The sequence below is a fragment of the Loxodonta africana genome, chromosome 4 (genome assembly GCF_030014295.1).
Source record: "Loxodonta africana isolate mLoxAfr1 chromosome 4, mLoxAfr1.hap2, whole genome shotgun sequence".
NCBI classification, from domain to species: Eukaryota; Metazoa; Chordata; class Mammalia; order Proboscidea; family Elephantidae; genus Loxodonta; species Loxodonta africana.
The window spans coordinates 106,079,599-106,198,628 of record NC_087345.1 but is presented as its reverse complement, the minus strand read 5'-3'; the positions used below and the strand labels follow the sequence as shown (position 1 = coordinate 106,198,628).

At 38.1% G+C, this 119,030-nt stretch overlaps 2 protein-coding genes across 12 annotated transcripts; one reads left to right on the top strand and one right to left on the bottom strand.

The window, feature by feature from the left end:
* The first annotated feature begins 35,008 nt into the window (after positions 1 to 35,008).
* DNM1L (dynamin 1 like) lies at positions 35,009 to 106,569 on the top strand. 9 transcript variants are annotated; one of them, XM_064284396.1, is made up of 21 exons: positions 35,010 to 35,210; positions 61,514 to 61,661; positions 67,679 to 67,717; positions 69,166 to 69,212; positions 69,534 to 69,605; positions 72,637 to 72,723; positions 73,873 to 74,035; positions 77,023 to 77,143; positions 78,797 to 78,928; positions 79,873 to 80,079; positions 83,208 to 83,328; positions 83,730 to 83,885; positions 84,132 to 84,221; positions 85,790 to 85,882; positions 88,557 to 88,613; positions 89,347 to 89,424; positions 89,767 to 89,799; positions 91,359 to 91,535; positions 91,702 to 91,811; positions 93,448 to 93,607; positions 94,656 to 106,569. In XM_064284396.1, exons 1-21 carry the CDS (start codon positions 35,109 to 35,111, stop codon positions 94,710 to 94,712), a joined length of 2,250 nt encoding a protein of 749 aa, XP_064140466.1. In that variant the 5' UTR covers positions 35,010 to 35,108; the 3' UTR covers positions 94,713 to 106,569. The 9 variants fall into 9 exon arrangements, with proteins under 9 accessions (XP_064140468.1, XP_064140466.1, XP_003405760.1 ...); XM_064284398.1 differs by lacking the exon at positions 72,637 to 72,723 and having other exon boundaries at positions 35,009 to 35,210; XM_003405712.4 differs by lacking the exon at positions 67,679 to 67,717.
* Positions 61,867 to 108,506, bottom strand: YARS2 (tyrosyl-tRNA synthetase 2). 3 transcript variants are annotated; one of them, XM_064284402.1, is made up of 5 exons: positions 107,688 to 108,506; positions 106,643 to 106,810; positions 100,921 to 101,076; positions 100,436 to 100,606; positions 61,867 to 62,910 (listed from the first exon to the last, which is right to left on the bottom strand). In XM_064284402.1, exons 1-5 carry the CDS (start codon positions 108,467 to 108,469, stop codon positions 62,895 to 62,897), a joined length of 1,293 nt encoding a protein of 430 aa, XP_064140472.1. In that variant the 5' UTR covers positions 108,470 to 108,506; the 3' UTR covers positions 61,867 to 62,894. The 3 variants fall into 3 exon arrangements, with proteins under 3 accessions (XP_064140472.1, XP_064140471.1, XP_003405763.2); XM_064284401.1 differs by lacking the exon at positions 61,867 to 62,910 and adding an exon at positions 89,418 to 91,031; XM_003405715.4 differs by lacking the exon at positions 61,867 to 62,910 and adding an exon at positions 97,006 to 98,043 and having other exon boundaries at positions 107,688 to 108,505.
* Positions 108,507 to 119,030: the final 10,524 nt, after the last annotated feature.

Below are 119,030 nucleotides of genomic sequence, written 5' to 3'. Positions count from 1 at the left end.
CGAGTTCTTATAACGGTGGTCTCATACAACATTTGTCCTTTTGCAACTGACTAATTTCACTCAGCAAAATGCCTTCCAGATTACTCCATGTTATGAAATGTTTCACAGATTCATCATTGTTCTTTAATGAGGTGTAGTATTCCATTGTGTGAATATACCATAAGTTATTTATCCATTCATCCGTTGACGGGCACCTTGGTTGCTTCCATCTTTTTGCTATTGTAAACAGTGCTGCAATGAACAGGGGTGTGCATATATCTGTTCATGTAAAGGCTCTTATTTCTCTAGGATATATTCCAAGGAGTGGGACTGCTGGATCGTATGGCAGTTGTATTTCTAGCTTTTTAAGGAAGCGCCAAATCAATTTCCTAAGTGGTTGTACCACTTTACATTCCCACCAGCAGTGTATAAGTGTTCCGGTCTCTCCACAACCTCTCCAATATTTATTACATTGTGTTTTTTGGATTAATGCCAGCCTTATTGGAGTGAGATGGAATCTCATTATAGTTTTGATTTGCATTTCTCTAATGGCTAATGATCGTGAGCATTTGCTCATGTGTCTGTTAGCTACCTGAATGTCTTCTTTTGTGAAGTGCCTGATCATATCCTTTGCCCATTTTTTAATTGGGTTATTTGTTTTTTGTACTTGAGTTTTTACAGTATCGTGTAGATTTTAGAGATCAGGTGCTGATTGGAAATGTCATAGCTAAAATCTTTTTCCCAGTCTGTAGGTAATCTTTTTACTCTTTTGGTGAAGTATTTGGATGAGCATAGCTGTTTGATTTTTAGGAGCTCCCATTTATCTAGTTTCTTTTCTGCATTGTTAGTAATGTTTTATATACTGTTTATGTCATGTATTAGGGCTTCTAGAGTTGTTCCTATTTTTTCTTCCATGATCTTTATCATTTTAGATTTTATATTCAGGTCTTTGATCCATTTTGAGTACCTTTTTGTGCATGTTGTGAGGTATGGGTCTTGTTTCTTTCTTTTTTTTTTTTTTGCAGATGGATATCCAGTTATACAGGCACGATTTGTTAAACAGACTGTCCTTTCCCCATTTAACTGTTTTGGGGCCTTTGTCAAATATCAGCTGCTCATATGTGGATGGGTTTATGTCTGGATTCTCATTTCTGTTGCATTGGTCTATGTATCTGTTGTTATACCAGTACCAGGATATTTTGACTACTGTGGCAGTATAATAGGTTCTAAAATCAGGTAGAATGAGGCCTCTAACTTTGTTCTTCTGCTTTACTTATCTGGGGCCTTTTTCCCTTCCATATGAAGTTGGTGATTTGTTTCTCCATCTCATTAAAAAATGTCATTGGAACTACCCTGACAGGGAGCACAACAGAGAACCCCTGAGGGAGCAGGAGATCAGTGGGATGCAGACCCCAAATTCTCATAAAAAGACCATACTTAATGGTCTGACTGAGACTAGAGGAATCCCGGCGGTCATGGTCCCCAAACCTTCTGTTGGCCCAGGACAGGAACCATTCCCGAAGACAACTTATCAGACATGGAAGGGTCTGGACAGTGGGTGGGAGAGAGATGCTGATGAAGAGTGAGCTACTTGTATCAGGTGGACACTTGAGACTGTGTTGGCATCTCCTGTCTGGAGGGGGGATGGGAGGATAGAGAGAGTTGGAAGCTGGCAAAATTGTCATGAAGGAGAGACTGGAAGGGCTGACTCATTAGGGGGAGAGCAAGTGGGAGTACGGAGCAAGGTGTATATAAACTTATACGTGACAGTTTGACTTGATTCGTAAACATTCACTTGAAGCTCAATAAAAGTTAATTTAAAAAAAAAAGGAAAGGGAAGCTAGCAGAGACTTTGGGACCTCATATCACAAAGAAAGAAACAGTGAGAGCAGAGTGCGTCCTTTGGACCTGTGGTTCTTGCACTGAGATGTTCCCAGACCAGGGGAAGACGGATGTATCACAAGGACCTTCCTTCAGAGCCAACAGAGAGAGACAGATTTCCTCTGGAGCTGGTGCCCTGAATTCTAGCTTCTAGCCCACTGGACTGTGAGAAAATAAATTTCTCTTTGTTAAAGCCAAAAGAAAAAAAAAAAAAAAAAAACAGAAAGACCAGACTTGCTGGCTTGACAAAGACTGGAGAAACCCTGACACGCTTTTAGCTCAATAATGAAGCCACTCCTGAGGTTTACCCTTCAGCCAAAGGTTGGACAGGCCCATAAAACAAAACAAGACTAAAGGGGCACGCCAGCCCGGGGCAAGGACTAGAAGGCAGGAGGGAACAGGAAAGCTGGTAATAGGGAACCCAAAGTTGAGAAGGGAAAGTGTTGACATGTCATGGGGTTGTTAACCAATGTCATAAAACAGTATGTGTACTAACTGTTGAATGAGAAACTAGTTTGTTCTGTAAACCTTCATCTAAAAAAAAACTAAAAAAGAAAAAAAAATGTCATTGGAATTTGGATTGGAATTTCATTGTATCTATAGACGGCTTTTGGTAGAATAGATATTTTTACAATGTTAAGTCTTCCTATCCATGAGCAAGGTATGTTTTTCTACTTATGTAGGTCTCTTTTGGTTTCATGCAGTAGATTCTTGTAGTTTTCTTTGCATAGGTCTTTTACATCTCTGGTAAGACTTATTCCCAAGTTTTTTTAATCTTTTTTGGGGCTCACTGTAAATGGTATTGATTTGGTGATTTCCTCTTCGATGTTCTTTTTGTTGGTATAAAGGAACCCAATTGATTTTTGTATGTTTATCTTGTATCCTGATACTCTGCTGAACTTTTCTATTAGTTTCAGTAGTTGAGGATTCTTTAGGGTTATCTGTGTATAAGATCATATTCTCTGCAAATAGAGATACTTTTGCTTCTTGTAGGGAGTGTTTTGAAAACATACATACCTAACCCATGCCCTAGGAACTCTGGTAGTACAGCGGTCAAAGTGCTTGGCTGTGAACCAAAAGGCTGGTGGTTCGAACCCACAAGCTGCTCTGTGGGAGAAAAATGTAGCAATCTGCTTCCGTAAAGACTTCAGCCTTGGAAACCCTATGGGGCAGTTCTACTCTGTCCTATAGGGTCACTATGAGTAGGAATCCACTCGAAGGCAGTAGGATTGGGAGGAACCCATGCCTTGCTGTCGTTTTGATGCCGCTGAGGCTGTACGCTGGTAGGTGAACAGGAGTGAATATTTTTCCCCAAATGATTCTGATTCAACCCCTTCTTCTACCTGCTCATTCCCATTTCTATGGACCACTATGATAACCAAAATTGAAGGAAGAAAGCCATTCTCCAATGTTGCACTCAGGCCCAGTACCGCAATCCTATCCAGATGAGACTTCAAAACCCTGGCCTTTCCTGTAACCTCACCTTCTCCTGCTCCCCACTCAGCTGCCCAAGGGCTTTACTGGGGGTCTCTCTGATAAGTCTTAATGACTGATTGAAAAATGGAATAAAGTAGAAACATAGACAGCAATCTGGCTGAAAAAGAGAAAGGAATTAAACCGAAAAAAAAAAAAAAAACCCAGTGCCGTCGAGTCGATTCTGACTCATAGCGACCCTATAGGACAGAGTAGAACTGCCCAATAGAGTTTCCAAGGAGCACCTGGTGGATTAGAACTGCTGACCCTTTGGTTAGCAGTCATAGCACTTAACCACTACACCACCAGGGAATTAAGGGGTATATAGAAAGCCTTTCTATAAGAGGATAACTGAACAACATGAACATAAGTCACTGAACTTTACATATGATGAATGTTGAAATCGTAAATGTTTTGTTACAAATATACTTAACATAATTAAAAAAACAGATTTTATAAAACAGCAAAATATTTATAAAAGAGATTGGAAATTGAAGAACGGCCAAAGTATATTCCTATTCTTTCCCTCCTCACGCTCCAGAGCAGTGGTTCTCAACCTGGCTTCTCACCCTTCCACTCTGCCCCTCTACCCCCAACTTATGGCAATGTATGGATACAGTTTTGGCTGTCACAAGTGGAAGGCAGTAGTGATCCCACTGGCATCTAACTGGTAGGGACCAGGGATGCTGCTAAACATCCATTAAGCACAGGAACAGCCTTCACATCAAAGAATTATCCTGCCTGAAATGTCAATAGCTCCAAGGTTGAGAAGCCCTGCTTCATAACCTCTGTTCTTCCAGCTATTCATCTTTCTGTCCTCTCCCCAAGAGTGGATGAAACAGAGCCAAGGTTGTCAGCTATGATTTTATAGTCCTATCCTCCTTTCTCTGACCCCTGTCCAATGTTTTACTCCCCTCGGGTCCAAATGTACAGATGATGATATCTAACCAGGAAATTTTCTTTATGGGCTTAAAACGATTTCCTTAGAGTCTCAGCCTGTAATACGTGCATCTTCAGCACTAAGGTCCCTTGAGCAAAGTGACTCCTTATCTCATCTGTGAAATCTGGGAACTCATGGAGAGACAAGAATAGCCTAAATACCAGTGGGCTGGGAACATGATCTGTGACCTGCAGAGTTTTGAGGATCACTGTCCTTAAATGGTCTTGAACCATGATAGCTAAACTTTTCTCTATCAGAGCCATTTCTATTTTTCTCTCTTAATGTCTTCCTGGAAACCCTGGCGGCATAGTGGTTAAGTTCTATGGCTGCTAACCAAAGGATCAGCAGTTCAAATCTGCCAGGCGCTCCTTGGAAACTCTATGGGGCAGTTCTACTCTGTCCTATAGGGTCGCTATGAGTCGGAATTGACTCGATGGCACTGGGTTTAATGTCTTCTTAGGGTATTTCCTCAGCTGTGCCATTCATTTGTTTCTTGATTCAGAGTCTCCAATAACCACTCCCCATCCCCACAGCACGTCATTTTGATTAGTGTCCCTATTGAACTTGTCAGTATAACTGGGAAATAGAATTGGTGTTAGTTGTCATTTGATAACATAAGAAACTGTTTTGCTGAGCTATGCATGCCTTGAAGAAAGAAGCCCTCTGTGAGTTTTTTTTGTTTAAATGACTAAATGATTAAAATTCTGATCCAAAGGTGTTTCACTATATCACATTGTATTCCTTGTGAGCTGTTGGGTAAGACAGCCCATAGAAAGAAATTTAGAAGATTCAACAACAAAAGGCTACAGGGCTTCTGACTTTGAAACATATTCTCAATATGCTTACACAGGGTTACGATCAGTGGGAACCTCCTTGAGGGCAATGAGTTGTCTTTTTTTTTTTTTTTTTAATATGTACTAGAGCTTAATACACCTTGTCTACACAGTGAAGAGTTGGCAAGGAAAGGGGAAAAGTAGTTAATTTCTGTTCCTATTCAAAGATCAGATCATAGTGCTAAGTGATTTCTGATGATAAAAATAACTATCAATTCTTAAGTATTTACCAGATTTTAGGGACTATTCTAAGCATACATCTATTTCCTCCTCACAATCCTATAGAGTAGAAAGAGAAAGTAAAGGCTCAGAAACCGTGTGAACTCCTCAGGGACATATAACTAAACAGTGGCAAGAGGCAGACATTAAACTCAGATTTATCTAACTTCAATGTGCACCAAAAAAAGAAAACCGGTTTCAACTCATAGCAACCCTATAGGACAAAGTAGAATGGCCTCACAGGGTTTCCAAAGAGCAGCTGGTGTATTTGAAGTGTCCACTTTTTGGTTAGCAGTTGAGGTCTTAACCACTGTGCTACCAGGTCTCATGCATGATAGTTTAATAGATACTACTGTTGAGCACATTTTATGAAACAGACACTTTATTAAGCCCTTTCTATGCATTATTTTCTTTTAAATCTCAACCAGTCTTTCAGGTGAGAATTAGCACTTTCATAGATGAAGAAGCTGAGGCTCAGAGAACTTAAATCACTCGCCCCAGGTTAGAACTAGTAAATGACAGGATTGGGATTCAAACACAGTTCTACTTGCCTACAAAACCTGTGTATTTAAAGAATACACTTTACTGCTTCCCCCAAACACCATTTCTACCACACCAGGCTGCCCTACATGCTGTATCTCATCAAATTCTATTACCACCCTCTGAATCAGATAATTGGTCCCTTTTTGCAGGTGGAGAAAATGAAGCTCAGATTGTACAGGCAACCTAACCAAGGCCATATACACACCTTCGACCATACACAGATTACCTCTGGGAAGGAACATTTATTTGTACTCCTCCAACATTAATTTTCAAGCTCTGTCAGGGTGGGTGTATGTTTTAAATTAAGAATGCATACTTTTCAGGTACCAATGCAGTTTGAAAGACAAACCAAATCACAAATTATGTTCTACCCTTTACAGGCATCAAAAAGAACAAAGTGATGTTATGTACATTGATATGGAAAGACAGCTATAAGATTCTAAGTGCAGGAGGCGGAGCCAAGATGGCGGAATAGACAGAGGCTTCCAGTGAGCCCTCTTTACAACAAAGACTCAAAAAAACAAGTGAAACAAGTATATTTATGACAAGCTAGGAGCCCTGAGCATCAAAGGCAAGCTTAGAAAAAATGAACAGAGGGGCAGGGTGAGGAACAGACGGTGCAGAAGTGGAAAGGAGATACAGGACCTGAATTGCGGGGAGCCCTCAGGCACCATTCCCAGAGCTGCAGTGGTGGGCTGGTACTAGTGTTCAGCTGCAGTTTCCTCAGGGAGAAGCAGCCAGCCACACAGCCTACACACATCTCCAGAGCCAGAGAAGAATGGCGCTCTCGGCAAAAGCTAAGTACTTGTGTATATTTTATTGCACCCCCCTTACCCCCAAGCTGGCTTCAGTGGCTGAATTACCTGGGCCTGAGATAGGCATGGTTGAGCACCTACAACCATCCTCCCAGCCTTGTAGAAGGAAAAAATTTTCAATTGGGGAAAAGATAATTTGCTAACTCCACTAACCGGAGGAGCTCAAGACAGAAGCGCTCTGTCTAGAAATAAACGGTCCATGGACATTGAACACCTTTCCCCTCTGCATGGACCTGTGTGGGCCTATTTCAGGAGAATAGGCCCTCGTTGTCAGACTCCAAACATTTCTACTGTGCGGTGGAGAGGTGGGTATTTGATGTTTGACACTGCTTCGCCTATTAAACAGGGTCCTCACATCAGGGGCCTAAGGACTGGTAGCTCCATGCAGGTCACCCAGCCACCTGCCACAGGGGTCCAAGGATAACTGGTACCTCCCAGTCCTTACAACCAAAAACATCGGGTGCACATGGTCTGTCTGCAGAACCCACCCACTTGCACACTGTAGGGAACAGGGACATGCTTTCCTCAGAGGCACTCAGGGTTCAGTTTTCAGCCTTCTGCCTTGTTCAGAGAGTGACCCCCTGCTGCAATCACATACCGGTACATACACCAATCACACCTGAACCTCTACAACTGTAGGACAGAGCCTGTACCACACACCTGATGATCAGCTACCTGGAAGCCTGAGCTGAATTCATACAAGAAAAGTGAATGGACTCCTAGACTGATATACCTGATAACAGCTCTAACCAGCTGGGGACAAGACTCCAGAGTGCCAAAGGCAAAAATAATCAAGCTAGCTCACTCAAGCAACCCATCTGGGCATATCAAAACAAAACTAAGCAAGAAGCTACGACACAGTAAGCAAGCATGGACTAATACAATAACTTACAGATGGCTTGGAGACAACAGTCAATATCAAGTCACATGAAGAAACAGACCATGATCACCTCAACAAGCTCTCAAAACAAAGAATCCAGGGATATTCTAGATGAAAGTGCATTCCTGGAATTACCAGAGGCAGAATAAAAGAGATTAATATACAGAACCCTTCAAGACATCAGGAAGAAATGAGACAATATGCAGAACAAGCCAAGGAACACACAGATAAAGCAACTGAAGAAATTAGAAAGATTATTCAGGAACACAATGAAAAATTTAATAAGCCGGAAAAATCCATAGACAGAAAGCAATCAGAAATTCAGATTAACAATAAAATTTCAGAAGTAGACAACTCAATAGAAAGTCAGAGGAGCAGAATTGAGCAAGTAGAAGCCAGAATTTCTGAACTTGAAGATAAATCACTTGGAACTAATATATTTGAAGAAAAATCAGATAAAAGAATTAAAAAACATAAAGAAACCTTAAGAATCATGTGGGACTCTATCAAGGGAAATAACCTATGAGTGATTGGAGTACCAGAACAGGGAGGGATAACAGAAAATACAGACAGAATTGTTGAAGATTTGTTGGCAGAAAACTTCCCTGATAGCATGAAAGATGAGAAGATATCTATCCAAGATGCTCATCGAACTCCACATAAGGTAGATGTTAAAAGAAAGTCACCAAGACATATTATAATCAAACTTGCCAAAACCAAAGATGAAGAGAGAATTTTAAGAGCAGCTAGGGATAAACGAAAAGTCACCTACAAAGGAGAGCCAATAAGAATAAGCTTGGACTACTTGGCAGAAACCATGCAGGCAAGAAGGCAATGGGATGACATATTTTAAAAATTGAAGGAAAAAAATTGCCAGCCAAGAAACATATATCCAGCAAAACTGTCTCTTAAATATGAAGGTGAAATTAGGACATTTCCAGAAAAGCAGGAGTTTAGGGAATTCATAAAAACCAAACCAAAACTATAAGAAATACTAAAGGGAGTTCTTTGATTAGAAAATTAATAATATCAGTTCAACCCAAGACTAGAACACAGGGCAGAACAATCAAGGGTCAACCCAGATAGGGAAATCCAAAAAAACAAAGCAAGATTAAAAAAAAAAAAAAAGAAAGCTCAAAACAGGGAAAGAGCGATGTTATTACATAAAAAGAAGACAACATTAAAACAATAAAGAGAGGCTAAGAAATGTAATCATAGACCTTCCATATGGAGAGGAAGATACGGTGATACAAAGAAATAAAAGTTAGTTTTAAATTTAGAAAAATAGGGGTAAATAATAAGGTAACCACAAAGGAGACAAACTATCCTACTCATCAAAATAAAATACAAGAAAAAAATAGAGACTCAGCAGAAACAAAATCAACAACAAATATGAGGGAAGGACAATCTATAAAGAAAATCTACTCAGCACATAAAATTAAGTGGGAAAAAGAAACTGTCAACAACACACAAAAAAAGACATCAAAATGATAGCACTAAATTCATAAAAAAAAACCTATCCATAATTACCCTGAATGTAAATGGACTAAATGCACCAATAAAGAGACAGAGGGTGGCAGAATGGATTAAAAAACAAGATCCGTCTATATGCTGCCTACAAGAGACACACCTTAGACTTAGAGACACAAACAAACTAAAACTCAAAGGATGGAAAAAAATACATCAAGCAAACGTCAATCAAAAAAGAGCAGGAGTGGCAATATTAATTTCTGACAAAATAGGCTTTAAAGTTAAATCCATCAAAAAGGATAAGGAAGGACACTATATAGTGATTAAAGGGACAATACACTAAGAAGATATAAGCATACTAAATATTTATGTACCCAACGACAGGGCTGGAAGATACATAAAACAAACTCTATCAGCATTGAAAAGTGAGATAGACAGCTCCACAATAAAGTCTCCACAGTAGGAGACTTCAACACACCACTTTTGGTGAAGGACAGGACATCCAGAAAGAAGCTCAATAAAGACACAGAAGATCTAAATGCCACCATCAGCCAACTTGACCTCGTAGACATATACAGAACACTCCACCCAACAGCAACCAACTATACTTTCTCTTCTAGTGCACATGGAACATTCTCTAAAATAGACCACATATTAGGTCATAAAGCAAGCCTGAGCAGAATCCAAAACACTGAAATATTACAAAGCATTTTCTCTGACCCTAAGGCCATAAAAGTGGAAATCAATAACGGGAAAAGCAGGGAAAAGAAATCAAACACTTGGAAACTGAACAATTCCCTGCTCAAAAAAGACTGGATTATAGAAGACATTAAGGATGGAATAAAGAAATTCAGAGAATCCAAAGAGAATGAAAACACTTCCTATCAGAACCTCTGGGACACAGCGACAGCAGTGCTCAGAGGTCAAATTATATCAATAAATGCACACATCCAAAAAGAAGAAAGGGCCAAAATCAAAGAATTATCCCTACAACTTGAACAAATAGAGAGCAACAAAAGAAGCCCTCAGACACCAGAAGAAAAAAAATAATAAAAATTAGAGCAGAACTAAATGAAACAGAAAAACAATTGAAAGAATTAACAAAACCAAAAGCTGGTTTTTTGAAAAAGTCAACAAAATTGATAAACCATTGGCCAAGCTGACAAAAGAAAAACAGGATAGGAAGCAAATAACCCAAATAAGAAGGGTTACATTACAACAGCCCCAACCAATTACTATGAAAAATTGTACTCTAATAAATATGAAAACCTAGAAAAAATGGATAAATTCCTAGAAACACACTACCTACCTAAACTAACACAAACAGAGGTAGAACAACTAAATAGACCCATAACAAAAGAAGAGATTGAAAAGGTAAGCAAAAAACTTCCAACAACAACAAAAAAAAGCCCTGGTCTGGACGGCTTCACTCCAGAATTCTACCAAACTTTCAGAGAAGAGTTAACACCACTACTACTAAAGGTATTTAAGAGCACAGAAAAGGAGGGAATACTACCAAACTCATTCTATGAAGCCACTATATGCCTGATACCAAAACCAGGTAAAGACACCACAAAAATAGAAAATTATAGACCTATATCCCTCATGAACGTAGATGCAAAAATCCTCAACAAAATTCCAGTCAATAGAATTCAACAACATATCAAAAAAAAAAAAAATTCACCATGACCAAGTGGGATTCATACCACGTATGCAGGGATGGTTCAACATTAGAAAAACAATTAATGTAATCCATCACATAAATAAAACAAAAGACAAGAATCATATGATTTTATCAATTGATGCAGAAAGGCATTTGCAAAGTTCAATACCCATTCATGATAAAAACTCTCAGCAAAATAGGAATAGAAGGAAAAATCCTCAACATAATAAAGGGCATTTATACAAAGCCAACAGCCAACATCATCCTAAGGGGAGAGAGCCTGAAAGCATTCCCACCAAGATCAGGAACAAGACAAGAATGCCCTTTATCACCGCTCTTATTCAACATTGTGCTGGAGGTCCTAGCCAGAGGAATTAGGCTAGATAAAGATATAAAGGGCATCCAGAATGGCAAGGAAGAAGTAAAAGTATCTCTATTTGCAGGTGACATGATCTTAGATGCAGAAAACCCTAAGGAATCCTCCAGAAAACTACTGAAACTAATAGAAGAGTTCAGCAGAGTATCAGGATACAAGATAAACATACAAAAATCAGTTGGATTCCTCTACACCAATAAAAAGAACATCGAAGAGGAAATCACCAAATCAATACCATTTACAATAGCACCCAAGAAGAAAAAATACTTAGGAACAAATCTTACCAGAGATGTAAAACTCTTATACAAAGAAAACTACAAAACACTTCTGCAAGAAACCAAAAGAGACCTATGTAAGTGGAAAAACATACCTCGCTCATGGATAGGAAGACTTAACGTTATAAAAATGTCTATTCTACCAAAAACGATCTATACATTTAATGCAATTCCAATCCAAATTCCAACAACATTCTTTAATGAGATGGAGAAACAAATCACCAACTTCATATGGAAGGGAGAGAGGCCCCAAAGCACTACTGAAAAAGAAGAACGAAGTGGGAGGCCTTACTCTATCTGATTTTAGAACTTATCATAACGCCATAGTAGTCAGAACAGCCTGGAACTGGTACAACAATACATACATAGACCAATGGAAAAGAATTGAGAATCCAGACATAAATCCATCCACATATGAGCAGTTGATATTTGACAAAGGCAGCAAAACAGTTAAATGGGGAAAAGATAGTCTTTTTAACAAATGGTGCTGGCATAACTGGATATCCATCTGCAAAAAAATGAAACAAGACCCATGCCTTACTCCATGCACAAAAACGAGCTCAAAACAAATCAAAGACATAAATATAAAATCTAAAATGATAAAGATCTTGAAAAAAAATAGGGACAACATTAATAAAAAAAACACAACATTAGGAGCCCTAAAACATGGCATAAACAGTATACAAAACATTACTAACAATGCAGAAGAAAAACTAGATAACTGGGAGCTCCTAAAAATCAAACAGCTATGCTCATCCAAAGACTTCACCAAAAGAGTAAAACGATTACCTACAGACTGGGAAAAAGATTTTAGCTATGACATTTCCAATCAGCACCTGATCTCTAGAATCTACATGATGCTGCAAAAACTCAACTACAAAAAGACAAATAACCCAATTAAAAAATGGGCAAAAGATATGAATAGACACTTCACTAAAGAAGACATTCAGACAGCTAACAGATACATGCGAAATGTTCACGATCATTAGCCATTAGAGAAATGCAGATCAAAACTATAATAAGATTTAATCTCACTCCAAGAAGGCTGGCATTAATCCAAAAAACACAAAATAATAAATGTTGGAGAGGCTGTGGAGAGATTGGAACACTTATACACTGCTGGTGGGAATGTCAAATGGTACAACCAGTTTGGAAATTGATTTGGCACATCCTTAAAAAGCTAAAAATAGAACTACCATACCATCCAGCAGTCCCACTCCTTGGAATGTATCCTAGAGAAATAAGAGCCTTTACATGAACAGATACACGCACACCCAAGTTCATTGCAGCACTGTTTACAATAGCAAAAAGATGGAAGCAACCAAGGTGCCCATCAATGGATGAATGGATAAATAAATTATGGTATATTTACACAATGGAATACCACGCATCGATAAAGAACAGTGATGAATCTGTGAAATATTTCATAACATGGAGGAATCTGGAAGGCATTATGCTGAGTGAAATCAGTTAGTTGCAAAAGGATAAATATTGTATAAGACCACTCTTATAAGAACTCAAGAAATAGTTTAAACAGAGAAGAAAATATTCTTTGATGGTTACGTGAGGTGGGAGGGAGGGAGGGTGGGAGAGGGATATTCACTAATTACATAGTAGATAAAAACTACTTTAGGTGATGGGAAAGATAACACCCAATACAGGAGAGGTCAGCACAACTGGACTAAACCAAAAACAAAGAAGTTTTCTGAATAAACTGAATGCTTCGAAGGCCAGCATAGCAGGGGCAGGAGTTTGGGGACCATGGTTTCAGAGGACATCTAAGTCAATTGACATCATAAAATCTGTTTAGAAAACATTTGCATCCCACCTTGGAGAGTGGCATCTGGGGTCTTAAACTCTAGCAAGCGGCCATCTAAGGTGCTTCAATTGGTCTCAACCTGCCTGGATCCAAGGAGAATGAAGACCACCAAGGACACGAGGTAATTATGAGCCCAAGAGACAGAAAGGGCCACATAAACCAGTGACTACATCAGCCTGAGACCAGAAGAACTAGATGGTGCCTGGCTACAACCGATGACTGCCCTGACAGGGAACACAACAGAGAACCCCTGAGGGAGCAGGAGAGCAGTGGGAGGCAGACCCCAAATTCTCATAAAAAGACCAGACTTAATGATCTGACTGAGACTGGAAGGACCCCAGTGCGCATGGCCCTGAGACCTTCTGTTGGCCCAGGACAGGAACCATTCCCAAAGCCAACTCTTCAGACAGAGATTGGACTGGACAATGGGATGGAGAGGGATGCTAGTGAGGAGTGACCTTCTTGGAACAGGTGGACATGTGAGACTACGTTGGCATCTCCTCCCTGGAGGGGAGATGAGAGGGTAGAGTGTGTTAGAAGCTAGGAAAGGGACAGGAAAAGAGAGAGTGGAGGGAGGGAGCGGGCTGTCTCATTGGGGGGAGAGCAATTGGGAATATGTAGCAAGGTGTACATGGGTTTTTGTATGAGAGACTGACTTGATTTGTAAACTTTCACTTAAAGCACAATAAATTTTTTTTTAAAAAAACAACATTCATATTCAAAAATCTAAAAAAAAGGTTTTAAGTGCAAAATTTCAAAAATGATCTATGGAATCGTTGCTGTATATGACTTTATTCCCACTTATATCTGGGTGGAAATTTTCTGAAAGCACACAAAAAGAAACCCTACAAGTAGTTACCTTTAGTGTAAGGGATTTGATGTGGCTTCAACAAAGTTCAGGTAACTTTTACCTGTCGCTTTACACCTTTCATTAATATTTTATTTCCTCCCTTTTTTTGAGGTAGAAAAACAAAAACAGCCTTCTGAGAAGCTCCTAGCTCAAGGATACTGTAGCTTGGGTGTAATATAAAAATAATGATTGTCTTGGAAAGACAAAGAGTGGCGAAGTCAAAGTTGGTGGGCAGAAATCAAGGATGGTGCTTTTAGGGGCTTGGGGTTGGCTTCAGGGCTTGGGGTCAACTTCTTTTGCAGCTGAGTCTCAGACAGGGACATGTTAATCGTAAAAGTCTGATTATCCAATTTCAAAACTTCTGCTAAAATGTATTAATATTAAAATGTATAAGATTATTTTTTTAAATCCAGAGATGCAAGGGACCTCCTAAAATCAAGGAGGCTTTGTTAAATTGAGAGTCAAGAGACCTGAGTTCTAATCCTATCTCTGCTAGTAACTGACGCTGTGAAAATCATTAACCTCTCTGAGCCCTGGTTTTCTTATTTATTATTACTAAAGTTGGGCTAAAATTTAAAATGAAAATTATTGCTAATATTCCTTTATGCTCTAATATTTTAAGATTCTTATTGTTCATATTTTGTTGCTCATTTTTTCCCTGATTCTCCTTGTCTTTTTTAAAGCCTCTTATTTAGCATTATATGAAAGTATAATTTTATATGTAAATATGCATTGTGACTTATATTTTTCTAAATGTTTTTCAGGTGCTTCCTTAATGTGGTGCTGCAGAACAAGACTTCTATTCATTCCTATTTATCTAGAAGGTTCTGATCTCTCAGCCAAAGCCCATGGGCATTAGGAGATCCCACGGACACAAATAAGGTAGCTGGTGGGCTCAGCGTTAGTACTGATAAACATGTAAAAATCTCCCTTTCAAAACACTAATTTTTTTTCAGGCACATAGGCTAGGCTGATTGTCAGATAGACATTCTATGTGCTGCCCTTAAGCAGCAAAAAGGCACTTGTAGGGGCCAACTTTGCCTGAGCCCAGCTCTCATCCAGGAGTCCGATTCCTAACCCCCAACACACACACACCCTATATCACCTAACCAGTTAAAAGGCCAGATTTGGTCTTGTAAGTTTACTTCCATACAGGTAGGACTATCATTAATAAAATTAAAAGACAAAAGTCATGTTGAGAGAAAATATTTACAACACATTTAACAAAGCTTATTTGCCATAATAAATATAAAGAACTCCTACAAATGAATAATAAAAATGCAAGGCAATGGGGAAATGGACAAAGGATATGAGCAGGTAATATAAAGGAAATATAAGAGAAAAGGAAATATAAATGAGATATAAATATCATTACCTTTCTTAATTTATTAAATTAGCAAAGTTAAAAATATACATACTACCCTAGGGTGAGTGTGGGGAAATGAATACCTTCGTATACTATTAATAAAGGTATAAATTGGCACAACTTTTTTGGCACTATCTACTCAAATTTTAAAGATGCATACCTTTGACCCAGCGATTGCACTTCCGGGAAACTATCCTAAAGAAACACTTACACAAATACGAAAATATACATGTGCAAGGATATTTTCTGCAACATTCTCTATAATAAGAAATTCAAAGTGATCTATCGTCTAACAAGAGAAAATTTCTTAAATAATTATAACCCTTACAAAAGAATATTATGCAATTGTTAGAAAGAGTAATCTGAGATCTTATGCACTGAAGTGGAAGATACCTGTAATATAGTGATAAGTGGAAAAAAGAGAAGTACTATATGCATAGTATGACCTAATTTATATCATAAATTTGTGTAAGAACAGTGAAAGGTAGGAAGAAAACAAAGAAGCTCTTAAGAATGGTTGGTTTGGAGAGTATGATCAGAAGTGAGACTTTTGTATTTTACGTTACTCAATGACATGTAGAGGTTATTTTTCTCTTATCCTTGAATGTTCTTTGTTTGGAGAGGCACACATTTTTTAAAAAGATGCTTTAAAAAGTCAATTTCAGGTCACAAGCTGACCAACCAAGTCAGGAACTCTGTGTCCTTCAGGATTTGGTTGCAGATAACATAAACCATTGGGAGTAATGGAGCTAACTAACACCAACTGCTGCCAACAGACAACCCTCTAAATCTCACACCACAAAAAGATTTATTTCTTTACATCACAAAAAGATTTATTTCTTTCTCATGTTACATGTCCATTATGGGTTGGCAGGGGGCTCTATTCTACATAGACACTCAGCGATCCAGGTTGATGGAGGGTTGACCATCTTACTACGTCATCATCTCAACATGTGGCTTCAGGGTTTACCAAAGCAGAGGAAGAGAGCTGGAAGTTGAGCAAGGCTTATTGCTGCCTCAGCCCAGAAGAAACACATCACCTCTGCTCATAGTTTTTGCAGAACTAGCCATATGGCCCCAAACTAACTGCAAAGGTGTCTGTAAAATGTGGGGAACCATATGAATATTTGATGAATACTAAATATCTTTGCCATATCTCTATCAAGTTTATGCAGAAAGATACAAAATACGGGGAATTAGAGGCTCACAAATCTGTTAGAATGGTTGGAAGAACAGGCTCTGTGCTAGATATTCTGGAATTATTCCCAGAACAGCGCCACAAAACTGCCCCACCAGGGGTTACTGATACATTTCACACAATAGAGAATTTACTCCCAACTGCAAGCTTTCAGGGTTAATTTAACTGACTATCAGGAAGACATAATCAGAATCATAAACTCCAGAACCATGCCAGGCCTCCCATGACCTGCCCAGACAAAATGGATGCCTCATGTAGCTCCACCATCCTCCACATAATTTAGCTCAGAAATCAAGCCTTGAATGAACGCACCTGTTTGGCATAACCAACATTTTATCTAGAATACTAATTTCAAGGATATTAGGGAAATTGTAGTTGCTGGGAAATCAAATCAATTTCTACTTTTCTGAAACCAAGCATGTAGATCAAATCAATGTAATATATTTATTAATTTCACTTCTCATACCAACTGCATAATGCAGTACTTCTTTCTCTCCCCGGAACCATCAGGGCCTAGGTCAGAACTCACAAGTTAAAGGACACAGTCCTCCAGACCGCCAAGTTTGCCCAAAACTTTAGATGCCAGCCACAGGCTGAGTCCCCGTGACACCATCACTTATAACCAGCTGGCTACAAATTTGGAGGATCGCTCTACCCCCTTGGGATACCAACCATAAACTCAGCAGTCCCCAACCCCCCCACTTCTGAGGCTCTCACTACTCCCATTCAATAATTCAAGAGAACAACTCATAGAATTCAGAAAAGTGTTATACTTACTGTTACAGATACAGATAAAGCAGAAAGAACACAAACAAAAAGACGCATAGGGTGAGGTGTGGTGCTTCCAAGTTCCAGAAAACTTGGAACCTTCCAACGCACATCAACTTCTTTCAACGACCAGGCTGGCCAGCTTCCACCGAGGCACCTCACTAGCACAAATTCTCAGGTGTCGTCTGGAATCCTCATCAAACACACTTCAATCTCTGGGGAAATTCCAAGGTTTTAGAGGACATCTCTTAGGAACCGGAAACAAAGACCAAATACTTAGGGTAAAGTTAACCCCTCGGTAGCTTTTAGCTTTTGAAGAAAAAAAAAAAAAAGGAAAAAAGAAGGAAGTTGGTTACATTTTGAGCAAGCCATTCTTTTTTTTCTTTTATCTTTGTTGGTAATGATTTTTTGTTTCTTTAACGTCCTTCTTCTGTATTCTCTTAAATGGTCATATTACTCATTTTGCCCTTGACAATCCTTTCTTCTCCTTTACATTATTGAGGTATGTGCATATATTCTAAATTCATCCACTACTACCACACTCGTATACATTACCATCATCTCTGCAATACCTCCTATCTGGTTTCCCTGTCTCCCTTACCTCAACTCGATCCACTACAGCCATAGTGATTTTTGTAAAATTCATACCATTACGGGTCTCCTGGCTCACTTTTTTTTTTTTTTTACTGCGTTTTAAGTGAAAGTTTACAGGGCAAATTATGCATAAATTGTTTTGTGGCACTGGTTGCAGTCTGGATCATTCTTTTATTATCTTCAGGATACATCCCTAGCTCTTCAGCCTGGCATAAGAGTTTTTTTCTGAGTTGACCTCAGACTGACCAGCTATCCAGTCTTGCTGCTCACCATTCCCCCACAGACTCCCATGCCCTATACTTAGCCACACTATTGACAGCAACCGGAACGTATCGTATTCTTTTTTTTCTTCAAAAAAAAAAAAAAAAATTTTTTTTTTCTTTGCATAAGCTGCTCCCTCTGCTGGTTTGAATGTTTTTTTTCTCTTCCTCTCTGATTAACTCCTATTCGTCCTTCAAACCAGGAGACCTCGACTAGGTTCCTTTCCTGTGTGCAGACTTCTATTTCAGCACTAGTTACTTGCCCATTTTCTTCTTCAGAGGAGAGAATGAGAAAAACTGATTTGAGAAGTTTTGAGGACTGCCAATGAATGTGTTTTATTAACTTCGTATCCTTAGTACCTAATACAGTATTTGATATTTATTCTTATGTTTTCATTTTTATTTTGTTTGGTTTGTTTTTTGCTGCTAGTGTGAATAGTGGAACACATTTAAGGACTGCTGTCTGGATTTTGGGATGCATCATCTTCTAACTCTGCATTAACTTTCTAGTACTGGTAAATGCCATTTAAAAGCTTACTTTTGTTTTGGTAGTAGGTCATCATCCTTAATAATTATATCATTATTTCTATTTCATAGATCAGGTGGGGGTAAATCCATGGCCTCTTAAAGAAGGTAGTTAATTTAGAGCTTTTTCCATGCTGTAGAAGTCCTAAAATAACAACTTATTAGTCCCTGACCAACCCAGATAAATGTATTTAATATACAAATAATTTATTTAATCATTCATCCACCCATCTCTCCATTATACTTAAGTTATTATACTTATTCACTAATTGACTAGTTATGTAACTGATGTGTAAGTTTTATCCTATCAAGTTGATACAGCATTTCTAGAAAATTGGTTTTAAAATTCAAAATGACTGATGCTGCTCATTACTGGCTAGGTGGACTGGCTGGGGAGAAAGAAAAATTCTCCAAAGCCTCTCCCAGGCCTCCTGCTGGCTAAAGCAAGAGGTCCAGGGTAGGTAGTCTTTTTATTTATCACCATGTATTAATGAGCCTTTGGATATGCAAAGGTAGCTACTAGCTAACCAGGGGCTGGAGAGCTAAATTATCTCCACTGTAAAGTGTCAAGGAGGCATTGGTGGGTCAGTAGTAGAATTCTAGCCCATCCATGCAAGAGACCTGGGTTCAATTCCCAACCAATGCATCTCATGCAGAGACATCACCTGTTTGTCAGTGGAGGCTTGCATGTGGCTACAATGCTGACAAGGTTTCAGAGGGGCTTCTGAACTAAAACAGACTAGAAGAAAGGTCTGGTGATCTAGTTGCAAAAATCAGCCAGTAAAAACCTTAGGAATCACAACAGACCGGTCAGCAACCATTATCATGGAGATGGTGCAGGACAGGGCAGTGCTTTGTTCCATTGTGCACGGAGTCACCATGAGTCGGGGGCTGACACTATAGCAGCAACCAACAATAAACTGGGAGAATTCAGCTGGTGCAGGGGGGACAAAAAGGAAATCTGAAAAACAGAGGAGAAAGAAGATTTGAGGAGCTTCTACGACTCTCAAACAACATATTGGGGGCCTAGAGAGTAGCTGTAAAGAAAAGAGGCTAATGAGAAACTCCCAGAGACAAGGTCGGTGAAATAGTTTAAGAACAGAGATATCTAAGATGTCATTTTCAGTTGGTATTGCCGTGATATCAAAATCACTCAGTTAGTAAAAGATGTCAAAAAAGTTAAGTTCTACTGGTGTGTGGGTGTGGAACAAAGGAAAGAAACAGTCAAGAGAGATGAGACAAGGCTGGACTGTGCAAACGGTTCGCACTCTACTACTAAGCTAGAGGTTGGAGGTTCGAACCCATCCAGCAGCGCCTTGGAAGAAAGGCTGGCTATCTGCTTCCATAAAGATTATTGTTGTTACTGTTGGCTGCCCTCGAGTTGATTCTCATTCATAGCAGACCCACGTGTCAGACTAGAACTGCCTCATAGGGTTTTTTTGGCTGTAATCTTTACAGAAGCAAGCAGATCACCAGGTCTTTTTTCCACAGAGCCACTGGGTGGATTCAAACTGTCAACATTTCTGTTAGCAATCCAGCGCTTAACTGTGTTGTAGGGGAAAAAAATCTCCAAGTTTAGTAAAGCAAAAAGAAAGTTCTATTCAGCATGTATTCAAAAGGACAAAAGTTGAGAAGAGGACAAAGCATGTTGCCAGAGCTATGTCTGCCTAAGTCCAAGGAAATATTACAGAGTAAGCAAGAATGGGAAGACAAACGTGCTGCCACAGCCATGTCTGCCCGAGTCCAAGGAAGGTTACAGAGTCATCAGTATATATTACCATTACAAACGGGCAAAACCATAGAAAGCTTCACCTTTTCACAGATTGGCTTAGAAACTGTGATCTTACATTTTGAATCGTCTTTCTTAACAATCATTGGTATAGGTTTCAGTAACGACAGTCAGGAGGGTCTTCACTGGCCCAGCAAATTTTCTACTCACTAAGTGTTAACAGAAAAAGATAAGAGCAGAAAGTCTTTTGTGTTCTGGCTCATGTAAAACTTTCCTAAAAGATATTTTCCAAGATTATTCTATTGTCTTTATACCTCAGGGCCCAGTTGATGTGTCCTTGTGAGTGCTTGTGAGTCCAGCTCCAGCTGGGTCACATTCTCTATGCTCAAGGACGGGGAATAACGACTCCCAATATTATTTCCTAAATCAACTGTTGCACCACAAGGGCTCCTTTCTGTAAGGATTAAAAAAATATAAACCAAATCTGTTGCCGTTGAGCCAATTCCAACTCATAGCGACCCTATAGGGCAGAGTAGAACTACTCCACAGGGTTTCCAAGGAGCAGCTGGTAGATTTGAACTGCCGACCTTTTGGTTAGCAGCCTTAGCTCTTCATAGCTCTGAACCCCTGCACCATCAGGGCTCCTCTGGAAAGATTATAGCCAAGAAAATCCTACGAGCATTTCTACTCTGTAACACATAGGGTCGCTGTGAATCAGAGTCGACTTGCCGGGAATAAACGCGCTGCTCTTGAGTCCATTCCGACTCATAACGACCCTATAGGGCAGAGTAGAACTGCCCCATAGAGTTTCCAAGGAGCGCCTGACGGATTCCAACTGCTGACCTTTTGGTTAGCAGCCGTAACACGTAAGCACTACGCCACCAGGGTTTCTAAAACCAAACCTGTTGACATTGAGTCAATTCCGACTCATAGCGATCTTATAAGACAGAGCAGAACTGCCTCACAGGGTTTCCAAGAAAGCGCTGGCGGATTCGAACTGCCAACATTTTGGTTAGTAGCCTGAGCTCTTAACCCCTGCGCCAACAGGTCTCCTGCCAGAAATAGGTCTGGGTGTTTTTTTTTTTTTTTTTAACCGCTTTTAGTTGTGTTGCCACATTGCCCTCTAACGGACTGTTAGTATCTTACCATATTCAATTGCTGGCTTCTGAACCATCTAGCCGACCCCACCATCTGCAGACAATTTCCTGCACCTGCTGACAACGTGTGTGTTAAGCTTCAGGCCTAGGGAGTAGTGCAAATTGATTAAAGCTGTTTACTCTCTTGTCTTTGCAAAATAGTTTCCAAATCATGATAAAGAGGCCCCCCTATCAAAGCTGTATATTTTATATTAACATTTGATCTGCACGCATCATTATTATTTGGGGGCATGGCTAATGACGGCCTGGCCATGACTGATGATTAAAATGTTGGCATAAAATCGTATTGGACATTAATGCTCTAAAAATAGTCCGAATGGCCTTTTGCAAGAACTATTAAAATAATTTCATTATCAATTTAATTCAAAATAAATATCCTCTAATTAGGGGATTTAAAGCTAGAACAAAACCAGCCTAGCAAAGTAACTTGGCAGCTATGCTGACGAGGAAGTCTATGCCAAACCAGCCTAATGTGTTTTGGCTGGGTTTGGTAGTAAATCCTGGTTGCGATTGTACTAATTCATAGCTGCTGAAATTCTTGTTATTCCAGACTTTTCAAGTAAAAGAAAAGGAAACTCCAAGTCTACTAGACTGGTAACATGTAACAAGCACCATGCTAGGGATAACTAGCTAAATTAGAGACCACTTTTGCCCTTAGTGAGCTGTCCTCTAAGAGGTAAGAATATGTTAACGTCATGTCCACAGGCCCCGCCCCTTCACATTATAATACAGTGCCTTGCTAAGATGCATATGGCTGATGGGTGCTTAATAAATATGCGTTGAATAAATGAGGGAGTGAATGAAAAAATGAGGTAGTATGTGTAGAAGTTAAGAGTTTGCCAAACAACCTGTTTTAATCTTAGCTCTGCCACATACTAGCTATGTAAACTTACCCATTTTACTTAAACCCTGGAACCTCAGTTTCCACGTGTGGAAACCTACCCCACAAGCCTGTTGCCTATCACAGTACCTCACATACAGTAAGTACTCAATAAACAACAGTTTAATAATATACTGTGAAAGGGCAACAACAAAAAAAGGAAAGACGGGAGTGATCAACTATGGGGATTAGAATTCCTGCATTATGTACTATATATGCACATTTAGAAACATGAGATAATGATTGGATTTAGGGAAAAAAAATATTTAATTCTGCTTTAAGTGAAAGTTACAAATCAAGTCAGTCTCTCACACAAAAACCCATATACACCTTGCTACACACTCCCAATTACTCTCCGCCTAATGAGACAGCCCGCTCTCTCCCTCCACTCTCTTTTTTCATGTCTATTTCCCCACCTTCTAACCCCCTCTACCCTCTCATCTCCCCTCCAGGCAGGAGATGCCAACATAGTCTCAAGTGTCCACCTGATCCAAGAAGCTCACTCCTCACCAGCACCCCTCTCCAACCCATTGTCCAGTCCAATCCAGTCTGAAGAGTTGGCTTCGATAATGGTTCCTGTCCTTGGTCAACAGAAGGTCTGGGGGCCATGACCACCGGGATCCTCCTAGTCTCAGTCAGACCATTAAGTCTGGTCTTTTTATGAGAATTTGGTGTCTGCATCCCACTGCTCTCCTGCTCCCTCAGGGGTTCTCTGTTGTGTTCCCTGTCAGGGCAGACATCAGTTGTAGCCGGGCACCATGTAGTTCCTCTGGTCTCAGGATGATGTAGTCTCTGGTTCATGTGGCCCTTTCTGTCTCTTGGGCTCATAATCGCCTTGTGTCCTTGGTGTTCTTCATTTTCCTTTGATCCAGGTGGGTTGAGACCAATCGATGCATCTTAGATGGCTGCTTGTTAGCATTTAAGACCCCAGATGCCTCTCTTTAAAGTGGGATGCAGAATGTTTTCTTAATAAATTTTATTATGCCAATTGACTTAGATATCCCCTGACACCACGGTCCCCAGGCCCCTGCCCCTGCTATGCTGGACTTCAAAGCATTCAGTTTATTCAGGAAACTTCTTTGCTTTTGGTTTAGTCCAGTTGTGCTGACCTCCCCTGTATTGTGTGCTGACCTCCCCTGTATTGTGTGCTCTCTTTCCCTTCACCTAAAGTAGTTCTTATCTACTATCTAATTAGTGAATACCCCTCTCCGAACCTCCCTCCCTCCCGCCCGCCTCTCCTAACCACAAAAGAATGTTTTCTTCTTCGTTTAAACTATTTCTCAAGTTCTAATAATAGTGGTCTTATACAATATTTGTCCTTTTGCAACTGCCTAATTTCACTCAGCATAATGCCTTCCAGGTTCCTCCATGTTATGAAATGTTTCACAGATTCCTCACTGTTCTTTATCAATGTGTAGTATTCCATTGTGTGAATATACCATAATTTATTTATCCATTCTTCCATTGATGGGCACCTTGGTTGCTTCCATCTTTTTGCTATTGTAAACAGTGCTGCAATAAACATGGGTGTACATATATCTGTTCGTGCAAAGGCTCTTATTTCTCTAGGATATATTCCAAGGAGTGGGACTGCTGGATGGTATGGTAGTTCTATTTTTAGCTTTTTAAGGATGTGCCAAATCAATTTCCAAACTGGTTGTACCATTTGACATTCCCACCAGCAGTGTATAAGTGTTCCAATCTCTCCACAGCCTCTCCAACATTTATTATTTTGTGTTTTTTGGATTAATGCCAGCCTTCTTGGAGTGAGATTAAATCTTATTATAGTTTTGATCTGCATTTCTCTAATGGCTAATGATCGTGAACATTTCGCATGTATCTGTTAGCTATCTGAATGTCTTCTTTAGTGAGGTGTCTATTCATATCTTTTGCCCATTTTTTAATTGGGTTATTTGTCTTTTTGTAGTTGAGTTTTTGCAGCATCATGTAGATTCTAGAGATCAGGTGCTGATTGGAAATGTCATAGCTAAAATCTTTTTCCCAGTCTGTAGGTAATCGTTTTACTCTTTTGGTGAAGTCTTTGGATGAGCATAGCTGTTTGATTTTTAGGAGCTCCCAGTTACCTAGTTTTTCTTCTGCATTGTTAGTAATGTTTTGTGTACTATTTATGCCATGTATTAGGGCTCCTAACGTTGTCCCTATTTTTTTCTTCTGTGATCTTTATCATTTTAGATTTTATATTTAGGTTTTTGATTCGTTTTGAGCTTGTTTTTGTGCATGGAGTGAGGTATGGGTCTTGTTTCATTTTTTTGCAGATGGATATCCAGTTACGCCAGCACCACTTGTTAAAAAGACTATCTTTTCCCCATTTAACTGTTTTGCTGCCTTTGTCAAATATCAACTGCTCATATGTGGATGGATTTATGTGTAGATTCTTAATTCTGTTCCATTGGTCTATGTATCTGTTGTTGTACCAGTAGCAGGCTGTTTGGACTACTGTGGTGTTACAATAGGTTCTAAAATTAGATAGAGTAAGGCCTCTCACTTTGTTCTTCTTTTTCAGTAATGCTTTACTTCTCCGGGGCCTCTCTCCCTTCCATATGAAGTTGGTGATTTGTTTCTCCATCTCATTAAAGAATGTTGTTGGAATTTGGATTGGAATTGCATTAAATGTATAGATCGTTTTTTGGTAGAATAGACATTTTTATAACGTTAAGTCTTCCTATCCATGAGCGAGGTATGTTTTTCCACTTACATAGGTCTCTTTTGGTTTCTTGCAGAAGTGTTTTGTAGTTTTCTTTGTATAAGAGTTTTACATCTCTGGTAAGATTTATTCCTAAGTATTTTATCTTCTTGGGGGCTACTGTAAATTGTATTGATTTGGTGATTTCCTCTTCGATGTTCTTTTTGTTGGTGTAGAGGAATCCAACTGATTTTTGTATGTTTATCTTGTATCCTGATACTCTGCTGAACTCTTCTATTAGTTTCAGTAGTTTTCTGGAGGATTCCTTAGGGTTTTCTGTGTATAAGATCATGTCATCTGTAAACAGAGATACTTTTACTTCTTGCTTGCCATTCTGGATGCCCTTTATTTCTTTATCTAGCCTAATTCCTCTGGCTAGGACCTCCAGCACAATGTTGAATAAGAGTGGTAATAAAGGGCATCCTTGTCTTATTTCGGATCTCAATGGGAATGCTTTCAGGCTCTCCCCATTTAGGGTGATGTTGGCTGTTGGCTTTGTGTAAATGCCCTTTATTATGTTGAGGAATTTTCCTTCTATTCCTATTTTGATGAGAGTTTTTATCATGCATGAGTGTTGAACTTTGTCAAATGCCTTTTCTGCATCAATTGATAAAATCATGTGATACTTGTCTTTTGTTTTATTTATGTGATGGATTACATTAATTGTTTTTCTAATGTTGAACCATCCCTGCATACCTGGTATGAATCCCACTTGGTCATGGTGAATTATTTTTTTGATATGTTGTTGAATTCTATTGGCTAGAATTTTGTTGAGAATTTTTGCATGTACGTTCATGACTGATATAGGTCTATAATTTTCTTTTATTGTGGTGTCTTTACCTGGTTTTGGTATCAGGGATATGGTGGCTTCATAGAATGAGTTTGGTAGTATTCCATCCTTTTCTATGCTCTGAAATTCCTTTAGTAGTAGTGGTGCTAACTCTTCTCTGAATGTTTGGTAGAACTCTGGAGTGAAGCCGTCTGGACCAGGGCTTTTTTTTGTTGGGAGTTTTTTGATTACCTTTTCAATCTCTTCTTTTGTTATGGGTCTATTTAGTTGTTCTACCTCTGTTTGTGTTAGTTTAGGTAGGTAGTGTGTTTCTAGGAATTTATCCATTTCTTTTAGGTTTTCATATTTGTTAGAGTACAATTTTTCATAGTAATCAGTTGGGTCCATTATAATATCACCCATCTCATTTCTTATTCGGGTTATTTGCTTCCTCTCCTGTTTTTCTTTTGTCAGCTTGGCCAGTGGTTTATCAATTTTGTTGATTTTTTTCAAAAAACCAGCTTTTGGTTTTGTTAATTCTTTCAATTGTTTTTCTGTTTTCTATTTCATTTAATTCAGCTCTAATGTTTATTATTTGTTTTCCTCTGGTGTCTGAGGGCTTCTTTTGTTGCTCTGTATTTGTTCAAGTTGTAGGGATAATTCTTTGATTTTAGTCCTTTCTTATTTTTTGGTAGTGTGCATTTATTGATATAAATTGGCCTCTGAGCACTGCTTTTACTGTGTCCCAAAGGTTCTGATAGGAAGTGTTTTCATTCTCATTGGATTCTCTGAATATCTTTATTCCATCCTTAATATCTTCTATAATCCAGTCTTTTTTTGAGCAGGGTATTTTTCAGTTTCCAAGTGTTTGATTTCTTTTCCCGTTATTGATTTCCACTTTTATGGCCTTAGGGTCAGAGAAAATGCTTTGTAATATTTCAGTGTTTTGGATTCTGCTCAGGCTTGCTTTATGACCTAATATGTGGTCTATTTTAGAGAATGTTCCGTGTGCACTAGAAGAGAACGTATAGTTGGCTGCTGTTGGGTGGAGTGTTCTGTATATGTCTACGAGGTCAAGTTGGCTGATTGTGGCATTTAGATCTTCTGTGTCTTTATTGAGCTTCTTTCTGGATGTCCTGTCCCTCACCAAAAGTGGTGTGTTGAAGTCTCCTACTATTATTGTGGAGCTGTCTATCTCACTTTTCAATGCTGATAGAGTTTGTTTTATGTATCTTCCAGCCCTGTGATTGGGTGCATAAATATGTAATATGGTTATATCTTCTTGGTGTATTGTCCCTTTAATCATTATATAGTGTCCTTCCTTATCCTTTACAATGGATTTAACTTTAAAGTATATTTTGTCGGAAATTAATATTGCCACTCCTGGTCTGTTTTGATTGTTGTTTACTTGATATATTTTTTCCATCCTTTGAGTTTTAGTTTGTGTCTCTAAGTCTAAGGTGTGTCTTCTGTAGGCAGCATATAGACGGATCTTGTTTTTTAATGCATTTTGCCACTCTCTGTCTCTTTATTGGTGCATTTAGTCCATTTTACATTCAGCATAATTATGGATAGGTATGAATTTAGTGCTATCATTTTGATGTCTTTTTCTGTGTGTTGTTGACAGTTTCTTTTCCCCACTTAATTTTATGTGCTGAGTAGATTTTCTTTATAGATTGTCCTTTCCTCGTATTTGTTGTTGATTTTGTTTCTGTTGAGTCTCTATTTTTTTCTTGTATTTCATTTTGATGAGTAGGATAGTTTGTCTCCTTTTGGTTACCTTATTATTTACCCCTATTTTTCTAAATTTAAAACTAACTTTTATTTCTTTGTATCACCGTATCTTCCTCTCCATATGGAAGGTGTATGATTACATTTCTTAGTCCCTCTTTATTATTTTTATGTTGTTTTCTTTTGTATAATAACATTGCTCTTTCCCTGTTTTGAGCTTTCTTTTTTTTTTTTTTTAATCTTGCTTTGTGTTTTTGGATTTCCCTGTCTGGGTTGACTTCTGGTTGCTCTGCCCAGTGTTTTTGTCTTGGGTTGATAAAAAAAAAAATCTTTTTCACCTGATATTATTGATTTCCTAACCAAAGAACTTCTTTTAGTATTTCTTGTAGTTTTAGTGTGGTTTTTACAAATTCCCTCAACTAGTGTTTATCTCGAAATGTCTTAATTTCGCCTTCATATTTAAGAGACAGTTTTGCTGGATATATGATTCTTGGCAGGCAATTTTTTTCCTTCAATTTTTAAAATATGTCATCCCATTGCCTTCTTGCCTGCATGGTTTCTGCCAAGTAGTCCAAGCTTATTCTTATTGGCTCTCCTTTGTAGGTGACTTTTTGTTTATCCCTAGCTGCTCTTAAAATTCTCTCTTCATCTTTGGTTTTGGCAGGTTTGATTATAATATGTCTTGGTGACTTTCTGTTGACATCTACCTTATATGGAGTTCAATGAGTATCTTGGATAGATATCTTCTCATCTTTCATGCTATCAAGGAAGTTTTCTGCCAACAAATCTTCAACAATTCTGTCTGTATTTTCTGTTATCCCTCCCTGTTCTGGTACTCCAATCACTCGTAGGTTATTTCTCTTGATAGAGTCCCACATGATTCTTAAGGTTTCTTCATTTTTTAAAAATTCTTTTATCTGATTTTTCTTCAAACATATTAGTTCCAAGTGATTTATCTTCAAGTTCAGAAATTCTGGCTTCTACTTGCTCAATTCTGCTCCTCTGACTTTCTATTGAGTTGTCCACTTCTGAAATTTTATTGTTAATCTTCTGAATTTCTGATTGCTTTCTGTCTGTGGATTTTTCTGGCTTATTAAATTTTTCATTGTGTTCCTGAATAATCTTTCAATTTCTTCAATTGCTTTCTCTGTGTTTCTTGGCTTGTTCTGCGTATTGTCTCATTTCCTTCCTGAAGTCTTGAAGGTTTCTATATATTAATCTTTTTTATTCTGCCTCTGGTAATTCCAGCAATGCACTTTCATCTAGAATATCCCTGGATTCTTTGTTTTGAGAGCCTGTTGAGGGGATCATGGTCTGTTTCTTCATGTGACTTGATATTGACTGTTGTCTCTGAGACATCTATAAGTTATTGTATTAGTTTATGCTTGCTTACTGTGTTGTGGCTGCTTGATTTTTTTTTTTTTTTTTGGTATACCCCTACGGGTTGCTTGAATGAGCTAGCTTGATTACTTTCACCTTTGGAGCTCTGATGTCCTGTCCCCAGCTGGCTAGAGCTGTTTTCAGGAATATCAGTCTAGGAGTCCATTCAGTTTTCTTGTATGAATTCCGCTCAGTTTTCCAGGTAGCTGATCATCAAGTGTGTGGTACAGGCTCTGTCCTACAGTCTTAGAGGGGCAGGGGTGAATGGCATATATACCGGTATGTGATTGCAGCAGGGGGTCACTCCCTGAACAAGGCAGGGGGCTGAGATCCGACCCCCGAGTGTCTCTGAGGAAAACGTGTCCCTGTTCCCTAGAGCATGTAGGTGGGTAGGTTCTGCAGACGGACCATGGGCACCCAAAGTTTTTGGTGTAAGGACTAGGAGGTACCAGTTATCTTTGGGCCCCTGTCGTGGGTGGCTGGGTGACCTGAGTGGAGCTATGAGTCCTTACGTCCCTGATGCAGGTAGGTGAGGACCTTGTGTAATAGGCAAAGCAATGTCAAACATCAAACACCCACCTCTCCACTACACAGGTGAACTGGTTGGAGTTTGCCAGCAAGGGCCTATTCTCCCGAAATAGGCCTACACAGGTCCATGCGGAAGGAAAAGGTCCTCAAAGTCCATGGATGGTTTATGCCTGGACAGGAGCCACTTCTGTCTTGAGCTCCCCTGGTTAATGGAGCTAGCAAATTATCTTTTCCCCCTAGTTGCAAACTTTTTCCTTCCCCAAGGCTAGGAGGATGGCTCTACGTGCTCAACAGGGCCTATCTCTGGTCTAGAGATTCAGCCGCTGAAGCCAGCTTGGGGATGGTGGGACATGGTAAAATATAGGCAAGTACTTAGCTTTTGCCATGAGCGCAGTTCTCCTCAGATTCTGGAGGTGTGAGTGCGCTGTGTGGCTAGCTGCTTCTCCCTGAGGGAACTGTGGCCGAACGCTATTACCAGCCCACTGCCACCACTGCTGCTCCGTGAATGGTGCCTGCAGGTTCCTCGTGATTCGGGTCCAGTAACTCCTCTCTGCTTCTGAATGGTCTCTTCCTCCCTGTGCCCCTCAGTTCATTGTCTAAGCTTGCCTTCAATGCTCAGGGCTCCCAGCTTGTCACAAATATACTCGTTTCACTTGTTTTTTCAGGTCTTTGTTGTAAAGAGTGCTTGCCTGAAGCATCTGTCTATTCCGCCATCTTGGCTCCACCTCTCTGGATTTAGGAAAAATTTTAAAGGTGAATATTCTCTCAATTTATTCCATGTGGTAGGGAACATGATTTCTGGCTGCAGTGATTCACATCTTTATGGTTCCATAATCAGAGAAAGAAAATACTTCCATTTGAACTGAAGCTAAATTCTAAGGGAGGGACTCTAAATGCTCCAACTGAGTCAGGTCCACCTCTAGACCAATCACCTTAACAAGGCATGGTAGGCAGAACAATGGCCCCCAAAGATGTCCACATGCTAATCCCTGGGACCTGTGAATATCTTGGCCTTATATGGCAAAGTGGACTTGGTAGATGTGATTAAGAGTACAGACTTTGAGATGGGGAGATTACCCTGGATGACCCAAAAAGTAGAGAATTTTTTCTGGCTGTCAGCAGAGATGTCATGACAGAAGACTCAAAGAGATGCAGCATTGCTGGCTTTGAAGATGTTGGAAGGAGGCCATAAGCTGAGAAATTCAAGTGGCCTATACCAGTTGTCATCTAGTGATTCCAACTCATGGTGACTCCATGTGCATCAGAGTAGAAATGTGCTCTGCAGGGTTTTGATGGCTGATTGCTGATAGCCAGGCTTTTCTTCTGAGGTGTCTGTGGATGGACTCAAACCTCCAAACTTCCAGTTAGGAGCCGAGCATATTAACTGTACCACTCAGGGATTCTGCAAGCGGCCTCTAGAAGCTGACAAAAAACAAGGAAATGGACTCTGCTTTAGCTCCCAGGAAGGAAAGCAGATATTGATTTTAGCACAGTGAGACTCATTTTAGACTTCTGACCTGAAGAACTGTAAGATAATAAATGTGTGTTGTTTTAAGCCACTAAACTTGTGGTAATTTGTTAAGGAAGCAATAGAAAACCAATACACCAGAGAAATCCAGTGGAGATCTAGTTTCTGTTCCTCCTCAGAGTCAGTGAGTCCCATCTGCCCTGAGGCAGCTTGCTTAATGGAGATGTCCTACTACCTCTACTACTGCCCATTCCCCTCAACCTGCATGCATAAGCTGGTTTGAGAGAATGCAGATGACGTAAAGACAGAAGCAGAGACAAGAGGTGGAGAGAGTTCTGATGTTGCCTGAGGCCCTGGCTCTAGTTGTTTTTGAGGCCAAGGCCATGCTGTCCCTTTGGTTATAAAAATTAATTCATCTTTTTGCACCAGTTACCTCAATTTAAATTTCTGTCATCTGAAACCAAACTGTCCTGCCTAAATCATAAACCTATCGTGAGAGAGGAGCCCTGGTGGCACAGTGGTGAAGAGCTCGGCTGCTAATCAGAAGGTCGGCAGTTTGAATCCACCAGCTGCTCCTTGGAAATCTTATGTGGCAGTTCTACCCTGTTCTGTAGGGTTGCTGTGAGTTAGAATCGACTGATATAGTGAGGGAGGGATGGCTGAAGGACACGAGTTTTTTAAAAAGCTTTCAGAGACTGCACCTGATAATGGCTTAATTTGTTTTTATAACAACCCTATTTTAGATGAGGAAGAAATATTTTTGGCTAAACGGCTTTTCTACAAACAACTTTTCTGAACTTAAAATGTGGAAACTCAAATTGGTTTCTTTTGTTTGTTTCCCTCCAGTGAAACTCACAGTATCTTGCTTTAGGTTAAAAAAAAAAAAGGTATTAAATTAGAGCCACTCTTTTTTTTTAAGGCCTCATCATTTCCTATTTCTGCAGTATAAAACACTTTTCCCTCTGTGCCTCATTAATAAGTGCTCTAGAGAATAGACAACCATAACGATTTTGCTTAACCCTGATTGGCAGTGGTGGTAATAAGAAGAGTTTTGAGCCCTGGCCATGTGATCATTCTTCCTTCTCCTGGAAAAAGATGGAATAAAAAAGCTGTCACTATTGTTCCTGAAGCATGTTAATACAAGGCTCTGGATGTTCCACCCAAAAAGATAATTTATAATTTAAATGGAAAAAAATATATAATGTCCTACAATATTCAAGATATTTCTCTTTCTGGAACATACGTATGCTTGCTCGTTTAATTTTGCCACTAACAAATATGAAAAGACTCTGTCTACTGGTGCCTTGAAAACAGTTGTAGTTGATTTTTGCATTAGGGTAACTTTCCCCTTTAAAGCAGTTACCAAGTTATGCCCATGGAGTGTCACAATGAGCCTGCCCCCTTTCTCTGTGTGCCTTTTCTTCCTGGAGAGAGTTTGGACTACTGGGAGAAAAAACAAAGAAGATAAGTCCCATCAGCAGAGGGCTGAGAAGCAAAGTAGGTAATATCTGATTAGTATGTGGTGGGATTATTCAACAGGAAATAAAGGGACTTGGAATGAAACTCTTTTGTCTGCTATTGCACGGAATTTTGAAAATTTTCTCTCGCTATTTTAAAAAAGAATCAAAGAGATAAGGATGCTCTCTAAATGTGGCAAGATCCCAAAACGCCACTATTGGACCTTGAGGTCTCAGCTTAGATGGTATTTTGTCCATTTTTCCCAAAATATTTATTGAGCATCTGCCATGGGCCCTACTGAACAAATCAGGCATGTTCCCCAGAGTAACTGTGTATAGCTGTGCAGATGAATGGTGTCTTAGGCTTGGTTCTCTAGAGAAGCAAAACCAGTAAGGCATATAAATTTATATATAGAGAGATTTATATCAAGGAAATGGCTCACACAATCATAGAGGCTGAAAAGTCCCAAGTCTGTGGATAGAGGTTTCTATGGATCCATGTAGCCACGGGGGCTGGTGAAGCCAGGATGGGCAGGTTGGAGAGCAGGGCTCCTGCTCCCAGGCTGTGAAGATTGATGAATCCCAAGGTCTGCAGATAAGCTGATAGCTCAAGTCTCAAGAGCCAGAGGTCAGCTGAACAGGAGGCAGCCACAGGATCCAGAGAGAGCAAAAAAGCCAGAAGTCTGTTTATATTTGGATGCAGGCTACACCTCTAAGGAAAATTCCTTTCAACTGATTGGCTACTCACAGCAGATTCAATCATGGGAGTGATCACATATAAACACAGAATCATGGCTCAGCCAAGTTGACACACAACCATAACCATCACAAATGGCATCTGCTGGAATTGTGTAGCACACAATTTGCAATATTGTAGTGATGCCTTTATGGCTCCTGCCTTCATGGAGGTGAAATCTAGTGACTACTTCTAGGAAGTCTTGCTTGAACTTACACTCTTCCCCCTCCTCCTCCTCTCAGACTGGAAAAAGTGCTCCTATTATTTGCTCCATAATACATCTAGTCGTAACACTTTACAAATTTATCCATAGTGGTGTCATTGCCTGTCTCCTTTGTTAGACTGTAAACTCAGTGAGAACTGAGATTATGACTATCTTGTTCACCACTTAGGAGCTAGAGATACACTAGTGAATTCAACAGACCAAAATCCTTGCCCTGAAGAAGGTGATGAACTAACAGGAAAAGAGAGACAATAAACAACTTAAATACATAGTACGTCAGATGGCAATAAATGCTATGGAGAAAAATTTAAAAAAGGGGCTCTTCCCTCATCTGCTTTAGGACTTCGCTAAAGTGTCATCTTTTTTACTCTGAGTGAGATGGGAAACTTTCGGAGGTTTGGAGTAGAGATACCTTTTGTCTAAAAACATTTAGTATTAGAACAGTAGGCACTTTTAGGAAACCCTGCTGGCCTAGTGGTTAAGTGCTATGGCTGCTAACCAAAAGGTCAGCAGTTTGATCCGCCAGGCGCTCCTTGGAAACTCTATGGGGCAGTTCTACTCTGTCCTATAGGGTCACTGAGTCAGAAGGAATCCACTTGACGGCACTGGGTTTGGTTTAGGCACTTTTAGTAAAAAGCAAGTAAAGCAGTTAACAGATCTCCATTTTGTCAGTAACCAGGCCACAGCAAATGAAGATTTATACGGAATGTAGAGAACACCCCAATCCTTCCCCTCTAAAACTCTCATACTCTAAGATTCCTCCTGAAAATGTTTTAACAAAAACCTTGGAGAACCTGCCCCTTGTGACCTAAGCTGTTTTTGTGTTTTTGCACTTCAACCGTCTAGTATTAGCATACAGATTTCTTGCACTCCTTTGGGGTCTGTGGCTATGAGCCATTCTTCAAGCCTTTCTAAACTGCCCTTCTAAACAACTTTCATAAGGAAATGACATTTTGAATAATCAAGAGAGACCCCGCTCTATTTAACACAAATTCACATGTGACACTTCACACCCGTTACATGGGGTGGAAGGTGCCCTGGTAGCACAGCGCTTACGATTGGAACACATGGAGGGAGAAAAATGGGCAGTCGGCTTCGTAAAAGATTTACAGCCTCGGGAACTTTTTGGAGGCAGTTCTACTCTGTCCTACAAACTCGCCATAAATCGGATTGGGCTAAACCTCAAAGGGTTTGGCTTTTTTTTTTTTTTTGGCATGGGGTCGCTTTGAGTCGCAGCCTACTCCACGGTAGCTAACAACAACAACATGCCCCGGGATCAGACACAGCTTCACTTCTCAGCCTTTAGATATGAGACCATAGAACATCCTTGCCCCCGGAACCCTTTCCTCCCCGCAGGGTATCCGCCCGCTCCTTGCAGCCTCCTGGAAGAAGCAGGTATCGGAGTTCCTCTGCAAAGGACTACGACTCCCGGCAGGCTTTGTTTCTCTCCACCTCCCTCTTGGCGCATGGCCTGCCGGGAGGGGTAGCTGGCGGCCTGGTCCAATGGGTGCCGGCTCCAGAGAAGAGGGCGGAGGAGAGGAGAAAGGAGGCGGATTCTGGGCCCTGTCCCCATTCATTGCCGTGGTTGGCCGGGCTGGGGTCTCGTCTTTTTGGGAGTTATGGAGGCACTAATTCCTGTCATCAACAAGCTCCAGGACGTCTTCAACACGGTGGGCGCCGACATCATCCAGCTGCCTCAGATCGTTGTGGTGGGAACGCAGGTGAGCGACGAGGCCAGAGCCGGGGGAGCGGGTCTGGTCGGGGCTGCGGCAGCGTCCGTTCCCGGGCCAGCGTTTGCGGCCTTTGGGAGCATGGGGGCCCGGGACACTTCAGGCTCTGCTGCGCCTGCCAGCCTGAGGCTGAGAACCCGGGTCCCGGTCGGGAGACGAGAGGCGGAGTCGGCGTGGTGGGCCCGGCGGCCCTCGGGGGCGGAGTGAGGGAAGGACTGGTCGGCAGGCGGAACTGGAGCCCGTGGGGACCGGGCGCGGCTCTGTCCCGAGGGCCGCTGCTTCCAAGGGCACCTGGGGGACGCGGGGTGCACGCGGGGCCGCACTGGTCTCTCGGTGGGCTGGTTAGCCCCGTCTCGGTTGGTTTCGGGGCGGGGGAGGGGTATGTTTTTATTTCCAACCTTCCTTGCCGTGCTCAGGGGCTGCGCAATCAGTTTTGGAGCCACGCATTTGGAGCTGAGAGGCCGCCCTTGTGTAGCGAGCGCCTGAGTGGTTTCCTGCGGTGTAATCCCTATAGGTTTCAGGAACGCCGAACAAGTTAAAAAAAAAAAAAGCATATATTTGGAGTTATGTGGGTATTAGAAAGAAAGGAATATCCAGTTTTTCTGCGAAGGCTGTGGTTTTTATCTTCTACAGTTTTGTGATCGTGACCTAAATTGGGCATCAAGGCTCTGTGGCCTTTTCAAGTTGGGTCCCATAGATAAGCACTTAATTTTTTATATGCAGAAACGTTGAGGAAATAGGTTATTTTCAGAGTGACAAAGGAGACACTTAAGTTTCATATTCATTGCTTGATGCTTTTCTAGGTTGAACTGGAATCACAGAACTTTTATATTAGAGTTGAGAAAGGAATTTTTGAGAATACTTGGTATACCGATTTTAAGTGCTTTCATTTCTTAGTATGTTTTCTATTGAGAAGATGACGGTTTCCTCATTAGGTACATTGCTACATCTTGTTACAGAATTAAAGTGTAGAATATAAATATTATAAGAAGGAAATTATTATGCCTTCAAAATACTGTAGAGTGTATCCAAACACTGGAAACTTTGGGAACCACAGATATCTTGTACTTTTTAAAAATAGTTCAGGCAATAGAAATTCTTTCAGAAACACTTCGTTCATTTGCTTTAGGATTGGTATAGATTCTGCTCAATTCTATCTATATATCCTAGAGTAGTATTTGTAACACAATATTTCTAATGATGATTGGAGACTCTGAATCATCAGACCTAATAAATTATGAGTAGTATTTATATTAAGCATATTTTGTTCACTGCTTTGTTATTATCCCATGGAGTAGTCTGGAGCATGTAGTCCAAAAAAGCAAACGCACTGCCCTCGAGTCGATTCCAACTCACAGTGACCCTATAGGACAAAGTAGAACTGCCCTATAGGGTTTCCAAAGCTGTAAATTTTCATGGAAGCACATCTTTCTCCCTTCCCGCATCGGAGCTGGTGGGTTTGATCCGAAGAACAGTTTGAAGCCAAGGGCTTTAACCGCTGAGCCACCAGGGCTCCTTTTGGGGCATGTAGTAGGTGCTCCATAAATATTTTGAAGGAATTGATATTGCTCACTGTAACTAGGTAATATTTTAAAGACACTGGGACTTTCTTGGCACAGTGGTTAGGAGCTCAGTTGCTAACCAGAAGGAGGGTAGTTCGAATCTATCAGTCGCTCCTTGGAAACCCTATGGGGCAGTTCTCCTCTGCCCTGTAGGGTCACTATGAGTCAGAATGGACTCGATGGCAACGGGTTTGTTTGTTTTTTTTTTTTTTTTTTGTGGGGGGTGGACTTTCGTCATCAAAAGTGATCTGTTTTTGTAAATAGAATTATGAGATAATATAAATTAAATCTTCTTTAGTAGAAATGTGAAAATATTTCCTAGCTGCAGATGGCTCCTGCAGACCAGGAACTTTCCATATACTTTTAAGAACTACTCAGAGCTTTTTATCATGAAGCAGTAAAACAATAAGGGCTATAATGTGTCCACATAAATAGTTTAAAACAAGAAGGAATTTACTTACACAAAATAGAGTTTATTTCAGTAAGCCTGTTAGTTGACAACATTAGGAAGGGGCAGGGTAGAAAGTCCCTGAGTGGTGCAAATGGTGAAGCTGCAAAACCAAGGGTTGGAGGTTCAAGGCCACCCAGAGGCACCTGGGAAGAAAGGCTTGGTGATCTACTTCTGAAAAATCAGCCTTTAAAACTCTATGGAGCACAGTTCTACTCTCACACACATAGCACCACTATGAGTCGGAGTTGACTCGATAAAAAAATAAGTGGTTTTTAGGGTAGAAAAGTAAAAAGCCCCCATTCTGAAAGCTATTAACAGGCGCTAGCAAAAACCATACTTGTAGTGACAGTATATGCATGTTGATGTTTGAAATTACTTAGAAAGGATATGTTTTTAGACTTGATTTGATAAGGGTTAACTCCATCGAAGTACTTATTAGCTGAAATTCATTTCTTTATTTTTCAGGTACAGGAGAAATAAATAAGAATAGAAACAATGTTCTTTTTTGTTTGTTTTCATATTTTCTCAATGTGTTGAAAAAAATCTCATCTGCTTGCTTTGAATGCTAGCATACCACTACTTTGTCATCTATGCCATTTTTGGTCTTTAATGTGTAACATTCATATATACAAGACATGCCTCACATTCATATTTAATAGAATAGTGTACAGTGAGAGAGTTCTAGACGTAAGTGTTCTGTACTTAGTTCTAACTAGTAAACTTCTCATTGACAGGCATCATGTCTTTATACCACAGGTGTAGACCCTTTCTTAAACATTATCTACACCTTAAATGGCTGCAGGTCCCATCTTGTTGAACTTTTTTTTAGCACAGTAATTTTCAAATTTGACTGTGTATAACAATATCTTTGAAAATAAGTTTCTTAGACCTTCCATCCCAAGTGACCTAGGTTTTATAAATCTGGGGTGCACAAGGCACCACAGGAGACTCTGATGCAGGTGGATCACAGATCCTAATGTGAAAATGTAATAATGCATTTTTGAATTTTAAAAATCACCATATTGGGAAAAACAGGAATAATTTAGGGAAGTGAGTTCTAAGGGCTTACCACCATCCAGTACCATGTTGATTTTGGTGACATTCTTGTTCCTAAATATCAACTCTCAGGCAACCTTTGTTGTTGTTAGGTAACATCCAGTTGGTTCTGACTCATAGTGACCCTGTGTACAACAGAACAAAACACTGCCTGGTTCTGCACCATCCTAACAATCGTTGCTGTGTTTGAGCCCACTGTTGCAACCACTGTGTCCATCCATTTCACTGAGGGTCTTCCTCTTTTTCATTCACTCTATACCAAGCATGATGTCCTTCTGCAGGATCTAGTCTCTCCTGACAACACGTCCAAAGTATGTGAGATGAAGTCTCGCCATCCTTCTAAGGAGCATCCTGGCTGTACTTCTTCTCAGGCAGATTCGTTCGTTCTTCTGGCAGTCAATGGCATATTCAGTATTCTTTGCCAACACCTTAATTCAAATGCATCAATTCTTCTTCTCTCTTCCTTATTCATTGTTCAGCTTTCCCATGCATATGAGGCAATTGAAAATACCATGGAAGACGCACCTTAGTCTTCAAGGTGACATCTTTGCTTTTTAACACTGTGAAGAGGTCTTTTGCAGCAGAGTTGCCCAATGTAATACATTGTTTTATTTATTTATTTTTAATGTTGTTTTATGGCTTGGGTGAAAGTTTACAATGCATATTAGTTTCTCATTCAACAATTTGTACATTTTTCGCAGCATTAGTTGTAGTCCTCTAGATGTGCCAGCACTCTACTCGTGTCCTCCCTGAGTTTTCTATTTCCATTCACCCATCTTTTGTGCCCCTTCCTGCCTTCTGAATTTGGTGTTTGGAAAAATGTTGCCCTTTTGGTCTCATATGGTTGATTGTTCTGAGGAGCATGTTCCTCATGGGTATTGTTGTTCACTTTATAGGCCTGTCTATTATTTGGCTGAAAGGTGATCTCCGGGAGTGGGTTCAGTTCTAGGTTTGAAGGATATCTAAGGGCCATAGTCTCGGGGGTTCTCTATCAGAGCAGTAATTCTGGTCTTTTTTATAAATTTGAATTTTGTTCTTCATCTTTCTCCACTCTGTCCAGGACCTTCTACTGGGATCCCAATCAGAGCATTCTGTATTCGTAGCTGGGCACCATCTAGTTCTTCTGGTCTCAGGGTACTGGAGGCTGTAGTTTGTGTCATCCATTAGTCCTTTGGACTAATTATTTCCTTGAGACTTTGATTTCTTCACTTTTCTTTGCTCTGAATGGTAAGAGACCAGTAGTTGTGTCTTAGATGGCCACTTGTAAGCTTTTAAGACACCAGTCACTATTCACGAAAGTAGGATATAGAACATTGTTTTTATGGACTATGTTATGCTTACTGACCTAGATGTCTGCTAAAATTATGGTCCTAAGCCCTCAAGTGCATTGACTCAGTCCCTCGAGGTGTTTGGTTATGGCTAAAAAGTTTTCATAACTGGGCCCCTATGTGCTCTACTATAAACCAAATCAAACCCAAACTCGTTGCCATCGAGTTGCTTCCAGTTCATAGTGACACTATAGGACAGAGTAGAACTGCCCCATAGGGTTTCCAGGGAGCAGCTGGTGAATTTGAAGTGCTGGCCTTTTGCTTAGCAGTCAAACTTATAACCACTGAGCCATGAGGGATTTATTTTCTACTATAACATGGATGTATTTGTAGCACGTACAAATGTACTCTACCAAACCTGTATGTGCTTATAGGTGTGCTCCCATATGCTATCGCACACCTGTTCAGCTTACATATTTACTTGTGTATCTACTAATAAATTATTGTTTGTTATTACTGTTATTGCATGATTGTGTATGTAATAGTATTTACCACTGTTGCCTTGTACTCTTGTATACCTTTCAGAATCTTCCTTTGCCTTGTTCATGTTGTGCTGACTTCACCCGTATTGTGTATTGTCTTTCCCTTCGTCCAAGTTAATACGTATCTAGTAATTTCCCCTCTATCTAAGGCTGGGTTCTCAAGAGAAGCAAAACCAGTAAAGAGTATAAATATATATACAGAGAGATTTATATTAACGAAATGGCTCACGCAGTTGTAGAGCCTGAACATCCCAAGTTTGTGGATCAGAATAGAGGCTTCTCCTGATTCAAATAGCTGCAGGGGCTGACAAACCCAAGATTGGCAGGTTGCAGAGCAGGGCTCTTGCTCACAGGCTGTGAAGATCAACGAATCACAAGATTGGCAGGTAAGCTGCTAGCTCAAGTCCCAAGAACCGGAGGTCGGATGAACAGGAGGCAGCTGCAGGATTCAGAGCAGGTAGAAGTCAGAAGGTCCACTTATATTCAGATGCAGGCCACACGCCCAAGGAAACTCCCCTTCAACTGATTGCCTACTCATAGCAGATCCTGTCATGGGGGTGATCACATATAAACACTGAGAATCATGGCCCAGCCAAGTTGACACACAATCGTAACCATCACAGTCCACCCCTTGTCTACTTGGCACATGTACACATCCTCCCAAACCCTACATAATCTCTGAATAAAGACAATTACAAAGTCATACTTGCTTCTAACATGATACCACTAACATGCTTACAACTGAAAACACACTAGCTCCGTTTATGTCTTATAAGTGAAGAAAACAAAAATATTTTATGCATACACACAAAGCAGAAATACTCATAACAATTACAGTCTTCATTTCTGCAACTGGTCATGTGGACGTAACTGGTATTCAGAACCACCTTGTTCCAGCACCATTCCATAGTCCCTTTTCCTTCAGCAAGCACCCCAGCTGGTCGTGGTGGGGTGACCCAAGCCTTCATTCCTGAAGGGTCTGGGCCATTAGTATTCATGTCGGAATTGGGTTGCTGTGGTTTTCCACTGACTTTAATCACAGGGCATGGTAGTGTTAAGAGATACCCTAAGGAATCTCCTGTATTCCATACATACTCTTCTTTACCTCCATTATGTAATATTAATCCAATTTCCTCTTGGTAATCAGGATCAATCACACCAACCAGTATGATAACTCCCTTCTTTGCCTGTTGATCCAGAGGCATAAGGAGCCCAAAGTGGCCAGGTGGCATTCTTAGCTTCCAATTCAGTGGAGTCAGTGATGTGTCTCCAGCTGGGACATTCCTCCTTTTGGAACTAAGACCTCTAAACCTGCACAGCATAAGGTCATGGGGGACAGGAAACAAAAATCTTGTGAGTGGTTCACTAGGGATAATAGTGAATGGTGCCACTCTTATTTCCACCCTTTGATTGCTGGACCCATGAATCCTGGCTATGGGAGAAATAGCTCCATATATTGGACACTGGCTTAGAGGATATACAGCCTCCTGAAGGATACTTCCCCAGCCCTGCAAGGTATTGCCACCTAGCTGGCACTGTAATTGTGCCTTTAGGAGGCCATTCCATTGTTTTATCAAGCTAGCTGCTTCAGGTTGATGGGGAACATGACAAGACCAGTGAATTCCATGAGCATGGGCCCACTGTCACACTTCATTTGCTGTGAAGTGAGTCCCTTGATCTGAGGCAATGCTGTGTAGGATACCATGACGGTGGATAAGGCATTCTGTAAGACCATGGATGGTAGTTTTGGCAGAAGCATTGCATGCAGGGAAGGCTTATCCATATCCAGAGTAAGAGTCTATTCCAGTAAGGACAAAATGCTGTCCTTTCCATGATGGAAGTGGTCCAATGTAATCAACTTCCCAACAGGTTGCTGGGTGATCACCTCAAGGGATGGTGCCATATCGGGGACTCAGCATTGGTCTCTGCTGCTGGCAGATTGGGTACTCAGTAGTGGCTGTAGCCAAGTCAGCCTCGGTGAGTGGAAGTCCATGTTGCTGGGCCCATGCATAACCTCCATCCCTGCCACTTTGTTCATGAGCCCATTGAGCCATGATGGGAGTAGCTGGGGAAAGATGATGACTAGTTTCCACAGAAGGTGACATCGTATCCATTTGATTGTTAAAATCATCCTCTGTTGAGGTCACCCTTTGGTGAGCATTCATGTAAGACACAAATATCTTCACTTCCTTGGCCCTTCCAGAGAGGTCTTTGCACATACCTCTTCTGCATAAATCCCTGTCTCCAGTTTTTCAATCGTTTTCCTTCCACGTCCCTGACCATCCAGCCAAACCATTGGCCACAGCCCATGAATCATTGCACAGTCACATACCTGGCCATTTCTCCTTCCAAGCAAAGTGAAAAAACAGGTGCACTGCTCAAAGTTCTGCCCACTGGGAGGATTTCCCTTCACTGCTGTCCTTCAGGGAGGTCCCAGAAAGGGGCTGTAGTGCTGCTGCTGTCCACTTTTGAGTGGTGCCTGCATATTGTACAGAACCTTCTGTAAACCAGGCACAAGTTTTCTCTTCTTCAGTCAACTGATGATAAGGAGCTCCCCATGAAGCTATAGGTGCAGACTGGGAGGTGGAAGGTAATGTGACAGGAGTGGAGACCATGGGCATTTGAGCCCCTTCCTCATGCAACTTACTTGTGCCTTCAGGTCCTGCCCAGGCCTAATCTTGTATATACCACTTCCATTTAATGATAGACTGCTGCTGTGCACGTCCAACTTTATGACTCTCTGGGTCAGACAACACCCAGTTCATGATGGGTAGCTCAGGCTGCATGGTGACCTGGTGTCACATGGTTAAACATTCAGTCTCTACTAAGGCCCAGTAACAAGCCAAAAGCTGTTTCTCAAAAGGAGAGTAGTTATCTGCAGAGGATGGCAGGGCTTTGCTCTAAGATCCTAAGGGTCTGTGCTGTGATTTACCAATAAGAGCCTGCCAAAGGCCCCAACCAGCACTTCTATCTGCCACTGACACTTCAAGCACCATTGGATCAGCTGGGTCGTATCGCCCAAGTGGCAGAGTAGCTTACACAGCAGCCTGAACCTGTTACAGAGCCTTTTCTTGTTCTGGGCCCCACTCAAAACTAGCAGCTTTTTGAGTCACTTGATAAATAGGCTGGAGTAGCACACCCAAATGAGAAATATGTTGCCTCCCAAATCCAAAGAGGCCCACTAGATGCTGTGCCTCCTTTTTCGTTGTGGGAGCAGCCAGATGCAATAATTTATCCTTTACTTTAGAAGGAATATCTCGACGTGCCCCACACCACTAAAATTTCACTAAGGTGGAAGGTACCTGAATTTTTGTGGGATTAATTTCCCACCCTGTAGCACCCAGACCCTGTGCCGTCGAGTCAATTCCGACTCATAGCGACCCTATAGGACAGTAGAACTGCCCCATAGAGTTTCCAAGGAGCACCTGGTGGATTCGAACTGCCGACCCTTTGGTTAGCAGCCATAGCATTTAACCACTACGCCACCAGGGTTTCCCCCCAGCACGCAAATGTTTTACCAATAAGTACTGAGTCACCAATACTTCTTCCTTATTAGGTCCAGTCAACATAATGTCATCAATGCAATGGATCAGTGTGACGTCTTGTGGAAGGGAAAGGTGATAAAGGTGCCTTCTGACTAAATTATGACATAGGGCTGGAGAGTTCGTGTAGCCCTGAGGTAGGCAAGTGAAGGTGTATTGCTGGCCTTGCCAGCTGAAGGCAAACTGCTTGGGATGGTCCTTCGAAACAAGTATGGAGAAAAACGCATTAGCCAAATCAATAGCGGCATACCAGGTACCAGGAGATGTATGAATTTGCTCACATGATGAGACTGCATGTGCAATAGCAGCTGCAGTTGGAGTCACCACCTGGTTAAGTTTTCAATAATCTGCTGTCATTCTCCAAGATCCACCTGTTTTTTGCACAGGCCAGATAGGCGAGTTGAATGGAGATGTGGTGGAAATCACTACCCCTACATCCTTCAAATCCTTGATGGTGGCAGTAATCTCTACAATCCCTCCAGGAATGCGGTATTGCTTTTGGTCTAATATTTTCCTAAGTGGGGCAGTTCTAGTGGCTTCCATTGGCTTTCCCTAACATAATAGTCCTTACTCCATTTGTCAGGGATCCAATGTGGGGATTCTGCCAGTTGCTGAGTATATCTATTCCAATTATGCATTCTGGAACTGGGGAAATCACTACAGGATGAGTTCGGGGACCCACTGTGAGATGGACATGAGCCAAGACTCCATTAATAACCTGACCTCCGTATGCCCCCACTCTGACTGGTGGGCCACAGTAATGTTCTGGGTCTCCTGGAATTATTGTCAGTTCAGAGCTAGTATCCTGTAATCCCTTTGGGGAAGGCTGGGAGAGAGATTAACAGTATAAATTTTTGGCAGTGTACTGGAGTCCTTCCTCAAGGGGCCCTGGCCTCCCCTTCATTCAAGGGGCTGTGAGTCTTTAAACTCATTCAAGTCTGGGAATTGATTGAGGGACTGTGACTCTTTATTCTGGCGATTTGAGTTAAACTGCTGTTCACCTGACCTGGAATTCATCCGTTTGTACAGATCAAGTAAATATTTAGTAGTTTTCCTATTTGTTTCACTCCTAGGGACACTATGACTAAGTAGCCGATGCTGTAAGTCCATACGAGTCAGACTGTTCTGATTACTGCTTTGACCCTGCTGTCCATTACTGTAACCATGCCCATCTTGTCTTTGTGGATTGAGTACCACCTCTTGACCCTTACTCCCACAAGTTCAGTCAGCCCATTGTAGTTAGGTGTCTTAATTCAGTTAGGGCAGTTCTTACTGTCATCTGATTTACATATAATAACAATCACAACCAGTCTTCAAGGATGCTGAAACTCCCTTCACAAATTTGTTCCTCACACCTGTGGTAAAAGCTGTGTCCTCTGGGCATTCCATGTGTGGGTCTGTGGGTCAAACCTGCTAAATCCACTCTAGCATGCCAATTTCCCTAAGCCTTTGGATACCTTCTTCTACAGTATACAAAGAGAGGTCTGATACTTCAACTTGATTTAGTGTAGGCCACCACAAAATGCATGCTTCAGCAGCCCAACAAAATAAACTATTAGATCCTTTTCTAACTTCTCAAGCTGAAACACTGAATGAAGAATGTGTGCTTAGTGGACCCATATCAATAAACTTAGACTGATCCATCTTTATAATCCTTGCACCATTTTCCCACACCCTTAATAAACATTCCCACACATATTCCCCAGATTTCTGTTTGAAAATATTAGAAAAGTCAAGCAGTTCTTTTGGAGTGTAGTATACTTCCTCCCGGGTCACACTTTTGGGGCTCACTGGGGTTTAAGGAAACCCTGGTGGCATAGTGGTTAAGTGCTATGGCTGCTAACCAAAAGGTTAGCAGTTTGAATCCACCAGGCACTCCTTGGAAACTCTATGAGGCAGTTCTACCCTGTCCTATAGGGTCGCTATGAGTCGGAATCCACTCAAGGGCAGTGGGTTTGGTTTTTTGATTTTGGGGGTTTAAGTCTAGTTACAGGTCTAGAAACGAGAATCAGTAGTGTGGAATTGTTTTGAGAACATTCAGCATTGTCTTGTAAAGCACCTGTCTCAGGTGATGCCCCAGGCAATGACTGAAGCAAGGGATCTTTAGAGGCAGCTGGGCTAGGGCTAATCTCATTAGATGGGAGGGGAGGGGCTCATGGTTTTTCTGGGCAGAGTGGTGTAGCAAACAAACAGGAACTAATCTATTCAGATGGGAGTAGTTCCGCTGGCAGGAGTGATTTAACAGAATTTAGGGGCTCTCTGCCTCCAGCTTCTTGATTATCTGCCCATGTGTCCCCATCCCAAGTTTCAGGATCCCATTTCTTTCCAATCAGTGCCCTCACTTTAACTTCAGACACCTCTCAAGGTTGGTAGTGGAACTGGCACTATAATTCAGCCACTCTTACAGGTAAAACTCCTGGTTTGGTTTTTGGCAATATTAGCTCTGTTATTATGAGAAATAAGGCTTTCTTTCAAAGCACAAGTGGAAACTTTGAGGTTGTTTACGCGGTACTTGAGCTTTGACTCTGAAGCCCTGAGTGCATCTCTTTTTTTCACCAGTTGTCTAGCAAAAGTAGGACCAGCCAACCAGCTTCCTTATACTTCTTATTCTGACAAAACTGTAGAAAGATAACACGTGTGTGTTCACCCAGACCCTTGCCTTTCACCAATACCTGATATGTTGGTGGTGAAATTTTGCATATTTGTATCACCACCTCACACCGTGGATTAGCAGTGTCCTCTTTACTGCTGGGACCAGAGTCATCAACATCTTTAAGACTAACCAGACTTGAGAACCAATTTAGAAAACTCATGCTTACAATTTTGTTTCTATAGGACCACTGTCAGTACCAGATGTCTTAGGCTGGGTTCTCTAGAGAAGCAAAACCAGTAAAGCATATGAATGTATATATTTATATATATATATTTAGAGAGAGAGAGAGAGATCAAGGAAACGGTGCACATGATTGTAGAGGCTGGAACGTCCCAAGTCCATGGATCAAGATAGAGGCTTCTCCTGATTCACATAGCCACAGAGACTGGTGAACCCAGGATCAGCAGGTTGGAGAGTAGGGCTCTTACAGGCTGTGAAGATTGACTAATTCCAGGATCAGGAGGCAAGACCGCAAGGCTTCTCCTGATTCACATAGCTGTAGGACTAGTGAACCCAAGATCGGCAGGTTGGAGAGCATGGCTCTTGCTCACAGGCTGTGAAGATCAATAGATCCCACGATCAGCAGTTAAGCTGCTAGCTCAAGTCCTGAGAACTCAAGGTCAGACGAACAGCAGGTAGCTGCAGGATCCAGAGCAGGAAAAGCCAGAACGTCCACATATATTCGGATACAGGCCACACGCCCAAGGAAACTCCCTTTCAACTGACTGGCTACTCATAGCAGATCCCATCATGGGGATGATCACATATAAACACTGAGAATCATGGCCCAGCCTAGGTGACGTACAATCTTAAACATCACAGGGTGTGTCTACCCGATCTACTGCAAAGCTTCCTTTTTCCCTCCTTAATGTAATGAATACCCATATTGTGGGACTGTGTTTTGAGACTGTAAATGTGCTTTTACCCACTGGTTTTAGAATTCACTCATGTTTTTCTTGCTTGATTCAACTATTGCTGTTATGGTTGCCAACAGTGATTTTTTTAATTCCTTCACTCTTGTATATTTATTTTTTGGTTTTCTACTGTAAGGAAGAGCTTTCTCTTCACTCTCATCTATTTATTTGTAACAACATAGACTAATATTAAAATATGCTGTAATCCATATTTTAATTCAGATCATACCGCATAAACTCTCCAAATGTAGTCAAAATATATCTATTTGTTTCCTGTGATAACAGCAATAGGGCAAAACAAACAAAAAACTTCAATTTATATAGAGGTCAGACGTATGGAATCCTTGGATGGCGCAGACGTCATAGCTGGAAAGGATTTTGTGGGTGACAAAAAAGGAGGAATCAGAGGTGATTGTATGATTTTAGGTCTGATGTAATAGAGAACTTCCGAGAAGATTTTGAGAAGAAGGTGATGAGTTGAGGTCTAATCCAGGGAGAGGTAGTTAGTTTGATGTGTGAAACTAAAGCTCAGGGATGGTGTCTGAGCAGCAGATATGGGTTGGGGAGTAGCTGTGTGCTATCACCAAGGCCATACTTTCCAACTACTGATCCTTCTTTGCTTCCAACTTTCACATTCCAGTCACCAGTAATTATCAATACATCTCAAATGCATATTTGATCAATTTCAGACTGCAGAAGTTGTTCAAAATCCTCAATTTCTTCATCTTTGGCATTAGTGGTTTGGTGCCTAAATTTGAATAATATTTGTATTAAGAGATCTTTGTAGGCACATGAATACTATCCTATTATTGACAGTGTTATATTTCAGGATAGATTTTGAAATGTTCTTTTTGATGATGAACGTGACACCATTTCTCTTTGTCTTTCCCGGCAGCGTAGGCCATATGATTATCTGATTCAGAATGGCCAATACCAGTCCATTTCAGCTCAGCAATGCCTAGGATATCGATCTTTATACATTCTATTTCATTTTGACAGCTTCCAATTTTCCTTGATTTATACTTCATACATTCTACTTTCTGATTATTAATAGAGTTTGCAGCTGTTTCTTCTCATTTTGAGTTGTGCTGCATCATCAAATGAAGGTCTTGAAAATTTTACTCCATCCACGTCATTAAGGTCCCCTCTACTTTGAGGAGGCAGCTCTTCCCTAGTTGTATTTTGAGTGTCTTCCAACCTGAGGGGCTCAGCTTCTGTCACTGTATGAGACAACGTTCAGCTGTTACCCCTAAGTTTTCACTGGCCAGTTTTTTCAGGAGGAAATCGCCAAGTCCTTCTTCCCAGTCTAGTCTTAGTCTAGAAGCTCTACTGAAACCTATGCACCATGGGAAACCCTGATATTATTTGAAATACCAGTGGTATAGCTTCCAGTGTCACAACAACACACAAGCCAACACAGTATGACAAACTGACAGACAAGTGGGAGCAGGCAACCTTTGCTGACCCCTGAATGTTTTAGATTTTGATTTCTTAAATTTCCCAAATAATATTTATTTAGATGCTAGAGAGTTGGAGGACTTGAGGAGAGGGAATCATGTTTAAAGCTGTCAGTCATTCACAATTTTTATGATTTAGCTGAGTAAATTGCTTTCCTCTTTCTCTAGCCGAGATTGTTTGTGTGGAAAGAACAGAGAATGGAGAGAGAGAAGGTTGATACTTTTAGACCATGGTGTACTTTGCAGGTGGAGAAAGAGATAAGACTTAAATAACTTTTGTGACCCAACTTGGGACATTTAATCACAATTTTTTAAGTTGAGAAGTGGAAGGGGGAGCCCTTCAGGTATGTAATCCAAACCACTACCCAGTACTGGAATCCCGGTGCAGGTGACATTAACATTAGACTCTGGTTCAGTGTTGGTTGCAGGGTACTTTTCACTCAGCCTTTCATTTCAGTGATTTCGGCACTCCACAGATGAATATTTCAGACAAATATAAAAGGAAAAGGAATCGTGCGTTTTAAATTACCAATTTCCAAACCAATTTTTTAATAATTTTCGCATTTAAAAAATCGAGATATAATTCATATAACATTCAATTCACTGAAGTGTACAGTTCAGTGGCTTTTAATATACTCATAAGGTTGTACAACCTTCACCACTGTTTAATTCCAGAATACTTTAATTACCCTAAAAAGAAGCCCATACGCATTAGCAGTCACTTCCCATTTCCCCTTCTCTCTGGTCCCTGTCAGGCATCAATCGACTTTCTGTTTCCATGGATTTGCCTATTCTGGACATTTCATATAAATGGATTCGTACAATATATGATCATACAAAGTATGAATTATTTACTGTCTTTCTTCACTAACGTGTTCAAGGTTCATCCATGTTGTAGCATGTATCAGGATTTCATCCTTTTTTATGTCTGAATAATATTCTTTTACATGGATATAGTATGTTCTGTTCATCCTTTCAGCAGGTGATGAACATTTGAGTTGTTTCCATTTTTTTGGCTGTTAATGAGTAATGCTGCTATGAACAGTTGTTTACAAGTTTTTTTTTTTAATATTTTTACTGTGCTTTAGGTGAAAGTTTACAAATCAAGTCAGTCTGTCATACAAAACCTTATATACACCTTGCTGTATACTCCTAGTTGCTCTCCCCCTAATGAAACCGCACACTCCTTTCCACTCTGTGTTTCTGTGTCCATTCAGCCAGCTTTTGTCCCCCTCGGCCTTCACATCTCCCTTCCAGATAGGAGCTGCACACACAGTCTCATGTGTCTACTTGATCCATGAAGCCCACTCCTCACCAGTATCATTTTCTGTCTTATAGCCCAATCCAATCCCTGTCTGAAGAGTTGGCTTCGGAAATAGTTCCTATCTTGGGCTAACAGAAGGTCTGGGGACCATGACCTCCGAGGTCCCGCCAGTCTCAGTCAGACCATTAAGTCTGGTCTTTTTATGAGAATTTGAGGTCTGCGTCCCGCTACTCTCCTTTTCCTTCGGGGGTTCTCTGTTGTGTTCCCTGTCCTGGCAGTCATCGGTTGTAGCCAGGCACCATCTAGTTCTTCTGGTCTCAGGCTGATGTAGTCTGATTTATGTGGTCCATTCTGACTCTTGAGATCATACTTACCTTGTGTCTTTGGTGTTCTTCATTCTCCTTTGCTCCGTGTGGGTTGAGACCAATGGTTGCATCTTAGATGGCCGCTTGTTAGCGTTTAAGACCGCAGACACCACTCTCCAAAATGGGATGCAGAATGTTTTCGTAATAGATTTTATTATGCCAGTTGACTTAGATGTCATCTGAAACCATGGCCCCCAAAACCCCACCTCTAGTATGCTGGCCTTCGAAGTGTTCAGTTTATTAAGGAAACTTCTTTGCTTTTGGTTTAGTCCAGTTGTGCTGACCTCTTTTGTATTGTGTGTTGTCCTTCCCTTCACCTAAATTAGTTCTTGTCTACCATCTAATTAGTGAATTCCCCTCTCCCTCTCTCCCTCCTCTCATAACCATCAAAGAATATTTTCTTCTGTTTAACTTATTTCTTAAGTTCTTACAATAGTGGTCTAGTACAATATTTGTCCTTTTGTAACTAATTTCACTCAGCATAATGCCTTCCAGATTCCTCCATGTTATGAAATGTTTCACAGATTCATTGTTGTTCTTTATCGATACATAGTATTCCATTGTGTGAATATACCATTATTTATCCATTAGTCTGTTGATGGGCACCTTGGTTGTTTCCATCTTTTTGCTATTGTAAACGGTACTGCAGTGAACATGGGTGTGCATATATCTGTTGGTGTGAAGGCTCTTACTTCTCTAGGATACATTCTGTCTAAGGAGTGGGATTGCTGGATCGTATGGTATTTCTATATCTAGCTTTTTAAGGAAGCACCAAGTCGATTTCCAAAGTGGCTGTACCATTTTACATTCCTACAAGTAGTGTATAAGTGTTCCAGTCTCTCCACAACACCTCCAACATTTATTATTGTGTGTTTTTTGGATTAATGCTGGCCTTGTTGGAGTGAGATGGAATCTCATTATAGTTTTGATTTGCATATCTCTAATGGCTAATGATCGTGAGCATTTCCTCATTTATCTGTTAGCTACCTGAATGTCTTGTTAGTGAAGTGCCTGTTCATATCCTTTGCCCATTTTTTAATTGGGTTACTTTTCTTTATCTGTGGAGTTTTTACCAGGTTTTCGTATCAGGGTTATGCTGGCTTCATAGAATGAGTATGGTGGTATTCCATCCTTTTCTATGCTCTGAAATACCTTTAATAGTAGTGGTGTTAACTCTTCTCTGAAAGTTTGGTAGAACTCGGTAGTGGATCTGTCAGGGCCAGGGCTTTTCTTTGTTGGGAATTTTTTGATTACTTTTCAGTCTCTTGTTATAGGTTTATTTAGTTGTTCTACCTCTGGTTGTGTTAGTTTAGGTAGGCAGTGTGTTTCTAGAAATTTTGTCTATTTCCTCTAGGTTTTCAAATTTGTTAGAGTACGACTTTTCGTGGTACTCTGTTATGATCCTTTAATTTCAGTTGGGTCTCTTGTGATATCGCCCATCTCTTTTCTTATTTGGGTTTTCTTCCTCTCCTGTTTTTCTTTTGTCAGTCTGGCCAAGGGCTTATCGATTTTGTTAATCTTTTCAAAGAACCAGCCTTTGGTCTTGTTAACTCTTTCAATTGTTTTTCTGTTTTCTATTTAATTTTGCTCTAATTTTTATTATTTGTTTTCTTCTGGTGCCTGAAGGTTTCTTTTGTTGCTCTCTATTTGTTCAAGTTGTAGGGATAATTCTTTGATTTTGGCCCTTTCTTCTTTTTGGATGTGTGCATTTATTGATATAAATTGACCTCTGAGCACTGCTTTCACTGTGTCCCAAAGGTTCTGATAGGAAGTGTTTTCATTCTCATTGGATTCTATGAATTTCTTTATTCCATTCTTAGTTTGTTCTATAATCCAGTCGTTGTTGAGCAAAGTGATGTTCAGTTTCCATCTGTGTGATTTCTTTTTCCTAATTTTTCTGTTATTGACTTCTAGTTTTATGGTTTTATGGTCAGAGATGATGCTTTGTAATATTTCAATGTTCTGGATTCTGGTAAGGCTTGCTTTATGGCCTAATATGTGGTCTATTCTAGAGAATGTTCCATGTGCATTGGAAAATAAAGTCTACTTGGATGCTTTTGGGTGGAGTGTCCTGTATATATCTATGTGGTCAAGTTGGTTAATTGTGGCATTTAGCTCTTCCGTGTCTTTATTGAGCTTATTTTCTGGATGTTCTGTCCTTCACTGAAAGTGGTGTGTTGAAGTCTCCTACTGTTATTGTGGAGCTGTCTATCTCACTTTTCAGTGCTGACAGAGTTTATGTGTCTTGAAACCCTGTTGTTGGGTATATAAATATTTAATATGGCAATATCCTCTTGGTATATTGTCCCTTTAATCATTACATGGTATTGTTCGTTATCCTTTGTGTTATATTTAACTTTGAAGTCTGTTTTGTCAGAAATTAGTATAGCCACTCCGGCTCTTTTTTGATTGCTGTTTGCTTGATATATTTTTTTCCATCCTTTGAATTTTAGTTTGTTTGTGTCTTTAAGTCTAAGGTTTGTCTCTTGTAGGCAGCATATAGCTGCATCATGTTTTTTTAAAATCCATTCTGCAGCTCTCTATCTCTTTATTGGTGCATTTAGTCCATTTACATTCAGTGTGACTATAAATAGGAGTTTAGTGCTGTCATTTTGATGCCTTTTTTTGTGTGTTGTTGACAGTTTCATGTTTCCACTCATTTTTTTGTGCTGAGAAGTTTTTCTTTGTAAATTGTGTGTTCCTCTTTTTCATTATAGTTGAAAATGTTTTTGCTGAGTCTTTGTTTATCTTTTTTATTTTGAAGTGTAGGATTATTCGTCTTCTTTGTGGTAACCTTAATATTTACCCCTATTTTTCTAAGTTTAGACCTAACTTGTATCCCCTACATCGCCTTGATTTCCTCTCCATATGGAAGACGTATGCCTACTTTATTTAGTTCTTCTTTATTGATTTAATGTCATCTTTTACATAATGACATCACTGGTTCCCTGTTTTGAGCGTTTTTTTATCTTGATTTATTTTTGTGATTTCCATATCTGAGTTGATATGTGGTTGCTCTTTTCCGTGTTCTAATGTTGGGTTGATATTGGATATTATTTGATTTTCTAACCAGAGAATTCCCTTTAGTATTTCTTGTAGTATTGGTTTGGTTTTTGCAAATTCCCTAAACTTCTGTTTATCTGTAAATATCTTAATTTTGCCTTCAAATATTTGAGAGACAGTTTTGCTGGATATATGATTCTTGGTTGGCAATTTTTCTCCTTCAGTGCTTTATATATGTCATCCCATTGCCTTCTTGCCTGCATGGTTTCTACTGAGTAGTCCGAACTTTTATTGATTCACCTTTGTAGATGACTTTTCACTTATCTGTGGCCGCTCTTTAAAGTTTCTCTTTATCTTCGGTTTTGGCGAGTTTGATGATAATATGTCTTGGTAACTTTCTTTTGGGATCTCCCTTGTATGGGGTTCAATGACCATCTTGGATAGATATCCTTTCATCTTTCACGATGTCAAGGAAGTTTTCTGCCAACAAATCTTTAACAATTCTTTCTGTATTTTCTGTTATCCGTTCCTGTTCTGGTATTCCAATCACTCGCAAGTTCTTCTTGATAGAGTCCCACATGATTTTTCGGGTTTCTTCATTTTTCAAAATTCTTTTATCTGATTTTTTTTCAAATATATCGTTGCCAAGTGTTTTATCATCAGTCTCACTAATTCTCCATTCCACTTCCTCAATTCTGCTCCTCTGACTTTATATTGAGTTGTCTAATTGTGTAATTTTATTGTTAATCTTCTGAATTTCTGATTGCTGTCTCTCTATGGGTTCTTGCAGTTTATTAAATTTTTCATTATGTTGTTGAATAATCTTTTTAATTTCTTCAACTGCTTTATCTGTATGTTCGTTGCGTTTTTCTGTGTGTTGCCTGATCTTGTTCCTGATGTCTTGAAGAGTTCTGTATGTTAATCTTTTGTATTCTACATCTGGTAATTCCAGGAATACATTTTCATCCAGGAGAGTCCTCGATTCTTTGTTTTGGCAGTTTGTTGAAGCAATCATGGTCTGCTTCTTTACGTGATTTGATATTGACTGTTGTTTCCGAGCCATCTATATTGTATTAATTTGTTTTGTGTTTGCTCACTGTGTCCTAGTTTCTTGCTTTGTTTTGTTTTGATATACTCAAATAGCCTACTAGAGTGAGTTGACTTGATTATTGGAGCCTTTGAAGTGCTAATGTCCAGTACCAGATGGCTAGAGCTGTTACCAGGTATATGAGCCGAGGAGTCCATTCACTATTCTTGTATAGATTCAGCTCAGGTGTCCTAATAGTTGGTCACCTAGTGTATGGTGTAGGCTCTCACCTATTATCTTAGAGGAGCAGTGGTGATGGGTGTATGCACTGGTTTCTGGTAGCTGCAGGGGCTCACACTCTGAGGAAGGCAGGGGGCTGACAGCCTTCCCCCAAGTGTCAGTGAGGAAGGAGCTTCTCTGTTCTCTAGAGCGCTCTGGTGGATGGGCTGTGCAGCTGTACCTTAGGCACCCAATGCTTATACATGTAAGGACTGGTAGACACCACTATCCTTGGACTCCTTTTGTGGGTGGCTGGAGGGCATGGATGGAGCCTTCAGTCCTCAGGCCCCTGCTGTGGGTAGGTGAAGGCCCTGTTTAATAGGCAGAGTGGTATCAAACCTCCAAAACCTGCCTCTCCTTTGTACAGCTGAAACAGTTACAGTCAGACCTCAAACAGATTCGCCCTTGCAATATAATAGCCACCTGGATCCATGAATGGGTGAGAAACAAAGTCTGTGGATTGCTTGTGCCTGGGCTGGAGCTGCTTCTGCTCTGAGCTTCCAGATTAGGGGAGTTGGCAGAGTATTTTCCCCCCGTTTGTTAATTTGTTCCTTCTCCCAGGCCAGGAGAATGGCTCAGGGAGTGCAGCAGGCCCTATCTTGGGCCCAGGGAAATCCACTGTTAAAGAAGCCAGCTGGGGCAGAGGGAGGAGGAATCAAACAGGAGAGAGTTCTTTCAAAAGAAGGAGGTATTAGATCTGCACAAGGTAAATTAGACAAAATCACTTATCTTGTGCTGTTTTATCTCAGATTTCAGAGAAGTGTGTAGCCTGTGTGTACTGGCTGGGACTCTGCGGAGATTGTCCCCTTCTTTCACTGAAGCAGCTGCTTCCTAATCACCATGGCCAGCCCCGCTGTAGATATGCCACAGGGTCAGGGGTGTGACACTCTGCTTGCCTTCTTTTGCTGAAGCTGCTGTGTCCCAGGAAACTACCATCAACCCCGCTGCATTTGTGCAAAGGAATGTGCCAAGGAATTGGAGCTGAGGCACCACGCAGGCTCGGCAACTCGTTGCTGCTTCTGCACTATCTCCCCATCCCCCGTCACTCAGTCCGGTTCCTTAACTTTGCCTTTGATGATCAGGGTTCCTAGCTTGTCATATATATAATCTATTCACTTGTTTCTTCAGGTCTTTAAGAGGGATCAGCAGAAGCGTCTGACTACTTCGCCATCTTGGCTCTGCCTCTGTTTACAAGTTTTTGTATGAGCATTTTTTTTTTTTTTAAAGAAACCCGGGTGGCATAGTGGTTAAGAGCTACAGCTGCTCACCAAAATATCGGCAGTTCAGTTCCACCAGGCGCTCCTTGGAGACTCTATGGGACAGTTCTACTCTGTCCTATAGGGTTGCTATGAGTCACAATCAAGTTGACCGCAGTGGGCTTTTTTTGGGGGGGGTTATATGTTTTTAATTTTCTTAGGGAGGGGACTTGCCGGACTATATGGTAACTCTGTGTTTTAATGTTTTGAGGAACTGCCAAATTGTTTTCCAGAATGATGCTACTATTTTACATTTTCCCCAGCATGATGAGGGTTCCAATTTCTTCACACTTTGTCAACACTTGTTATTGTCTTTTTTTTAAGGTGCTAGATCATTCTAGAATTTTTAAAGAACATAGCACCTTGAACCCCTCATCCCATTTCTTTGTCATACCTTTTTCAGCTCGATGCCTCTTTTCCCCTCGCTTCTTGAGCACTGCTATCCACATTTCAGCTTCTTCTGTTTTCTTGCCTTTTCCAGCCTGATATAACATTTGGCTCATGTTTATAGAGGTCACGGCTTCATTAAGTTTAGTAATTTGGTGCCAAATATTGATCATAGTTTTCATTCCTTCTTATGTAGTATGTTCTCCTGGTTGTTTTCAGTTAAACTTGTTTTTTCCTTTCCTTTTTTATGTTGTTTCTTTGTATATATCATGTGCTCCTTTTATTTTTAATTTTTAAAAAATTGAGGTGAAATTTACTTAACATAAAATTAACCATTTTAACATGTACAATTTAGTGGCATTTAGTATGCTCACAGTGTTGTGCAGCTACCACATTTGTTTAGATCAAAAGCATTTTCATCACCACAGAAGAAAACTTTGTACCCATTAAGCAGCCGCTTCCTTTTATCCTTTTTCTCTGCCCCTGGCAACCATCCGTCTGCTTTCTGTCTCTACGTGTTTACATATTCTGGATATCTCATATAAAAGGAATCATACAAATATGTTACCTTTTGTTTCTGGTTTCTTTCATTTAGCATAATACGTTTCATCCATGTTGTACCATATATGAATACTTCATTCCCTTTTATGGCTGAATAATATTCCATTGTATGGGTATATATACTACCTTTTGTTTATCCATTCATCTGTTGATGGATATTTGGTTGTTTCTACATTTTGGCTATTGTGAATAGTGCTGTTATGAACATATATGTACAAGTATTTGATTACCTGCTTTAAGTTCTTTGGGGTATGTACCTATGATTAGAATTGCTGGATCATATGGTAATTCTGTGTTCAACTTTTCCACTAAACTATTTTCCACAGCATCTGCACCATTTTACATGTACACCAACAATGGACAAGTGTTCCAGTTTTTCCACATCCTCTCAACACTTGTTATGTCTGTCTTCTTGAATCATAGTGAGTGTGAACTGGTATCTTATTGTGGTGTTGCTTTGCATTTCTCTAATGACTGATGATGTTGGGCATCTTTTCATGTGCTTGTTGGGGTTATCTGTATTTTTATTGTTGAGGTATAAGAGTTCTTTATATATTCTGCATACTGGACTCTTATCAGATACGTGATTTGCAAGTATGTTCTCCCATTCTGTAGGTTGTCTTTTCACTTTCTTGATAGTGTCCTTTGGCGCACAAAGTTTTTAATTTTAAGGAAGTCTAATTTATCTGTTCTTATTCTTTTTTTTGTGTGCTTTCGGTGACATATCTAAGAATCCACCGCCAAATTGAAGGTCACAAAAACTTATCTCTATGTTTTCTTTTAAGAATTTTATACTTTTCGCTCTTACATTTAAGTCTCTGATCCATTTTGAGTAAATTTTTGTGCCTGTGGTGTGAGGTATGGGTTGAATTTCATTCTTTTGCATGTGGTTTTCCAGTTGTTTTAAACTGTTTATTGAAGAGACTGTTCTTTCCCCAATGAATGGTTTTGGCACACTTATTTAAAAAAAAAACAAAAAAGGCCATAGATGTATGGGTTTATTTCTGGACTCTTCAAAATTTATTCACTGTTCTATAGGTCTGTCCTTATGCCAGTAACACAGTTTCAAAGTATGTTTTGAAATTGGGAAGTTGGAGTTCTCCAATTTTGTTGTTTTTCAAGATTGTCTTGGGTCTCGGGAGTCCCTTGCAAATTCCATATGAATTCTATGATCAGCTTTTCCATTTCTGCAAAGAAGGCTGCTGGGAGTTTGATAGTGATTGCATTGAATCTGTAGGTCGTTTTGTGGAGTATTGTCATCTTAATATTAAGTCAGATTCAGACTCTTGGTTGACTTTTTTTTTTCTTTCAGCACTTCAAATATGTCACCATACTGCTTCTGGCCTCCATGGTTTCTGATGAGAAATCAGCTGTTAAAAAAAAAGTGACAAGTCACTTTTCTCTTGCTGCCTTCAGTATTCTCTTTCAACAGTTTGATTATAATGTATTTTAGTGTGGATCTCTTTGTGTTTATCATACTTAAAATTTGTTGAACTTCTTGAATGTGTAAGTTTATGCCATTTATCAAATCTAGGATATATTTCTTCAAATATTCTCTTTGCCCCTTTCTCTTTATCCTCTCCTTCTAGGACTCTTGATGGTACTCTTGGTGTGATGTCCACAGGTCTTTTTGGCTTTGTTCATTAATTTTTTTTTGGTAATTCTATTTTTCTTTCTGCTCCTCAGACTGGATACTTTAAATAGACCTATCTTCAAGTTCACTGATTCTTCTGCCTACTAAAATCTACTTTTGAAACCCTCTAGTGAATTTTTCATTTCAGTTATTCTACTTTTCAGCTCCAGAATTTCAATTTGGTTCCTTTTTGTAATTTTTGTTTCTTTATTTATAGTCTCTCTTTGTTGAGACATTGTTTTCATGGTTTCCTTTAGTTCTTTGTGAATGTTTTTCTTTAGCTCTTTGTACGCTCCCAAATTAGATGTTGTGTGCCGTTAAGTCAATTCTGACTCATAGCAATTCATATGACAGTAGAAAACTGCTCCATAGCAATTCATATGACAGTAGAAAACTGCCCCATAGGGTTTCCCATTGTACTCCCTTATATCCTTTTTATTTCTATAAAGTTGGTAGTAATGTTCCCTCTTTTATTCTTGATTTTAGTAATTTGAATCTTATCTGTTTTTCTTAGTTAGTCTAGCTAAAAGTTTGTCAATATTGTTGATCTTTGCAAACAACCATCTTTTGGTTTTGCTTTTTCTCTATTGTTTTTATAGTCTCTGTTTCATTTACTTCTCTTATTTTTATATTTCCTTCCTTCTGCCTGCTTTGCAGTTCCATTTACTCTTTTTTAGTTTCTTAAGGTACAATGTTAAGTTGTTGATCTGAGATCTCTTTTTTTTTAATGTAAGCATTTACAGCTATAAATTCTTCTCTAAGTACTGCTTTGGCTGTGCCTCATAAGTTTTGGTACCATGTTTCTTCTTGATGTATTATACCTTGGTGTCTTAGTCATCTAGTGCTGCTATAACAGAAATACCACAAGTGTATGGCTTTAACCAACGGGGAATTTATTTTCTCACAGTCTCGTAGGCTAGAAGTCCAAATTAAGGTTGTCAGCTCCAGGGGAAGGCTCTCTCTCTCTCTGTCGGCCTTCTCATCAATCTTCCCCTGGACTCAGAACTTCTTGGTGCAGAGACCCCAGGTCCAAAGGACGTGCTCTGCTCTCAGCACTGCTTTCTTCGTGGTATGAGGTCCCCCACACTCTGCTTGCTTCCCTTCTCTTTTATCTCTTTTAAGATAAAAGGTGGTACAGGCCACACCCCGGGGAAACTCCCTTTACATTGGATCAGGGAAGTAACCTTAGTAATGGTGTTACAATCCTACCTTAATCCTCTTTAACATAAACTTACAATCACAAAATGGAGGACAACCACACAATACTGTGAATGATGGCCCGGCCAAATGGATACACTGGCAGGGGGCGGTGGGGGGGAGACATAATTCAATCCATGACACTTGGTATTAGTTTTAGTGTTTTATACTATTCCTCCATTGTCTTCCCTTCCTTAATAGATTTTTTTTTTTCTTTAATCAAGTAAAGCTTTAAGTGCTTCCTCCTAGGAATAGATAATATTTACATACTATGTTTCAGGTACTATTTTTTTTTCAAATAGCCTTTATTTCTTAGAACAGCTTCCCCTATTATTAACGTCTTATATTAGTATGGTACATTTGTTACAATGAATTAACCAAGTATTGGTACATTGTTATTATTAATGAAAGTCTATACTTTATTTGAATTTACTTAATTTTTATTTGCTGCCCTATTTGTGTTCTAGGATCCCATCCAGAATACCACATTACATTTTGTTGTACATTTAGGCTTCTCTTGGCTGTGACAGTTTCTCAGATTTTTATTTTTTTATGACTTATTTTTGATGACATTGACAGTTTTGAGGAATACTCGTCAGATATCTTGTAGGCTGCATCTTTACTGGAATTTATGTGATGTTTTTCTCATGGGATTGTGGGATTTTGGGAGGAGGGCCACAGAGATAAAGTGCCATTTTTTTCACCCCACATCAAGGGTAGTACTATCCACATGACTTATCACTATTGAGTTTGACCTAGATCACCTGGGTAAGGTAGTGTTTGTTGTAATGTTACTCTTTTCCCCCTATTTCCATACTATGACCTTTGGAAGGAAGTCACTATCCACAGCACCTACTTAAGGAGGGGGGAGTTATGTTCCCACCTCCTCCTTGAGAGTGGGATATCTACATAAATTACTTGGAATTCTTCTGTATGGGAGATTTGTCTCTTCTCCTCATTTATTTAATCATTTATTTATATCAGTGTGAACTCATGTAATACTTATAAAGAGCTTTATAAACTAATAAACATATAAATCACCATCATTTGAACAAATCACTGAGGGAGAAATACAGAAAGTCCTTAAACAAAAGGATGCTTAACCTCAAAAAAAAAAAAAAAAGCAAATTTAAATGAGCTGTCAGTGTTCATCTATCTAAGGGGCAAAGATTCAGAGAGGTGATAATGCTTAGTGCTGACAGAGATGCAGCAAATTCAGTAAACTCATGTAACAAACTGGTGCCATTTTGTGGCATGCAGTTTTCAGTATCTATGAATGCTTAAAGTCTGTATGCTGTTTAATCACAGCAATTTCATTTGTATGCATTAAATCTAATGAGGTAATCAGATAAGTCAGTAAGATTATATGTAAAAGCATGTTCATTGTAGCATTGTTAATAATAGCAGAAACTGAAAACCATTTTAATATCTTCAACTGGGTACATTTACTATTTAACCATTAAATACATAAGTTAATATACTGATGTGGAAAGATATCCCTGATTGTTATGTTAAAAATAAAGGGAGGTTAGAAAAAAAATACACATAGTACTGCCTCATTTATAGTAAAATATCTACATGTTATAGGCATCATTTTATATATATACAAATATTGTATAGATTTTGAAAACTTGGTTGTGAGAGTATCATGAAAGGTAGGAAAATTATGGGGTTGGGGTGAGGCTATTATTTTCTCTGCTTTTGGATTTTTTTTTTTTAATAAAGGTCATGCAGTGGAAAACTCACATAAATTTTCATTTTAAAAGTCTGTACTAATTTTTTGTCAAATAATTTCTTTGCTGCTTTTTTAGCATAATCTTAGTGAGTTTCAAAAAACTCTGATACACTCATATTACTCTTGTATATTTTGTTTTCAGAGCAGTGGAAAGAGCTCGGTACTAGAAAGCCTAGTGGGGAGGGACCTGCTTCCCAGAGGTACTGGTATTGTCACTCGAAGACCTCTCATTCTGCAGCTGGTTCATGTTTCACCAGAAGATAAACGAAAAGCAACAGGAGAAGAAAATGGTAAATTTAGGAATTGGGATAAGATTTTAAAATTCATTTTTGGTCTGTTCTTAAAAAAGATATTCACTGATTTTGATAATTAGAAATTAGTGGCTGTATCAAAATCAGAAGTCCTGTGAAGAGAATTAGTATACATTTTCCTTATGTAAAAAAAAAAAAAAAAAAACAAGTAATTTTTGTCATTTTGAAGGGCCATGGGTAAACATATTGGGAATAGTCCCTTTTTGATAATTCAGCTCCTTAGTAAACTATTGTTAATGCTATTTATATGAATTTTAATGGAGGATTCAGTGAGACACTCAGTAAACAGGAGTCAGTTTTTGTGTCTGCATTTTAAAGTTTCTTTCCTAGTTTTTGAAACACAACTTTTTTTTTTTAATGTAGATTCAGAATTTAAATCATTTTGATTCTAGTTGAAAAGATTTTGTTTTAAGTAAAGTTAAATGACTTTGTTTTTCAGCTTAGCAATGTTGCCTCGCCATCTGTTTTCTGGTCTTACCATTTGTCTGCTGGGGAAAGCTAACTGATTTATTTTCCCCTTGTTTTAAAGTGAATATTATTTATATGAGAAGTTTTTGTTTTGTTTTTTAAACTATCCATCTCTTGCTGAGGCTTACCTATATAAAAACCAAACCTGTCCAACTGATTCCAACTCATGCCGATCCACTAGTTTTTAAGATTTCACATCCCCCACCCACCATGTTCAGGCTTAGTCTCCAGCTAAACTCTATTAGGATATCTCTTATTGAATTATATGATTCAGAAGAGGACATGGAACAAAGGATATCGCTGATGTCAGATGGATCTTGGCTGAAAGCAGAGGATAGCAGAAAGATGTTTATCTGTGTTTCGTTGACTATGTAAAGACATTTGACTGTGTGGATCATAACAAATTACGGATAACATTGCAAAGAACGGGTATTCCAGAACCCTTAATTGTTCTCACGCAGAACCTGCACATACACCAAGAGGCAGCCGTTCAAACAGAACAAGGGATATTGCATCATTTAAAATCAGTAGAGGTGTGTGACAGGGTTTTGTCCTTTTACCATACTTATTAAATCTGTATGATGAGTAAATAATTCAAGAAGCTGGACTGTATGAAGAAGAACAGGGCATCAGGATTGGGGGAAGACTCATTAATAACCTGCGATATGCAAATGACACAGCCTTGTTTGCTGAAAGTGAAGAGGGCTTGAAGCACTTACCGATGAAGATCAAAGACTGTAGCCTTCAGTATGGATTACACCTGAACATAAAGGAAACAAAAATCCTCACAACTGGACCAATAAGCAACATCATGATAAACTGAGAAAATATTAAAGTTGTCAAGGATCTCATTTTACTTGGCTCCACAATCAACGCCCATGGAACCAGCAGTCAAGAAATCAACCGATGTATTGCATTGGGCAAATCTGCTGCAAAAGACCTCTTTAACGTGTTAAAAAGCAAAGATGTCACTTTGAGAACTAAGGTGCACCTTACCCAAAAAAAAAAAAAAAGGTATTTTCACTCACCTTATATACATGTGAAAGCTGGACAATGAATAAGGAAGACCAAAGAAGAATTAATACATTTGAATTGTGGTGCTGGTGAAGAATATTGAATATACCATGGACTGCCAGAAAAATGAACAAATCTGCCTTAGAAGAAGTACAGCCAGAATGCTTTTTAGAAATGAGGATGACAAGACTTCACCTCATGTATTTTGGGCATGTTATAACGAGGGACCAGTCCCTGGAGAAGAACATCACGCTTGGTAAAGTAGAAGGTCAGGAAAAAAGAAGTCCCTCCATGAGATGGACTGACACAGTGGCTACAATAATGCGTTCAAACATAGCAGTGATTTTGAGGATGGCATGGGACCGGGCATGTTTCATTCTGTTGTTCATAGGGTCGGTATGAGTTGGAACTGACTCCATGGCACCTAACAACAATGAATAATAAATATGGAGTATTAAAATAAGGAAATATGCACTATCCTTTTTTATAGGCAGTTCTTTTTTTTGTTGTCGTTAAACCGAATATATATTTTTAAATGTGTATTCAGATTTTAAGTTGCTTATTAAATATGTATCCTATGTTACTCATACTTAAATGTATTAATGAGTTTTAAAATGTCTGATGAGAGTAATAGTATGTTTAATCTTCCTGTTTTTGTTCAGTGTTTAGCTCAGATTTTAAGTCTTATAAAATAGCTCTAATTATTAAATTACATTTGCAGCAGAGTATCATGTTTGTTTCTTAGCCACAAAGATCTACCTTTCAAAGAAGTTTCATTCTACTTCTTATATTCTGATCTAGGATAGGATGATAATATTCATGAAATTGAAGTTTCTTTAATTTCTGTATCTGACTTTTCCTTCATTTATTATAGGAATAATTGGTGATGACTTTTTTTTTTTTAATCACATTTGTGCTAAGCATCTACTATGATTCTAGGAAGTTAATTACGGAAGCAAGTTAATGAAGTTGTAGGTGTTGACAAACATTTCTGGATAGACTCCCAGAGGATATGTAGGAGCTTCAATTATATTAGGTAGCTTCTTGGCATATTATTCATCACTTTGCATTTCTGTAATATTTTTTCATTATTGAATTCTGAACCTTGAATTTAATCATTTTGGACTAGTCTATGTTCAGCTTCAAATATATATAGAATAATACATTTTACATTTCATTCCTATTAACTGATTTCATCAAATTTGCCAAGTAGCTTAAACTAAGACTTTAAAAACTATATGGCACTAGTTCTCCTCCTTTTCAGTTTTTTCAGTAACCTTGAAAAGGACAGATGATATCCTAACTTTCAAGAAAGCTATTTGCAAGTGTTGCTATTGTTTCCTTAGATAAAACTTGTTAGAGAAGGATGTACAGGCATACCTCATTTTATTGCACTTTGCAGGTATTGCGTGTTTTACAAATTGAAGGTTTGTGGCAACCCTGTGTCGAGCAAGTCAACTGGCACAATTTTTCCCAAAGCATGTGCTCTGCTCACTTCCTGTCTCTGTGTCACACTTTGGTAATTCTCGCAATATTTCAAACTTCTTCATTATTATATCTGTTATGGTGATCTGTGATCAGTGATCTTTGATGTTACTATTGTTACTGTTTTGGGGGCATCATGAACCTCACCCATATAAGATGGTGAACTTAATCGATAAATGTTGTGTATGTTCTGACTGCTCCATCAACCAGCCATTCCCCCATCTCTCTGCCTCGCCTCAGGCCTCCCTATTCTCTGAGACATGACAATTTTTAAATTAGGCCAGTTAATAACCTTACAATGGCCTCTAAGTGTTCAAGTGAAAGGAAGAATTGCATGTCTCTCATTTTAAATAAAAAGCTAGAAATGATTAAGCTTAGTGAGTAAGGCACGTCGAAAGCTGAGACAGGCTGAAAGCTAGGCCTCTTGCTCCAGTTAGCCAAGTTGTGAATGCAAAGGAAAAGTTCTTGAAGTAAATTAAAAGTGTTATTCCAGTGAACACACAAATGATAAGAAAGCTAAACAGCCTTATTGTTGATATGGAGAAAGTTTTAGTGGTCTGGTTAGAAGATCAAACCAGCCACAACACTCCCTTAAGCAAAACCTAATCCAGAGCAAGGCCCTAACTCCCTTTAATTCTTTGAAGGCTTAGAGAGGTGAGTTCTACTATGGGTAAAATGCTATCAAACAGCGTCACGTGCTTCAGAGAAATCTTTTATGAAAACAAAAGTCAATCGATGTGACAAACTTTATTGTTGTCTTATTTTAAAAAATTGCCACAGCCACCCCATCCTTCAGCAACCACCACCCTGATCAGTCAGCAGCCATCAACACTGAGGCAAGACAGTCCATCAGCAAAAAGATTACGACTTGCTGAAGGCTCAGATGATGGTTAGCATTTTTTAGCAATAAAGTATTCTTTAATTAAGGTGTGTACATTGTCTTTTTAGATATATTACTGTTGCATACTTCACAGACTATGGTATAGTGTACACATAATTTTTATGTGCACTGGGAAAGCAAAAAAGTTCCGTCTGCTCACTTTATTGCAATATTTCCTTTATTGTGGTGGTCTGGAATTGAACCAACAATATCTCTGAGGTATGCCTGTACATTACAGCTACAGAAGTGTGACCTCCTTTGTTCGTGTGTCCGCTATGTTTTGTTAACATCTCTTCTTGGTGGTTGGTCAGTAAGTCTCTTATCTTTACTTCTCTCTTATGTGTGCGTGTATGTATGCGTGTGTATGTATATATATATATACACACACATATATATACACATCTTCCCCCCCAAGCTTAGTGCTTATTTTTCATATTAAAAAAATAATAACAACAAAAAAAAAACCCCTCACTTATAATGACAACTCAGCTGGATTATCCAGAACACAAAAGAGTTAATGAATTTTGAGTACTAAATGTGTCTTATTCTAGGATAGTTCCTTAGTTTCTTACTAGAGCCTCTTTATCTGTGGAATAAATAATTCTAGCCTGCAATAAGTCATTCTTAACCAAGAGGAGATTCAGAAACAGTGAAGTAGCTAAACATATAGTTAATGAGTATTGAATATGTGACAAGAAAGCAGAAAGGGTACAATGGGAAATGAGAAAGGGGAAAAAAACATAAGCAGACCAAAGAACTTCAAAGTAAGGGAAAAAATCAGTCTCTAACCGTTTTGTATAGGTATTTATATTTCCTGAGGGGTTTATTATGTAAAAGACCTACATTATCACAAATAGGTTAATTTAAGAACAATGTATTCTAAAATGACATAGAGAAGTATAGTCCATTTTAGATACAGGTCCATCAAAACTGGCTGAAATAACTATTTCATTGTTTAAATATGTACAATTTAATTATCAGGAAAGTTTACTTAATGTGAGATTCTTTAGTCCCCTAACTATGTAGGATAATTGAGGTGTCAATATATAGATTTATGGGATTTTGTATAAAATTTTTCAACTTGACTTCCACTTCTGCCAATGTGAAAGAATTTTCTGTTAAATTCTTACTAAAAACAAAACAAAATCAAATCTTTTTAGAGTGGGGTGGTAGATTAGTCTGAACTTTTCACCCCATGACTATTTTCATATGTTTTTAAGAAATAAACTTTCCTCGGATTTCCCCCTTAGACAGAATCTACAAGCGGCATGCTGATTAAAGACCAAATTTTTTCTATATAGTCTACCTCTGAACAATGTCAATGGATATTTTGAAAATTATTAAGAATTTGTATTGGGGAAAGAAAAGTTATTGAACTTAAGCAAAATGGTTTTGTTTTTGTTTTATACAAATGTATATGCTTAATAGAATAATGCCTAAAAATATGAGTGTAATTTGAGTTATTAACTCCTATTTAGTTAAATTATCTGTTTATAAAAGTAATCGGTTGCCCCAAAAAGGAAGTAAAATTATAAATAAGAATTAAGGGGAAAGGTAGGATTAGTTTTTCTGCACAGGGGGTTGTGGTGCAAGCAGTAGTTACCCTTTGGATTGAATCCATGAAGGTGAAGAGTTACCTTCTGCGTTGTTCTGTTAAATTCAACATATATTTCAAAGAAAATAACCCTTTATAAAGCTTAGTCTTAGCTAATAGGGTAAGTACTTGGATACACTTATTGACTCTTAAGGCTGTAAAAGATGTGTTTAGTATATTTTGTAGATTCTTTTCAGACAGTTCATCTTTTCTGGTAGTAGGTTACCAATATCTAAAGGCAAATTTTTGAATAGTGGATTAATTTTAATCCATTTGTGTCAGAATTAGAAACCAACAATGACATAATTGTAATGGAAAGTTTGTTTTCTAAAAATGTTATAAGTAAAAATTATGGCACACAATATGCTTGGCTTATGTTCATTTTTTTTTTTAATTATACACATCTCTTTAATTCTAGATGTAAATTTTGAATAATTGAACGTTGTGTGCATTTGAAATGTGTTCAGGTTTCTGCACATTTGGTTTTTTTTTTAAGGTTTAAAATTTTAGTGATAAGCACTAAACTTATTCTGTGCTGTTTCTCTTTAACTACAGACCCTGCTACATGGAAAAACTCAAGACACCTTTATAAAGGTTTCCTTTATCCATTTGTTTTTGGCCCTTTTTCTATCATGCCTGCATGTGTGCTTTTGTACTCCTACAGGCTGTGTGCATTTTTTTTTTCTTCCATTTTTATTTGCCTATCCACATTGATTGCAGGTGTTAGTGGTTCTTATTATCTTTTTGGCATTGCATCAAAATGCAAGCTTTTTTGGTGGTGAATGTAATTTATTTTCTTTTTCTTTTTAAAAACATGCTTGTGAAGCCAGGCCTCTTTTATATGATATGGTAAATTAAACACACACCTTTGGTATATAGTACCCTGCCTCTGTGAGTTCTGTTCACCTAGATTACTCCAGTCCTCCTATGAGACTTCTTGGAAGAAGGTACTAAGCTTCAAGTAGGTGAGCATTTTACTTGCAAAAAGGATCCAGTTTTATTTACCTTTATTCCACCAAAGACTTGATCAACCTTTTTCTCAGTAAATATTTATCTGGATATCTATCTTAGGCATGTTTATGTTGACTTCAGGTGGTTGATAAGCATTATTCAATGAGCTTAATTGTTAGGAAATATAAAACTTCTCTGAATTTAGCAAAAGCAGAATCGCTGCGCTTGGGGGAGGCAAAGTTAGATTATCTTCCTATAATTAAACATTTCTAACTTCTCTGGGAAAAAGAGAACAAAACTTCCTCTCCATGTTTTAGACTACTTCACACAGTGCATACACTAAATATGTTTCCTTTTCTCTAGCAAGTACAGTAGTAACTGACCTAAGATTGGAAACGGGAAATTCCATACAGTGCATATACCAGGATGTTTTTGTTTGTTTTTCATCATTTCATTTCTCACCTTCAGTTCCAAGGGAAAACATAATCTTAGCCTTTGGGAAAAAATCACCTTGAAAGTACATATAAATTACAGAGCAGCTCCAGGTTACTAAAAGAGTTCTGTAAAGGAACAACAAATTGTGACTTTATAGGTAACAGGAAACAAAACAAAACAAAAATTTGTTTCATTGAAAAATCAGTAGTTTAATTCACATATCACAATTTTTTTATCTTGAGTTATATGTGTAAATCTATTATATATGCTTTTGTGTTACTTAGTAGGATTCTTTATTGAGTACTTTTATCGGATAATAATGCTTTTATGTGTAAGATGTTTAAAAAAAAGAATATGCTCTTTAATATTATATGATTACATACAAACTGAGAAGTGAACAATTTTATTCATGAAATCCAGATTTCAAATGACTGGAGGGCCTGTGAGCGCCTCTACCTGAAGTTAGTCATGTTTTTTAAATACATGATATAATTTTTAAAATGTGAAATGTTTAACTTAACAGGTCTTACAACACATAACTTAGAGTTAATGGCAAAATAGGAACAAATAACTTATTGTGTTGTCTTTTTGTATCCCTAACTAAAGGTAACAAGTAATTTCCATAGTTTCCAAGAAATTATTTTTTCTTTTTCCAGGGGTCGAAGCAGAAGAATGGGGTAAATTTCTTCACACCAAAAATAAGGTAATCACATAAGAATATATAATGAAGAAATAACATATTGAAAATAATTTTCAATATGTCGTGTGTGCAAGTAGTTCATAATTTAGTTTCTTAGCCTGATTCTCCAATTTAGACATGCTTAACTGTTGTGGGATCAGGCAGCTTTGAAAAGCTTAGAAAAATTATGAATCCTTGTCTCAAAAAAATATATGTATATATTAGATTTTGTTTACTAATTCTCTGAAGCAAATCTGTAGACATCCTTTAAGTTTATGGACCCCCCCACTTGAGAACTTTTTATTTCATTTTGAATATCATGTTCTTTTTTTCAATAATTTTTAGCTTTACACGGATTTTGATGAAATTCGACAAGAAATTGAAAATGAAACAGAAAGAATTTCAGGAAATAATAAGGTAGGCATCCTTTTAGAGCTGGAAACCATGATCATTAATAAATATATCGCTGAGGGTGTTATTTACATAATGTTGTGTGGCCAAAAACTCAAAAATAAACCTGTTGCCATTGAGTCAATTCCAACTTGTGGCAACTCCATATGTTAAAGGGTAGAACTGAGCTCCATAGGGTTTTCTTTGGCTGTAATCTTTATGGAAGCAGATCGCCTGTCCTCTCTGTCACTGGGTGGATTTGAACTGCCAACCTTCCAGTTGGTGGTTGAGAACAAATCTTTTTCATAATCTAGGTCTTTGAAAGGATCTGATTAGAAAAATGAAATATTTTCACAAGTATATAAAAGCTTTGCTTAAAATCCCTTTTATTTGTTGCACAGAACTTTCACATATTGTGAAATATTTCATTTAGATGTTTATTCTTAATCCTGTTATATACATGCTACTTTATTATATAATTATTTTTCTTAATACTGTTGGAATAAACTATCTTTTTTCTGATGGATTGATTGTCCTCTGAGTCAAGAATCATGTTATAATTTATGAGGTATATGTATTTTGAAGAGCTCTTTTTCTTACCTGAGTAAGGCTAGATTAACTTGTGAAAGCAAAGAGAAATTAGGTAAATTTTTTAGTGAAAAATGAAAAGTAATAAGTTAACAACTGAATTACTTTATTTTCTAAGATTGTTAGAATTTAAAATAAATTGGCTCTTTAATATACTATTTATCTTGACACCAGGTGCTATCCCTGCCTCCCCTAAATGCTTCCTTCTTTTTTCTCTCTTTTCTTTATTTCTATTACTTTTTTCTCTGTTCCCTTCTTTGTTTTTCCTGCCATTCTTGTATTTTCTCCAAAGGCATATGTGACAGACTTAATCCCACAAGTGGGCCCTAGCCTAATACTAACATTCAACAAATAGCTATTGAGCCCTTGTATGTGCTGGAAGGTTGTTTCCTGACCAAAAAAAAAAAAAAAAAGACATTTTTGAAGCCCTGTTAAGTCTTTATATCTAGCCAGGAAATTTGTTTCTCTTTTAGTGATTGACTAAGCTTTGTTTACTATTGAACTCTAGGCTGGTAAGCATTAAGTTATTGCCATTGCTGTCATCCTTTCCTGAATTTCTAATAACTGTGTTGTATAGAAGAGGAAGAAAAAGTGGCAGGTAATTAATTAGATTAGCTCATTCTCAGTCCTGTAATTATATCCGGGTTGATTTCTGCTTCCAGGATATTCTTAATCATACCACCAGTCTAGATTGTCTTTCCTGTGATCCCCTTGGATTTACTGAACTCAGGAATTGGTGGTAATTTTACACAGTACCAGAATTTAGAGTGGATGTGAGACTATTGATTAAGAAAGGAAAGTTTTTAGTTACACTAAACTAAATGTCACAAGAGAGTGAGTCTGTATACCTACCAAGTGTTCAGTTAATCCTAAGGATATAGTTTACCTATATAGCAGGTTTTGATCTACAGTGTTGTGTCTCAAAGACAAGGAGTCTTCCATCCTCAGATCTTTGAATATCTCTTCTTCTCTAAATCATGTGTGTAATGAAGTAAATCATACTCTAATCTTATGCAAGTAATTTTATTTACATGTGAATATGTAAATTATTTCATACGCCTAACATAAAGCTTTGAAGGACTTGAAATATCTATGAGATTGGAATTATAAAGACATTTGCCAGGAAGTCACAGGCTGCTGTGTGAGGAAAAAAAGAAAGCACAAAAAGTGTCTTGCCTTACGGGGCAAAGTACTACATCGGACATGGTAGGGAAATGACAGGGCAATAAAGATCCTAAGAAATAAACAACCTAGGTAGGGATGTAGAATATTAACATATCACTTTAGAACACAGGAGAATATAAAACAGAAAAGTAGTTCAGAGTGACATAATAAAAAAAAAAAAACCCATCGCTGTCAAGTCAATTCCAACTCATAGTGACTCTACAGGACAGAGTAGAACTGCCCCAGAGAGTTTCCAAGGAGTGCCTGGTGGATTTGAACTGCTGACCTTTTGCTTAGCAGCCATAGGTCTTAACCACTACACTATCAAGGTTTCCATAATACAGCAAATATAAGTGCATAGGGAACTCAGAGTAAAAGATCCTCTACAATAGCTTCCTGGGTAATCAGAATTTTCAGTGAGTTAATAAAGGAAGATATATAAGGCAGATACATAGATGGGAAGGCATTTTAAAGACAAGTTATCAATATCTTATAAGTGTCATTCTACATGCAATTTACCTAATCCTAAAACTTGTGGAAGGTTGATGGCAAAGGTAAGGGATACCTTCATCCCTAAGGGATGTCTTAGCCTAGTGGAGAGAAAATACAGATCTCTCACTATCTAAATTCTTATTGCTTGAATTTAGGAATCTACAGATTCTGATGAATCCTTTACTGTACATACTCTTGACACTTGATGTTCAAAGCTGGGAACCAAACAGATTTGGATTATTAGTTATCTGCCCCTCTCTCTTTGAACACAGGAACCTAATAAATTTGGATAGCGAGGGATATTTTAATCTTTTGTTTAGCCCTAAGTGTATTAAACATGTTTAAGAATTGGTATACGGTCGCTATGAGTCAGAATTGACTTGACGGCAATGGGTTTGGGTTTTTTTTTTTTTTTTTTTTTGGTGTTGGCTTAGAATTAAGAGAAAAGAATGAAATTTTACAGGAAAAATAGTTTATATTAGTGGTATACGGTTTGATAGGATTATAACCTGTTGTATGGCCAGGTGCCTTACTTCCTATGTGTTTCATCAGGCTTTAATTGTTGAAATGTTTTAGGGATCATGGCTTAATTCATATTTAAAAGCACCTAACCGTTGAACACCTTATGGAGCACAGTTCTACTCTGACACACGGGGGGTCACCACGAGTCAGAGTAAACTCGATGGCAACTGGTTTTTATGGGGGAGAGTGGGAAGGTAATATCTATCTACTTGAAATGAAGTTTACTTTAACATTTCATATTTCATTAAAATTTAATGTGATTTTAATAGAATATTTTAAAACTTATTTTTAGGGAGTAAGCCCTGAACCAATTCATCTTAAGATATTTTCACCCAACGTTGTTAATTTGACACTTGTGGATTTGCCAGGAATGACCAAGGTATAGTTGTTACTCATTGTGGATTTGGTAATGTTTGTTTTCAGCTGAACAAATGAAGTTTTTCCTTAATCTCATATGAGAATAATCAGCTTCATTTGTAGTCACACTTGATCTATTAGCAGCATTTGACATTGCCCAGCCCTCCCTTCTTGAAACACTTGCTTTACTTGGCTTCTAGGATATCACACCCCGCAGGTTTACCTCCAGTTTCCCTGACCATTTCTTCTCAGTCTTTTTTGCTGGTTTCTTCTTATCTCCCAATGTCTAAACAGTGGGTGCCCCAGAGCTCAGTTCTTAAATCTCTTATCTTTTCTAGATACCTTAACCCCTTGATTCCATCAAATCTTATGGCTTTAAATACATGCATGTCTGTATGCAGACAACACTCAGACTTGTATATCCAACTGCCTACTTGACATATACACTTAAATGGCTAATAGGCGATTCAAACCCATCAGCCACTACACAGGAGAAAGATGTGGCAAGCTTCTCCTTTAAAACAGAAACCCTATGAGGCAGTTCTGCTCTGTCATATAGGGTCACTATGAGTTGGAATCGAATGAATCTATGGCACAACAACAAATATACACACACACACACACATACACTTGGAAACCCTGGTGGTGTAGTGGTTAAGTGCTACAGCTGCTAACCAAAAGGTCAGCAGTTTGAATCCACCAGGAGCTCCTTGGAAACTCTGTGGGGCAGTTCTACTCTGTCCTATAGGGTCACTATGAGTCAGAATCGACTCAATGGCAACAGGTTTATACACACACACACACACACACACACACATATTTATTCTCTGCCTCTCATCACTAAAATATAAGCTCTGTGAGGGCAGGAATTTTGGTCTGTTTTTGATTGACTCTTGTGACAATCTGATATGTAGAATAGTGCCTGAAATACAGTAGGCTGCCAATGGGATTGTGTTATGTAAACTTCTGCACAAAGGTAAACTTTTGATATTTATAAGCATTATATTTAGAGACTTTCATACTTTGCAAAATTCATAAATACTACTGTAGTATATAATTTCTTTTTAACTGTCTATAAATGGAGTAATATCTATATTCTGTGGATTACATGGAAAACAAAAGCTCAGTTGATTTTGGTTATTAGTTCCTTGCTCATCTCTGTTTGGTTTAGGTGCCTGTAGGTGATCAGCCCAAGGATATTGAGCTTCAAATCAGAGAGCTCATTCTTCGGTTTATCAGTAATCCAAATTCCATCATCCTCGCTGTCACTGCTGCTAATACAGATATGGCAACATCAGAGGCTCTTAAAATTTCAAGAGAGGTGGATCCAGATGGTAAGAACAGATGTTAATATTTAATGAGATACTTGATTTACAAAGGTAACTCTATCCTCAATCAAGGAATTTTTTTTTTTTAAAAGAAGTGTCTCTAGTTGTTAATACAGAGTTAAAAAATAATGCTTTCCTATTTTGCTTATAATTTCAAATAGAAATTTTGATGGAAAATACAGAATGAATGAGTCTCTGTATAGGCCGGGCAAAAATACTGCACATAGTGTCCATATTTGTAATGGTTACCTAATGACTTTTAAATAACAAAATGCCTTTTCAAAAAGGTTTTCTTGTTTTATGTAAGTAAAAGTATTTAGGTTTTTGAATGACTGGCTTCTAAGAATGAATAACTCTCATAGTGGATAATCATGGTATAGTCATAGTATCTACATTCTGCAGAAGTAGAAAATGTTTAGACATGCCCAAGTCGGCGAGGATCCTTAGAAATAAAGGTAAAGCTCTTTTAAGAAGCATCTAAAGGATCGTTATGAGTCAGAATCGATTGGACGGCAATGGGTTTGGTTTTATTTTTTAAAATAACCCTGAGGGTTAGTTCTTACTGAGGGTGAGTGTATGATGCTTGACTAATAATGTCATGTATATCTCCTACTATATATAAAAAGTCAGTTTCTAAGACAGTACTTATTATTGCTGCTCATAAATGTATGTTTTGCCCCATAACAAAGCAAATTATTTTACTTGAATATTTGGAGGGTCTATGGGCTTTGTCATATTTCTCTTCTGCTTTTAAGAATTTTGCATAAAAATTTGATAGGAAATGTTAATGCTGAGATTGCTAAATAAAATTTTCATAAGCACAGTGGGAATTTTAAAATAATTTTTGTTTTTAATAAATATTTTTACTGCATGAGTAATTCATGTTCATTTCAGTTAGATTAAAAGATAAACTATCAAAGGATTTCTCATGTCTTGATTTAAAGTAAACTGTTAAGCATTTTATATGCATTAATTATATTTTAAGCCAACCCTTGAGCCATAAATATCATAGTTTTGATCTAGTGTATTTTAGGAAATATGAGGAAATAATCCAGTCCGGTATTATTTATAGTATCAAAAAATTACAATCAACCTAAAATGCTAACAGTAAGAATAATTAATCAAATTAAGATGTTTGCCAATATGAAATCATTAAGAAGGGTGATTTCTGTGGTTTGGGAGCAATCTAGAAGAATTCTTATAGTTGCAAAATATCCTAAGTAAAATTGTACGTATGTCATGCAGCTAGAACTCTCAAACGTTGCTGCTGGAAATGCAAACTGGTATAGTCAGTCACTTTGGAAAACAGTTTGGCAGTTTCTTAAATAGTTTAATCAGCAATCCCATTCCTAGATATTTACTGAAGTTAAATGAAAACATATGTTCATATAAAACCTGTATGCAAATATTTACAGCAGCTTTATTCATAATCTCCAAAAACTAGAAACAACTCAAATGGGAAATGAATAAATTGTAGTACATCCATACAATGGAGTAAACACTACTTAGCAATAAAAGGAGCTAACCACTTGTCAGGGATTGAACTGTGCCCTCCAAAAATATGTGTCAACTTGGTTAGGCCATGTGTGGTTGTCCTCCATTTTGTGATTTTCCTATCTATTATAAATCATAATTTCTACCTGTGGCTAAAGAGGGTTAGGGTGGGATATAACACCCTTGCTCAGGCCACATCCCTTATCCAATGTAAAGGGATTTTCCCTGGGGTGTGGTTTGCACCACCTTTTCTCTCTCAAGAGATGAAAGGGAAGCAAGCAGAGAGTTGGGGACCTCATACCATGAAGAAAACAGCACTGGGAGCAGAGCGTGTCCTTTGGACCTGGAGTCCCTGCATCTGAGAAGCTCCTTGACTAGGAGAAGTCTGAGGACAAGGAATCTTCCTCCAGAGCTGACAGAGAAAGCTGTCCCCTGGAGGTGACACCCTGAATTTGGACTTTTAACCTACTAGACTGTGAGAGAATAAATTTCTCTTTGTTAAAGCCATCCACTTGTATTTCTTTATAGCAGCACTAGATGACAAAGACACTACTGATAAATGCAATAACATGAAAGATTCTCAAACGCTTTATGCTAAGTAAAAGAAGCCAGACTCAAAAGGCTACATACTGTATGATTCCATTTATATAACATTTTGGAAAAGACAAAACTAGTGATAGAAAGGGGGTTTTATTGGATAGCACAAGAAAATTTGGGGGAGGGTAATGGAACTGTTCTGTGTCTTGAGGTGGTAGTAACAGAACTCTATGCATTTGTTAAAACTCATAGAACTGTGTACCAAAAAGAGAATATATATGTATATATATTTTTTAATAATTTTTATTGAGCTTTAAGTGAACGTTTACAAATCAAGTCAGTCTGTCATGTACAAGCTTATATACACCTTACTCCATACTCCCACTTACTCTCCCCCTAATGAGTCAGCCCTTCCGGTCTCTCCTTTCGTAACAACTTTGCCAGTTTCTAACCCTGTCTACCCTCCCATCTCCCCTCCAGACAGGAGATGCCAACACAGTCTCAAGTGTCCACCTGATACAAGTAGCTCACTCTTCATCAACATAAAAGAGAATATATTTTAATATAATTAAAAAAAAATTTAAACACGCTTATAAAAAAGTTGGAAACCCTGGTGGCGTAGTGGTTAAGTGCTATGGCTGCTCACCAAGATGTCGGCAGTTCGAATCCACCAGGTGCTCCTTGGAAACTCTATGGTGCAGTTCTACTCTGTCCTGTAGGGTCACTATGAGTCGGAATCGACTCGACAGTAGCAGGTTTTTTTTTTTTTTTGGTTTATAAACAAGTTTGTCCTGGGAGCTAATAAATTACATGTGAAAAATTTTTAAAGTATTTATAAACAAAGCATTACCAAAATTATGACAGAGGTAATGTTAGGTGGGATTATTGATAAGGATTTTCCTCTATTTAATATTTAATAGCTTTTCTTAATGGGTCATTCTCTTTTTTTTTGCATTTACCAGGACGTAGAACCTTAGCTGTAATCACTAAACTTGATCTCATGGATGCGGGTACTGATGCCATGGATGTATTGATGGGAAGGGTAATACCAGTCAAACTTGGAATAATTGGAATAGTTAACAGGTTAGCAATCAATAATGTGGTAAGAACTGCAACATTCTTATTTCTAAAATCAGTCACTGAAATGTGATAATGTCCTTCTGCTCCGTCTCCCCCCTCCCTCCATTTTAATATAGTCTTGGTATTGCTAAAGAATTTGTTGCTCTAGGGAGAAGAGAAAGAGCCCTGGTAGCCCAATAGTTAAGTGTTCGGCTACTAACTGAAAGGTTGATGGTTCAAAGCCACTGCAGGAGAAAGACCTGGCCATCTGCTCCTGTAAAGATTATAGCCTAGAAAATCCTACGGGGCAGTTCTATTCTGTCACATGGGGTTGCTATGAGTAGAAATTGACCCTACAGCGTTTAACAACAATACAAGGAGAAAAGAGATTCACTAAAGGCTCCTGCAAATATTTTTATTGGGGAATGTGTCTAAAGTAAGCAGTGCCACAAAGTGGAAGATAATTTAATAGTCTTTAAGAACTCTTATCTGTTATGTTAAGCCATGCCATGAGTAGAAGATTGGGTAAGAAACAAAAAAAAAAATTATTGTCAAATTTGCACCCAATCAAGAAAGAGTTTGTTAAGGTGGTAGGATTTTAATAGATTGGTTTTTTAACCCCTAGCATTAGTGATTCTATGTAATTACCAGGATGTGACCTGGAGAAGTTTTATTAAAGATATCCCAATTATAAATAGCTGGTATTAAAAGTTGTGGAAAGGGAATTATTACTGAGGGTATAATTATGTTTTAGACACTCTACAGAGTGTCAGCAATTTGCTAATGGTACCTCTTTGAACCCACACAACAACTCTGTGAGGTTAAGTGTTGATGTCTGTTTAATAATCAGAAAACTCAGGTTATACATTTACCAAAGTCACATGACTAGTAAAAGGCAGAGTCATATTCAAATGGACAGCTCTCTTAATCCAAAGTGTTTATAAAGTAGGAACCATTGAAATTGTCATAAGATCTGGGTTCTAGTTCCAGTTCTTCAACAAACTAGATACAGTGTGAGTTTAAAGGACACCTAATATCTTTGGGTTTCGGACATTTTAAAAATGAAAACGTTTTACCAAATAGTATCTTTAAGATCCATTCCAGTTGTCTGCTTTTATTAATATGTCATTCTACCCTAGGCCCACTTTCTTTTTTTTTTAATTCAGTATTTCCCTTTTTAGGTAAGCTGGTTATATAATTTGTTGTATTTTGTAGATGACTGCTCTTCAAGTTAACTTAGATACTTCTGGTAGAAATTAGTTGCCTGTCCATGGATAAAAGATACAGTTGATTAAAACACACATATTTATGTACCTGTCTATCCCTGTTACTTAAGAGTATTACATTTGACTATAGTTAATGGTACTAATGAGTCCAAACTCTTCAGGCATTAGTTGTTTGTAAGTCATATAGTTCAAATCTTGGCTGTGCTATTTAATATGCAACCTGCTAAATTAGTTGATCTTTGAGCTTCAGTTCCTTTGATAATACTTTTCACATACAACTATTATGAGAACTAAATAAAATAACCCACATCACGCATTAGGAACAATGCCTGGTACATGATACCAAAAAAGAAGAACTGAATAAATTTTAGGCTGTCATCATCACCATCAGCACTGTCATCATCTAAGGACTACAACTTACTTGAACAGTTTTGCTATTTTTCAACTTTAGGAGCCAGCTAGATATTAACAATAAAAAGAGTGTAACTGATTCAATACGTGATGAATATGCTTTTCTTCAAAAGAAATACCCGTCTCTGGCCAATAGAAATGGAACAAAGTATCTTGCTAGGACTCTAAACAGGTAACATTTTTTACCTTTGGAAAATGAGATGTTTTTGGTTTGCCAGTAGGTGTCTAGGACCTTTCTATTGTTACTTTCTAAAATTTTCATAATGTTCTCATGTGTACAAGTTCGCTTTTGGTTTCTTTTGTAGTTAGTTCTTATAAAGTGTGTGTCTCCATTTTTATTGGGGTGTTTGGCAATAAATCATATAGTTTAGAATGATTAAGTGAGTTTTAAAATTTTTTAGCTGAAATTTCTGACACTATTTTTAAGGATCGAAGTAGATAGCAGATGATTTTGTCTACTTTGGATTACAGGAGGTGAATGAAATTTCTGATTTTTACATAATCGATTTTTCATTTAGGATACCTTTATTTCTAGCCATAGTAGAATCAAATTGTATTCCTTGAATTCTGAATATCCACTGATATGGGGTAGTGACTGGAAGGCATTTCTAGATGATTTGTAAATGGCTATAGTGACAGCCGTTTTCTCTTATTTTTGTCTTATTCACAACCTCTAAATCAATTAATTTATTAAGATGAGCTTAGATTTTAATAAGATTAATTTTCACTATGGTGGGTACCCACTGTAAAAGATAAGTCAGCGAAACCAAAATATATAGGTAGAATTAAGATAAAAATTAGGCTTACTTTCTTTGATGACATTGCAATAATATGAAAGTAGTTATTTTTTTTTTCATTTATATTTGATTCCTTAGCATTTACTACAATCTGATAGGACTACGGCAAATTAAAAGAGCATTGACTGGGACAGTTTCTGTCTTAACATTTTTCAAACCAAGTGTTTACCTATATTCTAAGATTGCATTATTTATTTCCTGCCAAGAAAAATTATTTGATGGGTTTTCTCTTTTTATTTGTATTTTTAAAATTTGACCTGTTTGGGCCTTCAGGACATACAATTTTATTTTAAAATCCTTTGTTTCCAACCTTTGTTAGGTTACTGATGCATCACATCAGAGACTGCTTACCAGAGTTGAAAACAAGAATAAACGTTCTAGCTGCTCAGTATCAGTCTCTTCTGAATAGCTACGGTGAACCTGTGGATGATAAAAGTGCTACTTTACTGCAGCTCATTACCAAATTTGCCACAGAATATTGTAACACTATCGAAGGAACTGCAAAATATATTGAAACTTCAGAACTGTAAGTAATTTTTCTGTGGGTTTGGTTACCAGGATTGCTAAATCACTTAATCTTCTGTTAAAATGCCTGAGATTATCTGGTTGTGATTTATCATCTATAATACAGTTTTTTTTTTAATACAGAGATATAATTTTGTAGGATGATTTCTGTCTGATATGTATGTAAAAATGCTTTATAAACGAAAGCACAGTAAAAATTTCAGATATTTTTCAAACAAGATTTTAAATTTATAAGCACTTTTTATATTCCTTAATTTAACTTTTAAAATGTTTCTTGTTTCTTTAGTACATGAAGTATAATCGTTCATGAAAAAAATTAGAAAATGGTAATCAGTGAAAAACAGAATAAAAACAAAATTACTCTTAAACACACCATCAGAGACAATCTGTGCCAACAATTTGACATTGGCCTTCCAGACATTTTTCTATGCATCTATACAACCATATAAATGCTTGTATCATGTATCTTTAAAAATCAGATGCTATACATGCTATTTTGAAATCTCTTTAATCAACATGTTACAAATAACTTTCTAATATTAATTATACATCTGTATTATCATTCTTAAAATTTGTGTAGTATTTTACTTTCTAAAGAGGTTCCTGGGTGGTGCAAATGGTTTGCGCTTGACTACTAACATAAGGGTTGGCGGTCTGAACCCAGCCAGCAGCAATGCAGAAGCAAGACCGGCAATCTGCTTCTATAAAGATTACAGCCAAGAAAACCCTATGGGGCAGTTCTACTTTGTAACGCATGGGGTCGCCATGAGTCATAATTGATGTGGCATAAACAGCTTTTACTTTTTAGATATACCCACAGTTGTTTAACCAATCCCCTACTGTTGGATAGCTTATTTTCAATTATATACAAAGGTAAATGATGTTGTGATGGACTACCTTGCACCTGTCTTTGGGGATATGTATCCAAATTCCAGGAAGTGGAACTACTGGATTAAAGGGTAAAACATCCTCAAAGTCTTTTTATTACATATTGCCGTACTATTTTAGAATGTACTGTTTTACTACTAGCAATATATTAAGGAAGCTCACTTCTCTATACCCTCATTCTTTTTTTAAAACTTCTCATTTTGAAATCTAGATTCACAGGAAATTGCAGAGAAATGTACAGGGAGGTCCTATGCACTCTTCACTTCACCTCTCCCATTGTTGACATCTTGCATACCTATAGTACAGTAACAGAACTAGGATAACAGTAGGGTAACTAGGATACAATAACAAAACTGGGCAGAGATGGACATGGGTATAGTCCACATAGCTTATTCAGATTTCACCAGTCATACATACACTTATGTGCGTGCATTGTACATAGTTCTATGTATTTTTATGTGACCCAGCTGGTCTTTTGTATGAGTTAACTCTATAAAGAGATAGATTGTTTAACAGAATATTGAAGTTATTAAATATTTGGAATATTGAGGGAAGTAAAGATTACTGAGATGAATCTTCAAGGAGTTCATTGGGTAAGGTGGGTCAAGGCAACATGAGGCTTGATTAGATGGCAAAAGGAGTATAATCAAGTGACTTTATTTAAATGCTTCTTATTGTTCAAAATAATACATATCCAGAAAAGTGCATACAACATCTATCAAGCTTTATAAATAGTTAATAAAGCAAATGTATATATAATCACCTAATCCAGCTTTTAGAACAACGAAGAGAGTTGATTTAAATTTATTTCAGGGATTGGGAGAGCTCCACAGTTAAGAAGGTGTTAAGAAGGAGTTGGGCTTTGAATAGAATTTGGGAAGGCAATATGGAGAAACGGTTTTCAGGCTTGCTAACAGCTAAGAATCATGGAGGGTATATTTGGAGAATGGAATGTACAGTGATGGAACATAACAGGAGATAAGGCAGGAAAGGTGTCTAGGAACAAGATTGTGGAAGTCTTGAATATCTTGTTCCAGAATTGAGAGAGCTTCCTATTATAAAAAAAAAAAAACATTTTTGGTCAGAGAAGTAACTTGTTTCAGAAGGATAATTCTGGTCATTATAGAAAATTATTTAGAGAGGGAAAGGTGGGAGGCGGGGAGACCAATTTTACTGTAGTAGACTAGTACCTTTGTCTGGACTACTGTAAGAAAATACTGAATGGTGGTGGTGAAAATAGAGATAAAGAGATGATTTGGGGAGATATTATAACATTTGTAGAATTCAACTGGACTCGAGAAAAAAATAAAAAGTGAAACCAGGGCTTCTAGGCATTAAACAAGATAGGTAATGCAAAGTGCCCAGGACCTAGGCCCAGAGTTTCTGATTTTAATTGGTCCAGACCAGGAGTTAGCAAACTAGAGCCTGCCAGTTAAGAATGAGTTTTACATTTTTTAATGATTGAAAAAAAATCAAAAGAAGATGTGACATGAAAATTATATGCAATTCAAATTTCAGTGAATGTAAATTAAGCTCTCTTGGAACACAGACCAATATATAAGCATGTTCCTTTGTTTATACTTTGTCTATGGCTCCAACAGAGACCTTATGGTCTGAAAAGCCTGAAATATTTACTATCTAGCCCTTTACAGAAGAATTTTGCTGACCTCAGCTCTACATTACAAATAGAAATAAGACATTGTTTCCCGTCCTTAAGGAGCTTATAGTCTAGTTGAAGAAAACCAGAACACAGAGAAGTTATTTAGTTATTCTTAGTTAACTGATGTTTTCTGATGGCATAGTTAATGTATAAAAAAAAAAAAAGAAAAAAAAATGTATACATACAAGTATATACGTATACCTTTCACGGAATGACTCCTCATTTTAAAAAGTTTTTGAGAAACTGGCATAGTGGTTAAGAGCTCATCTGCTAACCAAAATGGCGGCAGTTTGAATCTACTAGCCACTCCTTGGAAACCCTAGTGGGCAGTTCTACTTGGTCCCATAGGGTTGCTATGAGTTGGAATTGACTTGACAGCAATGGGTTTGGCCTTTTTTTTTTTTTTTTTTGGTTCATAGCGGAGTTGAGAATACATGAAAATGGGAATGGTATAAATGTAATTGCTTATCTGATGCTTTCTCAAAAAGTGAGACAAGCTTAAAGCTTATACAAAGACTTCTCATTTGTAGCTTCGTTCTCTTTTAGTAATATCAGAAACTATATACTTCATTGCCTTTCAGATGTGGTGGTGCTAGAATATGTTATATTTTCCATGAAACTTTTGGGCGAACCTTAGAATCTGTTGACCCACTAGGTGGCCTTAATACTATTGACATTTTGACTGCCATTAGAAATGCTACTGTGAGTATGCTTTTAACTTTTAGAATATTTTCAAATGAGGTTAGCTTTATTCATTGTACATTCATTTTATTGTATCTTTTTAAAAATTCATTGTATAATTTATTTTGCTCTCATAGTTGGAAGTAAGAACCACTTTTCATGAAAAGGAAACCCTGGTGGCATAGTGGCTAAGACTATGGCTGCTAACCAAAAGGTCTGCAGTTCAAATCCACCAGGTGCTCCTTGGAAACTCTATGGGGCAGTTCTACTCTGTCCTATAGGGTCACTATGAGTCGGAATTGACTCGACGGCAACAGTTTGGTTTTTCTTGAAAAATACAAAAAAATGACTTATTTTTAATCTTTGGAAAAAACTAAAATAAAATGTAGCTATAGTAAGAGCCTTAATTTTAATTTTTTCAGGGCCCACGTCCTGCTTTGTTTGTACCTGAGGTTTCATTTGAATTACTGGTCAAGCGGCAGATCAAACGTCTGGAAGAGCCTAGCCTTCGTTGTGTGGAACTGGTTCATGAGGAGATGCAAAGGATCATTCAGCACTGTAGCAACTACAGTACACAGGTAATGAGAGAAATTTAACAGGTTTCAGATTAACTTGTAAAGGATATGAGGTGTCGGTTTCAGGGGTAGAAGGAAATGTATATAATGGGCCAAAAGTGAAATTCTGCAGTTCTGTTTCTAAAAGTGATTTGCGATAACAGCATTATTAAAAGTAATTTCCAAGTCTAATTCAGTGTTCCAGGGATTACTTATTTTTCCTTTAAATGAAATAAATTAACTGTCACATTTTTTCCCCATTATATGTAGGAATTGTTGCGGTTTCCTAAACTTCATGATGCCATAGTCGAAGTAGTGACTTGTCTTCTTCGTAAAAGGTTGCCTGTTACAAATGAAATGGTGAGCCATTATTTCACAAATCATCATTGTAATCACTATTAGGAAAAACCTGAAATTTAGTTTGGCTGCTTTCTGGCACAGCGTTATGACTGCAGAGTTTAGATATAATGTTTCCTAGTGTACTGGAAGGAAAAAAGTGAGTTTCAATCTTATTTGAAAGGAAACTTAAATATTTCTGGTATAAAGAGCATTTTTTCTTCATTTTATAATCATTCTTAGTTTGTAGCCACAGGTTTTCACGAGAGCTGAGTTATGGTTGAGGATTGTGAATAGCAACCCTATTATGTAATGCCAGTGATGTAATGGAAAATCAGCTCTGTTTTCAACCTCAGTAAATTCAGTTGTTATAGCAAGCTCCTTTTCTAACTATGAAGTGCATCAAGGTAATCTGGCCACTTCTACTGTTTGCTTGTTTGATGATCTAATACTATAACATCATGGTTATTTGCTACTATTCTGTGGGCTGCTGTTATCCTCATAAATAAAATGCTGAAATTAGCAGAAATAAAGAATAGGCATTTAAAATTGCCCTTATGCCTATACTTGTTTGTTGGTTTGTTTTTCCTCCCCTGGTTACTACAAGTGCATTTGGGTCCTTGGCTCGGGATAGTGAGCCCCAGTAGAGGTTTACTAAGGGTATAAAATCATCCTTGGAAGTACAGAATGTAAATGCCGCTGATTGGTTGTTTCCCCAACAAACATAACCCCCAAATTCAGATGGAACTTGATTTGAATAAATCTTTTTCAACTGGTTCTTGACCTTTTAGTGGTGTTATGATACCTGAGATTCGTCATGATTGTGCAAAGGACACAGTAGAGGAGTGAGTTTAACCTCTCTTACAAACCTTAGCAATTCTGTAGAGGGCTAAAACCAAAAAACCAAACCCAGTGCCGTCAAGTTGATTCCAACTCATAGCGACCCTATAGGACAGAGCAGAACTGTCCCATAGAGTTTCCAAGGAGGGCCTGGAGGATCTGAACTGCCGACCCTTTGGTTAGCAGCCGTAACACTTAACCACTACGCCACCAGCGTTTTCTGTAGAGGGCTGGAGAAGTTAATTTCAACTTTTCTTTTTGATTATAATTGTCCCATTAGGATTTTGAACCACATAATATTTAAACTATGTGCTTCATAATTAAAGCTAATTAATCACTATTTCAGGTCTATAAATGTGTTTTTTACCCACATAAAGTTAACATCTTTAACTTATATCTGATTATGAACAGTTTTCTTATTGTTGAAACTGAACTAAAACTTTGCATAAAGACTTGGAACTTGGATATACATTAGGTAGATAATTTTCTTCCTTTACAGTAAAATACTTCAAGCTACCTTAATGTCATTTTTTCCCCTTAGCAATGCAATCTTAGGAAATGAATTGTAAATAATTTAAGAGCTAGAGTATAAGGTTTGTCATTGGAGAACAATTATCGAGTATTTATTTAGTCATGAGTTTTCTGTATGGTCTTTTTTTTAGCATTATCTGTTTAACACATTCTAAATAATAAGTTTCTCAAATTTGATTGACGTATTTTTGTAAGTATAGCTTAATTTAATTTTTTTCTAGGTCCATAACTTAGTGGCAATTGAACTGGCTTATATCAACACAAAACATCCAGACTTTGCTGATGCTTGTGGGCTAATGAATAATAATATAGAGGTAAATACAATTGACGTTGTCTTTTTCAGAGGTAGAAAATCTGTTGTAATTCACTTGTATCAAACTTATTTATCATGGGATAAATGTAACTTTAAAACATCCATGCTTTGTATTAGTGCCTGTTATATGCCAGGAAGTATGCTGAGGGCTATTACATTGTTTTCCTAAATTTAATTCTCCAAACCATCTGGAGGCATTATTCTCATTTTCTGTTTATGAAACTGAGACTTATAGAGGATTTTGCAATTCACTGATTTAGTGTTGAAAGACTGCCTGACTCCCCTGCAGTAACTATTGTTACCGTTTACTCCGGTTTAAGTATGTAAAACACATTGAATGTTTAAAATTATTTTCATTTGGCTCTGAAAGCTGTGAAGGAAACATTCCAAGAATTACCGAACTTTTCATAAATTTGGAAAAGCAGAGTATATCCACTCCTCACTTATCAACATGATTAGGTTCCAAAGACCAGGTCATTATGTGAAAATCGGCATTATGCGAAAAAGAAGGATGACCATATCAGATCACAAAATGGACAGCGACTACGTCATTATATAACTTCCAAACCACTGAGAATCATGGCCCAGCTAAGTTGACACGTAACCTTAACCATCACAGCCAACGTTACTCTTGCCTTGCACCCTGGCGTTCGTTATTACCAGAGGTACATCGTTAATGTGCAAAATAGTTGGATAGATTATTTTACTGTTGTTGTAAATGTGAAATATCAGATAACAAGACAGTTGGTAAGTGAGGAGTAGGTGTTGTCTTTTTCATCACTGCTGGGATGGCTGTATTCTATGGATCTTTTCTTTCCATTTGATGTTAATATAACACGTTGCGTAAGATCTCATGTGGAGCCGAGGCTGGTGGATGGAGCAATTTATCCAGATGCTATTTTTTTCTCTGCCACTTTTATCCAAGAACAGTAAGTTTATCTGCTATTCCACAATCCAGTAAGACCTCAGAATGCCCTTCTATATCAAATTTCCTCTTCTGCATGTGGGTGGAGAGAAAATTGTAAACATGGAATTTGGGAACTGGAAGGGAGCCTGGGTTATCAACTTCAACCCTATGGTTATACAGGTGAGGAACCTGAGGCTCACAGATGATAATAGCTAGTACTTTAGTGCTTATTTTGCTGGGCACTGTTATGGGAAATATGTACCCTTCTCTTTAACAGGTACAGGGACTTAGGCTTATTTAGCTACATAGCTGATCTAACTCCTATTGTCAGAAAAAAATTCCAGAATGCACACATGAGTAAGGCATTTTAAAACACTCAGAAAGTAGACTAGATAAGTTATTTTTAAAAATTAGCATGTAGACACTTCCTTAGAATAAGGTCTCACTGAAACCAATCTCGTGGAAAACTTGTGCCGGGAACAGCTTTTGTTACACTGGCAAGGTCATATATGATAATAGTGTTTCGGATCACTGTTTTTCTACAACGAGTATGTCTCTGGTTTTAACAACACTGCGCCAAAGAGCTTTATGTGGATATTCTCATTTAATGTTTACCATGACCCTGTGAGGGTAGATATTGCTGTAAACAGATAAGGAAACTGAGGTTTAGAAGGAATTGGTAACCTGTCAGTTAACAAGGTCCGTTTGGCTCCAGGGCCAGCTAAAGCCACAAATGGTTGGTAGCAGAGTAGGGCAAGAATTCTCTGTCTCCAGATTCCCTGCCTTTTGCTTTGAATCTCTTCAAAATGTTAACGTTTTATTCTGAGGATTGTTAAAATCCATGTATTTTTATCACCTATATTTTTTTTATCACTGGATTATCTACCATGCAAAAACAGAAGTGTTAAATTTCTGCCAAAAAAAAAAAAATTCTTACACATAAAACATCATTGTGAATTTTTGTTACTTACACCTTTTTTGTAAGTTTGACAGTGTTCATGAAATGCTTTCTACTGAGGAACAATTCTGAATTTATTTAACCTCAGTGCGTTTCTACTATATTTGATGTGGCCTGTGAGAGATCCATTATTAACACCTATATCCCTCTATATCTTTATAATCTTGTACCTATCATGGTGCTTGGCATATATCAGGTACTCAGTACATATTGAATTTAACACAGTTTCTTTAGCTTTGTACCACATTTCTTTTGACAGTATTGGCAAATATGTGGGCAGTTGGTTGGTTTATTAAATTAGGTTACAGAAAGGACTGTAATTTTTCAACACTACTTTTATTTCCTGGAGATAGATACAGAAAACAGGTAACCTCATGGACATGCTAGAGTGACTTATTAAGGCTTTGCCTATTTTCTGTGATTTGTGCATTTCGAATTCTATATGGTATGCTGAAGGCTTATGTACCACATTATTTGGGGAGAGGTTTAAATCACTGTTTATTAGTGGGACACGGAGAGGAGATGTCAGTCCATTGCTCCTCATTTGAGAATCCCTTATAATAGGGAGCTACTGTTATTGACATTGTATTGTATCCCTCAGGTGTGCTGGGATAGAAAAAAGATTGAGAAGCATTAGGTTAAAGGACTGCTTTTTGTTTTAAAATGTAATAATTATGGCATGAGTCCCTGCAGTGAGACAATGTATCTGTAAACTATTCTGCACCTTTCAATTCATGTGAACATTTTCTCATAGCCTTGTATCTCAGTACTGTGATAACCATATTTGTTTTGCTTGGTTATGTTGTACAGGAACAAAGGAGAAACAGGCTAGCAAGAGAATTACCTTCAGCTGTATCACGAGACAAGGTAAACAATGCTTGTTAACCATATTCCAATACCCAGATAGACTGAACCTCGGAATATTACTTAGATCTAGGACTAATTCACTTTTTCTTCTCCCTTTAATACTCAACTGGAAGTATTTCATTGTTTGAGAAAAGGTATGCAAGTTTAAAATAAGCTTGGAGTAACTGAAAGATAATAGTATTTTTGACTACACTGGAATAAATGTTTAAAGATGGCTTTTAAGCTTCAAGGCTTTTTAAATTTACAGGTAGTGACTTCAGAAACTTTGTAAAGGAAATCTAGTTGACATTATTAACACCTATATCCTTCTGTATCTTTATAATAGGAGTTTTATGCTTTATAATAGGAGTTTTTGGAGAGGGAAGAAAACATACACATAGTAGAGGTTTTAGTTGCAGTTAATACCTATAATAGTTTTATATGTTAAAATGTTGTGTACAAAAATCTTTTACCTTGACATCTTTACCAGAAGAGATCTATGAAATTCTAAAAGTAAAAATGAAGTTTTTGGATTTGGATTTTTCTTAGGTATTTACCTGAAGAAAACCTCTGACAAAGGTGACAAAAGTGTAGGAAGTCAGGCACAATAATTAACTTTATCTCCCATGATTACTTTTGTTTTTCATGTTATTTTACTGTTTTGTTACAGAGGGGAAAAAATTCACATTTATAAAATGTATCTGAATGCATTTTTGGCATCCTTGATTTTTTTCCCTGCATTTTTTGCCTTTAGTCTTCTAAAGTTCCAAGTGCTTTGGCACCTGCCTCCCAGGAGCCCTCCCCTGCTGCTTCTGCTGAGGCTGATGGCAAGGTCTGTTCTGATTCTTCATCTAAGCCTGCATGACTAGCTGTTTGGTGCAACATAATTGTCTGGAAACAGTATATAGAATAGCAGGGTATTAATGTGTGATATTATGCTAAGGTCAGATACCTAATACACATTCTTAAAAACTTCAGCTTAATGGAAAATTTAAAATTATATAACAGTCATTTCATAAAATAAACTATTATTGACATGCTTTTGCTTGCAATATGGAAGATGCACACAGAAAAAGTTAATTTAAAGAGGAAATTATCCTACACCTTTTGAATCAAGGCAATAATATTTAAATTTTGCTTGTTAAATTGCATGTTTTAACGTATCTTTTAACAGTTAATTCAGGACAGCAGAAGAGAAACTAAAAATGTGAGTCTCTTTCTTCAGAGTGGAAATGTTGGTACCTCTGATTCTCACTGAAACACTGTCTTCAAAACCATTGAAGAACCTGTTTGTACAGTGGCATCTATATCTCGTCTGTCTTACATTCTTAATGTTCCTTTAGTCTAACTTCTCTAAGATGGCATTAACTCTAGTTTTAACATTGTTTATTAATAACAATAACAGGCTTTTCCACTGTTTTCTATCACCTCCCAGAATAGTCTTGAATTTAATATTTTGGTAGGTAATTAAGATTTCAGAGATGGAAACTGTACTTTTGGACTTTTCCTTTTCAAAGGTTCTGAGATCTGTCCAGTACTAACAGATAATCCTTTAATGCTTTTTTCTTAGGCTTCTATTTAGTTTGCACTTGTCACCCTAAATATATTGCTTAACATGTGCTTCAACAGCTTAAGCAAATTCAAAGCAAACGGGGATTGTGAGAGTTTGTGACTATCATTGTCAGTTCTTGATAACCTTTTTTAGAAGAGAATATTATGTAAAATATTCGGACCCATCATTATTTCTAGTTTTTCTACCATTTAGCTCTTTTATGTTTTGTCCAGATTTAAGGTACTGAACCTCAAATAAGCTTTATCTATGTCTTATCATCTCTCAGCCCACTGTCCTCAGAGCTTAAGGGGAGCATCTAAATGGTTGTAGAAGTTTTATTTCACTTATGACATCATACTGAATGTGTTCACTTTCCTTAAGATTTCATTTGTTATGTCATTCATGTATAGTTAACATGCACTTAAAATACTCATTTTTAAATCAATGTATGGTATTATACGTTATAATATTTATATTATATATTTAGATGTAGCTCACCTTAACTAACGTAGTAGACAAATTTTGTCCAGTGTTTCAATTCAGAATACTAAAAACTGACGTAATGAGGGAATTTGTTGTTTATGTCACAGTACACATTCTAGGCAGCTTAACTTGACAGCCTCAGAATAGTTGAGTGTAGTTTTTTTTTAATTAAAAACTTTCTTTTACCCTATGGTATTTTGGTTGACCGTTAGTAATATAAACCAACTTGAGAAATATATAAATTATGTTTGGAGACAGAGTTCATAAAAATTTTCAGAGCGATCACACATACCTCAACAGTATTTGAGATTATTTTGAAGAAATTCAGTTGAATGGCTGTTCTGTTTTCCTTGTGCTTTAATGAGTCATCCTGTTTTTATTGGCACTTAAAATTTCCGCACATTCTAGTGTTTGAGGAGTGGGAGAAGGTGAAAATTTTTGAAAAGTTACCAAATGACAATGAAGAAAGGAATTAAGTAAGACCTCATTGGCTGAAGCCTTGCAAACAATCTACAATAGAACCTCTTTATTTAGATAGCTCAGGGTTCCAGTTATATATTGCAGCCACCATGTCTTTTTGATTCCATTATCTATCTGAATAGATTAAACTCCAGATGGGTACTGGATACATGTTCTCCTTGACCACTGTCCAAGAAAATGATCTTTTGTTTAGCCTTAATGTCAGATATGATAATGGTTGGTATAGGTCTTGGTACATCTGCTATTTTCAGGTTGCATCTGGAAGTGGTGGGGTAGGAGATGCTGTTCAAGAACCAACAACAGGCAACTGGAGAGGAATGTTGAAAACTTCAAAAGCTGAAGAATTATTAGCTGAAGAAAAATCAAAACCAATTCCAATTATGCCAGCTAGTCCACAAAAGGGCCATGCTGTGAATCTGCTGGATGTGGTAAGCCATGATGATTTAGTTAGGGACTAATAAAATGACAAATTAGTGGGAAAACATTTCAAAAGACAAAAGGAACCACAAGTCTCAATTTTTTACTTTTGAATTCTTAAATGTTGCCATTTTACAATGGCACAAATTTGTCTTATCTCCCCTTTGCCCCATTTAGCCAGTTCCTGTTGCACGAAAACTGTCTGCCCGTGAACAGCGAGACTGTGAGGTGATTGAACGACTCATCAAATCATATTTTCTTATTGTTAGAAAGAATATTCAAGACAGGTTAGTACTGCTTATATAAACCACAGACTAAAATATTATTGGATGATTCCATGATTTGTTCTGAAAATAGATATATTTAAAATCTTAGGTTAATTTTTATTCTAAATCAAATGATTATCTATTAGTCTTTAGATAACTTTTGCAGTTAAGACTTAGATATTCTGTTCACGTCAAATGACTGGAACATAATATGTTACACAGAAAAAGTTACTAGAAAATGAGAGATTCTTTTGTCTTTTCTGGCTGTCACATTTTTAGTCATTTAAGAAAAAAAATTTTTTTCTACATTTTAGTAGTTTTCTTATTTTGGCTAATACATTGCCTTGGCTTTTTAATTATTTGACTTGGTTCTCAAAAGTATCAAAATAAATGTCTTGTACTAGTAAGTATATTTTATTTCTTCATTCTAATCAGGATGTCTTCTCATGTGTTTACTGCCTAGTGTTCCTTCTCCTTCATATTGCCATGATGTCATTTCATGCAATAAGATAGGGAAAATAAAAGTTTAGTTGTATGAGGTGATCTAATTCTATTAGAAAATATTCTGTATTCAACTTCTAGTACTTTATTAGCAGGTTAAGAGGTATATATTGCACAGAAAAGTAAAAGCCAGATATCTAATACTTCATATTAAATCCATGATTTTGTCTGTAGAATCACTGAATTTATAGTCTGTGGAAGAAATAATTGTTCTTCACACTGTGGCCTGAAGAAAATTTTCCGAGCCCTCATTTTTGTCTCCTCTGCTGATTTTTTTTTTAATGATACAATTTTTATAATGTAAAATTCACTCTTTGAAAGTATACCATTAAGTGATTTTAATATTTTCACATATTTGTACAACCATCACCACGAATTCTAGAACAGCGGCAGTTAAATGCTACAGCTGCTAACCAGAGATTTGGCAGTTCACATCCACCAGCTGCTCCTTGGAAACCCTATGGGGCAGTTCTAAACTATAAGGTCACTATGAGTTGGAATCAACTTGATGGCTGCAGGAAGGAGAAAGAAACTCTGTGCCCATTAGCAGTCACTTTCCATTTGCCCCATCCCCATCCCCTAGCAAACAGTAACCATTAATCTGCTTTCTGTCTTTATGGATTTACCTACTTTGGACATTCCATATAAATGGATTCATTCAATATTCCATTCCAAAAAATGTGGCATTTTGTGTCTTTCACTTGGCACAATGTTTTCAAGGTTCATCCATGTTTATCACATGAATTAGCCCATCATTCCTTTTTATGGCTAAACATGACATTATGTGGGTATACCACATTTTGTTGATTCATTCATCAACTGATGGACATTTGGGTCTTTTCCACTTTTTTGGCTATTATGAATAATGTTCTTTGTAGAGTTTTGATACAGGCAATAATGACAGAAGGGAAATAGGAAAAAGATACAAGGGAAATGTGTCATTTTAAGAATTGACAAATTAAGACTTGTGGCTTTTCTTAAAAAAAGTTTGATTATAATTAAGTGAAAATCTGAAGGGCCATTATGCCATTAAGTAAGGAAATGTTCAAAGTAGTACAGTTTTCTGAAGTATTATTTTATGAGGTCAGAACCTAAGCCCAAATTTTAAAAAAGTAGAATGTTTGCCAAAATGTCATAGATTTGTTTTGTTTTGCAGTGTGCCAAAAGCAGTAATGCATTTTTTGGTTAATCATGTGAAAGATACTCTTCAGAGTGAGTTAGTAGGACAACTGTATAAATCATCCTTGTTGGATGATCTTCTGACCGAATCTGAGGACATGGCACAGCGTAGGAAAGAAGCAGCTGATATGCTAAAGGTATTACTGTGATTTGTTAAAAAATTTTCACTTGGGTTATAAGTACAAAACAGTCATATATTTTTTGTTTAAAATGCATTCTGATTCTTGGATATTTATGGCCATTATAGTTATATTGCATGTGTGTATATATATATGGTATATATGGGCCCTGGTGGCACAGTGGTTAAGCACTAGGCTGCTAACTAACCAAAAGGTTGATGGTTAAAACCTACACCAGCTGCTCCACGAGAGAATGATGTGGTAGTTTGCTTCTGTAAAGATCACAGCCTTGGAAACTCTATGGGGCAGCTCTACTCTGTCTCACAGGGTCACTGTGAGTCAGAATTGACTCGACAGCAACAGGTTTATATACACACACACACACCCACATCATATTTTAATGCACATAACTCATGCCTTTTACGTTTATTTGCCGACCACATCCTTGCCCTGCAAGGTATTTTTGTAAGCACACTATGCTAATTGTTTTTACAGTAACATGTGGAAAAAAAACCTAGCATAGCAGTGCTTATGAAAATACCTCCTGGGGGGTGTGTGTGATTGGCAAACAAATGTAGAAGGTGTGCATTATTTGTGTAAAAATACAGTATATATGTACGTGTATGCGTATACACACATACACATATATACACATGTGTGTATATATATATTTAAAATAAATACATAAAATAGCTAAGAAGCCCCACTGGTACAACAGTTAAGCACTTAGCTGTTATCCGAAAGGTTGGTGGTTTGAACCCACCAGTGTCTCTGCGGAATTAAAGGCCTGGCAATCTGTTCCCGTAAAGATTACAGGCTAGAAAACCCTATGGGACAGTTCTACTCTGTCCTACAGGGTCGCTCTGAGTCAGAATTGAATTGGCGGTACACAGCAACATATTACAGCTAATTATTTCTTTTGGTACTTGATTAATCAGATACAAATTCAAGAAACTGGTTAGTATAAATCTACCACATATAAATTGGAGAGACTGCCTCACATAATTCAGATTCCTTGTTATCATAACTTAGTAAGCATTTCTAATTTTTACCTCCTTTAATGCAGGCATTACAAGGAGCCAGTCAAATTATTGCTGAAATCCGAGAAACTCATCTTTGGTGAGGAGATCTAGATAATTCTAGAGACTGTTAACTCACTAGTTACTGCCTACTTCAGTAGAATTTTATTTATGGACTCCTGTGTACTGCAGTGGTATGAATCTGCTCATGTGAAGACTGGCTATAAAATGAAAAGTGTACTCTGTATTGCAGAACAAATCATAAATTTAATCCAAATAATAAATGGCTATTTCTAAAGTTTTCCAGTATATATAAAATACATCAAGTCTTTCTGTGACAGTTTCATTTGAACATGAAAAGAACTGTTAAGTGTCCTAGTAGTACAAGCAGTTTGCTGCCTGTGGATAAGATGACCCATGTAATCTTTGTCAGTTGTCTTAAAGCTGCTGCCACAGTCCTTCATGAAGAAAGTACCAAGACAACATTTCATTACAACTATAATGCATGTACTGTATAAACTGATCTGGCTTTGAAAGATATGGTTGGACAAGCTACTCATATAGAGTCACTGTTTTCCACTTCTTGTCCTTCAGGTTTTTGTTTTGTTTTGTTTTGAGCTTCTCTGCAACCTTTCATGTGTTAGTAAGAAAGCTGAATATGCACAAAAACATTGGAAGTGATGGGGTGTACATAATGTGCAGCTAGCAACATAGTCCTTCCACTTCTGGGTCCATGTTGCCCTAGAGCATTAAAAGTTAAAATACTCTTTGATTCTTTCTTAAATCTGGAAGCATGAGTTACAATTTCCTGCTTGAAACCACCATCTAGACTTGACTTCCAAGGAGTTTCCCAGGATCGATGGCACTGGGTTTTTTTAGACTTGACTAGTCAGATTTGATAATGATGACCAGTCCTTTTAGTTTTTAGAAGTTTGAATGATAGTCTAAACTCCCTTTGGTTTGCAAATACAGTAGCAGTAGTCAAGATACATCTTTAAAATGGGGTTCTTACACCATGTCCCCAAGATTTACTTTGAGGTGGGACTGAAAACCAAATAACTTTTGATCATTTAGGTTATTATTCTGTCTTTTCCCTTCTGTAAAGTACAGGTTGATAGTAGCTACTTTTGAAAAGTTACAGAAAAACTGGTGGAGCTTACTTAAAGAAAAACATAACAGACACACACACTCCTAAAGGCTACAGACTACTGAATTGCATTCAGGGGCTGGGGTTGGAGGTTTAGAACATATCCATATTTTATTAAAGTTTTCCAGGTGATTCTTGAAATCTATAATCTACATTATAGATTTTAAGATATTGGTAGAAATCCATAAGCCATCCAGCTCCATCTCTAACAGGTAACACCTTAAGTAGACAAATTGTATATCACAGATATACTTATGAAGGATATTGGCAGGAAAATATGAATTATGTTCTGTTAAGTTTATGGTACCCATTTACTAAGAAACAAATAAGCTCAGCACTAATCTCAAATGTAAAAAACCCAGACAGGATACTGAACATCAGTTTTGAAATTACGGCCATCCACTTATTTCAGATAGTAGATTAACTGACTACCATTCTGAATGTCATGGCCTTCTAGCCTTTTGGATTTGTAAGGAAAAAATCTTACAGTGTACTTTTCTTCAGCATATCAAACAGATTTCAACTTTTAAAATCCTAGCTTTAAAGACATGCTCTGGTAATGTTCTTGCTCGTACTACATTTTGTACAAAGAAAAACAGAGGCAAAAACTTAGGAAGAAGAATCCTTTCCTTTGTTGGCCATTACACTGAAGTTCTGAAATGTAAAGATGGCCTCTGACATTTCTAATGGATACCTGTATGCTGATGCTCTGTAAATAAAATTGCTGGTATGAAGTGACATTGATGTTTGTCAATAAATGAATACTTCCTAAGGAAAACTGGTTTCAAGTTTACTTTCAGAAAAAGGTGGCTTTTGACACCGAAGTCTACCTTGGAACGTAACAAAACAGCTTACACTGTACCAAAGCTTTATGACTGTCTTCCTATTAGATTCTCACAACTCAATTGGGGTACTGTTACATCTCCATTTTTGTATATGAGGACACAGTGACTTGCTTCAAGTAATCCTGGTAGTAAATGGCTAGAATTTGAACACTAAAGCTATGCTTTGCTACCTGTAAGATTTTCTAGAAGAAATCTGATTGTGAAGCATATTTTGGTATGTGCTTCACTTGCTCCTCAGGGAAATGGGGGTGCTATTACTTTGATTTAACAGGTGTGGAAACAGTTCTGGAGCATTAACTTACCTAACGTATGTTGAGCTGAACTGAGTCTTGATTCCAAATTCTTTAAGTCTGACCTGATAACACCCCTTAACCGTGTATCTGGACTTTGTTATTATACTGGATATTTGGTACGATATTTGCCTCTTTTTTTTTTTTTTAACTGGTTACATAACTTTTCAGATTATGTCAAGCTGCAATCTGCTTGAGACAGAAGTTGAAACTTAAAACTAATTTCAGAGTTTCCAAATTTATAAAATACTGCTACCCTTGTTGTCGTTAGGTGCCGTCAAGTCGATTCCGACTCATAGCGACCCTATAGGACAGAGTAGAACTGCCCCATAGAGTTTCCAAGAAGCAACTGGTGGATTCGAACTACCAACCTTTTGGTTAGCAGCCAAGCTCTTAACCACTATGCCACCAGGGCTCCACTGCTATCTTAGTAACCATTAATAAAACAAGGCTGTGGATTAATATAATTATACTGAAATTCAGGGAAGGGAGTGGCCAACTGAATTTCGACGGCAGTGGGGGATGGGGATATAACACTAGTGAGATCCTTGCTCCGTATCTGATATAAAGACCAAGGCAGTTGCTGCGGAGTCTATTCACCTAATGTAAGAGTATCCACAGTTCCTTATACTATCTCTTTTTCACTGTTCCTCATTACTCCAAAAGAGAACAAAAGGGTAGGGTAGAAAAGATGGCACTTAAGTCTTTCATAAAGTTTAATTTTTTACAAAAGATTAACTCTGAAAGTCATGGTTTTCTATGGTAGTCCTTAATGTTTGCAGATCAAGAAGTAAAATACTACATCGTGACACAACCACCTCATTAACCAACCTATATAAATAGTGAAATTACTCACACTGTGAGGCCTAGGGTATACTCCATTCTCTGTTTTTCTGATTTACATAATTGAAGGTCTAAGTTCTGGAGCCAGCCTTTCACATATGAGAATAAATGATGGATAAAATTTGTTTGAACAACCAGAAGGATATTTCATCATAGCTGAAGCCATTTTATAATGTAGAAATTCCTTTTTCCTATTTTAAGCAGTGAAAGTCCATTCTTGAGAATATGCTGTCCAACAACTAAAACACTCTCAGGGTTTGTGACTTGTCTGTGATTTATACTGACTCCGCCTTCTGTTATCATCCGATACCTAAAAATAGAAATGTTTGGAAACTGGATAAATTCTCAATCATCGTTAACCATCCCGAGAATACAGATACAACATAACTTCACTTAAATTTCAGAGGATTTCCAAGCCATTTAGCCCTGAATTATTATCTTCATGTTCACTCTACTTCTGCCTCCCCTTTATGCTTTTCTAAAGGAGCAGAATTACGGAACGGTAAGTTTCTGTTTAGTGGGGAAAAATAGCTGGGATGCCTTACAGCTCTTGCTAGAACTATTTAGTTGGCTGTGGAGAATCACTTTCTAGAGATCTCCCCCATTCTAAAAAAAAAAAAAAAAGGGAAAGAAAATCATAGAAATTTCCAAAAATTAAAGAGAACAATGCCACTTTTAATAAGCTACTCAAGAGATAAAAGTCACAACTATAGTGTTATCTATAGTAATCTTTAGCAAACTTGCTTATGAAACTAGAAAATCTTTGCAAATTATATTCTCAGCCTATATATGTAACAGCAAATTGTGCAGTAAAATAAATGTTTCTTTAAAGATGAAATTGGCTGATTTTAAAAATGGAAATTCAGTAGCTGATCTAGATTACAAACAAATTTTTTGATGACCTACGCAAAACAAAAACCAAACCCAGTGCTGTCGAGTGGATTCCGACTCATAGCGACCCTACAGGACAGAGTAGAACTGCCCCATAGAATTTCCAAGAAGTGCCTGGTGGATTCGAACTGCCGACCCTTTGGATAGCAGCTGTAGCACTTAACCACTATGCCACCAGGGATTCCAGTCTATGCAAAGGACATAAGTTTTACTGAAGTTATTTACATTATCATTCAATTTATTCAATAAGCATTGACAGAGCTCTTACTATATACAAATATAAACAGTATTGGAATCTAGTGAAGAGATCCAGATAAATAAATGACAATTAGAACATACAGTGAAAAGTGCTATAAAGAGCCAGAAGAGGCTGCTCTAGGAACACACTGGTTGGGTGGATGTGACACCTAAACTCGGAGAGTGAGCAATAGTTACCTTCATAAACAGGGCAAGGAAACATGGGAGTAACTAGAAAGAGGTAAGAGTTGAGAAAAAATGAGGGCTTGAGCATGAATGGCGTGAAAGTTCTTACATAAGGCAAATGTGGCTTCTCTTACCTGAATATGTCACCAAATGACATTAAGCAGCAACTATTCTACATAGTTTTACGAAGTTCAACAGTAAAAGAATCTCAATTAAGAACGTACTTCTTTTTGTAGGAAGTATTATTTTAGGTTGTTTGCCACAGTTTCAGATTATGTTCTACTTTTTGTTTAAATGCACAAAACCAACCCTATTTAGCTTATACAACTTAAATCTCAAAAATGTCAGCACACTGGCTAAATCAAACACGGTGTCATCTTAAGTAGAGGTAAAACTTCCAGTATTAGTAAATAAATCACTAGTTTAGTAGAAAATGAAAAATACTTCCAGTGAGGAAAATCTTAGAACCAGTGACTCACTATAAGGGCGGTGTATTACACCACCACAAATTCAATGCATAGTAAATACATGAGCATATTAGGAAGCATTAAGGTGGAATGACAGGTGACGCAAAGGAAGATGAGGGATGCTCTGTGTATATAAAGCAATGTAGGGCTCTTTGGTATAGAAGCAAATAAAACAACTGAAAGGAAACAGCACTCGTAATACAACAAATGTCATTCCTAATGACTGTGGGCTGATGACTATTTGATTTATGCTAAAAATCCTGTAGCTGAGGCACCCAGGTTTTCTAAGTGACTAATGCTTTCACTTTTACATCACACTGTTCACTTACAAATGAAGAAGCATCAATTAGATATACCAAATTACTTTTTGTGGAACACCTTATTCCCTACTGATACCACATCATTAAGCATTTAAAATATTCTACCTACTTCATGTAGAAGAAAAACATACAATTCTCAATAGGAACAATATGTAATTTATAGTAAGTCTTAGGAAGTTAGATCATATACTTATTTTACTTTTAGAAAGTCAACTAATATTTTAAATGGGCTGAGCAGTCCCTCCTGCCACCTCCAAATAAAGAGGATACAGACCAGGGCCTCCGTAATCTTCTCAAACTAACAACTTCCCTGAGCTGACTGATCCCAGTCTATAAATGTGGTCCCTTATGCAAGCCTCTTCCAATGCTGAAGGAAAACTGACTGGGTTGGACTTAATGAGAGACAGTACAGGACTACTGTACTTTACAGAAAATTTAAGGTATTTTCAATGATAACTATTCTCAGTTTTTATTTTATTCTCTAACTTCGGCAAGTAATGAGATGCCATTATAGCAGGAAAACACCCTCTCTGAAAAGACAAACTGAATTTTAACATTTAATGTTGAATTAGCCGTGAATTTAAAAGTTTAGTAACCTTACCCTCGGGGACCATCTGGAATTGCATTTGCTTTGCGGCAAGTATCTAGCACACTTGTTCCAGGGTCAAGAACTAATTCAGAAAATGAAGCTTCTTTGAACAACTCTTTTAACTCTTCATCAGACATGACCTCCAGTGCATCTATGCTATTATGATAAAGGGCTTGTGTACACCTGAAAAACAAATTTTTGAAAGCCAACTCATGAGTGTTTATTAAAATACATGTTATAATATCCAACAACCAATTATGGAGTGCCTACTATGTTTCAGACTGAAAGTTTCTGGAATAGCAACATCTACCTTTTATAATTTATAAACTAAATTTAGGACTTTTTTTCCCCAAATACAGTCTATTTCAAGCACTTAAGTCAAACACTGACAATCCTTATCAGTGCTAAATGACAAGATAACCCTAAAACAGCATGGCTCCAAATTTTCTCAAGTCTATCAACTAAACAACGTCATGAAATGTATTCTAAAAGCTTACCTTTTAGCAGATTCTAGCCCTTCTCTCCCATGAACAAGCTTTGTTACTTCTGCGGCAAGCCGCTTCTGAGGACCCCGCTTTTCTGGCTCTTTGACATGCAGCTGCATTATGTGGTTAATCTCTGAAAGGGGCAGAAAAGTGAAGAGCTTCAGGTACCTTAGGGACAAAAAATAAAGTATACATTTATAACATACCTAATTTTTATCTCCAGCTCCTTTACACTTTAAACATGCTGCTTACTTTTTATAATTTTTAAATATGAAATATAACATGTAGAAATGTACCGAATATAACAGACACCCATGCACACACCATCCAGACTGAAGATGTTAATATTTTGCCACCTTTGTTTCAGATCTTTTTTTAACAATCAAAATAGTATAGATACAGATGAAGGCTCCAGCCCTTGCCCCAAGAGAGAGCCACTAATCTAAACTTGTGGACATCTTTCCCAAGCATGTTTTTATACTTTTGTTTTATGTGCATGTAACCCACAAGCAGTACTGTGTAATTAAAAAATTTACATAAATATTTTATATGTATCCTCTTTAAATCTTTTCATTGGTGAACTATAACACAGAAAAGTATCTAGATCATAAACATGCAGCTTAATAAATTATTATAAAGCAAACATTTATGTAACTATCACCTTAGTCAAGAAATACAACACTGGCTGAGGACCATAGTCTCAGGGGACATCTAGCTCAACTAGTTTATAAAGAAAATATTCTACATCCTATTTGTTGAGTAGCTTCTGGGGTCTTAAAAGCTTGTGAGCGGCCATCTAAGTAACTCCACCACTGGTCTCACCCTGTCTGGAGCAAGGGAGAATGAAGAAAACCAAAGACACAAGGCAAAGATTAGTTCAAAGGTCTAATGGACCACAGCTACCACAGCCTCCACCAGACTGAGTCCAGCACTAGATGATGCCTGGCTACCACCACCAACTGCTCTGTCAGGGATCACAATAGAGGGTCCATGGCAGAGCTGGAGGAAAATGTAGACCAAAATTCTAACTCACAAAAAGAAAAAAAAAAAGACCAGACTTACTGGTCTGACAGAGAGTGGAGAAACTCTGAGAGTATGGCCCCCAGACATCCTTATGGCTCAGTACTGAAGTCACTCCTGAGGCTCATCCTTCAGCCAGAGATTAGACAGGCCCATAAAACAAAACGAGACTAAATGGACACACCAGCCCAAGGGCAAGGATGAGACAGGAAAGGTGGTAACAGTGAACCCAAAGTTGAAAAGGAGAGAGCAGTGATATGTTGTGCAGTTGGCAACCAATGTCACAAAACAATACGTGTATTAATTGTTTAACGAGAAAACCAATTTGCTCTGTAAACCTTCATCTAAAAAGTACAATAAAAAAAAGAAACAACATTGCCTCTACTCAAAAAAGCCCAAATCTATCACAATCCTTCACCCTCCAAGTTAACGACTATACTGCCTTTATGGTAATCATTTCCTTGTTTTTCCTTATAATTTTACCATCTCAGTATGGCTCCCTAAACAGTTATCACTTAGTTTTGCCTGTTTCTAGACTTCATATAAACAGAATGATACAGAATATATTTTTGCATTTGGCTTCTTTGGCACATCATTATGTTGTGTGTACAGCTGTTTCATAGTATGAATACTCTATAATTTATTTATTTAGTCTATTGTGGACATGTGGTTTTTTTCTATTTTTGGACAATTACTAGTAATGCTGTGAATATCCCCATTGAGTAGAAGAGAATCTTTCTATACCATGAATATGATACAGGGAGCCCTGGTGGCACAGTGATTAAAGTTCTCAGCTGCTAACTGAAAGGTCAGTGGTTTGAACCCACCAGCTGCTCTGTGGGATAAAGATGTGGCAGTCTGCTTCCGTAAAGATTACAGCCTTGGAAACTCTACGGGGCAGTTCTACTCTGTCCTCTAACTCTCCATTTATGTAGGTCATCTTTATTTTCACTCAACAGTGTTTTTTAATGTTCTGCAGGAAGGTCTTATATTAAAAAAAAACTTTTTAGGGATTATTCCTAAAGTATTTTGATGATATAATAGTATTAAAAACGGTATTTTCTGAAAAATTTACTTTCTCTTTGTTGTAGATGTATTTGTTTTCTCATTAATTTATTTGGTTTTAAGAGTTTAAGGCAATCTGAATGAATGAAGAAATAAATCACTTTATCCCCTGTTCGCAATCCTCTTCTGAATGTGGCTCCAATTCCTGAGAGTTCCCTGTCAGTGTACTGCTTCAACCACTTTTGAATTATCTTCAGCAAAATTTTACTTGCATGTGATATTAGTGATACTATTCAATAATTTCTGTGTTCTGTCGGGTCACCTTTTTTTTAGAATGGGCGTAAATATGGATCACTTCCAGTCAGTTAGCAGTAACTGTCTTCCAAATTTCTTGGTGAGTGCTTCCAGCGTTCCATCCGTTTGTTGAAACATCTCAACTGGTATTCAGTCAATTCCTGGAGATTTTCTTTTCCACCAATACCTTCAGTGCAGCTTGGATTTCTGCCTTCATTACGGTTCTTGATCATATGGTACCTCCTGAGATGGTTAAACGTCCACCTGATCTTTCTTGGTACAGTGATTCTGTGTATTCCTTCCACCTTCTTTTGATGCTTCCTGCAGGATTCAATATTTTTCCCATAGAAAAACCTTCAATATTGCAACCCGAGGCCTGAAATACCAGAAAGATGTTTAGCTGTGTTTTATTGATTATGCAAAGGCATCCGACTGTTGATTATAACAAATTATGGATAACACTACAAAGAATGGGAATTCCAGAACTCTTAATTGTGCTCATGAGGAACCTATATGAAGAACAAGAGGCAGTCATTGGAACAGAACAAGAGGATGGTGCATGGTTTAAATATCATGAAAGGTGTGTGTGAGGGTTGTATCCTTTCACCATACTTATTCAATCTGTATGCTTAGCAAATAAGCCAAGAAGCTAGACTATCTGAAGAACATGGCATCAAGATTGGAGGAAAACTCATTAACAACCTGTGATAAGCAGATGACACAACTTTACTTGCTGAAAAGAGAACTTGAAGCACTTGTTGATGAAGATCAGGGACTACTGCCTTCAATATCATTTACACTTCCATATAAATAAAACAAAAATCCTCGCAACTGGACCAGTAAACAACACCTTGATAATAATGAAGTTGTCAAGGATTTCATTTTACTTGGATCCACAATCAACCCCCATGGAATCAGCAGTCAAGAAATCAAACAATTTTGATTGGGCAATCTGCTATGAAAGACCTCTTTAAAGTGTTAAAAACCAAAGATGTCACTTTGAGGACTAAGGTGTGCCTGAACCAAGTCATGGTATTTTCAATTGCGTCATGAACATTCAAAAGCTGGACAATGAATAAGGAAAAACAAAGAAGAATTGATGTCTTTGAATTATGATATTGGCAAAGAATACTGAATATGCCATGGACTGCCAGAAGAACAAACAAACCTGTCTCGGAAGAAGTACGGGCAGAGTACTCTTTAGAAGTGAGGATGGCGAGACTTTGTCTCACATACTTTGGATGTGTTATTAAAGGGACCAGTCCTTGGAGAAGGACATCATGCTTGGTAAAGGAGAGGGCAAGGGAAAGAGGAAGACCCTCAATGAGATGGATTGACAGAGTGCTAGACAATGGGCTCAGGCATAGCAACAACTGGGAGGACAGCCCAGAAACAGGCAGTGTTTCCTTCTGTTGTATACAAGGTTGCTATGAGTCGGAACTGACTTGATGGCACCTGACAACAACAACAAATCATTAAAAAAAAAAAAAAATTTATAGCTGTTTTATGCTCCATTAAAGAAAAAGAATTTTAGAGTCACATTTGTGAGAGAATAGAGATGAAGGGAAAATAAGGATAGTCAAGTTTAAAATGAAAAGAGTGAATAACTAGAACATGCAAGTGGCAAAGTCTTCAAGGCTTATTCAATGTAGGTCACAAACTTGGCTCTAACTTTTCTAGCAAGTAGAATGGGTTTCTGCTTTTTGTAACTTATCTGTTCTTTAGAAGACAGTTAATCTAAACAGTGTGGTACTGGCGTTAAGGACAGACATATAGACCAATGGAATAGAACTGAGAATCCAGAAATAAACCCATACGTCTATGTCCAATTACTTTTGACAAGGGTGTCAAGTCCATTCAGTGGGGAAATGGTCTCTTCAACAAATAGTTCTGAGACAACTGGATAGCACATGCAAAAGAACCAAGTGGGACCTCTACTTCATACCATATACAAAAATTAACTCAAAATGAATAATGACCAAAATACAAGAACTAAAATTCTTAGAAGAAAATACAGTGTTACATCTTCAGAACCTTGTGTCTGGAAATGCATTCTTAGATACGACATCAAAAGCATGAGCAACAGAAGTAAAAATAGATACACTGAACTTCATTAAAATTAAAAACTTTTGTGCATCAAAGAACATTATCAAAAAGTGAAGACAATCTACAGAATGAGAGAAAATATTTACAAATCGTGCATCTGCTAGGAATTCACTATCCAGGATACACCAAGAGCTCTTCCGACTCAACGATAAAAAGACAAACAACCCAATCAACAAATAGGCAAAGGAATTTAAACAGACATTTCTCCAAAGATGTACAAATGGCCAACAGGCACATGAAAAGATGCTCAACATTAGTCACTAGGGAAAAAATCAAAATCACAATTTGATACTACTTACACCTAAGTCGGAATCGACTCGATGGCACTGGGTTTTTTTTACACCCACTAGGGTGGCTATTATTAAAAAAAACAAATGAACATCGGCTAGGATGTGGAGAAATTGGAACTTTCGTGCATTGGTGGTGGAAATATGCAAGGGTGACGCCACTGTGGAAAACAGTTTGGCAGTTCCTCAAAAAGTTAAACATAAAATTACCATATAACTCAGCAATTCCTCGCCTGGGTATATTTCCAAAAGAATTGAAAGCAGGAACTCAAACAGACACCATGTTCATCACAGCATTACTCACAACAGCCAAAAGGTGGGAACAACCCAAGTGTTCATCAACAGGCAATGGATATACAAAATGTGGTATACATGTACAACTGAATACTATTCAGCCATATAAAAAGGAATGAAGTTCTGATGTATGAATCTTGAAAACATTATGCTAAGTGAAATAAGCCAGACATAAAAGGACAAATATTACATGATTTCACTTATATGAAATACCTAGAATAGGCAAATTCTTAGCGACTGGAAAGTAGATCATAGGTTACCAGAGGCTGGGGGGACAGGGACGTGGAAGAGTTACTGCTTAACGAATACAAAGTTTTTGTTTTGGATGGTTAAAAAAAGTTTTGGAAATAGACAGTGGTGATAATTTTATAACACTGTGAATGTAATTAATGCTGCTGAAATGTACACTTAAAAACTGGTAAAATGACAAATTTTATGTTTTATGTATTTTACCAAATAAAATTAAAAGAAAAAAAACCCAGTATTTTCTATACCCCCCCTCGATTCAAACCTTTACCAAAAACACTTCTTTTTAAAATGGAAACTTTTAAAAAGTATTAAGAAAAGCAATTAATTATAATGTTCTGGTGAGGTAATGGTTTATGCCTTAAATAGAAAGTAAGCAAAAAAAAAAAAAAAAAAAAAAACCATAAAAGATATCTAGAGATTCAAAGGCTAAAGTTATACCATGAGCTTATTAATTTTTCTCAACACTATTAAGAACTCACCTTTCTACAGAATCATCTTGCTGCCTGACAAAGAACTGATACAATTCAAATGGAGATGTCTTATCTCTGTTAAGCCAAACAGCATTGCCAGCTGACTTTCCCAACTTTGCTCCAGTTGTGCTTGTAATTAGAGGAACAGTGATTCCAAACACGTCTTCTCCAGTCAACCTATGCATAAAGAAAAACTTCATTATTTCATTACGTGCTTCAAGCACAAGCTGTGGTAGGTTCTCCTACTCACCCTTGAGATTTCAGACAGGTCACTTACTCCAAGAAAACTTTCCTGACCTCCTAAATCTGGATTACTTGCCCCTCTGAACTGCTGTCACAGCACTCAGTACACACCCTATTTGTCAGTTTGAACTGCAGCTGTAGACCAGTGGCTCTGGGTAAGCCAAACGGATGTGCTGTGTAAGTAGGGTCTAGAGATTTTTTACAGGCTGGGTAGGAAGGAGAGAAAACTGGGTGAAAGGGGAGTGAGGAAGAGACACCGAAGGAGGTATTTCAAAAGGACTTTAAAAATAGGTATTGCCGTGCAGCACATGCCCTAGCCCTGTACTCTATCTCCCTCAAGAAAACGCCATTAAAATCCACGTTACTTGCCAAATATTAGGAATTGAAATTTTTGGGGGAGATACCAACCGAAGACCAACACTAGATTCATGGAAGGTGCAGAGATAAAGCAAGGGGCCACTCAATCAAGGAGGCCCAGTCACTTTCAAGTATAAAGTTTCCAAACACAGAGAGAAGGGCTACGTGGGTAAAACAGATACAATCCACAACTTTTTCTTACATTAGATTCTTGACAGGTGCTTTATTTCCTAAAAGAGCTCTAGAATACGTCCCTTACTCAATACCATTAAGTCAGCTCTTAAGTTCTCACTAGCCAGTTACTTTAAAGACTTCTAATGGAATCAAAACCAACAAAGGGCTTGAACAGGGGGTACATTCAGTCCTTATACGTTACTGCATTACAAATTATTCGTAAGTACATTGTTTGGTTCCAGGATTTCTCCAGGACCTAAAAGCGTCTAAAAGCGCTTACTTGTGGATGAACTCATATCCGGACACGATATTGCCCAGCTGATCGGATCCTCCCAGCTGGACCCGGCATCCATAATGCTGAAACAGGTAGTAAAAGTCATAGGCCTGAAGCACCTGGTATAAGAATTCGGCCAAGCTCATGCCCTCAGGGCTTTTAAGCCGGGTCTGGACGCTCTGCCGGCTAAGCAGCGTGCCCATGCGGAAGTGGCCGCCCACTGTCGCTAGGAAGTCCACCAACGGCTGCATCTGGTACCAAGCCGAGTTATCCAACACTGTGAAGCTGCCCCATGTCCGCCCATCAGCGAAGAACTGATGATGATTAGCCGCAAGTGATTCCAGCCCTCGGCGCAGGGCGAGTGCGTTGGTTTGCACACGTTCGGCGTCCATCGCCTCGCGTTCCTTAGTGCGGCCGCTCGGGTCCCCCAGGCGCGCTGTGGCGCCTCCGACCACCGCGATCACATTGTGGCCCGCTCGCTGGAAATGAAATAGGCCCAGCAACGCCAGCAGATGCCCCACATGAAGCGAATCGGCCGTGGGGTCGAAGCCGCAGTAGATAGTCTGGAGGGAGTTGCCCGCTGTGCCACGGTCGAAGAGTTCTGGGAGCTCTATCTCCGTACCTCTGTCCGGAAAGAACTCCTTGAACAGGCCCCGTTTCTTCTGCATTGCCAACAATCCCTGACCGCCCGAATGGGCCTTACGTAGCCCCAGGGGTAAGATTGCTAACCAGCCAGGCGTACCGAACCACCTGCCCCGGGAAAAACAACGCAGCACGGGCGCCGCCATCTTGGTGACGGCAGAAAGGGAATGCTGGGATCTTAGAAGCTCCGCCCCAACCCTTGCTTTGATTGCTGCTTTATGATTTTCTGCGCATGCACATGGGAGGTGTGTGCGCTTGGCTTTCAGGACTGGTTTTTTGACTTTTCAAGTAGTGATCGCCTGTTAGGGCCCGGCTACCCTAAATTTTCTAAAACTTAATTTCCTCATCCTTATGGTAATCGTTCTTACCTCATAAGGCTGTTGTGAGGATTAAGAACGAAAGCTTTTGGCACATGGTAAGCCCGCTACAAACGTTGCTTTCATTTGTTTTCACTATAAATTTCATTTAAATTTCAAAAGACAGCGACACGCCATTTCTTTGAAATCTTAGCTCTGTGCAAAAACCTATTCAGAGAAGTTGTGAGAGGTGAAAAATTGGCTTAACTTCATGACGAGATACGGTGTTGACGCTGAGATGCAAACAATTTCGTAGTACCAATTCCCCAAATGGATGAGTGGACCTCCAAAAAATACATTGCCTCCTGTGGATTTGACTCATAGCGACCCTGTAGGACAGAATAGAACTGCCCCATAGGGTTTCCAAAGCTGTAATCCTTACGAAGCACACTGCAACATGTCTCCCATGGAACGTGAAGCATCTTGTGGGTTCCAGCGGCCTAGCGCTTAACCACCGCACCAGCAGGGCTCCTGCCCCTTAGTATTTAGGAGCTTTCCCAAGAGGTGGCAGTCTTGTCTAAGGCATAAAAAAAAAATTTTTTTTTATGCATAGCAAGAGAAAATTTAATACATTGCATAAAATCCTATGTTTTATTAAAAACAAAAACCGCAGATATCTGGGTTGGGACACAGTTTTAGCATGAATGAATTCAAACTAGTAAATATTTATTGAGGACTTTTTCTGTGCAAAGCTCTAAATGAAGTCTTCCTAGACCCAAATTGGCAACGTGATAGTAGGAATTGGTTTGGTGTATATTTCGCTGAATAATAAAAGTGGATTTAGACGTGCTGTATGAAAAGTACAAGATACAATGTTAATGTAAAGGAACCAGAGCTCTATAAATGTTAACTTCTCCCCGTCGGACCTCCCCATTCTGTTTTATAAACCTGTAAATAATTTGCATGGTATAGAGCAATGCTGTCCAATAGAAATATTCTAGTAGTTTATTTAAAAAGGTAAGAAGAAATGGGTACAATTAATTTAATAATAATTGTATGTAAATTAATATAGAATATTATCATCTCAAGGAGTCCTGGTGGTGCAGTGGTTAAACACTGGGCTGCTAACCAAAAGGTCATTTAATTGACCCCTCCAGGCACTCTGTAGGAGAAATATGTAGCAGTCTGCTTCCATGAAGATGTTCAGCCTTGGAAACCCTATGCGGGAGTTCTACTCTGTCCTATAGGGTTGCCATGAGTCCGAATCTTTTCAATGGCAATAACGGAAACTAGGTGGGGTTGTAGTTCATGTATTCATTAACTGTTCCCTAAAAAGCCTTGTGCTTTCACATCTCCAGTCTTTTGAAGGTTCTGGTCTCTTTTCTAGGAAAGTCATTGTTCCTTACTTTTCGATTTGGAAATGTCATACTCATACTTCCAGACTCGACTCAAATGTGATCTTGGCCAAGCTTTCACAATCCACAGCACTCACTTCATATTTTTTTGAGAGCGTTTCATGTACTTTATTATAATTATTTGCTTGCATATTTGATTTCTATACTAGTCATTGTACAGTCTGGGGTACAGGACAATCCAATGGGATGTAGGAAGAAAACATTAAAACTAATAATTACAAGGATGCCCTTTATCACCGCTCTTATTCAACATTGTGCTGGAGGTCCTAGCCAGAGCAATTAGGCTACATAAAGAAATAAAGGGCATCCAGATTGGTAAAGAAGAAGTAGAATTATCTCTATTTGCAGATGACAGGATCTTATACACAGAAAACCCTCAGAAATCCTCAAGAAAACTACTGAAACTAATAGAAGAGTTCAGTAGAGTATCAGGATATAAGACAAACATACAAAAATCAGTTGGATTCCTCTACACCCACAAAAAGATCATCGAAGAGGAAATCAGCAAATCAATACCATTTATGGTAGCCCCCCAAAAGATAAAATACTTAGGAATAAATCTTACCAGAGATGTAAAAGACTTATACAAAGAAAACTACAAAACACTTCTGCAAGAAACCAGAAGAGACCTACATAAGTGGGAAAACATACCTGGCTCATGGACAGGAAGACTTACATTATAAAAATGTCTATTCTACCAAAAGCGTTCTATAGATTTAATGCAATATTGATCCAAATTCCAACGACATTCTTTAACAAGATGGTGAAACAAATCACCAATTTCATGTGGAAGGGAAAGAGGCCCCGGATAAATAAAGCGTTACTGAAAAAGAAGAACAAAGTGGGAGGCCTTACTCTACCTGATTTTAGAACCTATTATACCACCACAGTAACACCCTGGTACTGGTACAACAACAGATACGTAGACCAATGGAACAGAATTGAGAATCCAGACATAAATCCATCCACAAATGAGCAGTTGGTATTTGACAAAGGCCCCAAAACAGTTAAATGCGGAAAGGACAGTCTTTTTAACAAATGATGCTGGCAAACTGGATATCCATCTCCAAAAAAAATGAAACAAGACCTATACCTCACTCCATGCGCAAAAACTAAATCAAAATGGATCAAAGACCTAAATATAAAATCTAAAATGATAAAGATCATGGAAGAAAAAATAGGGACAATGTTAGGAGCCCTTATACATGGCATAAACAGTATACAAAACATTACTAACAATACAGAAGAAAAACTAGATAACTGGGAGCTCCTAAAAATCAAGCACCTATGCTCATCCAAAGACTTCACCAAAAGAGTAAAAAGATTACCTACAGACTGGGAAAAAGTTTTTAGCTATGATGTTTCTGATCAGTGCCTGATCTCTAAAATCTACATGACACTGCAAAAGCTCAACTACAAAAAGACAACCCAATTTAAAAAAGGGCAAAAGATATGTAAAGACACTTCACTAAAGAAGACATTCAGGTAGCTAACAGATACAGGAGGAAATGCTCACAATCAGTAGCCATTAGAGCAATGCAGACCAAAACTACCATAAGATTTCATCTCACTCCAACAAAGATGGCATTAATCCAAAAAACAGAAAAATCAATGTTGGAGAGGCTGTGGAGAGATTGGAACACTTACACACTGCTGGTGAGAATATAAATTGTACAACCACTTTGGAAATCGATTTGGCACTTCCTTAAAAAGCTAGAAATAGAACTACCATACGATCCAGCAATCCCACTCCTTGGAATGTATCCTAGAGAAATAAGAGCCTTTACACGAACAGATACATGCACACCCACGTTCATTGCAGCACTGTTTACAATAGCAAAAAGATGGAAGCAACCAAGGTGCCCATCAATGGATGAATGGATAAATAAATTATGGTATATTCACACAATGGAATACTACACATCGATAAAGAACAGTGAGGAATCTGTGAAACATTTCATAACATGGAGGAACCTGAAAGGCATTATGCTCAGTGAAATTAGTCAGTTGCAAAAAGGAGAAATATTGTATAAGACCACCGTTATAAGAACTCAAGAAATAGTTTAAACAGAGAAGAAAATATTCTTTGATGGTTACAAGAGGGAGGAGGGAGGGAGTGTGGGAGAGAAGTATTCCCTAATTAGATAGATAAGAACTACTTTAGGTGATGGGAAAGACAACACACAATACAGGTGAGGTCAGCACAACTGGACTAAACCAAAAGCAATTTCCTGAATAAACTGAATGCTTCAAAGGCCAGCATAGCAGGGGCAGGGGTTTGGGGAACATGGTTTCAGGGGACATCTAAGTCAATTGCCATAATAAAATCTATTAAGAAAAAAACAAAACTAATGATTATATATCTAAAACAATGGGCTCAAACATAGCAGTGGTTGTGAGAAAGGTGCAAGACCAGGCAGTGTGTTCTGTTGTACGTAGGATCTCTATGAGTTGGAACTGATTTGATGGTGCCTAACAACAACAAAACGATAAGAGAAACTATTTCATACAAATACATAATATATAGATTGACATTGGCTTCCTCACTTGGTTTGTATGTCGGACAGTCATTTGTCACTCCTGGTACATCCTGTGGCCTGAGGGAGGAGTTTGATACCACAGAAGGTTAAAAATAACATCCTTGCTCTTTTGCTTGCTGTTAGCTTGTTGACTGGTTAGTGGGTGCCCAATTAGGTGGTTTATATACTACTTAGTTTTGTCAATGGTAACCTTCACAAAATAGAAAAAAGGTTTAAAAAGTTTCCAGCAAAGAAGCTGAAAATATAAAATAATTATGCAAGCATAAATGAACAAGGAAACAGTAGATCTGATAGCTAGCATGTATCATGAAATAAAAACATGACAGTACAGTCCAATCAGAAAGGTGGCCAAAAAGTTGAAATTATATAGAACTCTCTAAAATATGGGCTTATATTTACTATTCTTAACAATGAACCTCATCCTAAGTATATATCATGGCTTTGAGAAATTATTACCTATTTATAGTATAATGCTATCACTATTAAAAAGTTATTAAAACATTATTTAATCTTTATCTCATTTAAAATTTATTTTGTGTCTTAAATATATTATTTATTGCTATGGCAATCAATAAATAATATATTTAAGACACAAAATAAATTTTTGGGGGGCAGTTCTGTTCTATAGGGTCGCTATGAGTCGGAATCGACTCAACGGCACTGGGTTTTTTGGTTTATGGAAATCAATACATTATGCTATTTATAAATAAATAAACAAATATAGATGGAGGCATGCTAAAAGTTTTCCACTGAATAGGAGTGTGAGAGAAAAAAAAAAGAAAGAGAAAAATTGAAGACCGGTATACTGGCATAGTGGTTGAGTTCAGCTGCTGACCAAATGGTCTGCAGTTCAAATCCACCAGCCTCTCTTTGGAAACTGATGGGGTGAATGTGTTTTACATGTGGCAAGAACATGAATTTTTAGAGGCCAAAGGGTGAAATGTCATGGATTGAATTATGTCCCCCCCAAAACATGTGTCAACTTGGTTAGGCCATGATTCCCAATATTGTGTGGTTGATATAATTTTACTTTGTATTGTAAATCCTAATCTCTGCCTGTAGTTAATGAAACAAAATTAGATTATGTTAAAGAGGATTAGGGTAGGATGTAACACCCTTACTTAGGTCACATCCCTGAGCCAATGTAAAGAGAGTTTCCCTGGGGTGTGGTCTGTACCATCTGTTATCTTACAAGATATAAAAGGAAAAGGAAGTGAACAGAGAGGGAGACCTCACACCACCAAGAAAGCAGCGCCAGGAGCAGAGCCCTTCCTGCAGACCCAGGGTTCTTGGACAGAGAAGCTCCTAGTCCAGGGGAGGATTGTTGACAGAGCTGACAGAGAAAGAAAGCCTTCTCCTGGAGCTGATGCCCCGAATTTAGACTTTTAGCCTACTTTACTGTGAGGAAATAAATTTCTCTTTGTGAAAGCCATCCACTTGGGGTATTTCTGTTAAAGCAGCACTGGATAACTAAGAAAACCTATGGGGCAGTTCTACAGTGTCCTACAGCGTCGCTGTATGATTAGGGTGGGATGCAACACACTAAATAACAACAACATACTGGATTATGACTTTTTTGAGGGCTAGGAGTTGATTTTGTTCATTTTCCCTGGCATGTAGAAGATTTTTTTTTCCCTCAATGAGATAACAAATTTATTAGTTATTTCCTTTTTTGTAATTATTTTCTCATATGTAAACATGTTTATCAAACTCACATGTCTCAAATTCCCCAAATTTAGCAAAAGCATTTTTAAAAGATAATATTTTAAAAGAAATCTGCAGAAAGAGGAAATGTATGAAGTTAAACTTCATTATTAATACAAATCTAAAGTGCCATACCAAGTGCTGAAAAGAAATCCCCAAATATATAGAAGGAAAGTACTTTTGAATTGTTTGAAAAGCAGAGGCATTTTAAAGGAGATAGTTACATGGTATGATATCTGATGATATTCTTAAGATTCTTATCAACTGTGAATGAATGAATGCCTGCATGATTTCATGAGTTAGATTGTATCTTAACCCCTTGCCTAAAAGCACAAGGCTTTCAAAAACTTGAAAGAAAACTCACCAGATGTCATGGACATATTTTCAGTAATGTATGCTGGAGTATAGCACAGAGTTAAAACCATTCAGAAGGATTCTAATCTCAGTTTTACTAGCTATACATGCTTGGAGCTTCACTTTCCTTATTGATATAATAGAGAAAATAATATCTTTTTTTTTTAACTTTAGGATTGTTGTCTGGATTTAATATGAAATACGGGTTGTTGTGGATTGAATTGTGTCCCCCCAAAATGTGTGTCAATTTGGCTAGGCCATGATTCCCAGTATTGCGTGGTTGTCCTCCATTTTATGATCTGATATATTTATCCTATGTGCTGTAAATCCTAACCTCTGGGATGTTGATGAGGCAGGATTAGAGGTAACTATGTTAATGAGGCAGGATGCAATCTATAGGATTAGGTTGTGTCTTGAATCAATCTCTTTTGAGATATAAAAGAGAGAATCGATCAGAGAGGAGGGGGACCTCATGCCACTAAGAAAGCAGAGCCAGGAGCAAAGCGCTTTCTTTGGACCCAGGGTCCCTGCGCTGAGAAGCTTCTAACCAGGGGAAGATTGATGACGAGGACTTTCCTCCCCAGCCAACGAAGAGAGAAAGGCTTCCCCTGGAGCTGGCACCTTGAATTAAGACTTCTAGCTTCCTAGACTGTGAGAGAATAATCTTCTGTTTGTTAAAGTCATCCACTTGTGGTATTTCTGTTATAGTAATGCTAGATAACTAAGACACATGTAATGCATTAAATCTAGCCATAGTAGGTGCTCAACAAATGTTAGCTATGATGGTGGTGATGATGACCATGATAATGATTACTCATTACTGTTGTGAGGTGATCATGATGTTATGGGACTAACAAATATGACACTTCCCTCCTCCCCTCACTAATGATGATTGGAGGTGATATTGCAAGTAGATGGTCTTTTGGTCTTTCCAAGTCTTTATGTCTATGCCTTCATCTCAGAAAGTTTCCACCAGGGATGCCTCTTTAAAATAATACATTATTTGTATAAAAGGGAAAATTTAATTTGTGGTTTAGGAAATAACTTTCAAATCACTTTAAAGAATTTTGAAGTACTGTTGGAAGAATAAGTGTCAAAAGTGAAACAAATAAACATATAATTAACTGTGTTCCTTCTTTCAACAAATACTTACTGAGCCATGTTGGGGATATCAAGGTAAACTAGAGAAAGAAGTGCTCTCGATAAACTTATAATAATCATAGCCAGGTCCTAGGTGCTCTTTTTTCTCACCTTAGTCCTGGCTCTGTCCCAGTGGGTGTGATATTGTTTTTTGTTTACTATTTTGGTGGAGGCAGGGAAAGGATAAGAGGGACAATTTCACAAGCTTCAGCTTGGCCTTCCCCACTATGATAATTCTTACCTCACATGATAAAGAATCACATGACAAGGAATCTCTGAACTACAAAATATGTCCATTCCAGTGGAGTACACTCGGCCTTAAAGAAAAATGAAGTCCTAATACATACTACAATGTGGATGTTCCTCAAAGACATTATGCTGAGCAAAATAAGTCAATCACAAACGAACAAATATTATATGGTCTCACTTATATAAAGTGATAAGAATAGGTAGTAGGTGGGAGGCGGGCAATAGAGGGGGAATCACTCTCTAGGAAGTAGTAAATTCTTGTCTACGGTGATGGAAAAATTGGTATCAACTAAGGGTAATGGTTGCACAACTTGGCAAATGTAGCTGTTGTCCCTAAGCTATACACCAGGAAAAAAAAAAAGAAAAAGGGGTGAAATGGCAAAGTGTTTTATATGACGTTACAACTACAACAGCAGCAAAAAAAAAAAAAAAAAAAAAGCTGCGTGTTTTGATACTTCTTAGGTACAACTAAACACTTTATGGGAGTAGTTTTCTTGGTTTGAAGATTAGGGTCACGGCTTTGTCCAATCAATTGGCCTAAGTTGCTTTTAGAGTTTCTGCTCTACATCCTAGTTCAGTGAGTAGCACCTGCGGTCTTAAAATCTTGTGAGTGGCCAACCAGCAATTGTTCTTCCTTCACCTGGAACAGTAGAGGAAGGAAACCCAGGAATTGGAGAAGGAGATGAGCTGCAGATTTAATTGCCTTCATAAACTACTACCTCCTCTGCTGTGAGACCAGAAGAAATGAATGGGGCCCGGCTACCATTACTGAACGTTTTGGTCAAGGACCCAATAGATGGATCCTGATTAATAAGAGAAAAATTGGGGAAAAGAACTTCAAATTCATATGGAAACCAGACTCACTGGATCCATTGGGATGGGGGAGGGGTGGACCCCTGGATCTTTTGCCCAGAAGTAATCTCTAAACCTTGAACCAAAATTATCCCATGAAGCCATCGTTAAGCTAAACAACAGTTTAGCTCAATTAATAAAGAACAAGTGCCTTGAGAATTGCACTTTTATAAAGAATTCCCTATATGAGTTCAAACTGACAACAGTTAATCTCTAAGGCACAGATGAGAACTTTAAAAGGCAGAGAGTCTAAATTAATGATGATGTAACAATATGGGTAGAAATAATGAGAACGGTGACACAGTGTGAAGTATGTAACCAATGTCATCAAACTGTGCATACACAAATTGTGAACGGATGTGTGTTTGTGTCTATTGCCACCAATTTTTTTAGAATGTCCATTCCAATTATATATTTATCTGGTATATCAATTATAAGTGCCTTTGGGGCATCATTGTTGTGTATCTTTTTTTATATTCTTGCTATAGTGTTCCTTGATCCTTCCTTGAACTCTCCCCAAGTCAGTGGGTTACCATGACTAGAAACTGGGTCAGGTCTGGAAATTGGGCAATGGATTATAACTGTTTATGTTAGGGTGGTTGCTTTCAGATTCTGGCTCATCCATTTTAGATTTTTTTTTTTTTTAATTGAGAGTGCTGCTCATCTATCTTTTCCTCGATAACTCCACATTCTACTAACCACCTCCATGGTATTCTAAGGGTCAGATCTTCTTGGCTGCCCACTCTGTTCTTGCTACTCATTACAATAATTGTATTCACTTTTTTTTTTGATAGTTAAAACCAGCACTTGAAATCTATCATTTCTGGATCTTATCACTCTATTTTGTGTTAGAAAACTGTGTAACAGCACCTCCTAACGTCAGCTCTGGTTTGCACAAGTCAGACACCATTGAGCTGCTCAGCGATGCCAGAATCCCTCTCAACAGCACATTTCTACGGCTTTAGTAAATGAAGCATCCTCCTATCCCACAGTCAGATGGTGGGCTTTCTAGTTTTACATAGTATATTCACACTAGTGTGCCCACTTCTCTGAGCCTTTTGATTCCTTCCTCCACTGTCTGCAATGACAATTCTGCCATTTTTACTTTGCCTAAAAAAAAAAAAAAAAAAAAAATTTCTTTTTTTTAAGTGTGGGCTGTCATTTTTTAAATTTCCAAGAGCCATCCTAGCAGCTTGGAAGCACCATTTCCTGGGATCCGTACAAGGGTGTTAATCCTGTATCATGGAAATATGGCCCCCATTATCGATAAATGCTTACTTTTCAAACTTTATGTTCTGGCCTCTTGATCTAGCACCCTACAATTCAGTGCCATACATACTTTCCTGGCACCAGCTGGTATTGGTCCGCCAGGTCCTGTAGCTTCTTTATGTGTGCTCTCCTTTTTCTCTTACCAGACACAGCATTGCCCCATCTGGATTATGGTGTTGTTTGACCTTAGTTTTTGTTCTGGTGGCCAGAAGGTGGGGGGGTGGGGGGTGGATCCTGAGGGAGGGCAGGCACATGTATTCTTGCAATGCAAAAGCTGCTATGTTAACTTCAGGCCAGCCTTCAACAGGGAGAAGTGGGACAGTTCGGCGGCATACACCGATGGTTCAGGGGATTTAAAGTTCCAAGATTTTCCAGTTGATCAAACCACAGTTTCCCATTCCAAGTTCTAGAATCCCAGTCAGGGCCCTGATTTTGGCATTGCAGACGTGCTAGGGTTAATTCACCCTTCTCTGGAGCTCTGAGCTGGAGCTTATTATTAATTGTTGGGCTTGATTTTCAAATATTTATGCTCTTCAATTACAGGAGATGAGCATATCCTTGTATGTTGCCAAGGAGGCCTTCTGGATTTCACACTTAATTTTATATTGGTGATTATTCCCCATCAGCCTTTTATTTTCTTTCATTGTCTTTCTCCAAAGCATCAATAGCACGGAGCCACAGCCATTATAGTCTGTATTCCTTGTAGTTACTACTTGCCCTGAACCCCTCAAATACCTAAGGTATTGCACCAGCCAGTGTGTTCCCTTCCATTGCAATCCCATCCCCATTCACCACTAGTGAAAGCTTTGATAATCACAGTGCCCCAACATGCCAGGTGCTGTCAGTACTCCACTCTCCAGAAATGGGGCTCTTACTAGCAGCTAGCTA

What these genes read in the sequence shown, in the direction of transcription:
- DNM1L (XM_064284396.1), top strand. Translation starts at nt 35,109, where the DNA reads ATGGAGGCACTAATTCCTGTCATCAACAAGCTCCAGGACGTCTTCAAC. An exon ending in AGCAACAGGAGAAGAAAATG is followed by an intron (nt 61,662 to 67,678) that starts GTAAATTTAGGA and finishes CTTTAACTACAG; the next exon opens with ACCCTGCTACATGGAAAAAC. An exon ending in CTGCTGAGGCTGATGGCAAG is followed by an intron (nt 89,425 to 89,766) that starts GTCTGTTCTGAT and finishes ATCTTTTAACAG; the next exon opens with TTAATTCAGGACAGCAGAAG.
- YARS2 (XM_003405715.4), bottom strand. Translation starts at nt 108,469, where the DNA reads ATGGCGGCGCCCGTGCTGCGTTGTTTTTCCCGGGGCAGGTGGTTCGGT. An exon ending in CAAGATGATTCTGTAGAAAG is followed by an intron (nt 101,077 to 106,642) that starts GTGAGTTCTTAA and finishes TTTGTCCCTAAG; the next exon opens with GTACCTGAAGCTCTTCACTT. An exon ending in ATTCCAGATGGTCCCCGAGG is followed by an intron (nt 98,044 to 100,435) that starts GTAAGGTTACTA and finishes TTCTATTTTTAG; the next exon opens with GTATCGGATGATAACAGAAG.